At 50.4% G+C, this 124836-nt stretch overlaps 1 protein-coding gene across 1 annotated transcript; it reads left to right on the forward strand.

The window, feature by feature from the left end:
* Positions 1-17348: 17348 nt before the first annotated feature.
* On the forward strand, positions 17349-121475 carry LOC119958097 (bromodomain adjacent to zinc finger domain protein 2B-like). Its single transcript, XM_038786326.1, has 21 exons — positions 17349-17418; positions 22139-22276; positions 27386-27976; positions 40736-40942; positions 44822-45031; positions 51179-51433; positions 56211-56271; positions 67530-67638; positions 68555-68656; positions 69749-69959; positions 77616-77677; positions 79677-79850; positions 80790-81044; positions 83264-83478; positions 84040-84114; positions 85824-86016; positions 91414-91476; positions 93823-93967; positions 95668-95739; positions 98382-99010; positions 121065-121475. The coding sequence occupies exons 2-21, from the start codon at positions 22141-22143 to the stop codon at positions 121473-121475; spliced, it is 4176 nt and encodes a 1391-aa protein (XP_038642254.1). The 5' UTR covers positions 17349-17418; positions 22139-22140.
* Positions 121476-124836: the final 3361 nt, after the last annotated feature.

Consider the following 124836-nt stretch of genomic DNA (forward strand, 5'->3'; position numbering starts at 1 on the left):
ATCCCCCCCCAGGCTAGGACCCTCCTAGCCGCGACTCTCCCTCCACTGTACTCCCGTGAGCCAGCTGACTTCTGCTGACCCCGGCAGCTCCCGCTCTAACTCCGACCCCTCCCGATATGAGGTCCCCCCTCCTCCCCTGCATCAGCTCCTGGGCACCGCTTTGGCGCGGGAAACCCGGTCTAATAACCACGCCCCTCGTCACCAGCTCCACCCCCTCGTCCCGCAGCGCGGGAAACCAGAGAAAAGGCCGCGCTTTCACACTGCCCCACCCCACCAATGCAGCTCCCAAACCGCAGTCCCAACCCAGTACAAACAAAGACACAGATCAACCACAAACCCCAGTACCCCCCTTAGAACACAGAACCATAACCCACATCGTCTAAAAGCGAGAGAGAAAACAAAAACAAACAGAATAACCCGCTACAGCATAAACAATGATACATGAATAGAATAGAAAAACTCCCACAGCCCCCAATCTCTAGTTCGAGTCCAGCTTTTCAGCCTGCACAAAGGCCCACGCTTCCTCCGGGGACTCAAAATAGTGATGCCGGTCCTTGTAGGTGACCCACAGGCGCGCAGGCGGCAACATGTCGAACTTCACCTTTCCATAGAGCACCGCCTTCGTCCGGTTAAACCCGGCTCTCCGCTTGGCTACCTCCGCACTCCAGTCCTGGTAGATATGCACTACCGAATTCTCCCACTTACTACTCCTCACCTTCTTGGCCCATCGGAGAACACACTCCCGGTCACTGAACCGATGGAACCGCACCAGCACCGCCCGCGGGGCTTCATTCGCCTTAGGCCGCCTGGCCAGCACTCTATGGGCCCCCTCCAGCTCCAGGGGCAGATGGAAGGATCCTGCCCCCACCAGCGAGTTCAACATCACGGCCACATAGGGCGGCAGGTCCGACCCCTCCAGCCCCTCCTCGAGGCCCAGGATCCACAGGTTCTTCCTCCGTGACCGAAGCTCCATCTCCTCGAAGTGATCTTGCCACTTTTTATGAAGTGCCTCGTGTATCTCCACCTTCCCCACGAGGGCCGAAACCACCTCCTCGCGCTCAGAGGCCTGCTGCTGCAACTCAAGTATCGCTGCACCCTGGGTTGTCTGGGACTCCAGCAGCTTACTAGTCGTCACCTTCAGGGATTCCAATAACTCCCCTTTCAGCTCCGTGAAATAGCGCAGAAGGGCCGCCTGCTGCTCCTCAGCCCACTGCCTCCACTCCTCAGGGGCTCCACCGGCCGCCATTTTGTCCACCTTCCCCCGCTTTTCCAGGGGAGCTGCTGCCGTTTTTCTCCTCGCCCCACTTCGAGTCCGAACCATAAATCCCAGGGGGTTTTGCTCCAGACCCCTTTATCCACCGGGAATCGTCGAACCAGCGTCGTTTGGGGCCCTTAAAAGAGCCCACAAGTCCTTTTAAAGCGGGAGCTGCCGAACGTGCGGCTTAGCTCCGCATAGCCGCAACCGGAAGTCGAATCACTAGCTTTCTGAGCACAGCTCCTTCACTCACCTGAGGAAGGAGCAGTGCTCCAAAAGCTCGTGATTCCAAATAAAACTGTTGGACTTTAAACTGGTGTTGTAAGACTTCTTAATATACCTTCTGAACCACCTTATCTACCTGTCCTGCTGCCCTCAGGGAGCTATGGACATGCACCGCAAGGTTCCTCTGTACTTCCCAGAGTCCCTTTCCTTGTCAGTCCTCCCAAAATCCATCACCTCACAATCTTCAGGGTTACATTCCAATTGCCACCGTTCTGCCCATCTAGCCAGCCTGTATATTATCCTGTAATTTCCTCCTTGCTATTTACCACACCACCAATTTTTGTGTCATCTGTGTCAACTTACTGATCACACCTCCTACACACACACACATCACAACGCCATGTGACTTCTGCATGCAGACAAATTGCAATGACAGAGTTGTATCATCATCAAAAACTGAATGGACCTGTTCAGGGGGTATAAATTAAGCATCTCATTGACTCCAGTACTTAAATTCATTCTTTTTAAAGATAAACGTTTTTTCCAATTAAGGAGCAATTTAGCATGGCCAGTCCACCTAACCTGCTGAAACCCACGCAGACACGGGGGAGAATGTGCAAACTCCACACGGGCAGTGACCCAGAGCCGGTATCCAACCTGGGACCTCGGCGCCGTGAGGCAGCAGTGCTAACCACTAGGCCACCGTGCTGCCCTCGCTTAAATTAATGCTGAAGTGGGTGAAATAATGAAATTATGTTGATTTAACTGGAATGTCGGTTGGTCGTGCCTACCTGAATATGGAAAATGTGCCAAACAGGTGTCCAAGCCTACTCACGTACTGGTGAATGATGGGTATGGGGCTTCATCCATCTCTGAAAGAAAAGTGCGGCAGTTTAGTAACTACAAAACATTTTCACTGAGCCACGTGATGTGATGTCATTCAGAAAGGATCCTTTGCCACTGATTAGGTTTGTGGCGCTGTGTCTACGCCGTTACGCTGCTTCTTTCCCATGCCTGCTGGGTAGGATGATGTCCCGTGCTATGGCTTATCCTCTTGGTCAATACGTGCTGTCACCTTCCACAGACTGTTTACTGAATCATTTCCACCGATTTTGTCTTGTGGGTTACTACCCTACACGCTCTCACACACTGCGCTTCGTGGAGTATGAAATGCAGAAGGAGGCCATTCGGCCGATCGAGTCTGCACCGACCCTCCGAAAGTGCACCAAGGCTCGCTCCCCCGCCCTATCCCCCCCGTAACCCAACCTAACCTGCACATCTTTGTGTCACTAAGGGGCAATTTAGCATGGCCTATCCACCTAACCTGCACGTCTTTGGACTGTGGGAGGAAACGGGAGCACCCGGAGGAAACCCACGCACACACGGGGAGGATGTACAGACTCCGCACAGATAGTGACCCAAGCTGGAATCGAACCTGGGACCCTGGAGCTGTGAGGCAGCAGTGCTAACCACTGTGCCAACGTGCCGCCTCTCTTTGGGGAATGTTCTCTTTGGGGATGACCTTTGCTTTGCACCTCCCTTAGTCGGCGGGGGCAGGGGGGGGGGCTGGAATCCCAACCCAGACTCCAGTGCAGTATTGAGGAAGTGTTGCCCTGCTGGATCTTTTGGACAAGACTTAAACCAAGACTCCACCTGCTGACTTGGGGGATGTAAAAGATCCCATGGCACTGTTTGAAGAAGAGCAGGGGAGTTCTTCGCAGTGTCCTGGGCAAATGTTTACCCTTCAATTCGCGTAGTTAAAACAGATCATCTGGCCATTATCTCATTGTTGTTTGTGGGATCTTGCTGTGTGCACATTGGCTGCGGCATTTCCCACATTAATTGTCCATCAAGCACTTTGGGACATGCTGAGGTTGTGAACGCCTCATATAAATGCCCGAGTAAAACCATCACGGATACCTGGAATAAGAATAAGAAATACTCAGCAGGCCAGGCTGCATCTGTGGAGGGCAAAGCAGAGGTAACGGGGGGAACTCCCCCCCCCCCCCCCCCAAACCGATGCAGTGTGAAGTCGGCAGGAATCACAACTGGTTTCCACCACCAGGGACCAGATGTGATGACCATGCCGGGGGGGCTCTGAGGACATTAAAGCCACTGGGTGGTTGGGGATATAGCAGCCTGGCACCCAGCCGCCTTGGTACTGCCTAGAGGGGTGTAGCCTGGAGGTGGCAGGGCATGAAAGGGGTGGGGCATGAAGAGGGTGCCATTTGGTGACTTCATAATGGGATTTCGCTCACCTGAGGCGGCGGGGGGGGGGGGGGGGGGGCTGATGCCAGCGAGAACAGCAGTGGAGGTCTGAAGGGAGATCCATTGGGAGGGCCCTGATGCCAGCGGTCCTGGCCGGGGGGGTGGGGGGGGGGGAGAAGAAGAAGAGGGGGTCTCAACGCCAGTACAAGTCACTGCTCCCTCCACGATTCGCATCGGTTTTCTCGCTCTAAATTGCACTTTGCGGGTGATTCTCCGGGGCTGCTGACAGCAGCCGAGATCCTCACTACAGTAATAATCAGGGTGTCGAGGAAGGTCCTTCAGGGGAGGTATGGGTTGGGCGGGGGGGGGGGCGCAGGTTCAGGCTGGGCTAGAGTGGCTCAGGCCGGGTGTCTTTCCCAAGATTGGAGTTGTGTGGCACGTCTTCCTCCCTTGAAAATCATTAAACTCTCTTTCAGCATGTCAAGTTGCAGTTAAACGTTTCCCCTCTGATGTGTTATAAAGCTTTGATGTCTCTCTCAGCATGTCAATTTCAAAGATCTGTCAGATGAAGGTGAAAGTCTTCCCTCTGATGTGTTGCTTTTTTCACAGTCAATTTCATTCCCCTTTCACTTTTTCAAACCTCTGGGCAAGCTTTGAACTGCATCGTTTACATCCAATGTCATAACCCATTACCTTTGACAAGCATCTTGATTGACAGGTGCAGGCTGTTTCAAAGGAGGGTTAAACTTTGTTTTTATAGTTCCTCATGGTCCACTGACTCTGAAGTGCTTCCTCTTTTGAGCAGGTGCTGTTTCCAACTGCAGTTTTTTAATAGAGGCTTTTTCTTTGCTCTGTTTCTAGAAAGACCAGCTTCTGGGAAAGACCAGAGTTGCAGCGTGAAGCGGGGGGGGGGGGGGCATTGGAGAGCACATAGTTGGGTGTCGCTCACTTGGGGTCGATGGGGAGCGATTGTAGAGGGGAACGCCAGCGATTCAGAGTGGGGGGGGGGGGGGGGGGGCTTTCCAGAAATTGGGGGGAGCTGAAGTGTTATTGTGAGATTGGGGCGCCCTTTAAAAAAGTGAGCCTGGGGCGACACGGTGGCGCAGTGGTTAGCACTGCTGCCCACGGCGCTAAGGATCCGGGTTCGAATCCCGGCCCTGGGTCACTGTCCGTGTGGAGTTTGCACATTCTCCCCGTGTCTGTGTGGGTTTCACCCCCACAACCCAAAGATGTGCAGGGTAGGTGGATTGGCCACGATAAACTGCCCCTATTGGGGGAAAAAAGAATTGGGAACTCTAAATATAAAAAAAAGGGGCCTGGTCTCTGAGGAGCAGGACCTGTCAGCGAGTTTAGGCCCCACCCTCACAAGGCCAGTGCAAAACCTACCCTTCTCCAAACGAGTTTCCAAGTGCCGTTGAATAGCACCTGAGTAACGCTGCCAGCACCAGCAGGAAACACACCGGCCTTCCCAATGGTGGCAGCACCTCGTTTCTAATCGGTCGAATCGCAGCCGCCGCCATTTTGAGTGGAGAATTCTGCCCAATGTGTTTCAGATGGTGATCTTTTATCAGAAATGTAAGTCTCTCTTGATCTCGAAGAGCGTATGGAAGCTTATGCATCCATGTGCAACATCTGACACCACAAAATGAGAAGGTTGATCTAATTCACCTCAGAAAGTAATCCATGGCCAGCAACTATATAAAGCTGACAGCTGCACTCACTTTACCCGTGGCTAGAACATACAGTGCAGAAGGAGGCCATTCGGCCCATCGAGTCTGCACTGACCCACTTAAGCCCTCACTTCCACCCTATCCCCGTAACCCAATAACCCCTCCTAACCTTTTATTTGGTCACTAAGGGCAACGTAGCATGGCCAATCCACCTAACCTACACGTCTTTGGACTGTGGGAGGAAACCGGAGCACCCGGAGGAAACCCACGCAGACACGGGGAGAACGTGCAGACTCCGCACAGACAGTGACCCAAGCCGGGAATCGAACCTGGGACCCTGGCGCTGTGAAGCCACAGTTCTATCCACTTGTGCTACCGTGCTGACTGTTTCCTGTTCTTATACAGGCAATGTCATGTTTCTCCTGTGTTCTTTTATTTCTGTGAATCGTCTTTTTAATTATACATCTGATCAGCAGTTCAATCTGTACAAAGTGGTCTGTCATCATGTAATCACCCATCCCATTGACAAGTGCCATAATGGAGATCCGACACACTCTCCAGTGAGCAGTTTATTACGGTTGTGACGAGTCATTAGATACTGTGTGCCACGTTGATACTGGTTTCAGCTTGTAGAAGAGGACAGTTTGCAGAAACTCCATCAAAGTTTTCACCCAAGAAAGTGATGTTGGAAGAAGTCTGAACTGTAACTCTCACATTAAGATGCACTGACACCATTAGACCATAAGAAATAGGAACAGGAGGAGGCCATTCGGCCTTTCGAGCCTGCTCCGCCATTCAATTGGATCATGGCTGATCCGGCATTCCTCATGTCCACTTTCCCGCCCTTTCTCCATACCCTTGAACCCATTACTGATCTGGAATCTATGTATCTCAGCCTCAAATATACACACGGACTCTGCACCGACAGCTCTCTGTGGAACTCCAAAGACTTCGCAACCCTCTGAGAGACGAAATTCCTCCTCATCCCAGTGACAATGGTGACTTTTCCGATACAATATCAAGTGAACATAAGCCAGGCATGATCCTGTCCTCAGCTGATGCTCATGCATTTGCTTCTGGCGAAGATCAAGCATGAGATCTGGTGTAAAACCTGTCCATGTCAACTTGTATGTCCCTTTAGTGGGGACCATGAATTGGATTCACTTTGAATTTGAATTGGTTTTTGGCGCAAGGAAGAAGATAAAGGGTTTGCCTGGATCACTCTGCGGCTTTGTAACTCGGAAAAAGGAATAGCATTTAAAAAAAAAAAAATAGATGCTCGTGCACTAGCCTGGTACAAATACCCAGGAACCTGAGGCAATTGTAGCCCTTTTTCATGACCTAACTTACACTTATTGAGCCTAAAACACACAATGCTGGACAATCTGAGCAAGTCTGACAGCCTCTGGGAGAGAAGGGAGCGAACGTTTCCGATCTGGATGACTCTTATTGAGGATTGAACTAGAAATCTCAATGTGACAAGCAATGTGCACAATTATTCCGTTGGGAGGAACAAGTTTAATGTTTTAAGTGAATTTGTTTGTTATAAAAATGCTGCGTATCTATACTGTGCATCTGCGATCCGGTGAAACATGTAAGTTAGTGTATATTTTGTGGAGCATTGTACAGCTTTTACCTCCAGTAGAAGTGCCCTCAAAAGGTTTCTGAGCAGATGCCTGTTTTACCAGCTGAATGTTCAGTGGTCCTTGGAGCACAGAAATACAAAAAGCATCGATGTAATATTAACTTGTGTTTACCTCACGATTAATCTTCTGTACAATCTAGGACACTATAACCTGTCATTGATATTACCTTTCAGGCTATATAATATTAGACTAAAGTCCTGCTCTATTTGCTCAACTAAAAATCTAATGCTTCCTTTTCTTGACGCAGTTGCTTCCGGTCCTTTCTATCGCTAAAGTTTAATTTTAGGGAAGATCTGCTTCCAAATGGTCTGGGAATGGAGTAGGAGCATTTTCTTTTTTCGTTGTTGTTGCTGTGTCATAAAAGCATCTTCGAGGGCAGCACGGTGGCCTAGTGGTTAGCACAACCGCCTCACGGCGCTGAGGTCCCAGGTTCGATCCCGGCTCTGGGTCACTGTCCGTGTGGAGTTTGCACATTCTCCCCGTGTCTGCGTGGGTTTCGCCCCCACAGCCCAAAGATGTGCAGAGTAGGTGGATTGGCCACACTAAATTGCCCCTTAATTGGAAAAAATAATTGGGTAATCTAAATAAAAAAATAATAAATAAATAAATAAAAGCATCTTCGGAATTGAAAAGGGTATTGGGGGAATGGCATGGTGGCGCAGTGGTTAGCACTGCTGCCTCACGGCGTCAAGGACCTGGGTTCGAATCCCGGCCCTGGGTCACTGTCCGTGTGGAGTTTGCACATTCTCCCCCTGTGTCTGCGTGGGTTTCACCCCCACAACCCAAAAGATGTGCAGGTGGATTGGCCACGCTATGTTGTCCCTTAATTGGAAAAACTAAAAGAAAAGTGTATTAGGCTGGGCGTGTCCTTTTTACACAGCCACCTTCCATCCTTCTCACCATAACCCTCAACCCTACTTCTCCCTTTAGAAACCCATCCAGTCACCTCTTGAACCTATGCGTACTGTCCATTCCAATGGCCTTCCTTGGGAATGTATTCCACAACTCTTGCCCTTTGTCTGTTTAATGAGCAAGGAAGCCAGCGGAAGGAATGATAAAGATTTATTTTACTGTAACATAAGTCTGCCCACGGCAGTAACAATGTACATATCCTCGGTCCGCATTGGGACAACCAACATGCCAGTCACTGCTCGGTTTTGCGAGCCCCAGCTCACTGGGCCTTCGCCCATTACCAGGGAAGCTTGTACTCCCCCTGAGCCCCATGGGGAGATCGATAATGGTTTCTCCATAGGCCTCATGGGGCTTATGACCGGGTGGGAATAGTTCCCCTTGATTCCATTCTTACTCCAACTTCCTCATTTTAACCTCCGTTTCCTACTCCTTGAACTCTTCACTGTCGTGAAAGAAACATGACCAGAAATCAGTTTTAGCAATCTCGCTTGTAATTTTGGGAACTTCTGGGAGGTCACTGAGAATAGATTTCTTTGTTTCCAAGAAAGCAAACCCTAGGTTTCCTTAACCTGGCCCGTATATGTTCAGTTGCTAGAATCGTCTTTGTTGCCGCCTGTGTTCTCTCTGGAGGGTCCTGTAGGTAGTTGTATCAATGGCTACGGATTCAGATCATGGATGGAGTTCTCTGGCCGTTGGGATTCTTTTTTCCCGCTGGTTTCCCGGCGGTGTGGGGTGGCTTTAATGGGAATTCCCGTTGACAAGCGGTGGGAAGATAGAATCCCGTCGTCAGCGAACGGCACACCACTGGGGAACAGGCTGCTGGAGAACCGGAGAATCCCACCCAAAATTGTGACGTTTCTGAATGTCATCTGTACCCCAAGAATTGTCTCCACATGTTATTCTTCGAGTATTAGTCCCCTTATTTGAGGAGGGATGTAGTTGCATTTGAGGTAGTTCCGAGCAGTTTCATTACGTTGATTTCAGAGACAAGGGGTTTCTCTTATGAAGAGAGATTGAGCCATTTAGGCCGCTAATCTCTCAAGTTTAGAAGAATGAGAGTAGATCTAATTGAGGTATGTGAGATGATAAAAGCTATTGACAAACTAGATATAGAGCGATGCTTCCTCTTGTGGGTCAATCTGGATTGGGAGATCTAGAATAAGGGGGAGCAGATTTAAATCTGAGAGGAGGAGAAATTACTTCTCTCGAAGAGTCATGAATCTGTGGAATTCACTACCCCAGAGTGCAGTGGATGCTGGGACAGTGAGTAAATTTAAGGAGGAGATAGACAGATTTTTCATTAGTAATGGGTTGAAGGGTCATGGAGAATGGGCAGGCAATTGCATCGAAGCCAAGATGAGATCAGCCATGATTGTATTGAATGGCGGAGCGGGATCGAGGGGCTGAATTGCCCAATCCTGCTCCTAGTTCTTATTTACCATATATGCTAGAATTTAAAATTCCGATTGAGCGAGAGATGACAGAGTGCCACACTAGTTTTAGCATTGGGCAGAGGTGATTATACAGGCCTGAGGAAAGAGTGTGCCCAAGTAGACTGGCCACAAATAATTGAGGGGAGGACAGTTGAGGAACAATGGCGGATGTTCAGGGAGATATTAAACACCTCTCAATTAAAGTATATTCCTGAGAGGAAGTGGAATTGTAAAAGGGAGAAAAACGTTCCATGGCTAAACAAGGAAGGCATGAAGGCAAAAAGTAGGGACGACCATACTGCAAAAGCTAGTGGTGAGCTGGAGGATTGGGAGAACTTTAAGGTTCAGCAAAAAGCTACTAAATATAATCTCAAAAGAGCCAAGATGAACTACAAAAGGAAACTAGCAGAAAACATAAACACTGATACCAAAAGCTTCTATAAGTATATAAAGAGGAAGAGAACAGCTAAAGTAAATGTTGGCACTTGAGAGGACGATACTAGTGAGGTAACAATAAGGAACACCAAGATGGTGGAGGCACTGAACCAATATTCTGCCTCTGTCTTCCCGGTAGAGGATAATAAAAAAATTCCAAAAACTCCAGTTAATGCAGAGGGAAACGGTATTGAATAAACTAATGGGATTAAAGGTAGAAAAGTCTCTGGGACCTGATGTCCTGCACCCTGGGGTATTAAGGGAGGTGGCAGCGGAGATAGTGGGGAGGTGGATTTGAGACCAGGGAGAGATCAGCCATGATCTGATTGAATGGCGGAGCAGGCTCGAAGGGCTGAATTGGCGACGTCTGCTCCTAATTCCTATATTCCTATCCCAGGGCCTTCCACTGGATATCCCAGGTCTGCATGAAACAGGTGGAAACCTCATTGCTGGATGCTAATCAGGGTCTGCTGATGTATGTAGGATCCCAGTGCAGTTTGGGGGAGGGGGGGGTATGGGCAGGTGGGCACAGTAGAGCGTTGGTGGTTATGTGAGCTGTATATGCTTTGCCCGTTTGTACTGGGTAGCAAAGCTGAAAAGGACTGAAAGGTATTGAATTATGTTTGCGGAGCCAGGAGGGGCAGGGCTCCACAAGAATGTCATGAGCTGCTCACATGGATGTAGATGTTGGTGAAGATCAGAGGAAGACTGGCATTGTTGGAACAGAGTTAGAACTGGAACAACGGTTCGCATAGTTGCTTCACAGCTCCAGGGTCCCAGGTTCGATTCCCGGCTTGGGTCACTGTCTGTGTGGAGTCTGCACGTTCTCCCCGTGCCTGCGTGGGTTCCCTCCGGGTGCTCCGGTTTCCTCCCACAAATCCCGAAAGACGTGCTGTTAGGTGAATTGGACATTCTGAATTCTCCCTCTGTGTACCCGAACAGGCGCCGGAATGTGGCAACTAGGGGCTTTTCACAGTAACTTCATTGCCTACTTGTGACAATAATAAAGATTATTGTTATAATCTGAGGATTGTGTCAGCGTGATCATATCTCCTAGTTGCAGACAGGTTAAGGCATAAGTCTGGTAACCTAAAGGAAAAGAGGACTGGGTAGTTCAGCAGGTTTATCAGGTGAGTCGCTGAACCATGTGCGAGTAGCTGTCGACAGCTGGAGCGGTGATGGGCAGGTGCTACATGTGGCCTCATTTTCAAAAAAAATTATTTTTATTCAAATTTTCACATTTTCACAAAAAAGAAAACAGTAACAGAAAATTCTAAGAACAAAAAGGAGAAACAATAAATAAACGCCCGTCATGCGCGAAGATTCAACCCAAAACAAAAACAAAGAGACCCCCCCCCCCCCCCCCCCCCCAGGGGTTGCTGCTGACCTTTCGTTTTTACCATTCTTCCAGGAGATCTAGGAATGGTTGCCATCTCCTGAAAAACCCCTGTGCACTGACCCCCTTAGGGCAAATTTCACCCTCTCCAATTTAATGAACCCCGCCATATCATTGATCCAGGCCTCCACGCTTGGGGGCCTCGCATCCTTCCACTGAAGAAGAATCCTCCGCCGGGCTACTAGGGACGCAAAGGCCAGAACACCGGCTTCTTTCGCCTCCTGCACTGCCGGCTCCACTACAACCCCAAATATTGCGAGTCCCCAGCCTGGCTTGACCCTGGATCCTACCACCCTCGATACCGTCCTTGCTACCCCCGTCCAAAACTCCCCCAGCGTGGGCATGCCCAGAACATATGGACATGGTTTGCTAGGACCCAGAGCACCTAATACACCTGTCCTCGCTCCCAAAAAACCGGCTCATCCTTGTCCCGGTCATATGAGCCCTATGCAGTACCTTAAACTGTATGAGGCTAAGCTTCGCACACGAAGAGGAGGAATTCACCCTTTCTAGGGCATCCGCCCACGTCCCCTCCTCAATCTCCTCACCCAGCTCCTCCTCCCATTTCCCCTTCAGTTCCTCCACCGAGGCCTCGTCTACCTCCTGCATCACCTGGTATGCCTCCGAGATCCTCCCTCTCCAACCCACACCCCCGAGAGCACCCTGTCCTCAACCCCAGGCAGCGGCAGCAGAGGGAACCCCGCCACCTGCCGCCTGACAAACGCCCTTACTTGCATGTACCTAAAGGTGTACATGTAGCCTCATTGTAGCTGGACTTGGAGGGGAAGGTCTGATTTTACTGCCCCCACTCCAAGAGGTGCCGAGGGTAATGGTGCCACCCTGACTTGAGATCGGAACATTCAAGATTTCTGACATAAACTATCAAGTTGTTCGTGACGGCACGCCTTTAAAAGCATTGACGGACACTGACATGTTAAAGAAACATGTTTCCAACACCTACAATTTATAAGGCACATGTTTGATTTAAAGTGCTTCTCTCACTGTCTATGGCTTTTGGAAAAGCTCCAGTAGTAACAGCCATAATTAATCACTCTGTTATAGTTAGTGATGGTGCGAGCGTCTGCATGATTCTTTACTGAGTTCTATTCATTCACAAGTTCAGTTGAAGGTTAGCGTGATGGCATCACCCAGCCTGAGATCTGATTTTGCTTCTGATTAAAATCAGCTTGAATAAAAATGAAAAATCCCACATTAGCTTGGCCCACATGCTCAGTGAACAGGAAGGTTCCCGCTTCAGTCTGTACACAGTTAAGATGATCTCAGTCAGAGTAGAGGCGGATACTGAACCTGGCTTCACTTTCACACGGCTGGGGAGGGAAACAAATCAGCCAGGGTTCAGAGTTCTGATCCTGATCCCATTACCCCCCCCCACCCCCCGAGTCTGAGTGTTTGAGTTTTGACAGGTAATCTCTGGGGCATTTCTCAATGGAAATGCAAACAGGATTGCTGGATTTATATACAGTAGGTGTGATGCAGCTTGTCGTGCTGTAGCCCTCTTAATTATCGACTGTTTTGGGATGTGTCATATTCTGAGTCATCTCGGCGAGTGGGATGAAACTACCCACACTCAGACACATCACTGATCAAACAGCTACGTACTGGCTCCTCCACTTCCCTGCTTGTATGTCATTTAACGCTGTTGTGGAAATTCCAGGAGGGGAGTTTCTGGGAATACTCGGAAATAGGCCGCTGTGCGATCCTACAATCTTCCTGGTGGGTACAGTTCAATTGGTGACAGGCAGTACTTCTGACAATTGAACCATCTGAAAATGTTATTCTAATTTTTTGTTTTTTATTTCAAAATAAATAAATTTAGAGTACCCAATTCATTGTTTCCAATTAAGGGGCAATTTAGCCTGGCCAATCCACCTACCCTGCACATCTTTGGGTTGTGGGGGCGAAACCCACGCAAACACGGGGAGAATGTGCAAACTCCACACGGACTGTGACCCAGGGCCGGGATCGAACCTGGGACCCCGGTGCCGTGAGGCTGCAGTGCTAACCACTGTGCCACCGTGCTGCCCTAACTTTATTCTAAATTTAAGGTTTTTTTAAAAGTAAATTTAGAGTACCCAATTCTTTTTTTTCAATGAAGTGGCAGTTTAACGTGGCCAATCCACCCGCCCTGCGCCGACACGGGGAGAATGCGCAAACACCCACAGGGACTGCGACCCGGGCTGGGATCGAACCCGGGTCCTCGGCGCCGTGAGCCAGCAATGCTAACCACTGCGCCACCGTGCTGCCCTTAAATTTAAGGATTTTAAAAAGAAAAATTGCGCAGTCATTAACGAATTGATGGCTTTGGGGGGGGGGGGGGGGGGGGGGGGGGGAGGGCACATCATCACACCGGAAGATGATTCCCTGTTCTTTGTGAGTGGCTTCGCAAACAGCCATGTCCACTTGAATGCACTATTGAGATCTTTGCAGTCCAAGCTTTAGTTCTTGCTGACCTATTTGACTGCCAGTCCAGCAACGCCTTGACCTTAAAATTCCCATCCTGGTTTTCAAATTCCTCCGTGGACTCGCCACCGCTCCCCCACCCCCCCAACCCTTTGAGAGCTCCGAGCTCCTCCAATTCCAGCTTCTTGCATATCCCTCATTTTAATTACTCTGCCATTGGTAGCCGCGCCTTCAACTGCCTGGGGCCTTCAGCTCTGGAATTCCCTTCCTAAACCCCTCCGCCTCTCTCTCCTCTTTTAAGATCCTCCCTAAAACCTACCTCTTTGACAATAGAGGGCTGGAATCTCCAGTCCCCCAGCAGCTGCCGCCACGTGTTTATCGGCGACGGCGCTGTTCGCTGGCAGTGGGATTCTATACTCCCGCCGCTTGTCAGTGGGATTGCCCATTGATGCCGGGAAACCTACGGGTGGGGGCACGCTGCCGGCGGGGAAAGCGAATCCCAACAGCCGGAGAATTCCAGCCAAATTCTCATGTGGATTGGTGTGAAAAGCTGCCTGATTAGGGTTCTATCGAGGTCCTCGGGATGTTGTACTCTCTGAATAATGCTGGATGAATACAAAGTGTTGTTGCAGAAGAAGTGGATTAAGGGTCGGGACTCCAGGTTCTGACTCCGCAGTGGATTAGTGTCGCTCCCTCTGAGCCAGAAGTTCCGGGTTTGATTCATACCCCAGGACTCGGTGGCCAAGGAAGGTTAAAAAATGAAAATGAAAATCGCTTATTGTGACGAGTAGGCCTCAATGAAGTTACTGTGAAAAGCCCCTAGTCGCCACATTCCGGCGCCTGTTCGGGGAGGCTGGTACGGGAATCGAACCGTGCTGCTGGCCTGCTTGGTCTGCTTTAAAAGCCAGCGATTTAGCCCAGTGAGCTAAACCAGCCCCTAGGTGCATTCATGACGCGGCCAAACAGGTTGAGTATTAACCTGCAAATCCTTTCCAACACGCCAATGGCAGGCAGTAAGAGTGGGAGCGACTCCTGGTCAGCCATTATTGATGCAGAGTGGTGCAGCTCGCAACCTGTTCCAGGAAAAACCTCGCCATGGGAACAGGTGAAAGTTTGCCATAGTGCACCACTAGGTATAGGAAGAAAAACAACCGCTCCTAGCTCTGTGCTAAAACCAGATTCTCCTGTGAATCAAGCAAAGAAGACAGAATGTAAAAAGGCAGGCAATATTGCAACAGAACATCTATACAAAAATACATCCTAAATTAGCGAATACAGATTGTAATGGAGGGTAAATATGTCTGTTTTGGCTCCATCCTCTTGTGTTCGTAATACCTGGTATTTGGAGTTTTCGCTGAATCAAGATCAAACCTGTTTAAGAAATATGCAGCATGGAATGCTGTCAGGAGAGTAGGGTTAGTGTTGTCTGAGCAGTTAGTGTGTGTGGTGGCCCGCTTTGACAGGTTTTAGGACCCAGAGGACACCCCAGCTTGTTGCGATCCACTCATTTCCTCTCTTGCTGTTTTTATCCTTGAATGATCATGGCTGCAGTGAAACACGAACCATGATTCTCAGTCTCGGAGCAGAACGAGATGGATTATCTGTCATGCCGTTTGCTTCAAATGCATTTCAATAAATCCCTCTTGTGTTCTTTCCCCCACTCAACAGACACTGAGCTGAACAACCTTTCACCCGGAATTATTTTATTTATACCTATATATATTTTTTAAGTTCCTGGAATTGTTTCATTTGTCACAAGAGGAAAATTAATCTGTGGCGTATATAACAACACACTCCTGAAATACGGCTTTGTTTCAATTTCAGTTCTTTCTTCCAAGATCCCCCCCCCCACCCCCTCAACCCTGTCTCTCAACTGTTCCCTCCCACAACACTTCCCTCATTAGCGGTGTGAAGTGAATATTTGAATCAAACTTTATTGATGCAAATATGACAAATCAAGCACAGTTGTGACATGTTTCCTGGCCCAATACTGTTGTTCTCAATTGTGTGCAGACTGATGAGCCCATTGCTGCCACCTCCCATCCACCCTCACCCTACCGTATTTCTCTCAATTAGTTTGTCGTAAGAACCATTTAATATTATTCCTGTGGCCAGAGATTAGTTATATTGTTTGTTTCTTGTGCGCATTACAACGCCGTCCTTCTGACAATGCAGTTCCTCCCCGTCAGAGAGATTTATTTTCCAGATTCTGAAGCCTGCCTGGCATTCCCCACTGTCCTTGCATTGACTTTTCCTGACAGCCCTATTTGGGAAAGAAGAATGAATATTTAACACCGTTTTTCTTTTAATACAAGAAGCGCATAATTACGTGTACATCAACACGGCCTTTTCGAAGGAAAGACGGACTTCAGTTCTTACTGGAACGACAGTGGTTGAGAGGCGACCTGATAGAGGTCTACAAGATTGAGTGGCATGGACAGAGTGGATAGTCAGATGCTCTTTCCCAGGGTAGGAGAGTCAAGTACTAGGGTACATAGGTTTAAAGTGCGTGGGGTTTAGAACAGATGTGCGAGGCATGTTTTTTACACAGAGGGTGGCAAATATGTGGGCCAGGATTCTCCGATCCCGCTCCGGGTCGGAGAATCGGCGGGGGGCACGAGAATCGTGTCACGCCGCTCCGATTCCGGGCCACCGATTCTCCGGCTAGAGAATCGGCGGCAATCGCGCCCTCGGGGTCACCGCCGTGCCGGCCGGGGGCCATTGAAAACGAGCCCCGCGCCGATTCTCCGCGCTCGACGCCCCGAGTGCCCGCCGAGTCCTGTCGGCGTTGGTTACGTATGGTCCTACCCGGCGGGACCTCGGAGTTCTGGCTACGGGGGCTGTCCTGGTGGGGGGGCGTGGGGGGGGGGGGGGGATCCGACTCCGGGGGGGGGTGGGGCTTCCACGGTGGCCAGGCCCACGATCGGGCCCTACCGATCGGCTGGCGGGCTAATTCCGGTGGGGGTGGGGGGGCCTATGTTCCTCCGTGCCAGGCCCCTGCCGGGCTCCGCCATGTTGCCCGGGAGCCAACGTGGAGACGGCAACGCATGTGCGGACCCCCGTTGGCCATGGTGTGCCGGCTCTCGAGTGAACAGCACTCCGCCGCCGTACTAGCCGCTGAGGAAGGGGCGAATGCCTGGGCCTGGAGGCCCGTGGTCGCTCATGGCGGGTTTGATGCCGGCGTCAACACTTGGCCAGGATTTCGGAGAATCCCGACCATGGAATGCGCTGCCTGGGGAGGTGGTGGAAGCCGGTACGATAGCGGCATTTAAGGGGCATCTAGACAAATAGGGTGGGAATGGAAGGATACGGACTCTGTAAGTGTAGATGGTTTTAGTTTAGGCAGGTACCATGGTCGGCGCAGGTTTGGAGGGCCGAAGGGCCTGTTCCTGTGCTGGATTGTTCTTTCTTCTACGAATGCCTCCCAATGCCTCAGTGGGTAGATGCACTGCCAAGTGTGCATATAAGCTAGAAAGGTCACTGTCCTGGATTAGCTATACCCAGCGGGGCTGATGAAATTGTCCTCTGCGCCCCTGGGTTGCGGGCTGGTGGTAGCCAGTTAGGACAGCATTGGGTTTGTTGTGATGCAGTCTGCAGTTGAACAGCCTTCCAACATTTGGCTGTTCGCTGGTGGCAGGATTCTCTGGTCCCTGGCAGAGATTCCCATTGGCAGCGAACAGCCTGCCGCCAAGAAGCACACGGCTAGGAGGCTGGAGAATCCCACCCTTTCAGGAACTGTAAGCAAACTCGTCAGCTCTCGCTTCCCAATCTGAGGGGTCCCAGCTATGGGTCGTTCAGAAGCAAAATCACTCTGAAGGTGAAGTAACATGTTTGTCATGAGCATGCTTTAATGTCTCAGGGAAATGTCTTTAGGCGGCACGGTGGCACAGTGGTTAGCACTGCTGCCTCACCGCCCCAAGGACCCGGGTTCAATTCCAGCCTTGGGGGGACTGTGTTTGTCCGTTCTCCCCGTGTCTGCGTGGGTTTCCTCCGGGTGCTCCGGTTTCCTCTCACAGTCCAAGGATCTGCAGGTTAGGTGAATTGGCCATGCTAAATTGTCCCTTAGTGTCTAAATGTTAGTTGGGGTTACAGGGATGGGGAGGGTGCCTAGGTGGGGTACGCTTTCAGAGGGTCGGTGCAGGCTCGATAGGCTGAATGGCCTCCTTCTGCACTGTAGGGATGCTACGATTCTACGAAATCAGAATATTGGGCGAATGAAAGTCTGTTAAATCCTTGGATCAGTAAATGTGCCACATGACGTGGCACTGAGCTGTACAGACCATAAGGACTCCGGTCTTTGATCTTGGTTGGGTTGCCCCACCTCAGGTGGTACAGTGCTGGATCGCTACAACTGGCCTTTTGGAGCTCAGGATGAGGGAGGGGAGAACCAATGTTTGTGCTTGTCAAGTGGATGTGTGTGGAAGTCAGCTAAAGTCAGGCTCAGCTGTAATACCTTCCAAAGGCCCTGTCACTCTCTCCCTGTCATGCATGAAAAAGAGCCATTTGGGAGGTGATGGGATTGTCACTGGGCGAGCGATCCAGAGACCCAGGCTAACTCTCTCGGTTTGAATGCCAGATGTGGCAGGTGGTGAAATTTAAATTCAATTAAAATCCGGAATTAAACGTCTAACAATGACCATGAAGCCATTGTCGCTTGTCGGTTTCACTAACGTCCATTAGGGAAGGAAATCTACATCCTTACCTGGTCTGGCCTACACGTACAACCCAGAACAGTCCTGGGATATTAAACTGTGAAATATCACTGGGTAAAATCGCAAATGTTGGACTATCTTTTGAAAGGTACAAAACGAGTAAGGAAAATACCGATGGTTTTGTCTGTTTGCTAGTTGATGCTAATGGTGGCTCTGGGAGTTTTGATTCCCACGGACCATGTAGAGTAATTATCATTTATCGTAAAATATAGATTAGGAAATTACATACTGTATTTCCTGCTGTGTGAAATTGGCCCAGTGAACTGTAGTTATTCACAACTCGGAGTTGCATGATGATTGCATTAATACCCAAGGCTCTGTTGTGATCAGTGCCCCTATTAAGCTGCATGAAACTTGCCGGTAAAAGACAGCTCATTTGACGATTTTCTTGGCAATTACTTTGTTTCCCTCCTCTTGCTTCTTGTCCTGGAAGCTCTGAGTATCGCTGGGGGGGGGGGAATGGTTCCACACGTGCTAGTCACCCATCATTCTTTATCCACATTAAGCGCAGTTGATCCTATACAGGTATGAACGAAAGTCGCCATAATCCCCCGAGGACCATTGTAGGCAGCTCGCCCCTTTGGAGACAGAGCTGACCGGTGGCGATTTAACCTGGGGGTCACCACACCTCAGGCAGGGGGGGGTAAGGTTGAGAAGGCGGGGCCTTCATGAATAACCTCAGCCGGTACGGGGAATTGAACCCGTGCTTCTGAATTGGCGCTGGTGTGAGTCATCGCCTCTGGGTGGGTCTGGTTTGGAGGATTTGGAGGGGTGCCAAGGGTGCTTGGTAACTGTGACATTAGATCACTGGAGTCCTCCGTGAGAATCTCCAGCTCTCCAGTCTCAGGATATGGGACAGGACATTTCGGACCAAGATGAGAAAAAGGTTATTCGCTCTGAGGAAGGTGAACCTGAGGAATTCTCTAGCACAGAAGGTCGTGGAGGCCAAACCACTGAATATATTTAAGAAGGATATAGAGGGCAGCACGGTGGCGCAGTGGTTAGCCCTGCTGCCTCATGGCGCCGAGGTCCCAGGTTCGATCCCGGCCCTGGGTCACTGTCTATGTGGAGTTTGCACATTCTCCCCGTGTCTGCGTGGGTTTCGCCCCCACAACCCAATGATGTGCAGGATAGGTGGATTGGCCACGCTAAATTGCCCCTTAATTGGAAAAAATGAATTGGGTACTCTGAATTTATTAAGAAAAAGAAAAACAAAGAAAGAAGAATATAGATAGAGTTCTAGGCTCCAAAGGCATCAAGGAGTATTGTTGCTCTATAAATAATGATGGTGAACCACAAGCCTTCCCTTATATCGATCAAATGACCACACAACCAGTTAGTTAGCTCAAAAGATGGTTTATTTACATACACAAGAGTTATTCCGACAAGCAAACACAATATCTACTACGAGTTACACTACACCTATCAGCTACAATAACCTGTACTTAACTTCAGGGCGACCGGCACTGTGCAAATGGATAAGGCCTTTATCTGGATTTCACTTGGCTGAATCGAAGAAAGTGGCTCTGTCTCTGCTGGGCTCATCCGTCAGGTAGCGATCGTTGATCTTCAGCTTGGCTGGCTGATCCTGCTACAGTTGGGTTGGAACAGGCCGCATCCAAAACAGACAGAACACATGGCTGTGTCCTCTTTTATCCGTCTGGGAATTTGCGTTCTTTGGGGCGGTCCTTAACCTTGGACCCAATAGTTCGACAGGGCTCTGATCACTGTCTTCGATTTCGGCCAATAAAGGGGTGGGTGCCTTGGTAGCTGGGTGGGTCCTTAGCGGTCATTGACCTTGGCAGTTGTGCTTTCTGAGTAAAGGGAGTGGCGCTGATCAGTCTGTGGCTCTACCTGTTGCTTGATTGGAGTTCTATTGTCCGGAGAAAATGGGCCATTAAAATGCAAACGAGCGGGGGGTTTTGATCAGGTCTGGTTACCTGTGTTTCAGATACACATAGGCTGTGTATCTGTCTGAGTCCTGGGTTGGCCATAATTCCCATGGTCCTTTGCAGGTGGCCATCTTAGATGGCTACAATATGGAGAGAGGGCGAGAGTATGGGGTGGGTTTCTGTGATCCGGAGGCTAACTCTTGACGCCGTCGGAAACGTCGTCGTGTTTCTCGACGGCGTCAACACAGCCTCAGGATCAGCAATTCTGGCCCCTACAGGAGGCCAGCATGGCACTGGAGCGGACCACGCCGCTTCAGCTGCTGATTGTGGCGTGAACTGAGCGCCGCGGGGGTCCACGCATGCGCAGTGGCACCAAAGCGTGCATGTGCAGTGGCTCCCTTCTCCGCGCCGGCCCCGACGCAACATGGCGCAGGGCTACAGGGGCCGACGCGGAAGAAAAGAGACCCGCAGCCAGAGAGCCCGGCCCGCCGATCGGTGGGCCCCGATCACGGGCAAGGCCACATTGGAGGCCCCCGCCCATAGTGTTGAGATAGAGAATTGGTTTGATCATATTGAATGGCGGTGCAGGCTCGAGGGGCCTGCTGAATTCTGAATGCCTCAGACTAAACACTCTGAGAGAAGAAATTCCTCCTCATCTCACTCTTAAATAGAAGATACCTTAGAACATAGAACATAGAACAGTACAGCACAGAACAGGCCCTTCGGCCCTCGATGTTGTGCCGAGCAATGATCACCCTACTCAAACCCACGTATCCACCATATACCCGTAACCCAACAACCCCCCCCCTTAACCTTACTATTAGGACACTACGGGCAATTTAGCCTGGCCAATCCACCTAACCCGCACATCTTTGGACTGTGGGAGGAAACCGGAGCACCCGGAGGAAACCCACGCACACAGGGGGAGGACGTGCAGACTCCACACAGACAGTGGCCCAAGCCGGGAATCGAACCTGGGACCCTGGAGCTGTGAAGCATTTATGCTAACCATCATGCTACCGTGCTGCACTTTTAAAGTTCATTAGTAAACCACTTTTATGACAATCAACAAGGGTTTCATGGTTATCATTAGACTTTAATTCCAGATATTTTATTGAGTCCATCACCTGCCGTTGTGGGATTTGAACCCGGGTCCCCAGATCATTATTCTGGATTACTAGTCCAGCGACAATACCACTATGCCACCGCCTCCCCAAAATTTAGAGTACCCAATTAATGTTTTCCAATTAAGGGGCAATTTAGCCTGGCCAATCCACCTACTCTGCACATCTTTGGGTTGTGGGGGCGAAACCCACGCAGACACGGGGAGAATGTGCAAACTCCACACAGGCAGTGACCCAGAGCCGGGATCGAACCTGGGACCTCGGCGCCGTGAGGCAACAGGGCTAACCCACTGCGCCACCGTGCTACCTTCTTGTTGCCCCCTAGTTCTAGATTCCCCCACGAGAGGAAATTCTCTCAGCATCTACCCTGCCAAAGCCCCTCAGAATCTCGTCGTTTCAATGAAATCGCCTCTCATTCTTATAAATTCCCACCCTACTCAACCCGTAGTAAAACAACCCCTTAATCCCAGGAATCAACCTAGCCAACCTTCTCTGAACTGCACGCGGTTATTCTCATATTCAGAGGAAAGATGGTCATGGGGTTTTTTTGCGGTTACTGAGACTTTGTGACGTTTGCCAATGCTTCTGAAAATCATTGTAAAGCAACATAAGATCCATCAATGAATATGATGAATTCTCGCTGAGTTCAGACTGTCATTATTGCTGCCCTACTTAATGACAAGGTGGTATCATGTGACAGGAAGGGGCTGTGTGTCTGAAAGGCTTTGCACTTTGTTACTCTGAAATCAATGTTGTGGTACAGATACACCTGAAGTCTCCATTTTGTTTTCTCTATTTTTAATTTTCAGGTATGGAGGTCAATGATCAGATCCACTTTGCCTGCCGCATGTCGACACCTGCTGTCTCAGTCCTTAAGACTCCACCTTATCAGGAAGATAGCTTGCACACGAATGGGATCACCATGAGCTCAACACAATTAGGCAGAGGTAAGGGGAGAGTCTGGGCTGAAATTTGTCATTTGTGCTCCTATAGAGAGTGGGTTGGAGCAAACATTGGCTTCAACCACCCCACCGCTGTGTCAAATCATTGCTGCTTGCTCATTCGCTCCTGCCAATCCTGCCATCAGTTTGATGTGATTATAAAACCAGAAATTCTGAGTCAATACATTATTAGCTTTATTGCTAAAGGTTAATCTCAATCAAGTTTAATTTGTTGGTTTAATAAAGATTTTTTTTGTCCTTTCATCGCACACACACTCTCTCTTACACACTCGCACAAACACACAGGATGCGATTCAATTAAATGGGAACAAAGCCCCATAGCGAGGGTGTTGAGCTCCGTGTTTCCTGGTGCTCGCAGCGCCGAGATAACATGACTATTCAACGCGACTCGCGTTGGAGAAGGGGCCTCAGCGGGGAGCACGCAGTTGAGGCCGCATCTTGCCCTGTTTTGTACACTGGGGAGCTCTAAGGCCTCCAAAGCCATCCCTGACACCATTCCCCCCTCCCCTCCCCCCCCACAATGGGCGGGTCCTGAGGTCGTTTCCCCCCCCCCCTCCCCCCCCCCCCCCCCCCCCCCCCCCCCCCAACACCCATGCAGGGCAACCCCGGCCCAATCGCAAGCGTGCAAAAAATGCCAGCGTGGCACCTTAGCAGTGACACCCTGGTAGTGCCCATGCCAGTTGGCAGTACCATCAGGGCACTATGGCAGTGCCAGGTGGCATTGCCAGGGTGCCAGGTGGCATTGCCAGGGTGCCAGGTGGCATTGCCAGGGTGCCAGGTGGCATTGCCAGGGTGCCAGGTGGCACCAGCAGCACCAGGGCACCACCCTGCCAAAGGGCATGCAGCTGGGGGCCTCCATTCCCTGGAACTCCCTGTTGTAGTGAGAGATCGGGACGCCATTTAAAAATGAGGCCCACAAAAAATCCCCATCCTCCACCACAGCCCGAATGCAACATGGGAGGGTCCCTCCAGCCCCCCACGACGGGCAACACCGGCCCGATCTTGCACGTGCAAAAAATGCCAGCCTGCCAGTGCCACCTGGGCACCTTGTCAGTGCCATGCTGGCATCCAGGATGCCACTGCCAGGGTACCCAGGTACACACACACACACACACATACCTCACACACACATTCGCTCACTCTCTCACACACACACTAGCACTCTCTGTCACACGCTGACTCTCTCACATGCTCTGTCACTCACACACACTCACATATGCACACACACACACACAAACTCTCACACGCACACACTCGCACACACTCACTCACTCACTCTCACATGCGCACTCACACTGTCACTCACACACACTCACATACGTACACACACTCACACACACAAACTCTCACGCACACACTCGCACTCACTCACTCTCACACACTCATTCACCCTCACATGCTCTGTCACTCACACACACTCACACACACAAACTCTCACACGCACACACTCGCACTCACTCACTCACACACTCATTCACTCTCACATGCGCACTCTCTCACATTGTCACTCACACACACTTACATACGCACACACACACTCACACACACAAACTCTCACACGCACACACTCACTCTCACACACTCACTCACTCACTCTCACATGCGCACTCACACTGTCACTCACACACACTCACATACACACACACGCAAACTCTCTCACACTCACTCACTCTTGCACTCACCCACTCACACTCACTCACTCACTCTCACATGCGCACTCTCACACTGTCACTCACACACTGTATACGCACACACTCACACGCAAACTCTCACACACACTCATACTCACTCACTCTTGCACTCACCCACTCTCACACTCACTCACTCACTCACTCTCACACGCGCACACACAATCACACACTCTCCCTCTCACACACACTAACACACTCACACACACTCTGTCTTACATTCTCTCTCTCACACATACACCCACTCTCTCTCACATCCACTCACATACTCTCTTGTGCTCACTCGCTCATACTGACTCACTCTCTCTCTCTCTCTCTCACATACACACACACCTTTGATGAATTAATTTGATGGTGAGGGTAAATGTAGGAAGGGCAGGATTTTCCGACCCCTGTGGCGGCTACCATGACATTTTCAGCTTGTCTTTGCAAATCCAGACATTCCCTGGTTGCTGTTCGTGGGCAACACAGGGCAGGTGGGGGAGGTTCCACTGTTAAAAGCCCCTTTCACATGAGAAATTTGTTTGTAATTTTTTTGGGAAAACACGAGAGAAGGTTTTTAAAAATAAATTTAGAGTACCCAATTCATTTTTTTTCCCCAATTGACGGGCAATTTAGCGTGGCCAATCCACCTACCCTGCACATCTTTGGGTTGTGGGAGCGAAACCCACGCAAACACGGGGAGAATGTGCAAACTCCACACGGACAGTGACCCAGAGCCGGGATCGAACCTGGGACCTCGGCGCCGTGAGGCATCAGGGCTAACGCACTGCGTCACCGTGCTGCCCCAACACGAGAGAAGGTTAACTTTTATCCTGATTTGTGATGTAGAGATGCCGGCGTTGGACTGGGGTGAGCAGAGTAAGAAGTCTGACAACACCAGGTTAAAGTCCAACAGGTTTGTTTCAAACACTAGCTTTCGGAGCACAGCTCCTTCCTCAGGTGAATGAAGAGGTGGGTTCCAGAAACATATATATAGACAAAGTCAAAGATGCCAGACAATGCTTAGAATGCGAGCATTTACAGGTAATTAAATCTTTACAGATCCAGAGAGAGGGGTAACCCCAGGTTAAAGAGGTGTGAATTGTCTCTAGCCAGGACAGTTGGTAGGATTTTGCAAGCCGAGGCCAGATGGTGGGGGTGAATGTAATGCGACATGAATCCCAGGTCCCGGTAGAGGCCGGACTCATGTGTGCGGAACTTGGCTATAAGTTTCTGCTCAGCGATTCTGCGTTGTCGCACGTCCTGAAGGCCGTCTTGGAGAACGCTTACCCAGAGATCAGAGGCTGAATGCCCACACCTCTTTAACCTGGGTTACCCCTATCTCTGGATCTGTAAAGATTTAATTAACTGCAAATGCTTGCATTCTAAGCATTGTCTGGCATCTTTGAATTTGTCTATATATATGTTTCTGGAACATGCCTCTTCATTCACCTGAGGAAGGAGCAGTGCTCCGAAAGCTAGTGTTTGAAACAAACCTGTTGGACTTTAACCTGGTGTTGTAAGACTTCTTACTAACCTGATTTGTGCAATTGACACGATGGTGGTTCACATCACCATGCTGTGAATTTTCAAGATGAGGCTCGCTTGTCAGATGGTGCCCCTTTAAGAAGTCACCGAGAGCAGATGGTCTGAGAGCTGAATGGTTTAAGTTGGAAAAGTGATCACGATGTGAGAATAGCAGGTTTGTTAAAAACATGTCTGCGTTGGTCGTTGTAATGATACATCTCTCTGCGATTACAGCAATCGTATTTCTGCCCCTTGACCCCATGTTATAACCTGCCTGCTTACCATTGGCTGGGGACTAATGACAATCCCACAATCCTTTGGGAGTATGAGCTTCCCCAATGAGGGGAGAGGGCGGAGAAATCATTAGCAGACTCCCTGCATAAATAGAGCTGGCCAGTTTGGAACCAGCAGAGAGAGAGAGAGGAGTTAGCAGCAAGAGAAGATGTTGCTGCTGTTGTGTGTGTATATATTATATATATATATATATATATATATATATATATGTTAAATAAATGTTATTTCTTTGTATCCTGAAAACTCGTGCTGGATTCTTTGTGGCCCTCACAAAACCCCATTCCCACTAAACCGCCTCATCTGCAACCTCTCTTTCCTCTCCACGTTTCTTGAGCTCATCACCTCCCAAATCCATGCCCGCTTTCCTCACAATCTCTCCAGTCAGGTTTCCACTCCTGTCACATGTGTGTAAGACCTCAGACACTTTGACCAGTTTATAACTCAAATGTTTTACCCAGGTGCCCTTATTTGCCAGTTGAACAAAGGACAAGTACAAGTTCATGTTTCGACCAAATTTATTAATAAGCATAAGTAAAACAGTTCTCCCCTTAAATTATCCCACTAATAATAATCCCAAGATTCTTAATACTCCCCGTGCCGATGAACTCATTTGAGCTGCGAGTCCAGTTCTCTTGAGTCTCGATTGCCTCAGAGCTTTTGTCCGCGCAGGTGGGTCTCGCGCTGCTTCCTTCCGCCCTCTGGTCTGTCGTTGAATCTTCTCTGCTACCTCAGCGTTGAGTCTACGCTGAGGAGGATCCTGGGTGCTCTACCATCAGTGGCTATATTTTCAGGTACCTACACCCCATATTCTGAGATTGAGTCCTTAAATATCTCAGCCTCCCCTCCTCCCTCTCTGTCTCTCCTTAAAACAAATCTCTTTGACCAAAATTAATAGGCCGGAATTCTCCGGCCACTGTCTGCCGATGGGATTCTCTGGTCCCACCGGCAGTGCACCCTTCCTGCCCACGGGGTTCCCGGTAGGTGGGGTGGCTTAAGTGGGAAATCCAATTGACAGCGGCCGGGGGGGGGGGGGGGGGGGGGGGGGGGGAGAGGAGGAGAATCCACACCGTCAGCGTCTCCCGCCACCGAGAAACACGCGGCTGGGCGCATGGAGAATCCCGCCCATCTCCTCTGTGACTTGACATCCAATTTTCTCTGAATACATCTCTGTGAAGCACAGTGGCATGTTTTTTCTATGTTAAACCTGCTCTCCAATTGCAGATTGGTGTTGCTATCTGTGAATAATAACCTCCCAATGTTAGTCACTGCTGACTGAAACCAAATTGCTCACAATCAGAGAGAGATGAAGGGGAATTCTGATCAAGTGCTAACTCATTCCAGGGTCTGTCCCCTGATATTGCGAGCAGAAGTGACCAATTCTTTTCCGACCTCATTCAGCTCAGTATTTGAATAGGTCAGGAATTGAAAATTCTATTCAGATATTCAACAAGGAAAGAAATTCTGTTCATTGGGATTAAAATCAGGGCATATTGTCTTGTGTTTTACAGCATTGTCATGCATTGGTGATGTCCATTGACAGATTAGAAATGCCACACCTAATTTGGAGTTTGTACAAAACACTCTTTCTTTCTCTTTACCTCAGCTATGAACGGTGAACTGAACGTTAATGGTGTAACCCTTGACTCAGGAGCCAGTACGTCGGAGGTCTTTGCTCCAGCAGCACCAACCCTTGAAATGAGAGACTCCCACCCGAACTCAATGAGTGGATATGACTTTTTCTGGGACTGTGGACAGTACCAGTCAACAGGTATCGAGAAACTCAAAGAAAAAGTGATGCTGTCCCAGCTGCCTTCTCAAGGGCAACACCAGTCAAACGGTCCTTTCGAAACTACAGTCAAAGAAGTCCCAATCGAACATTCTACAATGCCCAAAAACCTGAAGCTATGTGATGACAGGACTCACAACTCTACTGGCTTGCATTTTGATCCTTACAGCCTGTGCTGTGCTCAGAAAATTCATTTTGATATGGTGCAAGAACCATCATCGTTCTCCACAAACCATGGGCTTACTAGGACCATGTCCGAGGAGGATCAGTCCTTCACGTATCCCTATGATCACCAGTATGAACACTGTAACTCCCAGCCGGACATTGTAGACCTAGAGGACGCCGACCTGGACCTCTTCTGCAGCAAAGATTACGAAGAAGTGGTGGAGTTAGAGGAGAAAGATTCAGGTAAAATTGATGTGGACTGAAGTCAAAATGTCTGTCCCTCACTTAAAAGAAAAGTATAAAGTAACTCGCACACTCAGAAGGCAGGGTACTGGGCCCAGAATATATGAAGCTTCTGAGTGAACCTCCGTGTGCCCCTCTTCCCTGTGTTTTAATGAACAGAAATGAGGCATTCTAGTTTTAAAGGCAATCTACCCTTTGGCAGAAGTATAATAGATTGTTACAAAAGCAAAATACTGCAGAGACTCAAATCATCAGCAGGTCAGGTGGCAGCTGGGGTGAGTTGATGTTCCAGATCAATGACACTTCATCAGAACTAACATACTGGGATAATCTTTTTGCCCTTGGAGGACAGAACATCCGTTAACTTCCCATGATTAATGCCATGCTGATTTCCCAGTGTGTGTCTGATTTCAGACCTGTCCGGAATAGTTGACAAGTCACACTGACATGGACGTTTCTGCGGCACCGTTTAAAACAAAAGTATAAAAGGAAAGCTGGATTTTACCTCGAATTGATCAGGGGCTGGGTTCTCCGGGTCCCCCAGCCGTGTGGTTCGTGACGGCACGCAATTCGCTGGCAGCGGGATTCTCTCTTCCCGCCGCTTGTCAATTGGACTTCCCGTTGAAACCCCCGCACGCTGCCGGGAAACCCACGGGCGAGGATGCGCTGTCGGCGCAAACAGAGAATCCCAACAGCCGGAGAATCTCGGCCCTGATTTCTAAAAGTAATCTGCCTTTAATTGACCTCAGGATCGGCCAGAAATCGCATTTTGTTTGTTGAATTTGTAGGGGTTTACTAAAATACACATCACTGCACTTCAGGAGCAGAATAATACATTTAATGTCCAGGTCCTTGTAGCATAACCTTTGCCCCACTGTAAATAGCACCGTGGAAATACTGCTGGCACAATTCAAAATAATCCAGAGTCTAGCATGCTCAAAAACGTCTGCCACACTTCAAAAGTGCTCACAGGTCAAAGCAAAATTCTGTTTAGTTTAACCACGCCGTTCGATTTGTATTTCAGCATTGGTATTTTTGAGCCAATCAAAACCTGCCTCTGTTTACAAAAGCTGCCAATCAACAACCACCACCCAACCAAACCAATCAGATTGCCCGAAAGATTTTCTCCCTTGCCTTTCAGCGGCCATATTTGTTTTTACCCAGACCCAAACACCTTAAGAAGAATTTGAATAGACCAAAACGTGTGCATGAAGGTATCCATTGTGACTGAGAAATAATCCCAATAAGAGTCAGAGGGCACGATCTAACGGCCTGTAAATCTCACGAGAGGCTTCTTGCGAGATGTACCCAGCATGTGGGCGGGGCCTAAATTTGCATATTTAAGTGTGCAGTAATGCCGAGGCCCGAAAAAATTGACAGTCTTGTTCGATAGCGGGGTCACTAAACCCGCCCAAATGAACAGTTCCTTTAGTGGCATTGTCCCCCCTTCTCTTGTTATTTCACACAGGCCTGTTGCCTCTCTGTGAGGCGTGGACGTGAATCAGTATTACTCGACCTTTTGTTGTCTCTAAGATTGAGGTGCTTACCAAGATAGTGGATTCCAATTCTCGAAATGCTTGACTGATTCTGCACATGCGCTATGCCTTAAAGAATGTACCTGCAGCGGCCTCGTAACCCCCAGTTAAAGTGGGTAGGGGGAGTGATTATGAGCTGGGCATTCCATGGTGGTCTGTGCGTGGCGAATTTATCTGTCAGGAGGAAATCCTGGTGCGAGCACGTTAAACATTATCTTGAGTGATAGAGCACTTATTGATCGGAGACTGAAACACCAGGATATGTCCTGAAGAGCAGAGGCAAATTACTTGCTGTAGATAAATCACAGCTGAGAGCTAAACATTAGTTGACCCCTTCATTGTTACATCTACCTGATCTGCTCCCACTGAGGAAGGAGCTGCGCTCCGAAAGCTAGTGTTTGAAACAAACCTGTTGGACTTTAACCTGGTGTTGTACGACTTCTTCCTGTGCTCATTTTGTTAGAATTCGAGAAGAATTATTCTTCACATAAAAATACTTGGAAACCAGAAACGGGAAACAAAGAGAGCAAATAGCATTGTGTTGTTCACCCAATAGTTTATTTTGCTCTGCCTTCCGTTAGTATGGATTCTTCTGAGCATTTTGCCCCAATCATAAAAAAAGTTGAAGTCTGAAAGCAGAAACGTTTCACCAGTGTTTCACTTTCCCAGTGAATCGGGACTTTAGGTTTCCTTTTCAATGTCTGTGTCACACTTCAAAGAAAAGTAGAAATGAATATTTTATTATTTTTTTAAAATTTAGAGTACTCAATTATTTTTTCCAATTAAGGGGCAATTTAACGTGGCCAATCCACCTACCCTGCACATCTTTGGGTTGTGGGGGTGAGACCCACGCAGACACGGGGAGAATGTGTAAACTCCACATGGACAGTGACCCAGGGCCGGGATCGAACCCGGGTCCTCAGCGCCGTGAGGCAGCAGTGCTAACCACTGCGCCACCGTGCCGCCCATTTTTATCCTTTTTAATGACTTATAAAGAAACATTTATCTAAGTGTGATCTTAATATGATTACCGTCATGTTGGGTTTGAAAAATAGAAGCATATCGCAGTTACTTAGTTGCTAGGTTTTGGTACGAATAACCTGAATGGGATTAGACACAATGGATGGCATCACCCTATTATTGGGTAAATCTGCAGATGATCAGCAGAAAGTATTCGGTAGAGAATTTAGCTCAACCCTACGAAGCAAGAGTTCTACTTACCAAGGAAAATAGCTCGGGTTGACAGAAGAGATGAAAGCGAACAGGAATCTAGACTTCCAGTGACACGGGTGTGCTGAATAGTTGCACATCACACAACAAAACAGGCATTTTGACCAAATTTAGCCCGCAAAATCGGACTAAAACATCCCCTCACCCTCAGTGATAATATAGACAGCGAAAATGCCAGGAAGCAGCAGCTCAAGAGGCCACAAGGACACCAGAAATTGTGGCAAGGACAGGAGTGGCGAGCAAGTGGGTCAGACGAGGGGGGGGGGGTCCCCGACCGCTCCCGAGAGGGTGAGGGAATCCGGTGACCCGGAAAGCAAGCCCCTCCCTCCCTGGCCAGGCAATGGATGGAAGACGTTCCTCACCAAGGAACTGAAGGCGATGAGGGACGACATCAAGGTGCAGTCAAGGTGGTGGTGGTGGAGGCGCTAGCCGGCGTGCAGATGGCCCTTGGTGACGTGGGAAGGATAATGGGAGCCAGGGGAGCACTACAAAGGAGCTGGAAAAGGCATCGACGGAACAGAGCGACCGAAATCAAGAGGTTGGCGGCAACCCAGGGGAGCCTGAAAGGGAAGGTTGAGGACAAAGAAGATGGGTCGAGGCGGCAGAACATCCGAATAGTAGGCCTGCCAGAGGGAATCGAGGGAAGGGATCCTACTGACTACGTGGCCCAAATGCTAGGCAACCTCCGGAGATCGACAGGGCTCACAGATCACGACGACCAAAGTCCAGGGCGGGGGAGCAGCCGAGAGCGATGATAGCCAAGCTGCACAACTATCAGGAACGGGAAAGGAGCCTTAGCTGGGCCAGACAGATGAAGGCTTGTAACTGGGAGAGACATAAAATCAGAGTCTACCAAGACATTGGGGTGGACCTGGCAAAGCGCAGGGCAGAATTTAATCATGCCAAGCCGGTCCTGTATAAAAACAAAGTCAAATTCAGGATGCTATTCCCAGCCAGGTTCTGGGTGACGTATTAGGGCAAGGAACATTATTTTACTGCCCCTGCAGAGGCGGAAAGGTTTGGCCGAAAGAACGGTTTGGACAGGCAGCAAGAGAGGCAGTACATTGTAGTCCTGTGGATTAACGAGCTGAGCTACAGGGCTCTGCATGGCACGTACATTGTAGTCTTGCTCCAAGGAGGGGCAAGGCCTGAATGCTCAATTGGAATAAGGCACAGCTTGATATGCAGGGCATGGTCACGGTCTTACAGACACTGGCTATGGCCTCGTCTGGTTTGGTACTGTGCTGTAGGTGGGATGCTCATGGTTAGGGGAGGAATCTGCAGCCTGGTAATGGGGAAAAGGTAATACAGAGGTGGAAATTCAAAGTTCTACTGAAGGAGGTTCTCCTCTGGATGTGACCATGCACACAGTTCGAGATGGGGAGGGGTGAGGTCCACATTGGGCGTGGGGACATCAGCAGTTAATAGGTTCAGGTGAGGCGGGGGGGGGGGGGTTTGCAGTAGCAAAAGGTTAGTCGTGCAGACACAGCTCTGTCTGAGGCATAATAATATTGTCACAAGTAGGCTTACATTAACACTGCAAAGCAGTTACTGTGAAAAGCCCCTAGTCGCCACACTCCGCCGCCTGTTTGGGTACACAGAGGGAGAATTCAGAATGTCTAAATTACCTAATAGTACTGTTTCTTCATTGAAGCCTACTTGCTGATTTCCCAGTATGCTTTCAGACCTGTCTTTAACACTTGATAAATGACGTAAATTGCTTCGGCACTTTCTTTTTGAGTATAAAAGATTCTTCGGTCCTGCTACAGCAAACGGAGTTTTGACTAAACTCCAAATTCTCCATTCTTGGTGATGGGGCGAACTCGGACTGGGGAATCTCGGCCCTGATTTCCAAAAGTAGTCTCCTTTTAATTGAGGATTCAGGATGGACCAGAAATCACATTTTTTTGCTGAATTTGTAGGGGTTTACTAAAATACACATCACTGCACTTCAGGAGCAGAATAATACATTTAATGTCCAGGTCCTTATAGCATAACCTTTGCCCCACTGTAAATAGCACCGTGGAAATACTGCTGGCACAATTCAAAATAATCCAGAGTCTAGCATGCTCAAAAACGTCAGTCACACTTCAAAAGTGCTCACAGGTCAAAGCAAAATTCTGTTTAGTTTAACCACGCCGTTCGATTTGTATTTCAGCATTGGTATTTTTGAGCCAATCAAAACCTGCCTCTGTTTACAGAAGCTGCCAATCAACAACCACCACCCAACCAAACCAATCAGATTGCGCAAAAGATTTTCTCCCTTGCCTTTCAGCGGCCATATTTGTTTTTACCCAGACCCAAACACCTTAAGAAGAATTTGAAAAGACCGAAACGTGTGCATGAAGGTATCCATTGTGACTGAGAAACATCAGGAATGTACTCGAGGTGGCCACATCGCTGTCAAAGTGGGAAGGAAACGGGATTACAAGCAAGGAGCTATGTGACTGGCCAGTTTATCTGTGAGCCATTAAATCCCGGGATTAGAACACAGTTTGGTAAGGGATTAAAATGCCCAGATTTTTACGGTTGTCACCAACAATGGCCATTTACCGGGCACTACAGAACTTGAATTGGAAAGTACAAGATAAGCACGGGCACAGCAGCAGGAAGACAATGAGCCAGTAAAAGAAAAGCTGAAAGCTGGTCATGTGATGACCATCACAGTCAATGAACCAGAATCTCTATTTATAATGGTTGGCACTCTGTGATTTTTTATCATTTTTTCCTATTTGTTCTGGGCATGTGGTTGACGCTGTCAAGGCCGCATTTATTTATTTTTAAAAATATTTTTATTCTTCATTTTCACATTTCCCCACCAACAAACAGTAAACGGTAACGAATACAATGTCAATCCCCTAATCAACAACAACGATCCCATCCTCCCACCAGGGGCTGGTTTAGCTCACTGGGCTAAATCGCTGGCTTTTAAAGCAGACCAAACAGGCCAGCAGCACGGTTCGATTCCCGTACCAGCCTCCCCGGACAGGCGCCGGAATGTGGCGACTAGGGGCTTTTCACAGTAACTTCACTTGAAGCCTACTCGTGACAATAAGCGATTTACATTTACATCCACCAACAACGACCCACCTGACAATATATAAGCTTCAAATAAAACAAACCCTCCCAAGGAGGAAAAAAAAGAAAAAGGAATCAGGAATCGCCCCTGGTCACCATTGACATATATACCCCCCCCCCCTTCCAATATTCAATGCCATCCAATCCCTGAAAGAGTACTGTGAATGACACCAATGAATTGTAGACACCCCGCCCTCCCAGAGTCCTCCCCTCCACTTCCTGTTGTAAACTCCTCCCCCCAACCTTGGTTCCTTCCCCCAACTTTTCACCCCGGCTAGACTCACTGAAACCTGTTCTACCAGGCTCCAATAGCCGCAGCCCCTCCCTCCACCTCACTCCCGTTCACTGGCCAGCTTAAACCGGCCAGCGTGGAGGCCCCCCCCGCCCGGGTCTCCTTCCCCCTTGCCCGGTCCCAGGAAAACCAAGAAATCCCCTTCAGCACACAACCCCCGCATACACACCCAAGCCCCAAAGAACCATCATCGCCAATGAAAGTCCCAACTCTTCCCTTGTCCAAATATATACAACGTCGACTCATTCAGTACATACACCAACATGCAGTGAAAAAATAAAGTTACATGAGGCTACATCGGTACACTCAGTCCCATTTCTCAATTCTGCCACAGTCCTTCTGCCTTTGCAAACTCCTCCGCCGCTTCCGCCGTCCAAAATAAAAGTCATTGGATTTGTAAGTCACCCTCAGCTTCGCTGGATGTACTATGCTACACTGCACCTTGCTGATGTATAGTGCCCTCCTCACCCGGCTGAAGGCAGCCCACCTCCTCATCAGCTCCACCGTAAAGTCCTGGTATGCACGTATACCAGATCCAGCCCACTGCACCATCCGCTTCTGCTTGGCCCAGCACAGGACCTTCTCCTTCACGCTGTACCTACAGAAACACACAGTTACTACTCTTGGTGGCTCACTCGCCTTTGGTATAGGCCTCCACGACCGATGAGTCCGATCCAGTTCATATCGAGGGGGATCGTCCCCCCTCCCCCAATCGCTCTGCCAACATCGTGGCGAAATACTCCGTCGGCCTCGGGCTTTCCACCCCTTTGGGCAGACCCAAAATTCCTCAGATTCTGCGGCCTGGATCTGTTTTCCAGGTCTTGTTGGTCTCTATCACCCTCCGCAACTCCTTCCCCATCGAGGTGAGTTGATCACTGTGCTGCGATAATGCCTCATCCACGTCCTTCAGTGTCTCCCCTTGCTCCCGCACCTCCGCCACTGCGCTTGATACCGCCGCCCTCACCGGGGCAATCACCGGCACTTTCAATACCACCCCCATCTCCTTCCTCATCGCCTCCATGTGCTTTGTGAACAGTTTGTCAAGTTCCACGGCCATTACCTTGGCCATTTCTTCTGCTGTGAGCGATGCAGCGTCCCCTGGTGCCCCAGCCTCTGCTTTCCTTACAGTTCCTGTGCTGATCTTTCCACTCCCCGGCGGACTTTCATTAATCCCCTTTTCCACAGCTGTTTTTTTCCCAAGCTTGGACATTTCTTCTCCCTGTGCCTTCTTACAGCTCTTTCAGCTTCCGTTGCTCCCGGGACCGGGCGTTAAAACCCCCAAATTTCAATTCCCGAGCGGGAGCCCTCCAGTGTGCGGCTGCCTCCCGCCCGCCGTCACCGGAAGTTCCCACAAGGCCGCATTTATCACCCACCTCTGGTTACCTTGAGACGGTGCTGGTGAAGCTGCTCCCACAAGCAGACCTTTTGGCGATGATATCCCATGGTGCATTAGCTCAGGAGTTCCAGGATGTTGATTCTGTAACAATGACAAAACCACACTAATGTCAAAATCGAGGTGAACTGTGACTTGAAGGCGATGAACTGTGACTTGAAGACGGCTCTTGTCCATTTTGGTGGTTGAGGTCAGGAGGCATTGCCAAAATCGCCTTGGCGAGTTGCTGCAGTGCAGTCTGTATGGAGTGTAGTCACAGGGAGAGAGTAGAGTCCAGTGGCACGGATGTCAACCAAGCAATCTGCTTTGTCCTGGGTAGTGTTGAGCTCCTTGAATGTTGGGCCTGCATCCATCCTTGTAAGTGGTGAATGTGGCATTGTACTCTTCTCTTGAGCCTTGTTGATGATGCAGAGGCTTTTAAGTGGGCCTCTTGTCACAGAGCCCCCATGCCCTTGTTGGATATGACTGGTCCAGCTTGGCTCCCAGTCAGCGGTGAACCCCAAGATGTTAATGGTGGGGGGGGGGGAACTCAATGACAATGTCATCATTGGAAATTAGGGAGATAGCTGGACTTTCCCTTGTTCAAAATGATTGGTGCCCACCACTTCAATGGTGTGGATGTCACCTGCTACATGGCAGCCCAGACACCAATAGGCTGACGTGAACCGCCTCATTACCGAAGGAGTTGTGCCTGGAGCTGAACACAGGAATTGTCAGCTCCATGCCTATGACGGTGGTGAAACGGCTGAAGCTGTTTTGATGACAGTGTTTTTTTTTTTGAAGAGCAAGCAACAGCAGCTACACACGAAATGATGATGAATAATCCAAATTGGAAACAAACTGCGGAGATTAGTGAGCAGCGTAAAATAACTGACCTATGGGTTTGCTGCAGCGGTGCATTATGGGTGTACAGTCCCCAGAGCACTGACTAGCTATGTGGTCTGGAATCATTCTTCATATCGTATTTGTTGGTCTTGCTGAAAGAAAGGTCAGCAAGCCAGGAGAGGGAACCATAAACGTTTGATGTACATGCACTTTCTTGCATGCACTGCATAAGTTGAACTGCAGCTGGGTGACTGGACCTGGCAGGAATCGATCAGGAGTGGATACACTCAAGGTGAGGGATAGGCCTGAGGCCCAGATAGAGAGTTTGTGTGATTGGAAGATGGGGCGGCAAAGTTTCTGTATAAATATCACATAATAAATCTGAGCATGTTATTTTTTTTTCATAAATTTAGAGTACCCAATTCTTTTTTTTCCAATTAAGGGGCAAATTAGTGAAAAGTTAGGGGTCCGATCGCCCCCCGCCCCCCCCCAGAACCCCGGGGGCCCGCTCGCGCCGCCGATCCCGCCGCCACAAGAGGTGGTTCAAACCTCGGCGGCAGGAGAGGCCTCCCAGCGGCGGGACTGCGGCCCATCGCGGGCCGGAGAATCGCCGCAGGGGGCTCGCCGCTCGACGTGGCGCGATTCCCGCCCCCGCCAATTCCCGGGTGGCGGAGAATCTCTGCCACGGCGGGGGCGGGATTTTCGGCGGCCCTGGGCGATTCTCCGACCCTGCGGGGGGGGGGTCTGCTAGATGCGGCAGTCTTAAAGGGAAGGGGCAGGTTTGCAACCAAGCGTCAAAATAGTGCTCCGGACCCGAGAGTACCTGTGAGCAATGTCACGTGAGATGCAGTAAATACAGCGGGCTGGACGCTCCATTTCCGCGGCTAAGTGCCGGCTCAAACGGAGAATTCGCGGGCGTTTTACGACACCAAAATCGGTGCCGAACCCTCATCGATTCTGGGACCGCTGGGGGGGCTAGCAGCCGGAGAATGGCCAGGTCCGTGTCCGCGCATGCGCAGTGGTGCCGTACAACATGGCGCCGGCCGTGCGCGGACCTGACCTGCCATCCACGCCCCCCCCCTCCCCCCACCACCAGTCCCCCCAGCCCTCGCGGAAGCCTCCTCCCCCCGGCGAGCGACACAGATCCCGGCCGAGTCTGGCAGCTCTGGACACAGTCCGCAGCCACCACGCCGGGTCCCGGCCACACGTCACCCGGGGGGCGGAGCATCATGGGAGGGCCTGCCGATGACACGCCAACACCGTTGCAACGGCTTGCGGCACGCAACGCGATGATGCCACTCTCCGAGGGGGACGGAGCATGGCTGACCGGCGTCGAACCACCGCCGGCCCAGATTTGGGCGTCGGAGTGGATTCTCCACCCAATCGCCGATTACGATATCAGCGTCGGGCAATGGAGAATCCCGCCACAGGGAGGTACATATTAACTAAGAGTGTTATACCCAGCAACACTCAGTGTTTTCTTATTACTATATGCAAAACTGATTTATGCCAAAAGGTGATAGATAGATAGATAAGGCAGCACGGTAGCATGGTGGTTAGCATAAATGCTTCACAGCTCCAGGGTCCCAGGTTCGATTCCTGGCTGGGTCACTGTCTGTGCGGAGTCTGCACGTCCTCCCCGTGTGTGCGTGGGTTTCCTCCGGGTGCTCCGGTTTCCTCCCACAGTCCAAAGATGTGCGGGTTAGGTGGATTGGCCATGATAAATTGCCCGTAGTGTCCTAAAAAGTAAGGTTAAGGGGGGGGTTGTTGGGTTACGGGTATAGGGTGGATACGTGGGTTTGAGTAGGTTGATCATTGCTCGGCACAACATCGAGGGCCGAAGGGCCTGTTCTGTGCTGTACTGTTCTATGTTCTATGTAGATAGTGTTTTTAAAAAAAGCCCCAGAAGGCAAACCAACCCTTTTGTGTCATCAAAACGGTTTTATTAGTTCAGGAGAAACTGGTAAGACCCGAATGCGGTGTACCACAGACAGGGAATGTGCATCCTTTGTAACCACTGGCACTGCTCCCCCAGAGACTTTCACTTTACATTTTGAGTTCTGTATAAGGTAGGGATGGGAGGGGGGGTGGTGGGTGTAGAGTAGTGAATGGTCTGTTTACTTAATGCTTGATGTACAGAGCTACTGCACGTGGGGCAGCACGGTAGCTCAGTGGTTAGCACTGCTGCCTCACAGCGCCAGCGACCCGGGTTTAATTCCTGCCTTGGGTGACCGTCTGTATAGAGTTTGCACATTCGGCCCGCGTCTGCGTGGGTTTCCTCCGGGTGCTCCGGTTTCCTCCCACAGTCCAAAGATGTGTAGGTTAGGTGGATTGGCCATGCTAAATTGTCCCTTAGTGTCCAAAGATGTGTAGGTTAGGTGGATTGGCCATGCTAAATTGCCCGTAGTGTCCAAAGATGTGTAGGTTATGTGAGGCTATGTGGTTACGGGGATAGGGCGGGGGGGGGAGTGGACCTAGGTGGGGTGCTGTTTCAGAGGGTCAGTGCAGACTCGATGGGCCGAATGGCCTCCTCCTGCACTGTAGGGATTCTCTGGTTCTGTGACACACTCATTCCTGATAAGCGCGCAGCTGTATTTCCCAAGAATTAAAACCGGAAAATGCTGGAGATACCGAGTTGATCTGTCAGGCCCCCGGAAAAGAGGAAGGCCAGGTTTTGGTCGCAGGGATTGACACTTTGTCGAAAAGCACACTATTCAAAATGGTGTTAATTGGATCCCAAGCCAGATGGTAAAGTATGGAACTAGATGCAAATCCTTTCCGTGACAGTAAGTCTATTTACAGAATGCAGCGTGACACATGCTCGCCGTCTACCTACTACCCAGTGGCGCAGCAGTCTCTCTTTATAAGTGCTCCAAGTACTTAATTAAACAATAATCTTCACCTGGGTATCTGAACAATACAATTAACAATATAATACAATTATATTCTTCCCATGTTTGCATGGGTTTCACCCCCACAACCCAAAGATGTGCAAAGTAGGTGGATTAAACATGCTAAATTGGCCCTTAATTGGAAAAACATAATGGGGTACTCTTTTTAAAAAACAAAAAATTTTTTTTAATTTAAAAAATAAAATGAAAAGAGGAATGGAATAACCCACAAGATGACAGGCCGATCAGTTTTAGTTCCATAGTGGGTAAACTAGGAAGAGCAGATCTTGTGAGGCTTATTTGTCACTTGTAAGGCATTCCAATGTTTTTTTAAAAATCTAGATTACTCGAGTCTTTTTCCCCCAGTTAAGTGGCAATTTAGCGTGGCCAAACCACCTACCCTGCACATCTTTGGGTTGTGGGGGTGAAACGGGGTGAATGTGCAAACTCCACACGGACAGTGACCCAGAGCCGGGATCGAACCTGGGACCTCGGCACCATGAGGGGCATTCCTGTGTTCTAGTAACCCTCTGTGTGAAGAAAATACTCTTAACTTTGTTCTTCTAGTAATAATCCTGAGGATTATAAAAGACTGATGGGATTATCAGCGACTGTAATATAATTTCCGAGGTAATTGGATCAGTATTTGAAAGGGGAGTAATGGGGAAAGGGCAGGGAAACCAGTTGAAGAGCCTTGATGGCCCAAATAGCCTCCTTTTGTGCTGTGATTTCTACCCGTGAAGCAATATCCCAGCAAGAGCCAGTGCCTCCAAGAGGGGAGTTGGAGGTGAGGTGAGGAACACATTGGGGAAGAAAGGAATAGTTCAAATCGAACATGTCAGCTTCTGTTAAACAGAAGGAGTAGGATGTGTACATCCCGCTTGGGGATATAAGCTTGTTACGCTAACAGTGACTTTTAATATGTTTATTTTGAAAAGGTTAACACATCCGTTAAAGTTGTGGCCGTGTTACGTGTTTGTAAGGTAACACTTTGTGTTCTCTGTTTTTAAGGGCTATAAATTACCTCCTATTTCATTGAATTTACAGTGCAGAAGGAGGCCACAAGGCCCATCGAGTCTGCACTGGCCCTTACAAAGAGCACCCTACTCAAGCGCACGTATCTACTCGATTTCTGTAACCCCTACTTAACCTTTATGGACACTAAGGGGCAATTTATCATGGCCAATCCACCTAACCTGCACATCTTTGGACTGTGGGAGGAAACCGGAGCACCCGGAGGAAACCCACGCAAACGCGGGGAGAACGTGCAGACTCCGCACAGACAGTGACCCAGCAGGGAATCGAACCTGGGACCCTGGCACTGTGAAGCCACAGTGCTAATCACTGTGCTACCGTGCTGCCCATTAAAGGAAATGGTTTGAAAAGTCCCGTTTTCCCCCCACCCCATGCCCTGCAATGAGGTGTAATCCAGGCCAGCTCCATGAGTTGTATCTTGTGCTGTGAGCTTTTAAAGAAATGGCATGCTGCAGAATCAGAGGTTTGTGTATTTTACAGAGTCCAGGCAGAGCTCCAGCTGCATCGAGTCAAAGATGGAGGAACCAAAAATGCCGTCAAACCAAGACATCTCTATCAATCCGTTCTTTGACTGCGCTGGTGACCACTCTCTAGAAAACTCCATAACCTTCAACATTCCACTCAAGGAATTTCCTCATGATCCAGCCTCAGTAGTAGTGATGCCATACACCTCATCCTATTTCATGGGTAATTAGATCTTGTACCACACATTACTTTGATCCAAGATAGCACTCTCTGCGGTATGGATGTGCATGAGCTTAATTCTAAATGGAAGGAAGCCTCACATTTTACAGAATACGTTCCCTCTGTGCTGTTTTCTTTTGAAGCCATGAATCCTCCCAATGGCAGACTTTCACTGCTGATCAACTTAACTAGGAAAGTGTTTCTCCCGACATATAAGAGCGCACGAACTAGAAGCTGGAGTAGGCTATTTGGCCCATCTGATTCAGCCTTAAAAATATTCATTGACTCAGCCTCCATCGCTCTCTGAGGAAGAGAGTTCCACGACCCTCAGAGAAAGTAATTCTCCTCATCTCGGTCTTAAATGGGAGACTTATCTTCATACTGTGCCCCGAGTTTTGGTCTCTCCCGCAAGGGGGAATCATCCTATCAGCATCTACCCTGTCAAGTCCCTTCAGGATTTTAGGTTTCAATAAGATCATCTCTCATTCTTCTGAACTCCAGTGGTTAGAGACCCAACCTTTTCAACCCTTCCTCATAAGCTAACGCCCCCCCCAATCCCAGGTATCAGTCGATAGGGGCTGGTTTAGCTCACTCGGCTAAATCGCTGGCTTTTAAAGCAGACCAAGCAGGCCAACAGCACGGTTCGATTCCCGTACCAGCCTCCCCGGACAGGCGCCGGAATGTGGCGACTAGGGGCTTTTCACAGTAACTTCATTGAAGCCTACTCGTGACAATAAGCGATTTTCATTTCATTTCATCTCCAGACTGTTTATTGTGCAATTACGTCCTTCCTCAAATAAGGAGATAAAAAACCGTACACACCGGGTGGCACGGTGGCCTAGTGGTTAGCACAACCGCTTCACGGCGCTGAGGTCCCAGGTTCGATCCCGGCTCTGGGTCACTGTCCGTGTGGAGTTTGCACATTCTCCCCGTGTTTGCGTGGGTTTCGCCCCCACAACCCAAAAATGTGCAGAGTAGGTGGATTGGCCACTCTAAATTGCCCCTTAATTGGAAAAAATTATTGGGTAATCTAAATTTATAAAAAAAAACGTACACACCCTGTGTCCAGAATCGTCCAGCCCCTCACATTGGCAGGTTCTTCTGCTCACGCCAATGTGAATAATAATAATAATCTTTATTGTCACAAATAGGCTGACATTAACACTGCAATGAAGTTACTGTGAAAAGCCCCTAGTCGCCACATTCCGGCGCCTGTTCAGGTCACAGAGGGAGAATTCAGAATGTCCAATTCGCCTAACAGCACGTCTTTCGGGACTTGTGGGAGGAAACCGGAGCACCCGGAGGAGACCCACGCAGGCACGGGGAGAACGTGCAGACTCTGCACAGTGGCCCAAGCCGGGAATCGAACCTGGGACCCTGGCGCTGTGAAGCAACAGTGCTAACCACTGTGCTACCGTGCCGCCAATGGAGATCTCAACGGCTTGTTGGCCTCGCCATTGGGGAACCCGCTGCGAGGCTGGGGGGGGGGGGGGGGGGGGGGGGGTGGAAGAATTCAGGCCTTTGATTCAATAATTACACCTGCATGTCCCAGCCCTAGATTCTCCTGGTCAAGTATCTCAACTTCACAACCTGACCTGGATTTCATCAGTCAGTGGGAGAAAGGTCAGAGGATCTCTTTTTGCCCATGTCCTGCATAAGGCGCTGTGGTAGAGATCCCTGGGGGCAGCAGCTTTTTGGTACCTCGAGCAATTGACTAATCTTCATGTATGACCGCTGGCGGGGTTTTGAAATGCAGAGCACAGCAGCCGAACCTGACCCTCCACTCATCCACCAGTCACATACATGCCGGTATCCCCCTGGGAAGGGTCACTGAATCATGCTCAGGAATGAGGCCTGATACCAGCTCCACCTCTTTCTGAATCTGAGGCACTGGGGCATTGCAGGAACCAGACCTCTGCTCTGGCTGAAATCAACCAACTCAACACAGACTGGACACTGAATTGCAGGGAGTTCCGATAACGTACACTGGAACTTTCCCGGTTTGAATGGCTCAGGAGTAAGCCAGGTGGTGCACTTATCCTCTGAGCCATTGTGCTGGCTCATTTTTAATTGAGCACTTTGAAAACATGCGCATAGAAACTAGTAGGAGTAGGCCATTCGACGATTCAAGCCTGCTCTGCTATTTGAAATGATTATGGCTGATCCTCTATCTCAACACCATACTCCCGTTCCCTCCCCATGCCCCTTGACGCCTCTAGTGTCGAGAAATCTATCTGTTTCCTTCTTGAATATATTCAGTGGCTTGGCCTCCACATCCTTCTGTGGTAGAGAATTCCACAGGTCCACCACCCTCTGAGTGAAGAGGTTTCTCCTCACCTCAGTCTGCCTCCGTGAACTCCTTTTCATAAAGCTGTCAAATCAAAAACGTTTCCCAAATCCTGCGGGCGGTATTCTCCCCCCCCCCCCCCCCCCCCCCCCCCCCCCCCCACACGCTGGGTGGGAGAATTGCTGGGGCGCCGCACGAATCGCGCCACGCTGCCCCGACCCCCACATGCGATTCTCCCACCGCCCCCCTCCCCCGAAACCAGCGCCGTGCGAATCGCGCCGGGCCGCTCAAACGGCGAGCGGTGATTCTCCGGCCCCAATGGGCCGAGCGGCCGCTCCGACAAGACAGGTTCTCGCCGGCGCCGGCCACCCCTGGTCGCTGCCGGCGGGAACTGTGCGGGAATGCTGGGGGGGGGGGCTCCGATGGGGTCTGGCCCGCGATCGGGGCCCACTGATCGGCGGGCCAGCCTCTTTCCCCCACCCCCCCGGGCCTACCTCCTTCCGCGGCCGGCCCCAGAACACCGGCGCCATGTTGGTGAGGGGCCCGCGCGCATAAGAAGTTTCCCGCGCATGCGCAGGATGGCGTGGCCCAACTGCGCATGCGCGGGTTGGCGCCGCGCCCATTTGGCACAGCGTAGGGGCGCTGGAGTGGCGTGAACCGCTCCAGTGCCGTGCTGGCCCCCTGTGGGGGCCGGAATAGGTTGTGCCCGGGACCTATTCGCGCCGTCGTGAATCACGCCGGCGTTCACGATGGCGCGGGCACTTAGTCCCGGGAGTGGAGAATATCACCCGGCAGATGCCTGAAAGGGATGGCTGGAGACTCCTGGAGATACACTGCCTCCTTTACACTCATTGACTGCTTTGCTAGTCATTCCTTCAAGATCGCTAATACCTGAGCTCATTGTGCATTTTTTGCATAGAATATTGCCACTCTTCATGGTTCAGCCATTACAGTTGGGTAAACATCCCATAATGTGTCATAAAATCAGAGCCTTTCCCTACCAGTAGTTAGGATTGTGAACTTACATGTGAACCTGCTCTGCTCCCTATCACACAATACAGTTACCATTCAGCGTGGAGTTCTGCTCCTTATCACCATCTCTTCCCCACCTCCCCAGTCCCTTCTGTAAACTTGTGTAAACATTAAGTACGAACGGGAAAGGCTTCCCTGTAATGGTTCCCACAGTAATGCCTCCTCAACATTCACAATCTAGACCCATTCATGAAGAATGGACTCTTGGACAGGGGACTGCATTGCTACTAGCACTCGTGGGTCAGAGCGAATCTCTTCAGGAAATGTTCGGTGGGGTTTCGGGGGGGAGCGTTCGGAGCCTTAGTCTTTGCCCTCTCTTCATCTCAATATCCCACATGCCTTCCCTGGATGAAAGATTAGTTCTTGGGCTTCAACCTCTGCTGCTTTAATTGGTGACTTGAAAGTAGAGAAAAGTGTCTGGGGTATGTGGGGATTGCAGGAACAAAATATTTGGCCCACAACTATTACCCCAGATGGAAGGTGCTACCCTGTGGTCTCAATGGCAAAAGTGCCAGTTTCCAAACTGGCTCACTATCTAATGCTTTTCTTCACTAACTCTACAGAACTCACTGGTGAGTCTGATAATGAATTGAACGATTGCCACGATGCAGAAGTGAAGATGTCTCTGAAGCAGGACGTCTCTGCCTTCTCCATCTCCGACTCCACACTTGCTCCTTCTCTAGAAAGCTTGAATCTTTTCAAATCGTCGCTCAGTGAAACGCAGACACCAGCCTCCCTTCTGATGTCTCCACGCACATCATCGCCAAGAAAAGGTAATCTGATTCTGTGGGGATTTGAGTGTAACTGGCTAGGCAGCATTTATTGCCCATCCCTAATGTGGTGGTGAACCACTGCAGCATATGTGGTGTAGGTACACCCACAGTGCTGTTGGGAAGAGAGTTCCAGGGTTTTGACCCAGTGACAGTGAAGGAACGGTGATATATTTCTGAGTCAAGATGGTGTGTGGCTTGGAGGGGAACTTGCAAGTGGTGGTGTTCCCATGTGTCTGCTGCTCTTGTTCTTCTCGATGGTAGGGGTCGCAAATTTAGAACATAGAACATGGAACAGTACAGCACAGAACAGGCCCTTCGGCCCTCGATGTTGTGCCGAGCAATGATCACCCTACTTAAACCCACGTAACCCGTATACCCGTAACCCAACAATCCCCCCATTAACCTTACACTACGGGCAATTTATCATGGCCAATCCACCTAACCCGCACATCTTTGGACTGTGGGAGGAAACCGGAGCACCCGGAGGAAACCCACGCACACAGGGGGAGGATGTGCAGACTCCGCACAGACAGTGACCCAGCCGGGAATCGAACCTGGGACCCTGGAGCTGTGAAGCATTGATGCTAACCACCATGCTACCGTGAGGCCCCTTGGTGAGGTGTTGTCGAGGGAGGCTTGGCGAGTTGCCTGTTTTTAAAAAATAAATTCATTTACAGGATGTGGGCATCGCTGGTTAGGGCATTTATTGCCCATTCCTAGTTGCCCTTCAGAAGGTGGTGGTGAGCTGCCTTCTTGAACCGCTGCAGTCTCTGAGATGTATCTTGTAGATGGCACACACTGTTGTCACTGTGCATCAGTGGTGGAGGGAGTGAATGTTTAAGGTGGTGGATGAGGTTTGATCCTGTTTAGTCCTGGATTTTGTCAAACTGTTTGAATGTTGTTGTAGCTGCATTCATCCCGGCAAGTAGAGAGTATACCATAACACTCCTGACTTAGCGTTGTAGATGGTGGACAGACTTTGGGGAGTCAGGAGGTTAGTTACCTGCCGCAGAATTCCTACATTCTGACCTGCTGTTATAGCCACAGTATATGGTGAGTCAGTTAGTTTCTGGCAATTGGTAACATCCAGTTAGGGCTCAAAGGAACCATTGGTGCAGTGGTTGGTTGCAATTTGGATCGTGCATGGTTTGCAGCTTACAGAGAAGGCCCTGGAGCTGGTAGCAGGCTCCAGGCAGTTAGAGCTCAGCGCGGTAACATAGTGGTTAGCACAGTTGCTTCACAGCGCCAGGGTCCCAGGTTCGATTCCCGGCTTGGGTCACTGTCTGTGCAGAGTCTGCACATCCTCCCCGTGTGTGCGTGGGTTTCCTCCGGGTGCTCTGGTTTCCTCCCACAGCCCAAAGATGTGCGGGTTAGGTGGATTGGCCATGATAAATTGCCCGTAGTGTCCAAAAAAACGGTTAGGTGGGGTTACTGAGTTACAGGGATATAAGTAGGGCGCTCTTTCCAAGGGCCGGTGCAGACTCGATGGGCTGAATGGCCTCCTTCTGCATTGTAAATTCTATTAAATCCTGGGGAGCTGAGAAGGTAGCTGTTGCCGGTTCTGTGCTGCCGAGGGTTAGGGCTCAGAAGAAACTCTGGTTGCCATTAAACCCTTGGTGCAGCCGTGAGACTGGAGCTCAGAGAAACCTACGGGCAGTGCCAGCTTAGTGAAGCTATTGATCTGTGAAAGAGTTGGAAGTGTCCTGCTAATTAGAGGTGGGAGTGCAGCTTTGTGAATCTTGTGTAATGCAGTCTCAGGAGGAGAGTTTGAACCATCAGCTGATGAGCAGTTTTGAGGCAGTCCGAACTGGAGCGGCTTTCAAGACAATTCAGAGGCCAGGTCTTCGAAAGTGAAGAATTGAAATCCATCGCGATGGAGTCAGAGTTTTAATCAGATTTTATGACTCGTGGTGGTCATTGATGTCTGGGTGGGCTGTTGAGAAATCCGTGGGCGCAGTCTTGGTGGCATCTGCAATTTAATATGATCATAGTTTGCCATTTGATTCATATTTACCTCATGCTCACCTGGTGTTGTAAGACTTCTTACTATGTTAATTCTGAATTCTATGTTAATTCTGAATGTTAGAGTATAAGATGGATATTGTAAATTGTTTTACTTTTGTATGGTGACGTTTACTTTGTTTGTTTAAAACTGAGATGTTAACATAGACATATATTTCAAATATAGAACATAGAACAGTACAGCACAGAACAGGCCCTTCGGCCCTCGATGTTGTGCCGAGCCATGATCACCCTACTCAAACCCACGTATCCACCCCATACCCGTAACCCAACAACCCCCCCCACCTTACTTTTTAGGACACTACGGGCAATTTAGCCTGGCCAATCCACCTAACCCGCACATCTTTGGACTGTGGGAGGAAACCGGAGCACCCGGAGGAAACCCACGCACACACGGGGAGGACGTGCAGACTCCGCACAGACAGTGACCCAGCCGGGAATCGAACCTGGGGGTCCCCAGGGTCCAGGGTCTGGAGCTGTGAAGCATTTATGCTAACCACCATGCTACCGTGCTGCCCCAGATTTTGTGGCTTTATTGTCCTAGTGGGTAATTGGGGTTTCAAACCTTGTCTACCGTAAATACAAAGTTACTGGTCCCTAACCAGCTCGTAACACAGATTTGTAACTGTACTGGTCAGCTTGGCTAAGGACGTGGCTAGTTCTGCAGCACAAGTCTTCAGTACTATTGCTGGGGTGTTGGGAGGACCCAAAACCTTTGGTGTATCCAGTCGCTTCAGCTGTTTGCTGATACCACATGGAGTGAACCCAATTGGCTGAAGACTGGGGACCTCTGGAGTAGGCCAAGATGGACTTTTGATTGCAGATGCTTCAGTCTTGTCTTTAGTACTGAGGTGCAGGGTTCACAAGTTGTTAATTGACCATTACCATTCGTGACTGGATGTGGCAGGCCTTAAATCTGATCTGCTGGTTGTGGACTTGCTTGGTTGTGTCTATTGCATGCTGCTCCTGCTGTTTGGCACGCACGTTTGTGGGCAGCGCGGCAGCATAGTGGTTAGCACAGTTGCTTCACAGCTCCAGGGTCCCAGGTTCGATTCCCCGCTGGGTCACTGTCTGTGTGGAGTCTGCACGTTCTCCCCAGTGTCTGCGTGGATTTCCTCCGGGTGCTCCGGTTTCCTCCCACAGTCCAAAGATGTGCGGGTTAGGTGGATTGGCCATGATAAATTGCCATGAGTGTCCAAAAAAAAAGGTTAAGTGGGGGTTACGGAGATAGGGTAGACACGTCGGCCTGAGTCGGGTGCTCTTTGTAAGGGCCGGTACAGACTCGATGGGCCGAATGGCCTCCTTCTGCACTGTAAATTCAATGTCTATGTAAAGTGTACCTAATGTTTAGGTATTCCTGGTGCTGTTCCAACATGCCCTCCTGTACTCCTCATTGAACCTGGCTTGATGACCATGGTATAGTGAAGGACATGCCAGGCTCTGGGGTTACAGGTTGTGGTTGAGCACAATTCTGCTGCTGTAACATAGAACATAGAACGATACAGCGCAGTACAGGCCCTTCGGCCCTCGATGTTGCACCAACATGGGAAGTTCAAAAACTAAAGGCCATCTAAACTACACTATCCCATTATCATCCATATGCTTATCCAATAAACTTTTAAATGTCCTCAATGTTGGCGTGTTCACTACTGTTGCAGGTAGGGCATTCCACGGCCTCACCACTCTTTGCGTAAAAAACCCACCTCTGACCTCTGTCCTATATCTATTACCCCTCAATTTAAGGCTATGTCCCCTCGTGCTAGCCACCTCCATCCGCGGGAGAAGGTTCTCACTGTCCACCCTATCTAACCCGCTGATCATTTTGTATGCCTCTATTAAGTCACCTCTTAACCTTCTTCTCTCTAACGAAAACAACCTCAAGTCCATCAGCCTTTCCTCATAAGATTTTCCCTCCATACCAGGCAACATCCTGGTAAATCTCCTCTGCACCCACTCCAAAGCTTCCACGTCCTTCCTATAGTGAGGCGACCAGAACTGTACGCAATACTCCAAATGCGGCCGTACCAGAGTTTTGTACAGCTGCAACATGACCTCATGGCTCCGGAACTCAATCCCTCTACCAATAAAGGCCAACACACCATAGGCCTTCTTCACAACCCTATCAACCTGGGTGGCAACTTTCAGGGATCTATGTACATGGACACCGAGATCCCTCTGCTCATCCACACTACCAAGAATTTTACCATTAGCCAAATATTCCACAATCCTGTTATTCTTTCCAAAGTGAATCACCTCACACTTCTCCACATTAAACTCCATTTGCCACCTCTCAGCCCAGCTCTGCAGCTTATCTATGTCCCTCTGTAACCTGCAACATCCTTCCGCACTGTCTACAACTCCACCGACTTTAGTGTCGTCTGCAAATTTACTCACCCATCCTTCTGCGCCCTCCTCTAGGTCATTTATAAAAATGACAAACAGCAACGGCCCCAGAACAGATCCTTGTGGTACGCCACTCGTAACTGAACTCCATTCTGAACATTTCCCATCAACCACCACTCTCTGTCTTCTTTCAACTAGCCAATTTCTGATCCACATCTCTAAATCACCCTCAATCCCCAGCCTCCGTATTTTCTGCAATAGCCGACCGTGGGGAACCTTATCAAACGCTTTACTGAAATAGTTGAACTGTTGATGGCCCACAGTGCCTCATTGGCCGATTTTGAGTTGCTGGATCTGCTCTGAATCCATTTAACACAGTGGTAGTGCCACATATTTTGAGGACGGGGCTTCATCTCCACAGAGACTGTGCAGTGGTCACTCCCACATGGATAGATGCATGAGTGACAGGTAGTTTGGTGAGAGCGAGGTCACCCAGGTGTAGTCTGGCAGATATGTCCTTCAGGACTCGGCCAGCTCGGTCAGCATTGTGCAAACAAGCTACACTTGGTGATGGACATTGAAGTCCCCAACTAGAGTACATTCTAGGTCAGGGGTGGGCAAACTTTTCCGTGCAAGGGCCACATTCAGAAATTCACAATTCACAAAGGGCCGCATAGTATATTAAGTAAAATAATTATTTCACCCGGTTATGATTCTGGGCGCCTCATATAGAACATAGAACAGCACAGAACAGGCCCTTCGGCCCTCGACGTTGTGCCGAGCAATGATCACCCTACTCAAGTCAACGTATCCACCCTATACCAGTAAGTAACCCAACAGCCCCCCCCCCATTAACCTTAAAAAAATTTAAAAAAAAAAAAAAAAAAATTTTTAAATTTTTTTTTAATGACTTGGTGGGCCGCAGAAATACCTTTGGCGGGCCGCATGCGGCCCGCGGGCCGTAGTTTGCCCACCCCTGTTCTAGGTACTTAGTGCTTCTTCCAAGTGGTGTTTAGTATGGAGGAATACTGATCAGTTGAGAGAGGGATGTTGGTCGGTGGTGATCAGTAGAATGTGGACTGCACCATTCATGAAGCCAGTTACCTCCACCTTCTTGAGGGCAATTAGGGATGGTCGACAAATGCTGGCCTTGCCAGTGATGCCCACATCCCATGAAAGTATAAAACAAAAGACAAGATAACCATGGATTGGGATTACACAATTTCCTGCCATTTGCTCCCATTGGGAGCACAGAAATGGAACGCCTCCCTCTTAAATTACATTCAGGCGCTGTATAGCTGCAGCCTCTTTACCGCATTGTCTCACCCAAGAGCCCAGATAAGATTGAGATGGTGTAAGCCAGAACAATGAAGGGAAAAATACGAGACATCAACAACAATTCCCAAATGGTGACCACAGCTGCTATAACAAGCACCCAGTATTAGTAATATTAGATATCAAATCTGATTAATCATTCGGCAACAAGAATGTACACCAATCCCTTTGAAGAAAGGAGTGCCCAGGTAGGCTATTTGGCCAGGGGAGGCCGACTCATTCCTTGGGCCACAGCATTAATTTGACCCAGAATCCATCCTTGTCTTTGTTGAGTTATGAGTCAGCACTTGTTTCACTGGGAGAGGGATGGATAATTTGAGCAAGTGTTACTCATTTTTCTGTTTTGGAGCAAAAATGTTATTGGTGTCCTTTGAGATTTACTGTTGTGCGTCTCTGAAAAGCTCCTTCTGCTGGATTTAACAACACTGCTTTTTAAATTTTGTCCAGATTTAACTGTCTCGGATAGTGAAACTGATGAGTGTGAGGATCCCGATGCTGCAGCCGTGAAAATCCTTTCGAAACTGGTCATGTCAACTCTCACGCTGTCCGACGCTGATGCCGATGGCACTGGGGCCCCCGATGGCGCCAGCACCTGCTCTCTAGAATCCTCAACGCTCTTCAAAACCCCTGTGAAGAAGGCAAAGAAGAAGGCCTCGGTACCGATGACGCCTCCTACACCATCATCCTCTGCTACGCGTAAGGGTGAGTCACGTCTCAGCAGACTCTGTCAAGATATAATTGCCTCTCTACTTTAACGAGGTCTATCCAAAACCACAACATTGCAGCACAATAGAGCAGAGGCTACAGAAATCAGCACTGATTGTGTCTGCATTCCTTCTTTCGAGATTTCTCCCTCTCGCTCAGGTTGCATGTCTCCCAGTGCCATGGACCATTTCACAGATGAGAGAGCAGGCAGGTGACTGACTCCTGAGCCTTGGCCATTGCTGCTCTGCAAGGTGCACAAGATTGTCTGGGGCTGACTCTGTCTAAATTGTCCCTCCGTTTCTGACGTGGCATAAAGACACAATTGTCGCACCCCCACCATCTGAGCTACAATCAGCGAGCTCCATGCACACCAGGGAGTCTTTCTGGTCTGTAGTAGCTCAGTTTCACACTAGCCAGGCTTCATAAGCTATTTCCTATTCCTCTTTTATTGATCTCCCTGGTAAAGCTTTCTCTCCAGGTCCTCAGAATTCTGCGGCAAATCTAACCAGATTTTGCGGCATTACATCGAAGCAAAAAGTCTGTCCACAGTTTGGGGGCACAGCAATATAAAATAGATGTATTATGTTAAAAGAATTAGAAAGACTCGGATTTTAAAACTGTCGAAAAGCAGTTTGCTGTGCTCAGCGTCTGGAAGCCCGTGTTTTGCTTAGCTGTTTTACAGTAATAGCTGCCACTTTACGCCCCAGCCAATCTCGCCTGACCTTTCACCTAGCTAAATTGGACAGCAAGATGCTCAGTGGCGGCTAGCTAAACTGGTGGCTTTTAGACTGAAATGTTAGCATTTATGACAATGTATCTTCCAACATGGTGTGCAGAGCCCAGGTATGTTCAAACCGCTGTTTCTCTTTCCAAGAGTTTAAAATGACAAGCTTGTATAATCCTCGTGTGTTTAAAGAGCTGGTGAGCCCAACGCCTGTTGATGCACAGCTGCAGTCACCGCCCGGTATTACATTCAACAACGTCCGCTCAACTCCCCGGCACATTAAGCAAGCAAGGAAATGTGTTGCGTCAATTTTAAACAGGGAAAATGTAATGTGTTAATTGCACCCGAAGGTACAATTTGTAAATGCTGCCACTTTAGACATTCCGAGCACAGAGGACAAGTGGCTGGACTCGAACCGGCTCCAAAAGCCAGCTGATTAGGAGCTGAAATTAGTGGGGGTTAGAAAATCCCCATGTGTTTCACACCTTGCACACTTCACCTGCCCAATACCTGGTGTAACAAATCCAAATGGTATCAACTGTGTGCCAGCATGGCCCATTTGATAACAGTTGATTGTACTCTTGCATAAGAGTCAGACGATTGTGCCTTCAGTCCCCATTCCAGCACCGTGAGTCCAAAATCTAGGCCGACACTCCCAATACAGCACTGAAGGAGTGCTGCGCAGTCAGAAGGGTAATAATACTTTCCGACGAGATGTAAAAAACGAGGCCCTGTTCTGGACGTTATTAAAGATTCCACGGCACTATTGGAAGAAGAGCCTCAGTATCCTGGCCAATGTTCTTCCCTGAACCAACAACGTTTAAACGAGAAAAAAAAAACATGAACTGCTGATTTGTTTCACTGCTGTCTGTGGGATCTTGCTGTGCGCAAAATGGCTGCCGCGTTTGCCGACAAGGCAACAATCACTGCACTTCAAAGTAATTTATTGTATGTGAAGCACCTGGAGGCGGTTCTGAGACATGATCAGGCGCAATATAAATGCAAATCATTTCTTTCTCTCTGTCTGTCTCTTGCTCTCTCCATCTCTTTGCCGTCCTCGTTGATTTGCATTTTGTTAATCCCCGTATATTTTCACACTTTGAAGACGTCACCTGCTCAACTGCAAAAGCAGCCGATTAATGAGCTGGGGTTACGTAACCATCCTGCATTTTATACCTTGCCCACTCCACAGTAAGTGAAGTGCAAGATGTGAAATGCTGAGGATTAGTGAGCTCCACATCAACAAAAGGCCGGAATATTCACGTTATTTTGATACCATTTTGACTCGGAACACCAGGTATTGGTACTGAGACACCAGACATTGGTTCCAATTAGTTGCAAGGAAGAGGGAATTATTTGGGAATGGGGTGAATTTCAGGAGAGACATTCCGGGACATGTTCTGCAGCTGTGAAATCACAGAGTTCTCAGGGCCCTGGTTATATCCAGGGGAACCCCGGGTCACAGTCCGTGAGGAGTTTGCATATTCTCCCCGTGTCTGCGTGGGTCTCACCCCTACAACCCAAAGATGTGCAGGGTGAGGTGGATTGGCCAGGCTAAATTGCCCCTTAATTAGAAAACAAATAATTGGGTACTCTACGTTTATTAAAAAAAAAGAGAAAAAAAGTTCTATCCAGGGGAAAGAGCATGCAGGCAAAGTACTGCAAGCCCTCTGCCCCTGTTACTCTTGAGCTAGTTGTGAACAAGTTGTTGGGGCAGGGGGGTGTGGAGGCAGAATTAGAAGCACTCTGAGTTTCCCTCGGGTTGCCAACATATTCCTGAAGGTTTCATCACTTGACAGCCTGCATGCCCTGTCCCTGCACTCCTGCCATTGGTCGGCCAACATGTCCATTCTTCAGGGTGCCCCACTTTCTTCCACCAATCGGAAAGGGAGGAGCCTCTTTGTGACCTGATTGCATAATTCTTCACCACCTGTAAAACGGCCGTTGTCCCATGTCGGATTTAAAAAAAAAATCAAATAAACACATGTATCTGAGGAGAACCTTATTTTAAAAAAAAATGTCAATGCCCCAATTACTGTTCTCATGGTTTGCTCACAGCAGTGTCCTGGAGACTAATCTTTAATTCCCGGAGACACCAGGACAATCCCGGAGGAGTTGGCAACCCTAATTATTGTTTTTGTTTGGGGGGGGGGGGGCACTCTTTTTTTATCTAGCTGAATTCCAGGTGGCAATCGTGCACTATGGAGCAGATGGGTGAGGCCGTTTCAAGCTAGTGTAGCTGCTGCGTTGAATTCCTTAGTCTCATCATGGTGCTGAGGGGAGTTTCCCCGCACGATACATGAAAACATTAGAGGGAGAGTCGTTCTGAGCAACTGCCAAGCATCCCTTAGTGACCATCTTGTCCCTCGTTGCCAGGGGTGATACATGGCACAACAACAGCCAAGAGGAAGGGGAGAAAACTCCTTCAAAGAAGTGGCTAACACGTCCCATAGATTCAGGCCAATCCTGAAATGCACCACCAGGCATTTACTAGAATCGTTAGACCCATTCACAAGATATTTATCTTTCTCACAACCAGGTTAACCCTTAAGACTCTGGTCACTGTATTTGATTGTGCTAATACTGTGTAGTTTACAGCTATTCAGCCAAGTGAAGTCTAGTGTTTGTAAGAAGTAACGGGGTGGGGGGGGGGGGATTTATGTAAAAGGTTATTCAGTCAGGAATAACATAAGAGGGGGAAAAGTGACTTGGCTGATTCAGATGGTTGATGCTACGTTTTCTCATGTAATTGAGGTAGTCAATTACACAGTGAGGGGGCTGGTTTAGCTCACTGAGCTAAATCGTTGGCTTTTAAAGCAAACCAAGGCAGGCCAGCAGCACGGTTCGATTCCCGTACCAGCCTCCCCGGACAGGCGCCGGAATGTGGCGACTAGGGGCTTTTCACAGTAACTTCATTGAAGCCTACTCGTGACAATAAGTGATTTTCATTTCATTTTTCATAGTCGCGAGGGTGAAGCTGAGAGGTTTTACCCAGCTGAGGGTAAAGTGCCGTGTGCAATATTGAATGCCGTGTGCAAGCTCCCTTTGAACAAAGACATTGACCAGTTTATTTGGTGTGAACATCTTTGCAGAAATAGCCAAAGGGATTTAATTTGCAAGTCTCAACAGATTTGTGGGCTAATACTGCAGTGCACTTTTACCCAAAAGGAAGTTGCAGGTTGGGTTTGCTTCCATTAGTTTCTACACACACATGACCAGATCTGAGGGAGCACATGGAGAATGCTAGAAGCAGGTAGCATACATAGTAACTTCCACCGCACCCAGATGCCATAAGCATGCTTAGATCTATGTTGGCGAAGATCCACATCAAGTGGCTATAAGCACATTTTTAATGTAATTGTTTTGACACAAAAACATTGATTCCTTCACTAGCTTGCCTCAAGACGCCCTTTGTGTCTTTGTTCTGCGTGCTGCACTAGAAATGGGCAACTGGGCGGCATATCATATAAAAATATTTTTCAATCTGCCACAGTGCCTCACTATTGCACCAGAGAGTAATCAGAGGCCGATTTGATCCTGGTATCAATTGTGTCACTGTGAGAGAGTCACACGGGGCTGTTCTTACACACCTCTGAGCAGTCAACCTCAGATTAACAGTGGGTGCACGGTGTATGCCTGATTGCCTGTGGTTGCTATTTAGTGTGAGGAGAGCCCAAAACAAAGGGAATGCGGATAAAATACCTTTCCAAAAAGAAGGGGAGGGAAAGTTTGAGCAGAATGGGGCCCTTTGACCATTTGGTGCTGCCTGAGGAAACACAGGTCATAGTTACTGAAGGCATATTGCTCAGAGAAAACAGACAGTGGAGTATAGATACTGACTGGGGTCCAGGGTGGGGGGCGGATTAACAAATAATTAATCTCCCAAAATGTTGATATCTTCTAGTAATGCAACATTAGTGAGTGTGGTGCATGTTGGAGCAATGCATAAAGGACTAGGACTCTGACAGGGTGGGTCATAAACGCCACGTGCTAGCAGTACGAAGGCTTGTATGTGGAAGTAAAATGTCCTCTTGCTTTTCTTCCCCACAGGCGAATGCATACGTAGAAGAGTAACTGATGAACGCGAATTGCGCATTCCACTGCAATACGGGTAATTCTCTCTGATGTTTATTAAAGGCTGTCAGATACAGGAGCCCAGTAACACATTTGCCAAAAGCTCAGGAAGCCCCAGGCAGTCCCAATTGAGAGAAACACACACAAGGCTGTGGTAAAAGCACTGTGTGGATCACTATCTCGACCTGTTGTTAGTTCCAGGACCAACTGAAATCCTCAACTGTAAATGTCACGGTCTCTTTCTCAGTTTAGTAACTCTTCCAACTCGGTGCAAACATGTCCGATATCTCTGATGACTCTATCTTTGTTTCCAGTCTGGCATCTGCCTTGTGTATTTCTTTTTTATGATGAGGAAGTCTTGACAGATATTGTAAGAGTGACTAAGCCATGGCAATTTCTTAGGCTCGATTATCTGGGACATTGATTGCAACTCTTTCCCTGACAACATAATTACTGGCTCGCTGTTGCTACTCAATCTCGAAGGCTCTTTGAGGCATCTCTGGTCATAAGTGACAAGTCTTTGTTCCTGTGCTGGAGCAATGCAGTGCACTGCATTGTAGGTCTGGAATTACATTGGTAATGGCCAGTTCTTGTTACCAGGCCTTCCTTAACACTCCAAATGCTTCATCTGCATAATGTGGTTTATATTCAGCTTCTCTCAGGAGCAACTAAATTAAGGTAACCGTGGCGCCCCTGATCTTCTGGGCTACCTTCCAGTTTTAGGTGAGTGTCACCTGAAACGGGTTTCCGATTTGTCTCATTGTGCTGTTTTCATCATTAATCATGATTTTGGTTGGCGTCGTTCAGAATGTGTCACCTGCCTGTGTTCTGCAGGCAAATTCTTACGCACTCCAAAATAATTTATTGTGTGAAACACTTTGCACCATTTCAATGTGAGAAGGCGCAATATACATTCATTATTATCATCGTATTTCCTCTCTGCGCTAATTCTAGACCATTGGTTAACACAATTGCATTGAATGATCTGTCTGTGCTGTTTTCATGGAATATATTTGCAAACAACGGATTAATTCTGTCAGATTAACAGGTCAATTTCCCTCCCATGATGTTGACTGCAAGTCCAAGGGATGTGGTCTCCAGTCAAGATGCCTGCTTCTTTACCAAAGTAAAACTATGGTGACCCTGTCGATGAGAGTTCCACGCAGCAGCGGTGAACTCATAGTCCTTTGTCTTCCTTCGTTCTCTGTGCAAAGCCCCGGAGGTCCTGGTCCCGCTCTGACACACCGCTGGGTCTCAGCGGCTTTGCTCCGGATCTTCATTTTTCTTTTGTTGCTCTCCTGTTTTTTTCCACGGACACGTGCTGAGATTCTGGTTCCACGGGCACCGGCAGTCCCCAGGTCTCTCGCGCAAATGACCATCTTTTAACATCTTGAGTATTAACGCTGCGCGTGAAGCAGGTGATTTTACCAAGTAGCCCACCCCAGCTGAGCCCAGTGCTGGTCTCGCTCAGTGTACAACCATGTACACGTCCCAGCAGTACTGACTGGACAGCGCTCAGGAGCAGGAGCTGATGTTCCTGTCTCCTCTAGTCCGTGGATGCTGAGCCTAGTCGTCGCTTCCTTCGCCAGTCCCCCAGTCGCACGTTTCTCGGGGGCGCGCCATTCGCTGGAGGCAGGATTCTCTCTTCCCGCCGCTTGTCAATGGGATTTCCCATTGAAGCAACCCCACGCTGATGGGAAACCCACCAGCGGGGGTGCACTGCCAGCAGGAACAGAGAATCCCAACAGCCAAAGAATTCTGACCCAAGTAATTCATCGCCAATCAGGGAATGGAGTTGGGACAACATTAGCGTGGATGATTTTGCAACACTAGCCGAGGGAGCCGACTTCATTCATGCTCTTTGGTGATAGCCCACGTGTCTTGATCCTTCATCAGAATCATGCTATCAGTTGCTGCCTTGAGCTTATATTATTGGTGATAGTAGACACTTCTCCTTTGACTCCCGAGCACCCATACATAACTTCCCTGATTCTCATCGGTTTGTATCTTTTATCCTGTTTGGCCCTGAATGCCTCAGAAGCTTTTGCTGGGTTAGAGGCCAGGATTGTGCCGTGTGGATCCTGTGGTTCCTTTGCTTTCCTGGATGGCAGGATAATGATCCCCCTTTTCAGTCCTTTGGCTAATTTTCTTGCTTTGTTGAGCAGTAGCTTCTCTATCTCCCGTTAACATTTCCGCTGATGTGACCCATTGCTCTGCAGTTCCATTTCTGATGAAAAAACGTGTATCATAGAATTTACAGTGCAGAAGGAGGCCATTCGGCCCATCGAGTCTGCACCGGCTCTTGGAAAGAGCACTACCCAAGGTCAACACCTCCATAACCCAGTAACCCCACCCAACACTAAGGGCAATTTTGGACACTAAGGGCAATTTAGCAGGGCCAATCCACCTAACCTGCACATCTTTGGGCTGTGGGAGGAAACCGGAGCACCCGGAGGAAACCCACGCACACACGGGGAGGATGTGCAGACTCCGCACAGACAGTGACCCAAGCCGGGAATCGAACCTGAGACCCTGGAGCTGTGAAGCGATTGTGCTATCCACAATGCTACCGTGCTGTAAGTTCATTCAAAATAAAACACCCCCTTTTACAAAGTCGTTTCTCTGCTTTAATGTTATTTTCCTACCTCATGCACACACTGTTTTGCTATTGGATAATCGGGGAGACGCACTCAGCTATTTGAGGTCTGCCAGGCCATTAAAGCTGCAAAACAAACAAGTGTTTGCTTGTTTTGGGGATTTTACTGCTCACCTGCTTACAAGGGAATTCATCACCAAAAGCGCTGGCTCAGAACTCCTGCGGCTGCCTCACTGATGTAATGGATAATTGCCCTGCGCAGGTTGGTACAGAGGCAAATTGTACTACTCCAGCCTACTTCCTGACTGAGAGCAGCTAACTCAGTACAGAGCAGGAATCACCGTGGAGACCTTCCTGGTCTATATGGCCCAGCAACACACAGTTGTGGTGGGGTGGGTTCAGCTGTTTTTTAATAGAATGTGGCTACCTCCAGACAGAGGGAGAAATAGGTTTTTGCTGAGGCATTTCTGATTAACATGCTCTGTATATATCTTCTGGAATGGATTTGCAAAATCCATTGCCATCTGGCTGTCAGCGACGGCATTCCTCCTGCTACTCCTGTGTTCCAAGCTCAGTAATCCTTCCTGGCAGCACTTTCAATAAAAGTGTTGTAACAGCTCCTTCAGGTTCCTGCTCGTCTTCCTCCAGCATCATTCAGTGGTGAGATGACGTGGCTCCAAAAGCAGTGAGCTACTGTATCGCCAAATGCCCCAAGGGGATCTGCTGTGACTCGACCCAGAAATAAAAACATGTTAAAGGAGAAAATCTTTCCCTTTCTACTTGCAAGTAGTCTGCACTGAATCATTGCTCCCAGGTTGTGTTGCAGCTGTTGGCCAGGGCTGCCTTCCTGCTGGTGCTGTTATTGGCCAGGGCTGCCTTCCTGCTGGTGCTGTTATTGGCCAGGGCTGCCTTCCTGCTGGTGCTGTTATTGGCCAGGGCTGCCCTCCTGCTGGTGCTGTTATTGGCCAGGGCTGCCCTTCCTGCTGGTGCTGTTATTGCCCAGGGCTGCCCTCCTGCTGGTGCTGTTATTGGCCAGGGCTGCCCTCCTGCTGGTGTTGCCCAGGGCTGCCCTCCTGCTGGTGCTGTTATTGGCCAGGGCTGCCCTCCTGCTGGTGCTGTTATTGGCCAGGGCTGCCCTCCTGCTGGTGCTGTTATTGGCCAGGGCTGCCCTCCTGCTGGTGCTGTTATTGCCCAGGGCTGCCCTCCTGCTGGTGCTGTTATTGGCCAGGGCTGCCCTCCTGCTGGTGCTGTTATTGGCCAGGGCTGCCCTCCTGCTGGTGCTGTTATTGCCCAGGGCTGCCCTCCTGCTGGTGCTGTTATTGGCCAGGGCTGCCCTCCTGCTGGTGCTGCTGTTGGCCAGGGCTGCCTTCCTGCTGGTGCTGCCCAGGGCTGCCCTCCTGCTGGTGCTGTTATTGGCCAGGGCTGCCCTCCTGCTGGTGCTGTTATTGCCCAGGGCTGCCCTCCTGCTGGTGCTGTTATTGGCCAGGGCTGCCCCTCCTGCTGGCGCTGTTATTGGCCAGAGCTGCCCTTCCTGCTGGTGCTGCTGTTGGCCAGGGCTGCCCTCCTGCTGGTGCTGTTATTGGCCAGGGCTGCCCTCCTGCTGGTGCTGTATTGGCCAGGGCTGCCTTCCTGCTGGTGCTGCTGTTGGCCAGAGCTGCCCTCCTGCTGGTGCTGTTATTGGCCAGGGCTGCCCTCCTGCTGGTGCTGTATTGGCCAGGGCTGCCCTCCTGCTGGTGCTGTTATTGGCCAGGGCTGCCCTCCTGCTGGTGCTGCCCAGGGCTGCCCTTCCTGCTGGTGCTGTTATTGGCCAGGGCTGCCCTTCCTGCTGGTGCTGTTATTGGCCAGAGCTGCCCTTCCTGCTGGTGCTGTTATTGGCCAGGGCTGCCTTCCTGCTGGTGCTGTTATTGGCCAGGGCTACCCCTCCTGCTGGTGCTGTTATTGGCCAGGGCTGCCTTCCTGCTGGTGCTGCCCAGGGCTGCCCTCCTGCTGGCGCTGTTATTGGCCAGAGCTGCCCTCCTGCTGGTGCTATTATTGGCCAGGGCTGCCCTCCTGCTGGTGCTATTATTGGCCAGGGCTGCCCTCCTGCTGGTGCTGTTATTGGCCAGAGCTGCCCTTCCTGCTGGTGCTGTTATTGGCCAGGGCTACCCTTCCTGCTGGTGCTGTTATTGGCCAGGGCTGCCCTCCTGCTGGTGCTGCCCAGGGCTGCCCTCCTGCTGGTGCTGTTATTGGCCAGGGCTGCCCTCCTGCTGGTGCTGCCCAGGGCTGCCCTCCTGCTGGTGCTGTTATTGGCCAGGGCTGCCCTTCCTGCTGGTGCTGTTATTGGCCAGGGCTGCCTTCCTGCTGGTGTTGCCCAGAGCTGCCCTCCTGCTGGTGCTGTTATTGGCCAGGGCTGCCCTCCTGCTGGTGCTGTTATTGGCCAGGGCTGCCCTTCTGCTGGTGCTGCTGCTGCCCTGGTTCATCTTGCTCACACAGACTACCTGACCTCTCTGCAAGTCCCCAGTGCTACACCAAGATCTTTGAATCCCAAACTGACACTAATCTTGCTCCAGCCATCTGCTCAATTCCACGCACTCCAACCTCTCGAGCTAGTTCTGGATTTCCCAACCTCTCAAGCCAATCCCCGGACTCCTGCAATGACATGCCTTCCCCCAAACTTGAACTGTCAGACTCTAGCTGTCTTTGGCTATTCTTATGGATTGTATAAACGCTTACGTTGAACTTTGCTGACCTTGGCATTTGCAGTTGTTCCCAATCAGTCCCTGGACTCGCCCCAGTGACCCACTCAGCCTTGAATTACCCAGCAGGCTTAACTTAGTTCCTGTTTGACCTAAAGCAGCACTCACAATGTCGGTCGCCATCCCCTGTCACTGAGCTCCCAATGGTTGTGAAGTCTGTAACCATGGTTGCTGCTGTTCCCTGGACCGCACATGCTACCCTTGAACAGAGCTTTTCTGCCTGTTCTACCGTACTTACCTCATTCTCCTCCCGCTTTCCAGCTCATTTTCTCTCCTCTTGTGTTCCCACTTCCTAAAATCAACTCTCTCTTTACTCCCCAGCTCAATCTATTGCCAATTCTTGCTACACTCCATGGCACAATACTTTCAAACAAGCTTAGAGCTTTCCTCTGCTTCAAAGTGACCAGCCTCCACCATACCTATCCTGACACATACCCTCATTGTCGCTCTGTTCCTGTCTCGTGGTGCCTTCACTGTGAACCGCTCGAGGATTAATGTCTCAAACATTTCCCCAACTTCCTCGATGGCACTTCTGAATCGTCCTCCACCAGCCCCTGACTGAATCTCCGGCCCTTCCTCTCTGCGTCGTCCTTTGAAAATGTCTGCTTCTTGCGAACAAAATCCTCCCTGTCTACAACCCCCTTCCTCTCGAATGCATCTCACTCCAATCTTTGTCGTCATCCTCCACAATGCACATTCAGTGTCCACCTCCCTATTACATCCCTCCAACCTCCCTCAACTGTCTGTAAATTCATCTTCTCCATGCAGTTCACCATCTCCCTTCATCCCCTCTTTGTCCTCTACCCTCTTGTCAACAGCGCCTGTGCCCCACCCCAGCCTCCCCCCAGCTCCCAGCTCGAATTCTCTAAGGTCAAGGTTGTTGCTGCACTTCCAGAGTGCCTGAGCCACATTAATAGCTTTGCTCCCAACATTCTTCTTTTCTGTCCCCACCTGTACCCTCCATGAACTGCAACTCCTCCAGAATTCCGTGGCCCCTCGGCACACAATCCTGGATCCTTTCATTCCTCCCCTCACTAAGCTGCACTGACTCTCTATGCCACAGTCTCTTGACTTTAAGGTGCCCATTCTTGCATTCAGATCCCCCCCCCCCCCCCTCCCACCCTACCTCAGCAATGTACCCCAACCTCACAAGTACACATTGTTCCTCCAGTTTGCTCCTTCCCACTTTGCTGGTTGTCCTTTGAAGCACCATCTCCTCATCCTTGATAACGACATGCCCTGCCACCTTCCTTTCTTATTTCCAACGGCTTCCTCAAAAAAACACTTCCCTTTACAGAAGCTTTCACTTCCTTTCTTTTGCCCGGGCCTGCTCAATGTGCAGCGTTGTCTCTGCGCTGCAAAGTGCTCAGACTGCTCGTTCTGCACATCTGGAGTTCTATAGCAATGTAAATGGCTGCTCGTGAGGAGGTGGCGAGCGGAGGCCAGACATTTCCCCACAGAAACAGAGGGAGAGTTCCCGCTGGCATAGGGCTGAGGGGGGACTGACCTGCCCCTGTGCTGGCTGACTGAATCAATGAGGTAGAGGCGACAGACTAACCCCTTCCACCTTGGAGGGACCCCTCCTCACGCAGTCTCCAGCAGTCAGTTGAAAGGTGATTTGGGCAGAGCTCATGTGACTGGCTGTCATCAGAACACAAGCAATAAGAGCAGGAACGGACCATTCAGCCCCTCGAGCCTGTTCCACTCAATACGATCATGGCTGATTTTTGTTTTTGAAATCTTTTTATTGGCGTTTCTCACATTTATGAACAGTTGTATGTATACATTACATTATTCTTGCCCGCGCTAACTTACTTTATTGTACAGAGAGACGATCATGGCTGATATTTGACCTCAAACTTTCACTTCCTCCACCCGCTCCGCCAAATCCCTGGATTCCTTGTAAGACCAAATATTTGTCCATCTCAACCTTAAATGTGCTCAACAATGGAGAACTCATGACCCCCTCTGAGGAAATTTCTCCTCATCGCAATCCCAGACAATTGGCCCCTTATACCGAGGCTGGGAACCTGCCGTGTTGTAGATTCCCCAGTCGGGGAAACAATCACTCAGTATCCACTCTGTCAAACCCCAGCCAGTGGGGGAAGCAATCTCTCAGTATCCACCCTGTCAAACCCCAGCCAGGGGGGGAAACAATCTCTCAGTATCCACCCTGTCAAACCCCAGCCAGGGGGAAACAATCTCTCAGTATCCACCCTGTCAAACCCCAGCCAGGGGGAAACAATCTCTCAGTATCCACCCTGTCAAACCCCAGCCGGGGGGGGGGAAACAATCTCTCAGTATCCACCCTGTCAAACCCCAGCCAGGGGGAAACAATCTCTCAGTATCCACCCTGTCAAACCCCAGCCAGGGGGAAACAATCTCTCAGTATCCACCCTGTCAAACCCCAGCCAGGGGGAAACAATCTCTCAGTATCCACCCTGTCAAACCCCAGCCAGGGGGAAACAATCTCTCAGTACCCACCCTGTCAAACCCCAGCCAGGGGGAAACAATCTCTCAGTACCCACCCTGTCAAACCCCAGCCAGGGGGAAACAATCTCTCAGTATCCACCCTGTCAAACCCCAGCCAGGGGGAAACAATCTCTCAGTATCCACCCTGTCAAACCCCAGCCAGGGGGAAACAATCTCTCAGTATCCACCCTGTCACACCCCAGCCAGGGGGAAACAATCTCTCAGTATCCACCCTGTCAAACCCCAGCCAGGGGGAAACAATCTCTCAGTACCCACCCTGTCAAACCCCAGCCAGGGGGAAACAATCTCTCAGTACCCACCCTGTCAAACCCCAGCCAGGGGGAAACAATCTCTCAGTATCCACCCTGTCAAACCCCAGCCAGGGGGAAACAATCTCTCAGTATCCACCCTGTCAAACCCCAGCCAGGGGGAAACAATCTCTCAGTATCCACCCTGTCAAACCCCAGCCAGGGGGAAACAATCTCTCAGTATCCACCCTGTCAAACCCCAGCCAGGGGGAAACAATCTCTCAGTATCCACCCTGTCAAACCCCAGCCAGGGGGAAACAATCTCTCAGTATCCACCCTGTCAAACCCCAGCCAGGGGGGAAACAATCTCTCAGTATCCACCCTGTCAAACCCCAGCCAGGGGGAAACAATCTCTCAGTATCCACCCTGTCAAACCCCAGCCAGGGGGGAAACAATCTCTCAGTATCCACCCTGTCAAACCCCAGCCAGGGGGAAACAATCTCTCAGTATCCACCCTGTCAAACCCCAGCCAGGGGGAATCAATCTCTCAGTATCCACCCTGTCAAACCCCAGCCAGGGGGAAACAATCTCTCAGTATCCACCCTGTCAAACCCCAGTCAGGGGGGGGAAACAATCTCTCAGTATCCACCCTGTCAAACCCCAGCCAGGGGGGGAAACAATCTCTCAGTATCCACCCTGTCAAACCCCAGCCAGGGGGAAACAATCTCTCAGTATCCACCCTGTCAAACCCCAGCCAGGGGGAAACAATCTCTCAGTATCCACCCTGTCAAACCCCAGCCAGGGGGAAACAATCTCTCAGTATCCACCCTGTCAAACCCCAGCCAGGGGGGAAACAATCTCTCAGTATCCACCCTGTCAAACCCCAGCCAGGGGGGAAACAATCTCTCAGTATCCACCCTGTCAAACCCCAGCCGGGGGGGGAAACAATCTCTCAGTATCCACCCTGTCAAACCCCAGCCAGGGGGGAAACAATCTCTCAGTATCCACCCTGTCAAACCCCAGCCAGGGGGAAACAATCTCTCAGTATCCACCCTGTCACACCCCAGCCAGGGGGGAAACAATCTCTCAGTATCCACCCTGTCAAACCTCAGCCAGGGGGAAACAATCTCTCAGTATCCACCCTGTCAAACCCCAGCCAGGGGGAAACAATCTCTCAGTATCCACCCTGTCACACCCCAGCCAGGGGGAAACAATCTCTCAGTATCCACCCTGTCAAACCCCAGCCAGGGGGAAACAATCTCTCAGTATCCACCCTGTCAAACCCCAGCCAGGGGGGGAAACAATCTCTCAGTATCCGCCCTGTCAGACCCCAGCCAGGGGGAAACAATCTCTCAGTATCCACCCTGTCAAACCCCAGCCAGGGGGGAAACAATCTCTCAGTATCCACCCTGTCAAACCCCAGCCAGGGGGAAACAATCTCTCAGTATCCACCCTGTCAAACCCCAGCCAGGGGGAAACAATCTCTCAGTACCCACCCTGTCAAACCCCAGCCAGGGGGAAACAATCTCTCAGTAACCACCCTGTCAAACCCCAGCCAGGGGGAAACAATCTCTCAGTATCCACCCTGTCAAACCCCAGCCAGGGGGAAACAATCTCTCAGTATCCACCCTGTCAAACCCCAGCCAGGGGGAAACAATCTCTCAGTATCCACCCTGTCAAACCCCAGCCAGGGGGAAACAATCTCTCAGTATCCACCCTGTCAAACCCCAGCCAGGGGGAAACAATCTCTCAGTATCCACCCTGTCAAACCCCAGCCAGGGGGAAACAATCTCTCAGTATCCACCCTGTCAAACCCCAGCCAGGGGGGGAAACAATCTCTCAGTATCCACCCTGTCAAACCCCAGCCAGGGGGAAACAATCTCTCAGTATCCACCCTGTCAAACCCCAGCCAGGGGGGAAACAATCTCTCAGTATCCACCCTGTCAAACCCCAGCCAGGGGGAAACAATCTCTCAGTATCCACCCTGTCAAACCCCAGCCAGGGGGAAACAATCTCTCAATATCCACCCTGTCAAACCCCAGCCAGGGGGAAACAATCTCTCAGTATCCACCCTGTCAAACCCCAGCCAGGGGGGAAACAATCTCTCAGTATCCACCCTGTCAAACCCCAGCCAGGGGGGAAACAATCTCTCAGTATCCACCCTGTCAAACCCCAGCCGGGGGGGGAAACAATCTCTCAGTATCCACCCTGTCAAACCCCAGCCAGGGGGGAAACAATCTCTCAGTATCCACCCTGTCAAACCCCAGCCAGGGGGAAACAATCTCTCAGTATCCACCCTGTCACACCCCAGCCAGGGGGAAACAATCTCTCAGTATCCACCCTGTCAAACCCCAGCCAGGGGGAAACAATCTCTCAGTATCCACCCTGTCACACCCCAGCCAGGGGGAAACAATCTCTCAGTATCCACCCTGTCAAACCCCAGCCAGGGGGGGGAAACAATCTCTCAGTATCCACCCTGTCAAACCCCAGCCAGGGGGAAACAATCTCTCAGTATCCACCCTGTCACACCCCAGCCAGGGGGGGAAACAATCTCTCACTATCCACCCTGTCAAACCCCAGTCACGGGAAACAATCTCTCAGTATCCACCCTGTCACACCCCAGCCAGGGGGAAACAATCTCTCAGTATCCACCCTGTCAAACCCCAGCCAGGGGGAAACAATCTCTCAGTAGCCACCCTGTCAAACCCCAGCCAGGGGGAAACAATCTCTCAGTATCCACCCTGTCAAACCCCAGCCAGGGGGAAACAATCTCTCAGTATCCACCCTGTCAAACCTCAGCCAGGGGGAAACAATCTCTCAGTATCCACCCTGTCAAACCCCAGCCAGGGGGAAACAATCTCTCAGTATCCACCCTGTCACACCCCAGCCAGGGGGAAACAATCTCTCAGTATCCACCCTGTCACACCCCAGCCAAGGGGAAACAATCTCTCAGTATCCACCCTGTCAAACCCCAGCCAGGGGGAAACAATCTCTCAGTATCCACCCTGTCAAACCCCTTCAGAACCTTTTCATTGAGTTCAGCTCCCGTCTTTCTAAACTCCAGAGAGAGTAAGCTCAATTTACTCTGCTGTCTGCGCAGCCCCTCCACCAGGGACGATCCAAGATTCAGAGGCACACCATTAGCTGAAAAGGGCGAAAAGAAAACTGAGAGATGCCTTTTTGAAAATAAATTACAATTTGATTTTTGCTTCCCAAATGATAAGAGATGAATTGTGTTTGTCAGATGGAGGCGTGAGATCAGAATAAAAACGGCCGAGTGCCGCCTGCAAGGGGAAACCACATATTTTGCCCCCTGTGGAAAGAGGCTACGTCAGTTCCCTGAAGTTATTAAGGTAATTACCACAAAAAAACGAACTGCACAATGTGAATGGCATTCTACTGTATGATAACTTGTCTCTGGGAGATACTACAATAAAGCTTTTTAATTCCTGTCTGGGTTGCTCCATTCCTCACCAGAGGGCATTGACTTATTGGGGGCACGTTAGCACATCGGTTAGCACTGCTGCCTCACAGCGCCAGGGATCCGGGTTCAATTCCAGCCTGGGGTGTCTGTGTGTGGAGTTTGCACTTTCTCCCCGTGTCTGCGTGGGTTTCCTCCTTAGTGCTGCTAAGTGCTGCTCCTTACCACCATGGGGGGGATCTCCAAATCATGGTGCTCCCGAGAATCAGCAAGACTTTGCCGAGAGGCTATCTCGTTCAGTGGCTAACGTTCGACCATGTCCTTTTAATGAGTCCAATGTTGTGTGCCTAGAATGCTTCCTTTACCCACCATGTGTGCTTCACTGTTAAGACCCTGTTAGTGATGGAACAGTGTTCCAATTTCTTCCCACAAATGATAGCTTCCCCAGACCGTCTTGCTTTAAATTGCAACGTGACAGCATCTTTTAAACTTCCAAGGGGTTTAGACGCTTTACAGATTGGAGGAACCTTGTCCTTATTCTAGTGAGAATTCCAACAGCACGGTAATCTCGCAGTGAACGACTAAAAATGTCAACCCTGCCAGATTCTGTCTACTTACCCGTGGTTGCACGACACAGTGACAGGAATCCTCCGGCCTGTGGGTTTCCTGCCGCTGTGGGGTGGCATCAATGGGAGATTGAAGGGAAGAGAGAATCCCGCCGCCAGCGAATGGCGCGCCGCCGGGAAACACGCGGCTGGGGGGGGGGGGGGGGGGGGGGGGGGCGGAGAATCCCACCCGGAGTTAGCCAATTAGAAGCGAGACAATTTTTGTTCTGTTCTTTTTTCCAGTACCTGGTTCGAAACGCAGTGACCGAAGTCAGTCGGGAACATTTCAGTTTCAGTCCCCGGATGAATGTGGGAGAGTTTTTTGAAGCACAAGACTGCTCTGAGGTCTGTACTGGGTTTTGTTCCCAAACAGAAATGTGTTCTTTTACTTACCCTTCAGTCTGGATTTAGCATCTTGCTTCCAATTTTAGCCCAAATCGGAGGAAAGTGGAGATTTGCATCTTACCTTGTGTTCCCCCAGTGTTACCGAGTGAAGATCCAGCCTCCACCCAAGGTTCAGTCCATGTGGCCGGGCGGCTTGACTTGGGAGAATTGGAGGTGGCAAACGTGCCTGCTGATCCTCCCTCTCTCCTCCTGTCGAACTATTTGCCTTTCACCTGTCATTTCTCCTTGACAACAGTCAAAGTTGGGAACCAGGACAAACGAGGAATGTTTGACAGAAGCCCATATCCAGTCACTTCCTGCCCAGCCCAATGGTATTGCAAGCCCATGGCATCTCCGGCTATCGAGCCTTAAAGAACAGCACACCGCCGTAGATTTATGTGAGCCTCATGTTATGGGCCAGGGTTTAGAGAACCCCAAAGTGTATCCTGAAGTTCACCTGACCCACAACTTTTACTAGATTGTGGTATGGGGAGCACACGGCCCACTCTACAGGTGTGGTACAGCAGAAATGGAAAAGTATTTTTTAAAAGCAAAACAATGTTTATTCTATGAACTCAGGTTAACCTTTTTAAAACATCCAGTGAACATCTCAGCAACCATTAATTGAAACACAACCCCTAAAGAATACAACCTTTTAAGTAATCCTTAAACTTTCCTTTTAACATCCATAAGACTGAAAAAAAAAACCTTTTAACAGAAGAACATGAGGTTTAAATTCACTACTGAGAACAGTTATCACACTGAATTCACCAAGTGATCAAGAGATAGTCTTTACATGGCAGAGAGAACAGCAGTACACATTCTGTGGCTGACTGCAGCTCCAACACTGAAATGAAACCAAAAAAAACCAGACACACCCAAGCTTTTCTCAAAGCAAAACTAAAAGCTGACAGACAGCCCAGCTCCACCCACACTCTGACATCACTGCAGTAATAAACACCCATTTCTTAAAGGTACTCTCACATGACACTCGCCATGACAAAGCTCTCCTGAAGCAGTGATTGCTCTTTTTGTCTGATTTTTTTTTCTCAGGGCGTGCAGTGGTGTAAGCTTAATGCAGAAGAAATCCCTTTACGGATTAAAGCCATGATGGGCAGACGAGGGCGACCGCCAAATCCTAACAAGCAGCGAGTCCCAAAACAGCCAAAGGTCAAGCGAGGCAAAGGAAGGCCACCAAAGGTCAAGGCAGTGATATTCCTTAATAACACCGAGTTAAAATTCATGAAAAGAATCGAATCACAAGGTACGATCTGATCTCATTCCTTTTCTTAAAACAGTATAACCTCTTTTCTAGGCCTTTCTTGAATGCATATATTTATCAAAGAACAAAGAACAAAGAAAAGTACAGCACAGGAACAGTACCATTCGGCCCTCCAAGCCTGTGCTGACCATGCTGCCCGTCTAAACTAAAATCTTCTGCACTTCCGGGGTCCGTATCCCTCTATTCCCATCCTATTCATGTATTTGTCAAGATGCCCTTTAAATGTCACTATCGTCCCTGCTTCCACCACCTCCTCCGGCAGCGAGTTCCAGGCACCCGCTACCCTCTGTGTAAAAAACTTGCCTCGTACATCTCCTCTACACCTTGCCCCTCGCACCTTAAACCTATGCCCCCTAGTAATTGACCCCTCTACCCTGGGGAAAATGCCTCTGACTATCCACTCTGTCTATGACCCTCATAATTTTGTAGACCTCCATCAGATCGCCCCTCAACCTCTGTCGTTCCAGTGAGAACAAACCGAGTTTATTGAACCACTCCTCATAGCTAATGCCCTCCATACTGCACCCTCTCTAAAGCCTCCACATCCTTCTGGTTGTGTGGCGACCAGAATTGAACACTATACTCCAAGTGTGGCCTAACTAAGGTTCTATACAGCTGCAATATGACTTGCCAATCCTTATACTCAATGCCCCGGCCGATGAAGGCAAGCATGCCGTATGCCTTCTTGACTACCTTCTCCACCTGTGTTGCCCTTTCAGTGACCTGTGGACCTGTACACCCAGATCTCTCTGACTTTCAATGCTCTTGAGGGTTCTACCATTTACTGTATATTCCCTACCTGCATTTGACCTTCCAAAATGCATTGGGTGGAATTCTCCGCTGGTGGCCAAAATCGTGGAGGCCGTCGTGATCTCGGCCGAGGTTCACGACGGCCTCGGGGGCCGCCCCCCACACCTAATTCACCCCCACCCAGGGGGCTAGGAGCGGGCCCCCGTCGTTCCCGGCCGCCGGAAATGACGCCCGAACGGCGCTTCGCGGATGACATCAGCACGCAGACGACGCGAACCCGCGGTGCCGTCTTTCTCCACCGCCGCCCGGCAAGACGTGGCGGCTTGATCTTGCCGGGCGGCGGAGGCGAAAGAGTGCGTCCGTTTTGAACGCAGGCCCGACGATCGGTGGGCACCGATCGCGGGCCTGTCCCCTCCCGAGCACAGTCGTGGTGCTCCCGTGCCAATCGCTCTGCCAATCGCTCTCCCAATTTTATCTTTCTGTTCCCCTCTCTTCTCTTGAAAGATTTTGACTTGTGCTGATATGAAGTTCCAAAGGTTCCAGTAACGCCCCCCACCCATCCCAACCGCTCCTCATTAATTAGCGTAGACAGTGAATCACTGTGTGATCCTATCATTCTCCGACTTCCACACGTGTACATCAGGATTGGGATGTTGGGAATGTGCACATCGTGATTGGCATCGTGGGCTTTGGATGTTAATGAGACATCAGAGCCGTGGCTAATTTATTCCCCCCCCCCCCCCCGAGATCAGTGCTGCACCAGGCTAACCAAGGAATTATTGGAGCCCCTTCTCCTTTTTTGTTCATGTCTCTCTTCCGCACACCCTTCCCCGTTGAAGAATGTCCTGCCCCCAGGCTTCTACCAGTTCTGTTCTTGAACTGTCCTGAGGGAGGTGCTTGTCAACAAAACAAACATAGCCTCGTAGTCTCCAAGCGGAGTTTGACATATTGACCACCCGGAAGGCGGAGGCGCAGTGGAGGAGGGCGCAGGGGGTGGTATATGAGTACGGGGAGAAGGCAAGTCGGAGGCTGGCCCACCAGCTCCGGAAGCGGGAGGCAGCGAGAGAGATAGGGGGAGTTAGAGATGTAGGAGGGAATCTGGTGCGGAGGGCAAGGGGCATCAATGGAGTGTTCAGGTCCTTTTATGAGGAGCTGTACTGGTCGGTGCCCCCTGGGGAGGAGGGTGGGATGGACTGCTTTCTCGATAAGCTGGAGTTCCCGAGAGTGGGAGAGGAGCGGGTGGAGGGTCTGGGGGCCCCAATTGAGTTGGAGGAGCTGATCGAGGCGTTGGGGAGTATGCAGTCAGGGAAGGCACCGGGACCTGACGGGTTCCCGGTGGAGTTTTACAAGACGTTCTCAGACCTGCTCGCCCCGCTGTTAGTGAGGACCCTGAATTAGGCAAGGGAGGGGGGGGCTTTGCCCCCGACGATGTCCAGAGCACTAATTTCTCTGATCTTGAAGCGGGATAAGGACCCCCTCCAGTGTGGGTCTTACAGGCCGATCTCGCTCCTCAACTTGGACGCGAAGCTGCTGGCCAAGATACTGGCCAGGAGGGTGGACGATGTGGTCCCGCAGGTCATTCACGAGGACCAAACGGGTTTTGTGAAGGGGAGGCAGCTGAATGTCAATGTGCGGCGGCTTCTTAACGTCATAATGATGTCGGAGACGGACGGGGAGGCGGAGATAGCAGCATCGATGGATGCGGAGAAAGCTTTTGATAGGGTGGAGTGCAGCTACCTGTGGGAGGTGTTGAGATTTGGGTTTGGTGAGGGATTCACTAGGTGGGTGAGGCTGTTGTATAATGCTCCGGTGGCGAGTGTGGTGACGAATGGGAGGAGGTCGGAGGACTTTCGGCTGTCCCGGGGGATGAGGCAGGGGTGCCCCTTGTCTCCCCTGCTCTTCGCGTTAGCGATTGAACCCCTGGCCATGGCACTGAGGGAATCGAGGAACTGGAGGGGGATTGTGAGGGGGGGTGGAGCACTGGCTGTCGCTGTACGCGGACGATTTACTGCTGTACATTGCGGATCCGGCGGGAGGGATGCCAGAGGTGATGAGGATCCTGGGGGAGTTCGGAGACTTCTCTGGCTATAAGCTCAACGTGGGGAAGAGTGAGCTGTTTGTGGTGCATATGGGGGACCATGAGAAAGAGATAGGGGAGCTCCCGCTGAAAAGGGCAGAGAGGAGCTTCAGATATCTGGGAGTCCAGATAGCCAGGAGCTGGGGGGCCCTGCATAAACTTTATGAGGCTGGTGGAGCAGATGGAGGAGGAGTTTAGGAGGTGGGATGTGCTGCCACTCTCCCTAGCGGGCAGGGTCCAGTTGGTTAAGATGACGCCGCTCCAGAGGTTTGTTTCTCTTCCAGTGTTTACCCATCATGATCCCGAAGGCTTTCTTTAAGAGGGTTAATAGGAGCATTTTGGGGTTTGTGTGGGCGCGGAAGACCCCGAGGGTGAGGAGGGTATTCTTGGAGCGAGGCAGGGAGGTGGGTGGACTGGCGTTGCCCAACCTGTGTGGGTATTACTGGGCTGCGAACGTGGCAATGATTCGTAGGTGGGTGATGGAGGGGGAGGGTGCCGCATGGAAGAGGACGGAGGTGGCGTCCTGTGTGGGCACGAGTTTGGGGGCGCTGGTGACGGCCCTGCTGCCACTCCCCCCGGCAAGGTACTCTACGAGTCCAGTAGTGGTAGCTACCCTCAAAATTTGGGGGCAGTGGAGGCGGCCTAGGGGGGAAGTGAAGGCCTCAGTTTGGTCCCCGATACGGGGGAACCACCGGTTTGTACCAGTGAGGATGGACGGAGGGTTTTTGAGTTGGCACAGGGCAGGTATCAGGCAGATGGGGGACCTCTTCCTCGACGGGAAGTTTGCGACCTTAGAGGAGTTGGAGGGGAAGTGGGGTCTCCCCCTGGGAATACCTTTAGGTACATGCAGATTAGGGCGTTTGTTAGGCGGCAGGTGGCGGAGTTTCCGCTGCTGCCGCCTAGGGGGGTGCAGGATAGGGTGCTCTCGGGGACGTGGGTCAGTGAGGGTAGGATATCGGCAATTTATCAGGTGGTGCAGGAGGGGGAGGAGACCTCGGTGGAAGAGCTGAAAGCGAAGTGGGAGGAGGAGCTGGGGGAGGCGATTGACGAGGGGAACGTGGACGGACGCCCTGGGGAGGGTGAATTCTTCCTCTTCTTGCGCACGGCTTAGTTTAATTCAGCTGAAGGTGCTGCACAGGGCGCATATGACTGGGATCAGGCTGAGCCGGTTCTTTGGGGGTGAGGACAGGTGTGGGAGGTGTTCGGGGAGCCCAGCGAATCACACCCACATGGGGGAGGGGGCTATGGGTTAGTTATGGGGGTTTGTTCTTTCGATTGTATGTTTATTAATTTTTGTTGTTGTTAATTTATTGCGTTGTATTGGGGGGGAGGAGTTTCTGTTTTTCTTTTTTCATTGTTGGGATAAAATTTGTTGTTGGAAAATCTGAATAAAAATTATTTAAAAAAAACCCAAAACAAACATAAAGGAAGACTTGCATTTTTACAGCGCTTTACACAACCATGGGTCACTTGCGTGCTTTCCAGCCAATTCAGTACTTTAGAAATGTAGTCACTATTGTAACGTAGGGAACACCACTGACATCATACCCGGGGCAGCAGGGTAGCATGGTGGTTAGCATAAATGCTTCACAGCTCCAGGGTCCCAGGTTCGATTCCCGGCTGGGTCACTGTCTGTGCGGAGTCTGCATGTCCTCCCCCTGTGTGCGTGGGTTTCCTCCGGGTGCTCCGGTTTCCTCCCACAGTCCAAAGATGTGCGGGTTAGGTGGATTGGCCATGCTAAATTGCCCGTAGTGTCCTAATGAAAGTAAGGTTAAGGGGGGGGGTTGTTGGGTTACGGGTATAGGGTGGATGCGTGGGTTTGAGTAGGGTGATCATGGCTCAGCACAACATTGAGGGCCGAAGGGCCTGTTCTGTGCTGTACTGTTCTATCTATACACACAACAAACTGCCACAAACAGCATTGTGTTATGGGCCAGGGTTTAGCGAACCCCAAAGTGTATCATGGAGTTCACCTGACCCACAACTTTTAATAGATTGTGGTATGGGGAGCACACGGCCCACTCTACAGGTGTGGTACAGCAGAAATGGAAAAGTAATTTTTAAAGAAAAACAATGTTTATTCTATGAAATCAAGTTAACCTTTTTAAAACATACAGTGAACATCTTAGCAACCATCACCTCAAATACAACCCCCAAAGAATACAACACCAAGTAATCCTTAATAACTTCCCAAACAACATCCAGAAGACAAAAGAAACAGTTTTAAACAGAAGCACATCAGGTTTACATTCACAACTGAAAACATTTATAATTCTGAATTCACCAAATGATCGAGAGATAGTCTTTTCATGGCAGAGAGATGAACAGTCCACCTGCTGTGTCTGGCTTCAGCTCCAACACTGGAAACAAAACTAAAACACACCCTGCAGCAAACAGCCTAAAACGAAAGTAAAAAGCTGACTGACGGCCCAGCTCCACCCACACTCTGACATCACTGCAGAAATATGAGCAGCCAAACATTTCTTAAAGCGACATTCCCATGATAATTGTGAAATCTGGGGTGCCACGTCGAGGCCCCGCCCCCCCTGTAAATCGGGCGACGCCCCCGCCAGCCCCACGGAGGCCCCAGAATGCGGTCTGGGAACGGGCGTCAACGCCAGAGTAAAACACTCCGGTTTTTACTCCGGCATCGCACTGAGACTTCCGTTGGGACAATCCTTTTTGTGATGTTGATGGAGGGATAAATATTGACCAGGAGACCACGGAGAAGCCCCCTGCCTTGGGATCTTTCACATCCACATGAACAGGCAGATGGGGCCTCAGTTAAACATCTCATCCAATAGCTCCCTCAGTATTACACTGGATTTTCAGCTTTGATTTCTGTGCACAGTCCCTGGAGTGGGACGTGCCCTGAGTCACCAGCTTCCGGGCTCAGGAGGGCTCCCAACCAAACCACGGCTGACACTCCCAATAGTTCTGGGTTGTTTGTTTGTCTCTGTTCAGCCTGAACAGAGTGGTTTGTGTCAGAAGGTTGTGGGTTCAAGTTCCACTCCAGGGATCAGGCTGAGGGAGCGTTGCACTGTGCAAGGCACCAACTATCATATCTGATGTTAAACCGAGTCTGTCCTCTAAGGTGGATGCGCAAAGATGCCGCGGAATTATTTGTAAACGAGCAGTGGGGAGTTCCCTCTGCTGCCCTGGCCAATATTTATCAACTAACACCACTGTGGATTCAAGAAGACCTTCTCAGGGGTAAATAGGGATGGGCAACAGAAAGCTGGCCAAGCCAGCGACGTCTACACCCCATGAGAGAATAAAAGAAAACAGATTCCAGGTCATTAACACATTGCTGTTTGTAGACGTTTGCTGCATGTGGATTGTCTGCAGCGTTTTCTACATTGACGACGCTTCAAAAACACATCATTAAGTGTAAAGTGCTTTGGGACAAGTCCTGAGCTTGTGAAAAGCTTGATAGAAACGGCGGTCTTTTTCTTTGACTGTTAAAACCCGAGTCCGACAGACCCTCTGGTTACTTCTTCTGAAAATAATATTCTTGCTGACCTCGTGATCAGAGCTGCCACTGTGACACTATTGCCAAACTGAAACAGTGCTTTGCTGCACACCATGAGTTCACATCAACCTTCAGTCTTCATTGATTCCAGCTAAGGGGAGGGGGAGAGGGTGAAGCTGTCCCTTCAGATATCACCGTCTGACTTGGCCAAACCGCATAACTGATGCAAAGAGGATGACCCAATCGGGAATCTAACTGGTGTATGTCACGATTTGTAGTTTTCCTTCTAATTCACAAATTATTTATTTATTTAACAATTAACCACGGGACAAGCGTATGCTTTTGTGCGACGAGAAGCATTTACTTGACCATATCTAGGAGAATTCCCTTCAATATTCAGTGGGATCCTGTCTGCCGTTTGCACGCGGGGTACAACCACCACGCCCCAAATCAAGACCGGCCAAGTGTCACCCACCACACTAGAGATGCACGGCTGACCATAGAAGGAAGCTGTTCGAGCAATATTCCCTTCAGTAATGCTGCTTGCGCTTCTCGCTCTGTCTGGTGTCTTGCTTGTAAGCCACTAAACACCAGCAAGGCAGGGGACTTTGAAATGCTCGTCACAGGATTGATTCTTCAGGATTTCTGCTCATTTGCCAGGGGTAAAGGTGAAACTGTATTGAGTGTTGAGAGGCTCCCTTGGGAATTCTCAGTAATGGATCCTTCCACAGTCTGCTGTGCCTTTCACGATAAAGCCCACGAAACAGATTATTTATAATTAAGGCTGATTTGAATTCTAGCTTGGCTTTCCTGAAATATAGCTCACGTTTTATTACATTAATATGCTTCCTGATTGATCATTATGCGAGCTGGGCGATTAGGATCCAGTGCTTGCCCAGAGGGAGGTGTCCGTGGCTGTGGCCCACTCCCTTCCACCGTTTAAAGGCTGGGCACAGGGTGGCATTGGTGGAGACGAAGGAGCAGGTTATGTGCCAGCACTCTCAGCTGGCGAGCCGGTAAAACTTTAACACGGGCCATCTCCCTTACCCTTCCTCCCTCACTCACACCCGGCAAAGAAAAGTTACAATCGCCACACAAAATAGATATTTTGCACAGTGGAGGCATAAAGCAGGTTGGCCACCTGTTATCAGATTTGGATGGATGTAAAAATGGGCTGCCGTTTGCACCCGTCTCCCTGCCCCCGCATTCCCCCCCCCCCCGCCCTGACCCCATCCCGAATCCTCCCTGTCCCCATCCCGAACCCTCCCTGTATTCCATTTACATTGGATGCAGTGCATTGAAAGCTGATGAATTAACCCTCTTTGTGATTTTTTTTTAGCTGTTCTGAATGAAAAAGAGAAGCAGAAGCTGAGAGCCTTGCTGAATAAATTGAAGCAAAAGGTTTGAAATATAAATATTATTAGAATTCAGCCACCAGGTATATTGGGCGAAGGGTTTCAGTGAGTTCTGGCCTGATCCCGGGGTAAAGCTCCTCCGGATTTATCCACATGAAATGCACTGAGGTGGGTTTTAAAACTCAGTTGCCTGGGGACCTGAATATGCTGGAAATTAAACAGAATTCCGTTCTAATTGACATTAATTGGCCAAGCTCGTCAGAGAAGCTGCAGGAATAGCTTGCCACACTGATGTTAGAATCACAGTGCCACAGTAGCTCCAGGGTCCCAGGTTCGATTCCCGGCTGGGTCACTGTCTGTGCGGAGTCTGCACGTCCTCCCCGTGCGTGCGTGGGTTTCCTCCGGGTGCTCCGGTTTCCTCCCCCAGTCCAAAGATGTACAGGTGGATTGGCCATGATAAATTGCCCTTTAGTGTCCAAGGGTTAGGTGGTGTTATGGGGTGGGAGAGTGGGCCGAGGTAGGGTGCTCTTTTTGAGGGTCGGTGCACACTCGATGGGCCGAATGGCTCCTGCACTGTGGGGAATCTCTGACTCAATATATGGGCTGGAATTCTCTGGCTGTTGCGATCCTCGGTTCCGTGCTTCCCGGCGACATGGGGTGGTTTGAACAATGGGAAATCCGATTGACAAGCAGCGGGAAGAGAGAATCCCACCGCCAGCGAATGGCGTGCGGCTGAGAAACACGAGGCTGGGTGGAGATTCCAGTGGTGTTTTCTGAGATTGGGGTTAAGGCAGATAGTTTGCACCAACCTATCCACGTTGTTAAGTGCCTGATTCTGACACCTTGAGCAAAGAAGAACAACGCTGATCAGGTTCTTCTCTACCCCACCCGAAAATATTGGCTACGTGTGTGAATGAAACAGCCAACACAAGATGAATGAACCTATCCACCTTAAATCTGGCTTTTATTTTCTCTCCTTCTCCATGGAAGTTCCTGGCCTACTGGGATACAGGTCCACAGGTGCCAGCAAGTTGTCTGGTAGCTCACTCCAATGGCCATGTACACTGGCCACTGCGCCAAGGGCGGCGGCTCTTGCTGTTTCTCTTCCCTTTTGGAGTGCAGAAAGTAAGGCCACTCAGGCAGAGATCTGCTAGCTTAGCATAGTCCAGGGATTGACCCAGGGACTTTCCTGCTCTGTATGACTGAGTACCCATAGAGTGCATCCAGCACAGTAGCAACCACACGCACCATCTCCCAGAGGCTTGCTGAGATCTACAGGGATTGTCTATAGATGAGGAGTTGGCTGAAGTTGGGCATAACCACCAGCACAGGGGGCTGGCAGAGCCAAGCGGCCTGTTTCTTTGCTGCGTATTTGCTCTGATTTCTAGAACATAGAACAGTACAGCACAGAACAGGCCCTTCGGCCCTCGATGTTGTGCCGAGCAATGATCACCCTACTCAAACCCACGTATCCACCCTATACCCGTAACCCAACAACCCCCCCCCTTAACCTTACTTTTTTTAGGACACTACGGGCAATTTAGCATGGCCAATCCACCTAACCCGCACATCTTTGGACTGTGGGAGGAAACCGGAGCACCCAGAGGAAACCCACGCACACACGGGGAGGACGTGCAGACTCCGCACAGACAGTGACCCAGCCGGGAACCGAACCTGGGACCCTGGAGCTGTGAAGCATTTATGCTAACCACCATGCTACCGTGCTGCCCCTTCTGTTGTGTTTTATCTCTGTTGTACAGGGGACTATACTATCTGTTGGTTTTATCTCTCAGATCCTGTTGCATTTGCTGGGACAATGCCATGATCACAGAAGCTGAAAGGCATAAAAACAGGAGGAAGCCATTCAGCCCCTCTGGCTTTTCTCCTATTTATTTAGATCATGGCTATGGGATACCCCATCCATCAGCACATGATGGACTGCCAGCTTGCATGGCCCAGTTGGTCAGCGCAGTTTGTAACATAAAGCTGTCACGGTAAAGATACAGTGAATCCCTGACATTTCTGTTTTCTCTGCTGCATAACAGGGACAGGCCAAACCCCGACCAGAGCGGAAGCTGAAGAAAGCACAAAGAGTAAAAATGGATCAGAAGGCGAAGCAGGTGAAGAAGCGACAGAAACTGAAACGGAGACAGCAGAAGCTGCAGCTCCGGCAGGAGATGAAGAAACCCACTGAAGACCTGTACTTAACCGATCACAAGGTCAGCCGTCACTATGGGCCGAAACGGGGATTGTGAAGTAACTGTCAAAGGAAAGGGCCGGGCTCACAATGGAGACAATTTAATACAGAGCATGTGCGGGGGTTCCCTTCTCCCGGCACTGGCCCCCGGGCAATATGGCGGAGCTCTACAGGTGCCCGGCGTGGAGTAAAATGGGCCCCCGCGGAACCGGCCCGCCCGCCGATCGGTAGGCCCGATCGCGGGCCAGGCCACCATGCCCCCCCCCCCCCCCCCCCCCCCCCCAGGGGTCGGATCCCCCCGCCCTCCCAACAGCACCCCCGCCCCACGCCGGCGGGAGCGTTGTAGTCCTCACACTGGCTCCTCAGCTGAGATCAGCAAGCTTGCTGCAAAACAGGGATCAAACCTGCCACCGTTTCTGGTTGATGCCTTTTGGTGCCAATCCGGGCGGTGTATTTAGTTGATCCGGGTGGTACAGGCAACCTCAGCATGCCTGAGGTCAGGAACGGAAAACTCAGACCCCCCCCCCCCCCCCCCCCCTGTTTGCTACCCACTGACCCAGTGCTAGAAACTACACATGTGGTTGGCATGGAGCTTTCCTGTGGCATTGCTCTTGTCGGTGATACGCTCAACATTGAGAATCTGATTCACTATTGAGGCCAAAATATGGAGAATGGCTTCTTGAGAGAGATATCAGCAGTAGTTACCAACTCTGATTGGATGCCAAAGGATAACAAAGCATCCGGGGGGATTCATCGTTAATTCCTGAAGATTCTAGGACAATCCTAGAGGATTGGCTTCCCTAATCAGAGTGTAATCCCAGCAAAAGTCAGCACCTTCTGGAAAGGTGTGCCCCAGGCCACTAACAAAGTAGTAATGCAGACGGCGTAATGACTTGGGTATGATGGGTGGCAGGAACTCTGCTATATTAATGGATATTCCTGCCTTATTGTTTTCTTCTAGCCTTTACCAGAGTTTGCCCCTATTCCTGGCCTGGTGCTTTCTGGCCGTGCCTTTTCAGACTGTCTCACAGTCATTGAGTTTTTGCACAACTATGGCAAGGTACTTGGTTTCGATACCAGCAAGGATGTGCCCAGTTTGAACACACTCCAAGAAGGCCTGCTGAACGTCGGGGACAATATGGGTAATATCCAGGATCTGCTGATTCGATTACTCCAGATTGCAGTGCTCAATCCAGGGATGCCTCATAAATACCAGGTACAGAGCCTGAACCAGTGATTGTGCTCCAAATTCTCCAGCCAAACCACATAAAAGCCAAATGTAGCAACACAGATTGGTTGATGGGAACAAAAACAACAGTTAAGGGCGGCATGGTGGTGCAGTGGGTTAGCACTGCTGCCTCACGACGCTGAGGTTTGATCCCCGCCCCGGGTCACAGTCCGTGTGGAGTTTGCACATTCTCTCCGTGTTTGCGTGGGTCTCACCCCCCCACAGCCCAAAGATGTGCAGGGTAGGTGGATTGACCACACTAAATTGCCCCTTAATTGGAAAAAAATAATTGGGTACTCGAAAATAGATGTTTCAATTGGAGATGGGTTGAATGTGTTGTTCCCCAAGAGCCAGAGTTAGTTGTATAATCATTGTGTTTAACTGTGGTGGACATCAACTCGGGATTCACTTGTGCCCCTTTAAATAGGCACAGACAAACTGTGGTTGTTGGGCTAGGAGGTGTATGCTAGTAATGTGCAACTCTGTAAATAAATGCTTAACAACCTCTATAAAGATCGGTGCCAGTTCTCTCCTTCACCAGGTGATTCTGGAGTATAACAGTCAGTGCCGGGTCCACTTTTTTTTTGCTCAATGCCTACAAACGATTTCAACTGGGCGTGAGGAGTATGATATTGAAATTTGCTGACAACACAGAGGTAGTGAGTTTGGAAGGACTGTAAAAGACTTTAAAGGATGTAGACAGGTTTAACAGAATGGATGAACGGGTAGCAAATGTGGTTTTATGTAGAGACGTGTGATGCAATACAGTTTGGATGGAGAATATACACAATGGGAAGGGATGGAGGGCAGGATTCTCTCAGCCCGGGGCCGGGCCGGAGAATCACCGCGACCGGTGCGAATCGCGCCGCACTGCCCCGATGCTGGCACGCGATTCTCCGCAGAGTTGAGAATTGGCACGGCGCCGGTCAGGGGCCGCTGTACGCGGCCGGCCAGCCGATTCTTGGCCCAGAATGGGCCGAGCGGGCCGTCGTAAAAACAGCTCGTCCTGCAGGCGCCGTCCACACCCGCTCTCAGCCGGCGTGGAAGGGTCGTGGGGCGGCCTGTGTAGGGGGAGGGGGTTCCGACCCCAGGGGGGGGCCTCCGATGTGGCCTGGCCCGCGATCGGGGCCCACCAATCGATGGGCTGGCCTCTCTGGCTGGGGGCCTCCTTTCCTCCGCGTCAGCCCCTGTAGCCCTGCGCCATGTTGCGTCGGGGCCGGCGCATTGAAGGAAGCCACTGGGCATGCGCGTGTTGGCGCCGGCGCCACTGCGCATGCGCGGATCCTGCGGCGCCCAGTTGACGCCCGGATCAGCAGCTGGAGCGGCGTGAACCGCTCTGAATTGCTGATCCTGAGGCCGTGTTGACGCCGTCGAGAAATGCGACGGCTTTTCCGACGGCGTCAAGACTTAGTCTCAGGATCACAGAATCCCGCCCGGAAGATCCAATTAAACAGAGGTATTCAGGTACATCATTCCCTGAAAGTGTATGTAAGCCTTAAACACAGGGCGGGCTCATCACTGGTGGCCATACTTTGAGCTGCCTCTTTATCCTCCTCTGACCCTCCTTAACACTCACTTATTTGGCCAAGTATTGGGCCACTGACTCTGTCAATTTTTGCGAAACTGCTTTCTTCACAAACTCCAATATTAGAAAGAAGGATGTGAAATGGAAAAGAAATTGTTTCAAGACAATAAACACATCACTGTGCGGCTGCCGACATAACAACAGCGACCATAGGTGATCAATCCATTGGGTGTGAGGTGCTTTGGGAGGTCTTGGGGATGTAAACATTGATGGCAAATAAATGGATATCTCTATGTCTCTAGAAGGTCTGTGTCTATCAAATGCTGCAGCCTGTGTGAAATGGACACAAGTCCGTGTAATGATCCAATATAACAGGGCTGTTAGGGATGGGAAATAAACGCAGGTCTTGCTGGCTATGCTCACATTGCACAAGTGAATAATGTCTTTTTAAAAATCAAGTATTTTATCTTGTGTCTAGCACTGTCCAAATAACGTTATTCTGCATTAACACCCTTCACCCGACATGTTACCCTCTGCAATCTATTTAGAGTAGAATCTTGCTGTACTGCTGTGCTGCATTTTGAACTGGAGAATACCTTGTATGTCATGTGTTATGTGGTTTTCACATGTTGTAGGTTACCTATGCACAGTGTAAAACTAATCAAACCCTTCACGTTTCTAGTCAGTAACGTTTCTCGGGGAGCAGATCTGTGACATTGGAATTAACCGGGATAACGTGTCTGAAGTTCTGCGGATTTTCCTGGAGGCGTACGGGGCTGAAGCAGAGCTCTGCGAAGGTTTGAAAAGCAAATCATTCCAGGCACATTGCTCGGAGAAAAAGGCAGCTGTGCTGGCCTTCCTCGCCAATGAGCTGCTGGGGAGCAGCGTGGTGATAAGGTAGGAGACAAAAGATGGAACTTACTTAACTTACAGGCGAGCTTACCATTGTGTGTGGTTAATACTGACTCTGGCCGAGACACTTATTTAAAAAAAAAGAAAGGTCAATCAACTCTGTGCTGAGTTAGTGGCTCTCTTGTCGTTTATTTTCTCGTTCTCTCTGTCTAATATGAAGGACCAGAACCGTGGGTGTGTCTCTTCTGGAGCTGCGTTTCACCTCTAGATAACTGAGTTGTTTTTGCACTTTGATTCAGAGTTAGTGCCAACACAGTTTAAATTGGGAACAAATTTGAGTGAAAGATTTGAGGGCGTGCCTGCGTCTCCTTCTCCACTGTCAGTTGGGATAGGTGCCTCATGGAGGAAGGGTCAGCCTGGGCCATGTGCCTCACAGCGCCCATAGGCAACCTTGACAGAGGCCTCGCGCGATGTCACCTGCCCTCTGGACCAACCCAAGGGAATGGAGAACCGAGTGGAAGGATTCAAAGACAACACATGAAGCATTCGTGTGAAGAAGGCTGTGATATTAAAGCAAGACTCTCCCTTTGTTTTAACACCGTGCAGGGAAATAGATAAAAACATAGACCACCGTGCCAACATTCGGAGGAACAAGTGGATTGTGGACGGAAAACTGAGGAGGTAAGGCTTTCTACTTCCTGTCTCTTTGAAGCACCAGAAAAAGTTTCATTTAAAGAGCAGATCTGGAGCTCAGGGACTCCTCGAAACTAAATGTGTTAATCTACAGCCTCTTTTCCTGTTCGCCCTCGGGCAACACCGAAACTGTGGCATTAGCAGCGAGTGAATGAGTGATACGCACCCTGGTGTCTGAGCTAGTCAGGAAGGCGTGTGACAAGGAGGAGATTAGAACTGAGTTTTTCATTTTCAATCTGCCCCCACAAGCCCCTGATATGGGAAACAGTCTGGCATTCAGGAGGTCTCCCAAAATGGCACAACATAGATTGGCAACAGAGTGCTGAATATGTGCATATGAACCTGGATTATATTGTAGTTGCTGGCATTGTTCATCCTGACTATTTTTGTTTAGTTTTCAAGCTGTGAATCATCATTAAGTGCTGTCTTCCAAGAATGATTACACTTCACTGTGTGACAGAGCTGCACTCACACCTCCTTCAGTTGTACATACTCATTAACAAAGTATTGCAGGGGCAGCACGGTGGCGCAGTGGGTAGCACTGTTGCCTCACGGCGCCGAGGACCCAGGTTTGATCCCGGCTCAGGGTCACTGTCCGTGTGGCGATTGCACATTCTCCCCGTGTTTGCATTGGCCTCACCCCCCACAACCCAAAGATGAGCAGGGTAGGTGGATTGGCCACGCTAAATTGCCCTTGAATTGGAAAAAAAAAGAATTGGATACTCTTTAAAAAAATTTTTTTTTTAAAAACAAAGCATTGCAGCAGAACTAACTGTGAATTCATCTCCTTCCAATCCAACATTCCTCACAATGTCACACATCAGTCACAGTTCTCCTGCTGGTCCAGGGGGTTATGCATTGCCTGGGGTATTACCGGCCCATATACACCTAAAGGCTCTTGGTTCAATCCCAGGTCTGAGTTGACTGATCTCAGCTGAGTCAGAATTTACAATTGGCCGCAGCAGCCTCTGGATTTGGGTGGAGAAATCAGCCAGGGCTTTTCATGATTTCAGATGAGGGCGAGGCCGTGGGCGACAAGGTGGCACCGTGGTTGGCATCGCAGCATCACCATGCCAGAGATGTGCAGGTCAGGTGCATTGGCCATGATCAATTGCCCTTAGTGTCCAAAGATGTACAGGTTAGGTGGATTGGCCATGTTAAATTGTCCCTTAGTGTCCAAAGATGTGCAGGTTAGGTGGATTGGCCATGCTAAATTGTCCCTTAGTGTCCAGGGATGTGCAGGTGGTGGGGATGGGGTGGGGGAGTGGGCCTAGGTAGGGTGCTCTTTCAGAACGGTGCAGACTTGTGGGCGGAATGGCCTCCTGAACGATAGGGATTCTGTGATTCAATGAAACATTGGGGTTGACTATCCTCAGTTCTAACAATCTGTGGACATCCAGCAGCTGTGGATTAATTGCCTCTAACCTGAGCCTCTATTAAAGTTTGTTCTGGGATCCCTTGTTCTCACCCAAGAATACAGATCACAACATGGAGAAACTAGCAAGTGGGTGTTATCTGAAGTTATTTGCATGTAGTGAGTCGCTTTGCTTATTCGGGTTGTTACAAGTGAAAGGCTTGCTCTTCTTTCTGCCAAACTGCATGAGGAAAATCCCCGAGCTCCCATTCCCCGCGTTTCATTAATGGGGCAATAACTTGGAGGTGAAAGGCTTTTCTGTATTGTTCCCCTCTCCTGGTAGGTTAAAGAGAGCCCTGGCAAAAAAGAAAGGAATTCGGGAGCCCAACGGCATTGTGGATGGCAGGAGAAGGAAAAAGGACCTTGGTTCTGACGAAGGGCACAGCGGCAATGCGGATGGCAAAGGGCAAGAGGAGAATGCAAAGGAGGAAACGAAAGAGAAACCATTGGAAAGAAGGACTGACGGAACGAATAAGGTCAAATGATGTTTCAGGCTACTTTCTTTCATCAACAATTATTCCTGTTCCGTTGCCTAATTTGCATGACCATCCATTCCCGAGCCAATACAGCAAAAACAGGGGCATTTCCTCCAGTGCCTCTCAGTGATTGGTGCTCGGAGATATGCGAAAGTGAATTGAAGCCACTTGTTTCCCTCTGACCCTGAAATTGTCCTTCTCAGACGAGCAGACCACCCTGGGGAGTATTTGATGCCTCCCACTGGGCGGACCCATTCGCTCTGGTTGATTTCAAGCCTGGAAACTGATTCAAAGCCTCCAGAGCCCTGAGTGAAATGCCGCCTTACTCACGTTTCAAATCCGATACCTGTCCCGATGGGAGGACTGACGCACCGTGGCTGCAGTGTGCTGTCGACAGGATGCACTGCAACAACTCCCAAAGGCGTCTTCAGCAGCACCCCTCAAGTGTGCAACTGGATGGGCTGAATGGCCTGTGGGGTATATTCCATGCAATTCCACATGTTTACAGGCATGACCTGTGACACTCCATGACACAGTCCACTGGTGCCCCAGCCTCTTGCAAATGTTGAATTTTGCACCAAATGCACTAAGCATTCACAACAGACCAGAGTTAGCAATGTGGGCTAGAAGCCTAGTAACCCTGGTAATATAATATCAGATAACAATCTTAACAGCCAGACACCAAATGTGGGCTGCATTTGACATTCTGATTTGATTAAGTAATTTTCTTTTAATTCAATTTTAATATCTAAAAGTTGGGGGTGGCATGGTAGCACAGTGGTTAGCACTGCTGCCTCACAACGCAAGGGACCCCGGTTCAATTCTGGCCTTGGGTGACTGTGTGGAGTTTGCACTTACTCCCCGTGCCTGCAGTTTCCTCCCACAGTCCAAGATATGCGGGTTAGGTGGATTGGCTATGATACATTGTCCCTTAGAGTCCAAAGATGGGAGGTTAGATGGGGTTACAGGAATAGGGCGGGGGGGAGTGGGCCTAGGTAGCATGCTCTTTCAGAGGGTTGGTGCAGACTTGATGGGCTGAATGGCCTCCTTCTGCACTGTAGGGATTCTGTGATTCTATTAAATATGCATTATGTGTCCAACACGGTAAGGGATGCAAGGCCTGGAATGGAATGTTCTCCATTGTAGACACTCAGTGTCTGCGTTAACAACACAATCGGCAACTTGTATTTTATAGTGCCTTTGACAGAGTAAACACATCCCAAAGAGCTTCACAGCAGCAGTTATCGAACAAAATGTAACACTGAATCATGTAGGGAGATATAACAGCAGATGTCCTAAAGCTCAGTGCAAGTGGTAGGTTTAAGTTGTGTCTTAAAGGCGGAAAGACGGGTAACGATGCAGAAAGGTGTTGGAAGTAAATTCCAGAGCTTAGGACCTCAGCAGCTGAACGTATGGCTGCCAATGGTCAGGCAATTAAGAGCAGAAATTCCCAGGAGAGTTACAGCATGGTCTACAGAGTAAAGCTCCCTCTGCACTGTCCCCATCAAACACTCCCAGGACAGGTACAGAACGGAGTTAGATACAGAGTAAAGCTCCCTCTACACTGTCCCCATCAAACACTCCCAGGACAGGTACAGCACGGGGTTAGATACAGAGTAAAGCTCCCTCTACACTGTCCCCATCAAACACTCCCAGGACAGGTACAGCACGGGGTTAGATACAGAGTAAAGCTCCCTCTACACTGTCCCCATCAAACACTCCCAGGACAGGTACAGCACGGGGTTACATACAGAGTAACTCTCCCTCTACACTGTCCCCATCAAACACTCCCAGGACAGGTACAGCACGGGGTTAGATACAGAGTAAATCTCCCTCTACACTGTCCCCATCAAACACTCCCAGGACAGGTACAGCACGGGGTTAGATACAGAGTAAAGCTCCCTCTACACTGTCCCCATCAAACACTCCCAGGACAGGTACAGCACTGGGTTAGATACAGAGTGAAGCTCCCTCGACACTGTCCCCATCAAACACTCCCAGGACAGGTACAGCACGGGGTTAGATACAGAGTAAAGCTCCCTCTACACTGTCCCCATCAAACCCTCCCAGGACAGGTACAGCACGGGGTTAGATACAGAGTAAAGCTCCCTCTACACTGTCGCCATCAAACACTCCTAGGACAGGTACAGCCCGGGGTTAGATACAGAGTAAAGCTCCCTCTACACTGTCCCCATGAAACACTCCCAGGATAGGTACAGCACAGGGTTAGATACAGAGTAAAGCTCCCTCTATACTGTTCCCATCAAACACTCCCAGGACAGGTACAGCACGGGGTTAGATACAGAGTAAAGCTCCCTCTACGCTGTCCCATGAAACACTCCCAGGACAGGTACAGCACGGGGTTAGATACAGAGTAAAGCTCCCTCTACACTGTCCCCATCAAACACTACCAGGATAGGTACAGCACGGGGTTAGATACAGAGTAAAGCTCCCTCTACACTGTCCCCATCAAACACTCCCAGGACAGGTACTGCACGGGGTTAGATACAGAATAAAGCTCCCTCTACACTGTTCCCATCAAACACTCCCAGGACAGGTACAGCACGGGGTTAGATACAGAGTAAAGCTCCCTCTACACTGTCCACATCAAACACTCCCAGGACAGGTACAGCACGGGGTGAGGTGAAGCTCCCTCTACACTGTCCCCATCAAACACTCCCAGGACAGGTACAGCACGGGGTTAGATACAGAGTAAAGCTCCCTCTACACTGTCCCCATCAAACACTCCCAGGACAGGTACAGCACGGGGTTACATACAGAGTAACTCTCCCTCTACACTGCCCCCATCAAACACTCCCAGGACAGGTACATCACGGGGTTAGATACAGCGTAAAGCTCCCTCTACACTGTCCCCATCAAACACTCCCAGGACAGGTACAGCACGGGGTTAGATACAGAGTAAAGCTCCCTCTACACTGTCCCCATCAAACACTCCCAGGACAGGTACAGCACGGGGTTAGATACAGAGTAAAGCTCCCTCTACACTGTCCCCATCAAACACTCCCAGGACAGGTACAGCACGGGGTTAGATACAGAGTAAAGCTCCCTCTACACTGTCCACATCAAACACTCCCAGGACAGGTACAGCACGGGGTTCGATACAGAGTAAAGCTCCCTCTACACTGACCCCATCAAACACTCCCAGGACAGGTACAGCACGGGGTGAGGTGAAGCTCCCTCTACAGTATCTGAAAATGTGCTTTGAACCGAGCCTGATAGGGAAAGCACCGATACAATAGTTTTCCATTACGCACACCAGCCATCCTTCAGGCCTGTGGGATGACATTGTAAATTGAATCCAGATTTATAAGCACTTTTTCATGGTCAGTTGACAAGCAGCTTTGATTGAGATTGGAGTGTAGGATGCCTGCTTGTTCTCTTTTTTTTTAATAAATATTTTATTGAGGTAGTTTTGGTATTGTAACAACAACAAAATAAACAATGTACATGAAACTATAAACAGTGCAAAAGCCGTCTCCCTTCCTTACAGGTCTCACCTTTATTAACCCCCTACTCTAAGCTAAACCGCCCCCCCCCCCCCCCTCCCCCTTCTGCTGACGATTACATTTCCGCGAAGAAGTTGACGAACGGTTGCCACCTCCGGGTGAACCCTAACATTGACCCTCTCAAGGCAAACTTGATTTTCTCCAAACAGAGAAAGCTAGCCATGAACGATAGCCAGGTCTCTGACTTCAGGGGGCTTTGAGTCCCTCAAAGCTAATAGTATCCGGGCTACCAGGGAAGCAAAGGCCAGAACGTCTGCCTCTTTCTCCTCCTGGATTCCCGGGTCTTCCAACACCCCGAAAATTGCCACCTCTGGACTTAGTGCCACCCTTGTTTTTAACACCGTGGACATGACGTCTGCAAACCCCTGCCAAAATTCCCTAAGCTTCGGACATGCCCAGAACATGTGGACATGGTTCGCTGGCCCTCCCACACACCTTGCGCACCTATCTTCAACCCCAAAGAACCTGCTCATCCAGGCCACTGTCATGTGAGCCCGGTGAATTACCTTGAACTGTATCAGGCTGAGCCTGGCACATGTTGTGGACACATTGACTCTACTCAACGCGTCCGCTCATAGACCATTCTCTATCTCTCCTCCCAGCTCCTCCTCCCACTTACGCTTCAGCTCCTTGGTCTGCGTCTCCTCTGATCCCATAAGTTCCTTGTAAATGTCAGAGACACTCCCTTCTCCTACCCACCCTCTGGAAACTACCCTGTCCTGAATCCCCCTTGGTGGTAGGAGCGGGAAGGTTGACACCTGTAGGAAGTCCCGCACCTGCAGATACCTGAATTTGTTTCCTCTCGACAACCCAAACTTCTCCTCCGGTGCCCTCATACTTGAAAAGCTCCCCTCTATAAACATATCCCCCATCCTCTCAATCCCTGCTCTCTGCCATCTCCGGAACCCTCCATCCAGCTTTCCCGGGGCAACCGGTGATTATTACAGATTGGAGACCAGACCGATGCTCCCTCAGCTCCCACATGTCTCCTCCATTGCCCCCAGACACTCAGGGCCGCCACCACCACGGGGCTGGTGGAGTGCCGTGCCAGCGGGAACGGCAGAGGCACAGTTACCAACGCCCCCAGACTGGTGCCCTTACACAAAGCCGCTTCCATCCGCTCCCATGCCTCTCCCCCCCCCCCCCCCCCCCCCCCCCCACCACCAAATTCCTGATCCTGGCTATATTCGCTGCCCAGTAATAGTTACTAATATTTGGCAGCGCCAGCCCGCTCTCTCCCTGACTCTGCTCAAGCAATACCGTCCTTACTCGTGGGGTCTTGCCCGCCCAAACAAAGCCAGTGATCACTTTGTTGACCCGTTTAAAAAAGCACCGTGGAATAAAGATGGGGAGACGCTGAAATACAAACAGGAATCTCGGGAGGACTTCTTCACCGTCTGCACCCTCCCAGCCAGTGACAACGGAAGCATGTCCCATCTCTGAAACTCGTCCTTCATTTGGTCGACTAGTCGGGCCAGATTTAATTTATACAGCCGGTCCCATTCCCACTCTACTTGAATGCCGAGGTACCTAAAGCTTCCCCCTACTAATCTAAACGGCAGCTCCCCCAATCGCCTCTCCTGTCCCCTCGCCTGGACCACAAACATCTCACTTTTCCCCATATTCAGCTTATACCCCGAAAACCGGCCAAATTCCCCTCGAACCCTCATGATTTCTTCCATCCCCTCTATTGGGTCCGATACATACAGAAGCCTGCTTGTTCTCTTGGTCAGAGCTGGTACCTGGTTCAGAGAAAAAAATGAAGAATAAAAACATTTAGCAAAAGAATCGATTCTAAAACAATGAATAAGATGGCGGGTCTGTTTCCGTGGGCTATTAATGTACATTTCTTTCCTGCCCTTCCTCTTAGATGGATGATCATCCTTGTACCAGTGCGGCTGAATTAAACCGTCAGATTGAGAAACTCAGTAAGGTGAGTGATATAGAATGTTGCAGAAATCCATCGATTCTGCTTTACTAATGGTTTGGGATTGAAAATTCCACAGTCTAATCCGCCGGCCAGCAGAACAAACTCTCAATGTTTATCCTATTCTAATCCTCCATAATCTTGAAGATCGTTATCACCTCCAGTGCCGCATGCAGTTCTGGTCTCCTTACGTAAGGATATTCTTGCATTGCAAACAGTTCAGAGAAGGTTCATTAGTTTGACGCCCTGGATTAAGGGGTTTGTTTTATGAGGAAATGTTGAGCAGGTTCTAAACTCATTGGAGTTTAGAAGAATGAGAGGTGATTTTATTGAAAGAGATCAGATTCTGGGGGGGGGGGGGGGGGGTTGGGATTCTCTGTTCCCGCCAGCAGTGCACCCCCACCTGCGGGTTTTCCAGCAGCATGGGGTGGCTTCAATGGGAAATCCCGTTGACAAACAGCAGGAGTAGAGGATCCCGCTACCAGTGACCAGCACGCCTCTGGGAAACACACGGCTGGGGGCCCAGAGAATCGCGCCCACTGAGTTAGACAGATTTTTGATTTACAAAGGAGTCAAGGGCTATGGGGTACAGACAGGAAAGTGGATCAGCCATGATCTTATTGAATGGCGGAACAGGTTCAAGGGTCAAATCAAATTTCTTATGTCCTTATTATCAGATTACCCCTCAATTCTCAATAATCTCGTTTTTAAAAAATCTCTTACCTTCTCAAAACTCTCCTCACGACGGTAACATCCTAGTGAATTTCACAGAATTGTTACAGCACAGAAAGAAGGCTGTTTGGCCCATCTTGTCTGTACCGGACCTCCAAACGAGCATCGCGACTTACTGCCATTCCCCTGCCTATCCCCTTCACCCCGGGCATTGTTTCTATTTAAATAATCATCTAATGCCCTCCCAAACGCCTCGATTTAACCTTCCTCCACCACACTTCCATTTCCAAACCCCCAGCCACTCTCTGTGTGAAGTTTTTTTCTCACATCACACTTACTTCTTTATGCAAACCACTTTAAATCTGTGCCCTCTCACTCTTGATCCTTTTACAAGCAGGGATTTATGTGCAATTTACACTGCACCTTTTCTGTTGTGCATATATCCTCTCTATAGCCGGGCTCTGAAAACTACAGGGCGGAATTCTCCGCAAGGCCCGACGGCGTAGTGAAACCTGGAGAGGTTCACGACGGCGTCGGAAGCCTCTCCCGGCCCCCTATTCTCCCCTACCCGGGGGGATAGGCAGGCCGTACCGGGAAACTCGGCGGCCAGGCCTTGTCCCTGGCTTCAAGGCCCGGCGCGCCAAGAATGACGCTGCGGCGGAGCCTAATGACGTCAGCCGCGCATGCGCGGGTTGGACAGCTCAAACCCGCGCATGCGTGGTTGCCGTCTTTCCCCTCAGCCGCCCCGCAAGACATGACGGCTTGATCTTGCGCCGCGGCGGAGGGGAAAGAGTGCGTCCCCTTGAGACGCCGGCCCGACGATCGGTGGACACCGATCGCGTGCCAGTCCCCTCCCGAGCACGGTCGTGGTGCTCGATCCCTGATCCGCCCCCCCCTAGGCCCCACACTTACCTGGCACGCCATGTTCATGACGGCAGCGATCAGGTGTGGTTGTCGCCGTCGGGAACAGGTCGGGAACGGCAGGCCACTCGGTCCATCTGGGTTTCTCCGAGTGGCGTGTTGGAAAACCGGACACGCCATTTTGGGGGGGGGGGGTGTGGGAGAATAACGGGAGGTGCGGGAGCGGACCTCCCGCTATTCTCTCACCCATCATGGTTGCGGAGAATCGCGGCCACAATCTTTAATAGTTGTCACTATTTGCTAAATCCCCCAATGTGGTATCATTAGCAAATTTTGACTTTGTGTTTTTGTAGTTATCAATCCAGATCAATTGTGTACACATTGAATGAAAGCAGGCCCAACATACAACCCACTTGTTATGTGTTTGCATTAATTCTTATTAGCTCTAATGAAGCTCTGTTGTATTAATGTATTCACAAGAAGGGACGTCATAAGTCCTCGCACGGGAAACAGAGAGGAATAGCCATATAAGAGATAACAGACTATAAATGAATCTCCATTGTTTTAAACCTCTGTGCGCCCAAGTATCACATCTCCAAAACAACATCCCTCATTCACTTTCTGCCCTCTGACCATTTCTCTATCCATGTGACTACGTTCCCCTTAATTCCATGTTGCTTTATCAAGGACCTCCAAAACGCCTCTCAGCACATGTACATGCACACACGTGATCCGAGATGTTTCCTTTACCCAGGAGCGCAAATGCAATGTAGGCCATTGTTGATTGGTAACCAGTGTCGCGATTGCTTGTTTCCACAGCGACAAACGTTTTTTGCACGGAAGCTGCTTCAAGTCTCCCAGACACTACGTGCCTTGTTATTGGGGCAGGATCGTTTTCGGCGTCGCTACTGGGTTTTCCCTCACCTCTGCGGGGTATTTGTGGAAGGCTCTGAAGCATCATTAGGTAAGACTGAGAAAGCCAACTGATCTGTGGTAAACAGTCAAGGAAATGCAATCCATAGTGCAATACTGTTTCTGTTTCCAGGAATGTGATGCTATAAATGTTCCCCCAAAATCCATGATGCAATCAGCCCTATTTTCCTCCCCTGTATTCTCGTGCCCCCCCCCCCCCCTCCCCCCAACCCTCTGACCAATTCCTTGTGAGGTGTAGTTCTCCATGTCCCAGCAGGCCTCCCGGTACCTTACCCCGCTGCCTGATTCCTCTATGTGGCAGAGTTATAGAGTCATTACGATACAGACGGAGGCCATTTGGCCCATCAAGCCCATGCCGGGTTTCGGCACAACGAGTGCTAGCAGAATATCAACTTTGGGGGCATCACAGTAAAGCCGACTCTGACCTAAACCAATCTCCGTGGAGAGGTGATGGCATAGTGGTATTGTCACTGGACTAGTAATCCAGAGACCCAGGGTAATTCTCTGGGGAGCTGGGTTCAAATCCCGCCAGGGCAGATGGTGAAATTTGAAATCAATAAAAATCTGGGATTAAAAGTCTAACGGTGACCATGAAACCATTGTCAATTGTTGTAAAAACCCATGTGATTCACTAATATCCTCCTCAGAAGGAAATCTGCCGTCCTTACCTGGTCTGGCCTACATGTGACTCCAGACCCGCAGCAATGACTCATGAAATGGCCGAGCGAGCCTACGCTGACCACTTCCCATTAATTAATCTTTTAAAAATACACCAGAGTGGATATGTAGACAAATCTCAGAGAAGCGTAAAAATAATAGGGTAAAAATAGAATGGGATTTCAACCTCATCTCAATATTAATTGGCGGAATTCTTAAAGTGCATCCAGGAGAGCTCTTTGAGCTGGCACGTAGAAAGTTCTACAAGAGAGATACTTGACCCAATTTAGGGAATGAAGCCAGGCAGGTGGTAGTGGGGGAGCATTTCGGTGATAGTGACCATAACTTGGTAAGATTTAAGGAAGTTATGGAAAAGGACAACGGTGGACTGGAAATAAGGTTTACGAATTGGGAGAAAACCGATTTTAATAAGAGAAGACAGGTTCTGGCCAAAGTGGACTAGGAGCAACTACTTGCAGGAAGGTCCACATCAGAGCAGTGGGAGTCATTCGTAAAGGAAATAGAGAGAGTACAGGGCGAACATGTTCCCGTAAAGGTCAAGGGTGGGACCAACAAGTCCAGAGAACCCTGGATGTCAAGGGATATACAGCATTGGATAAGGAGAAAAAGGGAGGCGTATGACCCAAAACAGTGCTCTAGCGGGGGAGAGAAAGTGCAGGGGTTACTTAAAAAATAAATTAGGGGAGCAAAGAGGGGCATGGAAAAACACTGGCGGGCAAAATTAAGGAAAATCCCAAGGTGTTTTATAAATATATTAAGAGAAAGAGGGACCAAAGTGGCAACCTATGTGTGGAGCCGAAAGACGTGGGTGAGGTATTAAATGAGTATTTTGTATCTGAGTTCACTATGGAGAAGGACAATGTAGGTATAGAAAGCAGGGATAGGGACTGTGATATAATTGAACAGATTAGCATTGAGAAGGCTGTGTTAATGGGCTTAAACTTGGATAAATCCCCAGGCCCAGATGGGATGTATCCTAGGGAAAGCTCTGTGAGGCAAGGGAGATGATTGGAGGGGCTCTGATGCTAATTTACAAATCTTCTCTGGTCACAGGAAAGGGGCCAGAGGACAGCAGGACAACTAATATGGTGCCGTTATTCAAGAAGGGAAGTAGGGCAAAACCAGGTAATTACAGGCCAGTGAGTCTAACATCAGTGATAGGGAAATTATTGGAATTAATGTCCACTCGGAGAGGCAAAGATTAATCAAGGATAGTCAGCATGGCCTTGACAGGGGGAGATCATGTCCAACAAATTTGGTTGAATGTTTTGAGGCGGTGACTTGGTGTGTAGATGAGGGCAGTGTGGTTGATGTAGACTACATGGACTTCAGTAAGGCTTTTGACAAAGTCCCGTATGGGAGACTGATCATTAAGTAAGAGCCCATGGGATCCAGGGCAATTTGGCAAATTGAATCCAAAATTGGCTTTGTGGCAGAAGGCAGAGGGTAAGGTAGTTCAGAAGGCATATGGGATAATGGCCTTTATTAGTTGTGGCATAGAATATAAGAGCAGTGAGGTTATGGTGGAGCTGTATAAAACGCTTGTTAGGCCACAGCTAGAGTCCTGTGTGTAGTTCTTGTCGCCACAATATAGGAAGGATATGATCGCACTGGAGAGGATGCAGAGGAGATTCACCGGGATGTTGCCTGGGCTGGAGCGTTTCAGCTATAAAGAGAGACTGGTTAGGCTGGGGCTGTTCTCCTTAGAGCAGAGAAGGCTGAGGGGGGACCTGATTAAGGTGGACAACATTATGAAGGATATTGATAAGGTGGATAGGAAGAAACTTTTTCCCCTTAGTAGAGGAGTCAATACCAGGGGCATAGATTTAAAGTCAGGGGCAGGATTTAGAGAATGTGAGGAAAAACCTTTTCATTCTGGAGGTGGTGGGAATCTGGAACTCGCTGCCTGGAATGGTGGTAGAGGTGGGAACCCTCACAACATTGAAAAAGTATTTAGACGAGCAATTGAAATACCAGAGCATACAGGGCTATGGACCAAGTGCTGGAGAATGGGAAAGAACAAAGAAAGGTACAGCACAGGAACAGGCCCTTCGGCCCTCCAAGCCTGCGCCAACCATGCTGCCCATCTAAACTAAAATCTTCTACACTCCCGGGGTCCGTATCCCTCTATTCCCATCCTATTCATGTATTTGTCAAGATGCCCCTTAAATGTCACTATCGTCCCGGCTTCCACCACCTCCTCCGGCAGCGAGTTCCAGGCACCCACTACCCTCTGTGTAACATCTCTAAACCTTGCCCCTCGCACCTTAAACCTATGCCCCCTAGTAATTGACCCCTCTACCCTGGGGAAAAGCCTCTGACTATCCACTCTGTCTGTGCTCCTCATAATTTTGTAGACCTCTATCAGGTCGCCCCTCAACCTCTATCGTTCCAGTGAGAACAAACCGAGTTTATTCAACCTCTCCTCATAGCTAATGCCCTCCATACCAGGCAACATCCTGGTAAATCTCTTCTGCACCCTCTCTAAAGCCTCCACATCCTTCTGGTAGTGTGGCGACCAGAATTGAACACTATACTCCAAGTGGGAGAACACTACTCCAAGTGTGATAGGGACTTGATGGCTGGCACAGACACGATGGGCTGAAGGGCCTCTTTCTGTGTTGTAAAAACGTTATGATTCTATGGGCGCGATTCTCCCGAGTCACGAAGACTCAGGAAGCTGGCGTCAAAAACGGGCGGGTTTGACGCCAGCCTCCGCCCCCCCCCGACCGGGAACCGATTCTGGTCCCCGGTCGGGGCTAGCATCGCGCGGCCGTGACCTCCGGCATCGCGGGCTTAACGAATTTCGTTAAGCCCGCTAGCCAGAGTTAGCGACGGCTGCGCGTCAAATGACGTCATCCGCGCATGCGCGGATTGGACGACTCCAACCCGCGTATGCGCGGATGACGTTATCACGCATATGCGTGAAACCCGCGCATGCGCGGGCCGGTATGCCCCTCAGCCGCCCCGCGAATGGATACTGCGGGGCGGCGGAAGGAGAAAGAGTGCGCCGGGTAAGTACCCGCTGCCCGCGATCGGTGCCCACCGATCGCGGGCCCATGGCACCCTTGGCATGGCCATGGTACTGCCGTGCCAATCGGTGCCATGGTTCCCCAGATTGGGACTTTACGGCCGTTTTTACGAACGGTCAGACCAGGTGTGATTTACGTTCATAAAAACAATCGTAAAGGCCTTGGAACTCGGCCCATCGGCCAGGGGTGAATCGCTGCTCGCCGTAAAAAACTGGCGGGCAGCGATTCGTGTCGGGTGGGGGGGGGGGGGGGGGGGGGGGGGGGGGGGGGGGGGGGGAATAGCGGGAGGGCATCGGACCAGCGTGGCCGTAAAAATTTACGCCGCCCGCTATTCTCCGCACCGTCGTGAGTGCGGAGAATTCCGCCCTATGACTCCATGCACGCACATTTTCCAAGATCTGTTCCCATCAAAATATGCGGCCGCATGAATCGCTGCTTTTAGGAGGGGAGGACAGGGAAGACGTGAGGAATAGAAAGAGACGGCAGCTTTGGGAGGGGGGAAAATTTGGGCTATTGAAACGTCAGCACTTTGTTCTTTGTGGGACACATTCAGTCGAGAATATTTACCTCTCAGCATTTTCACCTGTACAATATATTCTTGATGAGGAAATGTTGCACCATGTAGGGTGCTCTTTCAGAGGGCCGGTGCAGACTTGATGCGCTGAATAGCCTCCTTCTAGAAATTCTGTGGTTCTATAATTCTACAGTTCAATCTTTGACCTCCCTCTCCACCAGGTACTGAAGAGTTGGAAGCAGAAAGGAGCCAATGCAAGAGCATTGAGAGTGCCCTGGTTAAAGTGGAGTCGACCGATGTACCAGCCAGGAAACCAAGCACCCTGGGTCAGCCAGCAGATAAGCGGCAGGGGAAGTTTGACACTGAAGTGGTCAACCCAGAGAACGCGATGTGGCAACGAGTTGCTGCAAATGCCAAACTTTACGGTGACGCTGTCCAAAACTCGCATTCCACCAATCAGACTCATCATAACGTTGACCAGTCGGGTGTTTTTTTAGCCTGGCTGAGCGTCCTCCAGAACTCGGTGTCAAACCTCTCCCTTCCAACACCTCATTGCAGCGGCAGCAAAGATGGCCCTGGTGCTCTCTCCCCAGAGATGCTGCTGGCCAGCAATCGCAAGCTGTTTGATCTCAGCATACCAAACTCGGAGCAAAAGGTCAAAGAGTGCGCCGAGAAACACGGACAGTGGTTCAGCCTTCTACCCAGAAAACCCTGCGACCCCTCTTCTGTTACCCGCCTGCCGTTTTCTTCACATCACGCATTGCTGAATCAACCCCCGAGACTGGATTCAGATCCAAGTCAACTGAATCACAGTGCGTTAAAGTCCCCTACCGCTGTGGCAAGGGCACAGGTACGTGATTTGCCTTCTTTTTTGGGTGCAGGAGAAAAGAGGAGGTGCATGAATCGAAATACGGATTTTTAAACGTTGGCTAATTCAGGGGTGACCTTTGACCCGTGAGCCTTGGATTGACAATCCACTTTGAAAATCATAGTATGCTCAGACAAATTCAGCATGGTTTTACGAAAGGGAAATAGTGTTTGACAAATTTATCAAGAGTTTTTTTTGAGGGTAGGGCAGATAAAGGGGAACCAGTTATACTTGGATTTCCGAAAGGCATTTGATAAGGTGCCACCCACAAGCTCATGGAGCTGGAGGTAATATAGGGCGGAATTTACCGGCTGTTCCCGCTGGCGGGATATTCCGGCCCCACCGACAGCAAACCCCCTCCTCGGGTTTCCCGGCGATGAGGGGTGCATTCAATGGGAAATCCCAAAAAACACACGGGTGGGTTGCTTGGTAAATCCCACCCATAGTAGCGTAGATAGGGGATGGATCGACAAAAAAGGGAGCAAAAAGTAGGGATAAATGGGGCATTTTGAAGTTGGCAGGCTGGAACTAATGCAGTTTGGGAGGATGGGTGCTGGGGCCTCAGCTATTTCCAATCTACATTGACTTATACAAAGATACACCAGATACAACAATCAATTAGGAAGACAAGGCGTGTTGGCCTTTATTACAAGGAGATTGCAGTACAGGAATAAAGAATCACAGAAAAATTCAGTGCAGAAAAGGCCCTTCGGCCCATCAAGTCTGCACCGTGGCATGAAAGGCACCAGATCTGATCATACTAACCCCATTTGCCAGCACTCAACCCATAACCTTGAATGTTATGACGTGCCATGTGCTCATCCAGGTACTTTTCAAAGGACGTCGGGCAACCCGCCTCTACCACCCTCCCAGGCAGTGCGTTCCAGACTGTCACCACCTTCTGGGAAAAAAGGTTTTTCTTCAAATCCCCCCTGAACCTCCCGCCCCTCACTTTGAACTTGTGTCCCCCCCATAACCGACCCTTCAACTAAAGGGAACAGCTGCTCCCTACCCACCCTGTCTATGCCCCTCAGAATCTTGTCCACCTCGATCAGGTCACCCCTCACTCTTCTCTGCTCCAGCGAAAACAACCCAAGCCCATCCAACCTCTCTTCATAACTGAAAAGTTCTATCCCAGGCAACATCCTGGTGAATCACCTCTGCACCCCCTCCAGTACAATCACATCCTCCCTATAATGTGGCGACCAGAATTGCACCCAGTACTCCAGCTGCCTTTTTCCCCACCCTATTAACCTGCCCTTCTGCCTTCAGAGATCTTTGGACAAACACACCACGGTCTCTTTATTCCTCAGGACTTCCCAGTGTCAGGCCATTCATTGAATATTTCCTTGTCAAATTGCTCCTTCCAAAGTGTAACACTTCACACTTTTCAGGGTTAAATTCCATCAGCCACCTTTCTGCCCCTTTGACCATCCCGTCTGTACCTTCCTGTAACCCAAGCCTCTCAGCCTCACTGTTTACCACTCGGCCTATCTTTGTGTCATCCCTACTGATCCTACTACCTCGCAGTCATCTATGTCGTTAATATAAATGACGAATAATGGGGGACCAGCACAGATCTCTGTGGTACCCCACTGGACACTGGCTTCCAGTCACTAAAGCAGCCGTCTGTTATCACCCTCTGGTCTCCTACAGCTCAGCCAGCTTTGACTCCACCGTATCAAGTTCCTCTGTATCCCATGTCCATTTGCCTTCTTTATTAGTCTCCCATGTGGGACCTTGTCAAAGGCTTTGCTGAAATCCATGTAAACTACATCAACTGCACTACCCTCATCTACACACTTAGTCACGTGCTCAAAATTTGAAATCAAATTTGTTAGGCATGACCTCCCTCTGACAAAGCCAAAGCTGTCCATTCCTAGTCAAACCTTGCCTCTCCAAGTGGAAATAGATTCTCTCCTTAAGAATCTTCTCCAGTAGTTTTCCCACCACTGATGTGAGACTCACTGGCCTGTAGTTCCCTGGCTTATCCCTACAACCTTTCTTAAATAGTGGGATCACATTTGCAGTTCTCCAGTCCTCTGGCACCTCTCCCGTGGCCAGAGAAGAATTAAAAATTTGGATCAGGGCCCCTGTGATCTCCTTCCTCTCCTCCCTCAGCAGCCTGGGACACAATTCGTCCGGACCTGGAGATTTGTCCACTTTTAAACCCGCCAATACCTCCCATACCTTGTCCCTCCCTATGACAACTTGCTCAATAACCTCACAGGCTCTCTCCGAGTTCCATATCAGCCTCCTCATTCTCTGGGTGAAGACAGATGTGAAATATTAATTTAACACCCTATCAATGTCCTCTGGCTCCACCCACAGATCCCCCCCCTGGTCCCTAATGGGCCCTACTTTTCCCATAGATATCCTCTTCCCATTGAAATTCTGATGGAATATCTTGGGATTTTCCCTACTTTTACCAGCTAGAGATTTCTCATGTCCCCTCTTTACTCTCCTATGTGCTTTCTTAAGATCCATCCTGCACTTTCTGTCCTCCACTAATGCCTCTATTGATTTGCTCCCCATGTACTTATTCAAAGCCTCTTTCTCCCTTCTCATTGCATCCTGAATATCTCTGGTCATCATAATAATAATCTTTATTAGTGTCACAAGTAGGCTCACATTAACACTGCAATGAAGTTACTGTGAAAATCCCCTAGTCGCCACATTCCGGCCCCTGTTCGGGTCACAGAGGGAGAATTCAGAATGTACAATTCACCTAACAGCACGTCTTTGGACTGTGGGAGGAAACCGGAGCACCCGGACGAAACCCACGCAGACGCTGGGAGAACGTGCAGACTCCGCACAAACATTGATCTAAGCCGGGAATCGAACCTGGGACCCTGAAGCATCAGTGCTAAACACTGTGCTACCGTGCCACCCAGCTTATTAGTGGATAGCAGAGGATGGTTTTGATCCATCGACCTCTGGGTTATGGGCCCAGCACGCTTCCGCTGTGCCACTCTGCTCTGGGCATCCACGGTTCTCTGAGCTTGTTACTCCTTTCTATTACCCCAGAGGGAACATGTTGGGCCTGTAACCTCCCCATTTCCTCTTGGAACACCCCCTACTGCTCTTCCTGCAGATCTCCCCACCAGTAACTTGTTCCACTATACCTTGGCTAGATCCTGCCTTATTTTACTTAAGTCTGCTCTCCCCCAATCCAAGACCTTTTTCTATAATTTGTCTATTTCCTTGTCCATAACAAACTTAAATTGTACCATGTTGTGGTCGCTATCACTAAAATGCTCCCCCACCATAGAACATAGAACAGTACAGCACAGAACAGGCCCTTCGACCCTCGATGTTGTGCCAAGCAATGATCACCCTACTCAAGCCTAACGTACCCACCCTATACCAGTAACCCCCCAATTAACCTTATTTTGACACTAAGGGCAATTTAGCATGGCCAATCCACCTAACCCGCACATTTTTGGACTGTGGGAGGAAACCGGAGCACCCGGAGGAAACCCACGCACACACGGGGAGGACGTGCAGACTCCGCACAGACAGTGACCCAGCCGGGAATTGAACCCGGGACCCTGGAGCTGTGAAGCATTTATGCTAACCACCATGCTACCGTGCTGCCCTTACATCAACCACCTGTCAGGCTTCATTCCCCAGCACTGCACCGTTCATCCCTTGTTGGACCCTCCACATGTTGAGCTAAAAGTTTCTCTTGTATACAGTTTACAAACTGCTCCATCTAAGCCCTTAACACAATGACTTTGCCAGTCAACGTTGGAAAAGTTGAAATCACCCACTATAATTACCCTATTATTATTTTTACACACTTCTGCAAATTGCGCACATATTTGCTCCTCAATTTCCCGCTGACTATCCGGGGGTCTATAATAAACACCTGGCGATGTGGCTGTCCCTATTTTATTACCAAGTTCTACCCACAAAGCTTCATTTAACGCCACCCCAAGATATCATCTCTCCATACTGCTGTAATTGACACCTTAACTAATAGTGCAATGCCTCTCCATCTTTTGCCCCTCCCCTGTCCTTCCTGAAGATTCTGTATCCTGTTAAGCTGCCAATTCTGCCTCTCACTCAACCATGTCTCCATGACGGCTACTATATCATAATTCCACGTGTCAACACTCGCCCTTAACTCATCTGTTTTCCCTGTAATACACCAGGCATTAAAGTAGAGGCCATCCTGCCTTGTCTTAACCTCCTGAAACTTACTACCGCTGTATTCCCTCTGACTTGATTGCTTTTCTATGTTATACTGTGTCCTTATTCTGCTAACTGTTTGCGCCCTCTCCCCTGTTAAATTAGTTTAAACTCCTCCCAACAGCACTAGCAAACCCACTAGAAGTCTTGCCACATCTGTACAGGGTTTTGGTGAGACCACATCTGGAGTACTGGGTGCAGTTTTGGTCTCCACGTTCAAGAAAGGATATACTTGCATTGGAGGTGGTACAGCGAAGGGTCACAAAGTTGATCACTGGGATGAGGGGGTTATTCTAGGATGCGTGGTTGAGTAAATTGGGTCGATATTCTCTAGAGTTTAGAAGAATGAGAGGTGATCCTATTGAAACATAAAATTCTGAAGGGGTTTGACAGGGTGGATACTGAGAGATTGTTTCCCCCTGGCTGGGGTGTGACAGGGTGGATACTGAGAGATTGTTTCCCCCTGGCTTGGGTTTGACAGGGTGGATACTGAGAGATTGTTTCCCCCTGGCTGGGGTTTGACAGGGTGGATACTGAGAGATTGTTTCCCCCTGGCTGGGGTGTGACAGGGTGGATACTGAGAGATTGTTTCCCCCTGGCTGGGGTTTGACAGGGTGGATACTGAGAGATTGTTTCCCCCCCCTGGCTGGGGTTTGACAGGGTGGATACTGAGAGATTGTTTCCCCCTGGCTGGGGTTTGACAGGGTGGATACTGAGAGATTGTTTCCCCCTGGCTGGGGTGTGACAGGGTGGATACTGAGAGATTGTTTCCCCCCCTGGCTGGGGTTTGACAGGGTAGATACTGAGAGATTGTTTCCCCCTGGCTGGGGTTTGACAGGGTGGATACTGAGAGATTGTTTCCCCTGGCTGGGGTTTGACAGGGTGGATACTGAGAGATTGTTTCCCCTTGGCTGGGGTTTGACAGGGTGGATACTGAGAGATTGTTTCCCCCTGGCTGGGGTTTGACAGGGTGGGACTGAGAGATTGTTTCCCCCTGGCTGGGGTTTGACAGGGTGGATACTGAGAGATTGTTTCCCCCCCTGGCTGGGGTTTGACAGGGTGGATACTGAGAGATTGTTTCCCCCTGGCTGGGGTTTGACAGGGTGGATACTGAGAGATTGTTTCCCCCCCTGGCTGGGGTTTGACAGGGTGGATACTGAGAGATTGTTTCCCCCTGGCTGGGGTTTGACAGGGTATTTACTGAGAGATTGTTTCCCCCCCCCTGGCTGGGGTTTGACAGGGTGGATACTGAGAGATTGTTTCCACCTGGCTGGGGTTTGACAGGGTGGATACTGAGAGTGTTTCCCCCTGGCTGGGTTTGACAGGGTGGTTACTGAGAGATTGTTTCCCCCCCTGGCTGGGGTTTGACAGGGTGGATACTGAGAGATTGTTTTCCCCTGGCTGGGGTTTGACAGGGTGGATACTGAGAGATTGTTTCCCCATGGCTGGGGTTTGACAGGGTGGATACTGAGAGATTGTTTCCCCCTGGCTGGGGTTTGACAGGGTGGATAGTGAGAGATTGTTTCCCCCTGGCTGGGGTTTGACAGGGTGGATACTGAGAGATTGTTTCCCCCTGGCTGGGGTTTGACAGGGTGAATACTGAGAGATTGTTTCCCCCTGGCTGGGGTTTGACAGGGTGGATACTGAGAGATTGTTTCCCTCTGGCTGGGGTGTGACAGGGTGGATACTGAGAGATTGTTTCCCCCTGGCTGGGGTTTGACAGGGTGGATACTGAGTTATTGTTTCCCCCTGGCTGGGGTTTGACAGGGTGGATACTGAGAGATTGTTTCCCTCTGGCTGGGGTGTGACAGGGTGGATACTGAGAGATTGTTTCCCCCTGGCTGGGGTTTGACAGGGTGGATACTGAGTTATTGTTTCCCCCTGGCTGGGGTTTGACAGGGTGTATACTGAGAGATTGTTTCCCCCTGGCTGGGGTTTGACAGGGTGGATACTGAGAGATTGTTTCCCCCCCCTGGCTGGGGTGTGACAGGGTGGATACTGAGAGATTGTTTCCCCCTGGCTGGGGTTTGACAGGGTGGATACTGAGTTATTGTTTCCCCCTGGCTGGGGTTTGACAGGGTGTATACTGAGAGATTGTTTCCCCCCCCCTGGCTGGGGTTTGACAGGGTGGATACTGAGAGATTGTTTCCCCCCCACCTGGCTGGGGTTTGACAGGGTGGATACTGAGAGATTGTTTCCCCCCCCTGGCTGGGGTTTGACAGGGTGGATACTGAGAGATTGTTTCTCCCCCCCTGGCTGGGGTTTGACAGGGTGGATACTGAGAGATTGTTTCCCCCTGGCTGGGGTTTGACAGGGTGGATACTAAGAGATTGTTTCCCGTGACTGGGGTTTGACAGGGTGGATACTGAGAGATTGTTTCCCCCTGGCTGGGGTTTGACAGGGTGGATACTGAGAGATTGTTTCCCCCCCTGGCTGGGGTTTGACAGGGTGGATACTGAGAGATTGTTTCCCCCTGGCTGGGGTTTGACAGGGTGGATACTGAGAGATTGTTTCCCCCTGGCTGGGGTTTGACAGGGTGGATACTGAGAGATTGTTTCCCCCCCTGGCTGGGGTGTGACAGGGTGGATACTGAGAGATTGTTTCCCCCTGGCTGGGGTTTGACAGGGTGTATACTGAGAGATTGTTTCCCCCCCCTGGCTGGGGTTTGACAGGGTGGATACTGAGAGATTGTTTCCCCCCCCACCTGGCTGGGGTTTGACAGGGTGGATACTGAGAGATTGTTTCCCCCCCCTGGCTGGGGTTTGACAGGGTGGATACTGAGAGATTGTTTCTCCCCCCCTGGCTGGGGTTTGACAGGGTGGATACTGAGAGATTGTTTCCCCCTGGCTGGGGTTTGACAGGGTGGATACTGAGAGATTGTTTCCCGTGACTGGGGTTTGACAGGGTGGATAGTGAGAGATTGTTTCCCCCTGGCTGGGGTCTGACAGGGTGGATACTGAGAGATTGTTTCCCCCTGGCTGGGGTTTGTCAGGGTGGATACTGAGAGATTGTTTCCCCCCCCTTGCTGGGGTTTGACAGGGTGGATACTGAGAGATTGTTTCCCCTGGCCGGGGTTTGACAGGGTGGATACTGAGAGATTGTTTCCCCCTGGCTGGGGTTTGACAGGGTGGATACTGAGAGATTTTTTCCCCCCCCCCTTGGCTGGGGTTTGACAGGGTGGATACTGAGAGATTGTTTCCCCCCCTGGCTGGGGTGTGACAGGGTGGATACTGAGAGATTGTTTCCCCCTGGCTGGGGTTTGACAGGGTGGATACTGAGAGATTGTTTCCCCCTGGCTGGGGTTTGACAGGGTGGATACTGAGAGATTGTTTCCCCTGGCCGGGGTTTGACAGGGTGAATACTGAGAGATTGTTTCCCCCTGGCTGGGGTTTGACAGGATGGATACTGAGAGATTGTTTTCCCCCCCCTTGGCTGGGTTTTGACAGGGTGGATACTGAGAGATTGTTTCCCCCCCTGGCTGGGGTGTGACAGGGTGGATACTGAGAGATTGTTTCCCCCCGGCTGGGGTTTGACAGGGTGGATACTGAGAGATTGTTTCCCCCTGGCTGGGGTTTGACAGGGTGGATACTGAGAGATTGTTTCCCCCCCTGGCTGGGGTTTGACAGGGTGGATACTGTGAGATTGTTTCCCCCTGGCTGGGGTTTGACAGGGTGGATACTGAGTTATTGTTTCCCCCTGGCTGGGGTTTGACAGGGTGTATACTGAGAGATTGTTTCCCCCTGGCTGGGGTTTGACAGGGTGGATACTGAGAGATTGTTTCCCCCCCCTGGCTGGGGTGTGACAGGGTGGATACTGAGAGATTGTTTCCCCCTGGCTGGGGTTTGACAGGGTGGATACTGAGTTATTGTTTCCCCCTGGCTGGGGTTTGACAGGGTGTATACTGAGAGATTGTTTCCCCCCCCCTGGCTGGGGTTTGACAGGGTGGATACTGAGAGATTGTTTCCCCCCCACCTGGCTGGGGTTTGACAGGGTGGATACTGAGAGATTGTTTCCCCCCCCCTGGCTGGGGTTTGACAGGGTGGATACTGAGAGATTGTTTCTCCCCCCCTGGCTGGGGTTTGACAGGGTGGATACTGAGAGATTGTTTCCCCCTGGCAGGGTTTGACAGGGTGGATACTGAGAGATTGTTTCCCGTGACTGGGGTTTGACAGGGTGGATACTGAGAGATTGTTTCCCCCTGGCTGGGGTTTGACAGGGTGGATACTGAGAGATTGTTTCCCCCCCTGGCTGGGGTTTGACAGGGTGGATACTGAGAGATTGTTTCCCCCTGGCTGGGGTTTGACAGGGTGGATACTGAGAGATTGTTTCCCCCCCTGGCTGGGGTTTGACAGGGTGGATACTGAGAGATTGTTTCCCCCTGGCTGGGGTTTGACAGGGTGGATACTGAGAGATTGTTTCCCCCCCTGGCTGGGGTGTGACAGGGTGGATACTGAGAGATTGTTTCCCCCTGGCTGGGGTTTGACAGGGTGGATACTGAGTTATTGTTTCCCCCTGGCTGGGGTTTGACAGGGTGTATACTGAGAGATTGTTTCCCCCCCCTGGCTGGGGTTTGACAGGGTGGATACTGAGAGATTGTTTCCCCCCCCACCTGGCTGGGGTTTGACAGGGTGGATACTGAGAGATTGTTTCCCCCCCCTGGCTGGGGTTTGACAGGGTGGATACTGAGAGATTGTTTCCCCCCCCCCTGGCTGGGGTTTGACATGGTGGATACTGAGAGATTGTTTCCCCCCCACCTGGCTGGGGTTTGACAGGGTGGATACTGAGAGATTGTTTCCCCCCCCTGGCTGGGGTTTGACAGGGTGGATACTGAGAGATTGTTTCTCCCCCCCTGGCTGGGGTTTGACAGGGTGGATACTGAGAGATTGTTTCCCCCTGGCTGGGGTTTGACAGGGTGGATACTGAGAGATTGTTTCCCGTGACTGGGGTTTGACAGGGTGGATACTGAGAGATTGTTTCCCCCTGGCTGGGGTTTGACAGGGTGGATACTGAGAGATTGTTTCCCCCCCCTGGCTGGGGTTTGACAGGGTGGATACTGAGAGATTGTTTCCCCCCCTGGCTGGGGTTTGACAGGGTGGATACTGAGAGATTGTTTCCCCCTGGCTGGGGTTTGACAGGGTGGATACTGAGAGATTGTTTCCCCCTGGCTGGGGTTTGACAGGGTGGATACTGAGAGATTGTTTCCCCCCCCTGGCTGGGGTGTGACAGGGTGGATACTGAGAGATTGTTTCCCCCTGGCTGGGGTTTGACAGGGTGTATACTGAGAGATTGTTTCCCCCCCCTGGCTGGGGTTTGACAGGGTGGATACTGAGAGATTGTTTCCCCCCCCACCTGGCTGGGGTTTGACAGGGTGGATACTGAGAGATTGTTTCCCCCCCCTGGCTGGGGTTTGACAGGGTGGATACTGAGAGATTGTTTCTCCCCCCCTGGCTGGGGTTTGACAGGGTGGATACTGAGAGATTGTTTCCCCCTGGCTGGGGTTTGACAGGGTGGATACTGAGAGATTGTTTCCCGTGACTGGGGTTTGACAGGGTGGATAGTGAGAGATTGTTTCCCCCTGGCTGGGGTCTGACAGGGTGGATACTGAGAGATTGTTTCCCCCTGGCTGGGGTTTGTCAGGGTAGATACTGAGAGATTGTTCCCCCCCCTTGCTGGGGTTTGACAGGGTGGATACTGAGAGATTGTTTCCCCTGGCCGGGGTTTGACAGGGTGGATACTGAGAGATTGTTTCCCCCTGGCTGGGGTTTGACAGGGTGGATACTGAGAGATTTTTTCCCCCCCCCCTTGGCTGGGGTTTGACAGGGTGGATACTGAGAGATTGTTTCCCCCCCTGGCTGGGGTGTGACAGGGTGGATACTGAGAGATTGTTTCCCCCTGGCTGGGGTTTGACAGGGTGGATACTGAGAGATTGTTTCCCCCTGGCTGGGGTTTGACAGGGTGGATACTGAGAGATTGTTTCCCCTGGCCGGGGTTTGACAGGGTGAATACTGAGAGATTGTTTCCCCCTGGCTGGGGTTTGACAGGGTGGAGACTGAGAGATTGTTTTCCCCCCCTTGGCTGGGTTTTGACAGGGTGGATACTGAGAGATTGTTTCCCCCCCTGGCTGGGGTGTGACAGGGTGGATACTGAGAGATTGTTTCCCCCCGGCTGGGGTTTGACAGGGTGGATACTGAGAGATTGTTTCCCGTGACTGGGGTTTGACAGGGTGGATAGTGAGAGATTGTTTCCCCCTGGCTGGGGTCTGACAGGGTGGATACTGAGAGATTGTTTCCCCCTGGCTGGGGTTTGTCAGGGTGGATACTGAGAGATTGTTTCCCCCCCCTTGCTGGGGTTTGACAGGGTGGATACTGAGAGATTGTTTCCCCTGGCCGGGGTTTGACAGGGTGGATACTGAGAGATTGTTTCCCCCTGGCTGGGGTTTGACAGGGTGGATACTGAGAGATTTTTCCCCCCCCCCCTTGGCTGGGGTTTGACAGGGTGGATACTGAGAGATTGTTTCCCCCCCTGGCTGGGGTTTGACAGGGTGGATACTGAGAAATTGTTTCCCCCTGGCTGGGGTTTGACAGGGTGGATACTGAGAGATTGTTTCCCGTGACTGGGGTTTGACAGGGTGGATACTGAGAGATTGTTTCCCCCCCTGGCTGGGGTGTGACAGGGTGGATACTGAGAGATTGTTTCCCCCCCTGGCTGGGGTTTGACAGGGTGGATACTGAGAGATTGTTTCCCCCTGGCTGGGGTTTGACAGGGTGGATACTGAGAGATTGTTTCCCCCCCCTGGCTGGGGTGTGACAGGGTGGATACTGAGAGATTGTTTCCCCCTGGCTGGGGTTTGACAGGGTGGATACTGAGTTATTGTTTCCCCCTGGCTGGGGTTTGACAGGGTGTATACTGAGAGATTGTTTCCCCCCCCTGGCTGGGGTTTGACAGGGTGGATACTGAGAGATTGTTTCCCCCCCCACCTGGCTGGGGTTTGACAGGGTGGATACTGAGAGATTGTTTCCCCCCCCTGGCTGGGGTTTGACAGGGTGGATACTGAGAGATTGTTTCCCCCCCCCTGGCTGGGGTTTGACAGGGTGGATACTGAGAGATTGTTTCCCCCCACCTGGCTGGGGTTTGACAGGGTGGATACTGAGAGATTGTTTCCCCCCCCTGGCTGGGGTTTGACAGGGTGGATACTGAGAGATTGTTTCTCCCCCCCTGGCTGGGGTTTGACAGGGTGGATACTGAGAGATTGTTTCCCCCTGGCTGGGGTTTGACAGGGTGGATACTAAGAGATTGTTTCCCGTGACTGGGGTTTGACAGGGTGGATACTGAGAGATTGTTTCCCCCTGGCTGGGGTTTGACAGGGTGGATACTGAGAGATTGTTTCCCCCCCTGGCTGGGGTTTGACAGGGTGGATACTGAGAGATTGTTTCCCCCTGGCTGGGGTTTGACAGGGTGGATACTGAGAGATTGTTTCCCCCTGGCTGGGGTTTGACAGGGTGGATACTGAGAGATTGTTTCCCCCCCTGGCTGGGGTTTGACAGGGTGGATACTGAGAGATTGTTTCCCCCTGGCTGGGGTTTGACAGGGTGGATACTGAGAGATTGTTTCCCCCCTGGCTGGGGTTTGACAGGGTGGATACTGAGAGATTGTTTCCCCCCCTGGCTGGGATTTGACAGGGTGGATACTGAGAGATTGTTTCCCCCCCTGGCTGGGGTTTGACAGGGTGGATACTGAGAGATTGTTTCCCCCCTGGCTGGGGTTTGACAGGGTGGATACTGAGAGATTGTTTCCCCCTGGCTGGGGTTTGACAGGGTGGATACTGAGAGATTGTTTCCCCCTGGCTGGGGTTTGACAGGGTGGATACTGAGAGATTGTTTCCCCCTGGCTGGGGTTTGACAGGGTGGATACTGAGAGATTGTTTCCCCCTGGCTGGGGTTTGACAGGGTGGATACTGAGAGATTGTTTCCCCCCTGGCTGGGGTTTGACAGGGTGGATACTGAGAGATTGTTTCCCCCCCCTTGCTGGGGTTTGACAGGGTGGATACTGAGAGATTGTTTCCCCCTGGCCGGGGTTTGACAGGGTGGATACTGAGAGATTGTTTCCCCCTGGCTGGGGTTTGACAGGGTGGATACTGAGAGATTTTTTCCCCCCCCCTTGGCTGGGGTTTGACAGGGTGGATACTGAGAGATTGTTTCCCCCCTGGCTGGGGTGTGACAGGGTGGATACTGAGAGATTGTTTCCCCCTGGCTGGGGTTTGACATGGTGGATACTGAGAGATTGTTTCCCCCTGGCTGGGGTTTGACAGGGTGGATACTGAGAGATTGTTTCCCCTGGCCGGGGTTTGACAGGGTGAATACTGAGAGATTGTTTCCCCCTGGCTGGGGTTTGACAGGGTGGATACTGAGAGATTGTTTTCCCCCCCTTGGCTGGGTTTGACAGGGTGGATACTGAGAGATTGTTTCCCCCCTGGCTGGGGTGTGACAGGGTGGATACTGAGAGATTGTTTCCCCCCGGCTGGGGTTTGACAGGGTGGATACTGAGAGATTGTTTCCCCCTGGCTGGGGTTTGACAGGGTGGATACTGAGAGATTGTTTCCCCCCCTGGCTGGGGTTTGACAGGGTGGATACTGTGAGATTGTTTCCCCCTGGCTGGGGTTTGACAGGGTGGATACTGAGTTATTGTTTCCCCCTGGCTGGGGTTTGACAGGGTGTATACTGAGAGATTGTTTCCCCCTGGCTGGGGTTTGACAGGGTGGATACTGAGAGATTGTTTCCCCCCCCTGGCTGGGGTGTGACAGGGTGGATACTGAGAGATTGTTTCCCCCTGGCTGGGGTTTGACAGGGTGGATACTGAGTTATTGTTTCCCCCTGGCTGGGGTTTGACAGGGTGTATACTGAGAGATTGTTTCCCCCCCCCTGGCTGGGGTTTGACAGGGTGGATACTGAGAGATTGTTTCCCCCCACCTGGCTGGGGTTTGACAGGGTGGATACTGAGAGATTGTTTCCCCCCCCCTGGCTGGGGTTTGACAGGGTGGATACTGAGAGATTGTTTCTCCCCCCCTGGCTGGGGTTTGACAGGGTGGATACTGAGAGATTGTTTCCCCCCCTGGCTGGGGTTTGACAGGGTGGATACTGAGAGATTGTTTCCCCCCCCCCCTGGCTGGGGTTTGACAGGGTGGATACTGAGAGATTGTTTCCCGTGACTGGGGTTTGACAGGGTGGATACTGAGAGATTGTTTCCCCCTGGCTGGGGTTTGACAGGGTGGATACTGAGAGATTGTTTCCCCCCCTGGCTGGGGTTTGACAGGGTGGATACTGAGAGATTGTTTCCCCCTGGCTGGGGATTGACAGGGGGGATACTGAGAGATTGTTTCCCCCCCTGGCTGGGGTTTGACAGGGTGGATACTGAGAGATTGTTTCCCCCTGGCTGGGGTTTGACAGGGTGGATACTGAGAGATTGTTTCCCCCCCTGGCTGGGGTGTGACAGGGTGGATACTGAGAGATTGTTTCCCCCTGGCTGGGGTTTGACAGGGTGGATACTGAGTTATTGTTTCCCCCTGGCTGGGGTTTGACAGGGTGGATACTGAGAGATTGTTTCCCCCCCCTGGCTGGGGTTTGACAGGGTGGATACTGAGAGATTGTTTCCCCCCCCACCTGGCTGGGGTTTGACAGGGTGGATACTGAGAGATTGTTTCCCCCCCCTGGCTGGGGTTTGACAGGGTGGATACTGAGAGATTGTTTCCCCCCCCCCTGGCTGGGGTTTGACAGGGTGGATACTGAGAGATTGTTTCCCCCCCACCTGGCTGGGGTTTGACAGGGTGGATACTGAGAGATTGTTTCCCCCCCCTGGCTGGGGTTTGACAGGGTGGATACTGAGAGATTGTTTCTCCCCCCCTGGCTGGGGTTTGACAGGGTGGATACTGAGAGATTGTTTCCCCCTGGCTGGGGTTTGACAGGGTGGATACTGAGAGATTGTTTCCCGTGACTGGGGTTTGACAGGGTGGATACTGAGAGATTGTTTCCCCCTGGCTGGGGTTTGACAGGGTGGATACTGAGAGATTGTTTCCCCCCCTGGCTGGGGTTTGACAGGGTGGATACTGAGAGATTGTTTCCCCCTGGCTGGGGTTTGACAGGGTGGATACTGAGAGATTGTTTCCCCCTGGCTGGGGTTTGACAGGGTGGATACTGAGAGATTGTTTCCCCCCCCTGGCTGGGGTGTGACAGGGTGGATACTGAGAGATTGTTTCCCCCTGGCTGGGGTTTGACAGGGTGTATACTGAGAGATTGTTTCCCCCCCTGGCTGGGGTTTGACAGGGTGGATACTGAGAGATTGTTTCCCCCCCCACCTGGCTGGGGTTTGACAGGGTGGATACTGAGAGATTGTTTCCCCCCCCTGGCTGGGGTTTGACAGGGTGGATACTGAGAGATTGTTTCTCCCCCCCTGGCTGGGGTTTGACAGGGTGGATACTGAGAGATTGTTTCCCCCTGGCTGGGGTTTGACAGGGTGGATACTGAGAGATTGTTTCCCGTGACTGGGGTTTGACAGGGTGGATAGTGAGAGATTGTTTCCCCCTGGCTGGGGTCTGACAGGGTGGATACTGAGAGATTGTTTCCCCCTGGCTGGGGTTTGTCAGGGTGGATACTGAGAGATTGTTTCCCCCCCCTTGCTGGGGTTTGACAGGGTGGATACTGAGAGATTGTTTCCCCTGGCCGGGGTTTGACAGGGTGGATACTGAGAGATTGTTTCCCCCTGGCTGGGGTTTGACAGGGTGGATACTGAGAGATTGTTTTCCCCCCCCTTGGCTGGGTTTTGACAGGGTGGATACTGAGAGATTGTTTCCCCCCCTGGCTGGGGTGTGACAGGGTGGATACTGAGAGATTGTTTCCCCCCGGCTGGGGTTTGACAGGGTGGATACTGAGAGATTGTTTCCCCCTGGCTGGGGTTTGACAGGGTGGATACTGAGCGATTGTTTCCCCCTGGCTGGGGTTTGACAGGGTGGATAGTGAGAGATTGTTTCCCCCTGGCTGGGGTTTGACAGGGTGGATAGTGAGAGATTGTTTCCTCCTGGCTGGGGTTTGACAGGGTGGATACTGAGAGATTGTTTCCCCCTGGCTGGGGTTTGACAGGGTGGATACTGAGAGATTGTTTCCCCCTGGCTGGGGTTTGACAGGGTGGATACTGAGAGATTGTTTCCCCCCTGGCTGGGGTGTGACAGGGTGGATACTGAGAGATTGTTTCCCCCCCCTGGCTGGGGTTTGACAGGGTGGATACTGAGAGATTGTTTCCCCCCCCCTGGCTGGGGTTTGACAGGGTGGATACTGAGAGATTGTTTTCCCCCCCCTGGCTGGGGTTTGACAGGGTGGATACTGAGAGAATGTTTCCCCCTCGGTGGGGTTTGACAGGGTGGATACTGAGAGATTGTTTCCCCCTGGCTGGGGTTTGACAGGGTGGATACTGAGAGATTGTTTCCCCCTGGCTGGGGTTTGACAGGGTGGATACTGAGAGATTGTTTCCCCCTGGCTGGGGTTTGACAGGGTGGATACTGAGAGATTGTTTCCCCCCCCCTGGCTGGGGTTTGACAGGGTGGATACTGAGAGATTGTTTCCCCCTGGCTGGGGTTTGACAGGGTGGATACTGAGAGATTGTTTCCCCCTGGCTGGGGTTTGACAGGGTGGATACTGAGAGATTGTTTCCCCCTGGCTGGGGTTTGACAGGGTGGATACTGTGAGATTGTTTCCCCCTGGCTGGGGTTTGACAGGGTGGATACTGAGAGATTGTTTCCCCCCCTGGCTGGGGTTTGACAGGGTGGATACTGAGAGATTGTTTCCCCCTGGCTGGGGTTTGACAGCGTGGATACTGAGAGATTGTTTCCCCCCCTGGCTGGGGTTTGACAGGGTGGATACTGAGAGATTGTTTCCCCCTGGCTGGGGTTTGACAGGGTGGATACTGAGAGATTGTTTCCCCCTGGCTGGGGTTTGACAGGGTGGATACTGAGAGATTGTTTACCCCCTGGCTGGGGTTTGACAGGGTGGATACTGAGAGATTGTTTCCCCCTGGCTGGGGAATTTACACCACGGGCGTACAGACTGAGGATAAGGGGCTGATCGTTTAGGACTGAGATGAGGAGAAACATCTTCACTCAAAGGCTGGTGAATCTTTGGAATTTGGGTTCTGGAAACTTCATTGAATATATTTGTGGCTGAGATGGACAGATGTTTGGTATAGGGAATGATGGGATATGGGGAGTGGGCAGGAAACTGGAGTTGAGGCCCAGGGTCAGCCATTACAGAACAAGCTTGAGTGGCTTAGTGGTCATCTGCTGCTCCTGTTTCTTGCGTTCTTACATAACTAGTGTGTTCACCTGACCTGGGCACGTGACTGACAGCGGGATCAAAAAGTGAGAGGTGTTATTTAACTCAGTACTCGCACAGAGCAGCACGGTGGTGCAGTGGTTAGCCCTGCTGCCTCACGGCGCCGAGGTCCCAGGTTCGATCCCGGCTCTGGGTCACTGTCCGTGTGGTTTGCACATTCTCCCCGTGTTTGCGTGGGTCTCACCCCCACAACCCAAAGATGTACAGGCTAGGTGGATTGGCCAGGCTAAATTGGAAAATATGAATTGGGTACTCTAAATTTATTTTTTAAAAACTCAGCACCCTCTACCTGATTTTGAACAAAAGGAACTGAGTCGTTGATAAGATACTGAACACGGTACAGCTTGTCAAGGCTGTCGAGTCTGTTATTTTCTGTGGAAATAATAAGAGCAATGTTTGAATTTATACACGATTATCGAGCGGTTTCACATGCTCTGAGGAGTATGGGTGACAACTGCAGCCTCGTGGAAGTGTGCGACATAAGTGGGACTGGTTAGTGCCTATCCTTGTGATCCATCTGGTTAATGGAGTAAATGCCGAGCAAATACAGCCTAGAAAAGGCCAGAACCGAGTTAACTGATCTCAACCAGGGAGTGTAGGAAGGGAGGATGGAAAAGCAGCTCCTGACCACTATCTAGCAACCCCTGCTGGAAAGAGTGAGTGATGTCAGGCAATCATACCATCCGAGATTGATACCGGTCTTTGAGAATTGTGTCTGTGTTGTTTCTGAGGTGATGAATTAGGGGCTTGAATTACTCAGAGGCTGGCCATAAACGAACATAGATTTATTGACACTATTTATAAAGGTCTGCCTGATGCAGCATATCGCTCCCAGTACAATCCTGGCTGGGAGGGTTAATCACACCCTGCTTTTGGGACAGCTTTTGTGTGGCTTCTTCTTCTACCCAGGAAGCTCGTACTCCATGAGTCCCACGGGGAGATCAGTGATGGCTTCCCCGTGCCCTCCTGAGGGTTAGAACAGTAGCTAGGAGACAATTATCCCTGTTGACACCTCACTGGGCAAATTCACAAATGAGGCACTGCCACCTGAGCAGGAATGTAACAAAGAATGAATGCCTCCAGGAGAGAAGTGGGGAGAAACGTTAACAGGAAAAGGTGGTGGGAGAAGCGAAAGGCATAGTAAATGGTCAGTACTCTGCCTCGAAGCTCAGTACACCTGACCTGAGTGTGCTTCATGCTGACTCCAGGCAGAAAGATTCAGAACGTGTTCCATTCCCCAATTGCTGCTTTGATCTATTTTTCCTCTGACAGCATTTTCTCCTGAAAGCTGACTCCTGACTGGAAAGTGGCCCCAAAGGCTGTCTCAAATACTTCTTCAAAAATTTTTTTTTATAAATGTTTTTATTCAGTTTTCATATTTTATATTGAACAAATTACAAATTGTTAGGAGAAAGAAAAAAAAACCAAACACGCAAAAATTAACATACATATTTACAGGTAAGCATCTTCGTAGTAGTAACTGCACCCACCCCCCCCCCCTCAACATGTTTATTTAGTTTGGTTTTGGGCCTTAGCTAGCCATCGAACCCCCGTAACGAACCTGTAGCCCCCCCCCTCCCGCTACCTTCCCCCGACTATTCTTCCTCTTGTACATTGGCCACAAATAGGTCCCGGAACAGTTGCATGAATGGCTCCCACGTTCTGTGGAAGCCGTCGTCCGACCCTCGGATGGCAAATTTGATTTTCTCCATTTGGAGAGATTCCGAGAGGTCGGACAGCCAGTCCGCAGCTCTGGGCGGTGCTGCTGACCGCCAGCCAAACAGGATTCTACGGCGGGCGATCAGGGAGGCAAAGGCAAGGGCGTCTGCCCTCCTCCCCAGGAATAGATCTGGCTGTTCTGAAACCCCGAAGACCGCCACTATCGGGCATGGCTCCACCCTCACTCCCACCACTTTGGACATAGCCTCGAAGAAGGCTGTCCAGTACTCCACGAGTCTGGGGCAAGACCAGAACATGTGGGCGTGGTTGGCCGGGCCTCTTTGGCACCGTTCACATCTGTCTTCCACCTCCGGGAAGAACCTACTCATACGGGTTCTTGTTAAGTGGGCTCTATGTACCACTTTTAGTTGCGTCAGGCTGAGCCTTGCGCACGTGGAGGTGGAGTTGACCCTATGCAGTGCTTCGCTCCAGAGTCCCCACCCGATCTCCATCCCCAGGTCGTCCTCCCATTTCCTCCTTGTTGCGTCCAGTACGGTGTCGTCCCTATCTATCAGTCGGTCATACATGTCACTGCAGTTCCCTTTCTCTAGGATACTTGCGTCCAGTAGGTCTTCCAGTAGTGTCTGTCGTGGCGGTTGTGGGTACGTCCTTGTCTCCTTTCGTAGGAAGTTTTTGAGCTGCAGGTACCGTAGCTCGTTCCCCCCAGCTAGCTGAAACTTCTCTGTCAGTTCGTCCAGTGTTGCGATCCTGTCGTCCGTGTATAGGTCCCTGACTGTCAGTGTCCCCCCCGTCCTGCCTCCACCTTTTGAAGGTGGCGTCGGTCAGTGCTGGTTTGAACCTATGGTTGTTGCAGATGGGAGCCCTGTTCGACATTTTGTACAGGCCAAGTTGCTGCCGCAGTTGGTTCCAGGATTGGAGGGTGGCTGTCACCACTGGGCTGCTGGAGTGTTTTTTGGGTGGGGATGGGAGTGCTGCCGTGGCGAGGGCCCGGAGGGAGGTTCCCATGCAGGAGGCCTCCTCCGCACGCACCCACTCAGCTTCTGGCTCCTGGATCCATCCCCTTACTCGCTCGGCTGTTGCTGCCCAGTGGTAGAATTGTAGATTCGGGAGGGCTAACCCTCCCCTGGTTTTTGTTTTTTGTAAGACCTTCTTTGGGATCCTAGCATTTTTACCCCCCCATACGAATGCCATGATGAGTTTGTCCAGCGCTTTGAAAAAGGCCTTGGGGATGTAGATCGGAATGGATCTAAACAGGAAGAGGAACCTGGGCAGTACGTTCATTTTGATCGTCTGAACTCTCCCCGCGAGGGAGAGTGGGAGTGTGTTCCATCTTTGCAGGTCCTTTTTAACTTCCTCCGTCAGGCTGGTGAGGTTCCATTTGTGGATCCCTTTCCAGTCATGGGCTATTTGGATCCCCAGGTAGCGGAATTTATGTCGGGCTTGTTTGAACGGCAGCCCCTTTTGTGCCGCCCCCCCCCCCCCCCCTTGCGGGTGTACTGGGAAGATCTCACTTTTGCTCATGTTGAGTTTGTAGCCCGAGAAGGCTCCAAACTCTTTCAGGAGCGCGATGATTCCGTCCATGCTGCTTTGTGGGTCCGAGATATAGAGGAGCAGATCATCCGCATAGAGTGAGACTCTGTGCTCTCTACCTCCCCTTCGGATCCCCCTCCAATTTTTTGCTGCCCTGAGCGCGATTGCTAGCGGTTCAATTGCTAGTGCGAACAGCAGCGGGGACAGTGGGCATCCTTGTCTGGTGCCCCTGTGCAGCTGGAAGTATTGGGAGTTGGTATTGTTGGTCTGTACACTCGCCATGGGAGCGTTGTACAGGAGCTTTACCCAAGCGGTGAACCCTGTTCCAAGCCCGAACCGCTCCAGTACCTCTATGAGGTATTTCCACTCGACTCTGTCGAAGGCCTTTTCTGCGTCCAGGGAGACGATCACCTCTTGTGTTCTCTCCCCGGAGGGGGTCATTATCACGTTCAGCAGGCGCCTGATGTTCGCGGTCAGCTGTCTACCTTTGACAAAGCCCGTCTGGTCCTCTGTGACCACCTCAGGTACACAGTCTTCTAGCCTTTTGGCTAGGATTTTGGCCAGTATTTTGGCGTCTGCATTACTTCTTCAAAAATGTGTTCATTCACGGGACCATTGGCTGGGCCGGCATTTGTTGCCCGTCCCTAATTGCCCCTTGAGAAGGTGGTGGTGAGCTGCCTTCTAGATGGTACACACGGCTGCCACTGTGTGTCGGTGGTGGAGGGAGTGAATGTTTGTGGACGGGGGACCAATCAAGCGGGGCTGCTTTGTCCTGGATGGTGTTGAGCTTCTTGAGTGTTGTTGGAGCTGCACTCATCCAGGCAAGTGGGGAGTATTCCATCACACTCCTGACTTGTGCCTTGTAGATGGTGGACAGGCTTGGGGGGTCAGGAGGTGAGTTACTCTCCGCAGGATTCCCAGCCTCTGACCTGCTTTGGGAGCCACTGTATTAATGTGGCTGGGTCCAGTTCAGTTTCTGATTAATGGTGGGGGATTCAGCGATGGTAATGTCATTGAATGTCAAGGGGAGATGGTTAGATTCTCTGTTGTTGAAGATGGTCATTACCTGGCACTTGTGTGGTGCGAATGTAACTTGCCACTTGTCAGCCCCAAGCCTGGATATTGTCCAGGTCTTGCTGCATTTGGACATGGACTGCTTCATTATCTGAGGAGTCGTGAAAGGTGCTGAACATTGTGCAGTCATCAGCAAACATCCCCACTTCTGACCTTATGATGGAAGGGAGGTCATTGATGAAGCAGCTGAAGATGGTTGGGCCTCGGACACTACCCTGAGGAACTACTGCAGTGATGTCTGGAGGTGAGGTGATTGACCTCCAACCACCACAACCATCTTCCTTTGTGCCAGGTATGACTCCAACCAGCGGAGAGTTTTCCCCCTGACTCCAGTTTTGCTAGGGCTCCTTGATGCAGACTTCACCCAAGTGCCTATTTGTGAGATGTGTGTTCGGTCAGTGTCTGTCAGCAAACTGATACATCACAGCCAGAACCATAGTCACAGCTGATCCAGTCCTTCCCCACCTCCCTCACCCCACCCAAAGCCACTCACACCCACGTTCACTTTTTACAAAGGTTATAGACATAGAACATAGAACAGTACAGCACAGAACAGGCCCTTCGGCCCTCGATGTTGTGCCGAGCAATGATCACCCTACTCAAACCCACGTATCCACCCTATACCCGTAACCCAAACAACCCCCCCCTTAACCTTACTTTTTAGGACACTACGGGCAATTTATCATGGCCAATCCACCTAACCCGCACATCTTTGGACTGTGGGAAGAAACCGGAGCACCGGAGGAAACCCACGCACACACGGGGAGGACGTGCAGACTCCGCACAGACAGTGACCCAGCCGGGAATCGAACCTGGGACCCTGGAGCTGTGAAGCATTTATGCTAACCACTATGCTACCCTGCTGCCCCATGCTACCGTGCAGCATGGTGGGCATGCTGGCAGGATCCCATTTAGTAGCCACATCTTGTTGCCCAGCAAATGCCACCTTCTTGAACTGTGGCAGGCGCTTCCAACGGGGTTCACTGCATCTGACTGTGCTCTCTCCGTTCACCAGCCCAGAGGCCTCAGCTGATGGTTGGCTGAAATTCAATCAATGGAATGCAACGGTCCAGATGAGTCTTTCTGTTAAGTAAATGCAAACAGTACGTGTCTCTGCTCACCACTCTTTTCAATCTCCTTTGCTTCCTCTTACGTCATGTATGGGCATCGTGTTTGATGAGCAGTCCACAGACTCACTGGATCTGACTACCCCACACGGGACCCCAATCGCAGCATCTCTTCAGGCCAGCTCCAACGCAGCCAAAGCGAAGGTCAAGTCTCACCACTGTGATGGTGCTCTTCAGGTCGAATGCCCGTTGCCAAGGACACCCAGGCGCCGTGGGCGACCATCAAAATTGCAGAAAGAGATCAATCAGCGCCAACTGCAACCTATTCCACCAGGTGAGATGTTGAATGTGACTTTGTTTTGTTGGGCGCGGCTGGTTTGTGGGGGTGTCACACTGACACACAGGATGGATTATTCTGTCATAAATCTTTTACGGCCAGAGGGGGTAGCACACGTGTGGAGGCTCTCCATTAAAAATAGCGAAGTGCAACAGACAATCGAAACAACTTTAAAACTTAAGAACCTTTGATGGCCACTAAGTCACATTGCTATTAAGTAAACTCAGGGAGTAATTCCCAGGTTGAGTTTTCCCATTAAGGAATGGTGCTTGTGTAGAGCATTGTGATCATAGCCCTTGTCCTACCGCCCATCTTTAAAATCAGCTACCGAGAAAACCAAGATGAAAAAAACCATAAGCAGAGAAAATAAGAGCAGGAGGAGGCCATTCCGCCCTTCCAGCCTGCTCCACCATTCATTATGATCAGGGCTGATCCTCCAACTCAATAGCCAAATCTCACCCCCCCGCCCCCCTTTAATCCCCTTTGCCCTAAGTGCTAGATCTAACTGTTTCTTGAAAACACCCACGGCCCCGTCATTTCTCCAGCCGTATTTGCAGGTAAAGCCTGCTAGCCCCCCACCAGACGGAGGATCGGTGCAGCTTTTGCGCCGTTTCTTCGGGCGTAAAACACCGGCGTCAGCACTTAGTCTGCAAATCAGAGAATCCAGCTCCAATGTTTTGGCCTCAACTACTTCCTGTGATAACAAATTCCACAGGCTCACCACTCTCTGGGTGAAGAAATTTCTCCTCCTCTCTGTCCTAAATGGTCTATCCCATATCCTCAGACTGTGGCCCCTGGTTCTGGACACTCTCATCATCGGGGACATCCTTTCTGCATCTACCCTGCCTCCTCCTGTTCAAATTTTATAGGTTTCTATGAGATGCCACCTTGATTCGTCTGAACTCCAGCGAATACTGGCAGCACGGTAGCACAGTGGTTAGCACTGTGGCTTCACAGCTCCAGGGACCCAGGTTCGATTCCCAGCTTGGGTCATTATCTGTGCGGAGTCTGCACGTTCTCCCAGTGTCTGCGTGGGTTCCCTCCGGGTGCTCCGGTTTCCTCCCACAAATCCCGAAAGACATGCTGTTAGGTGAATTGGACATTCTGAATTCTCACTCTGTGACCCGAACAGGCGCCGGAATGTGGCGACTAGGGGATTTTCACAGTAACTTCATTGCAGTGTTAATGTAAACCTACTTGTGACAATAAACATTATTATATTTTTATTATTACAATCCTAATCGATTCAATCTCTCCTCATAGGTCAGTCCTAAGGAGGACTTCTGAAAAAGTTGCATGGCTATTTAATAAGAAAATGTGTTTCTTCCAGCTGATTGCCAGGGATTATATAAATTACATATTTTTACAATTTACAAGTGTCTCTATTAGACATAAAGTTCATCTTTGTTTAAATCCATTCACTTCTTGAAAACCTCAATATTCTCCACTTGCCCCGCATTCCATCAATACTCGACAGTGTCCTCACAGTTCACCTTAGCCCACTCTGCTGCTCCAGTTGTGTGAGTGAAGAGATGTTATGTTTTAAATTAACATCTAATCTAGAACTAGAGGTGTTTAAATGGTAACTGAAATAGTGAGAACAGTTGTCGACTGCTTTGTAGAAAACTTGTGACATTAAATTACAACTTTTACTCCCTTCCAATCAATCGTTATCTTTGATTAAAATATACTGTGGTTTCACAAGATCCTGGAATCCCTACAGTGCAGAAGGAGGCCATTTGGCCCATCGAGTCTGTACCGACCCTCTGAAAGAGCACCCTAGGTTTCCTCCCACAGTCCAAAGACGCACAGGCTAGGTGGATTGGCCATGCTAAATTGCCCATTGTGTCTAAAAAGATTAGGAGGGGCTAATGGGTTACGGGGCTAGGGTGGAAGAGTGGGCTTAACTGGGTCTGTGCAGACTCGATGGGCCAGATGGCCTCCTTCTGCACTGTATGTTCTATGATTCCATGAATGATACCCAGGCCCACTCCCCCACCCTATCCCCGTAACCCCATCTAACCTTTGGACACTACGGGACAATTTAGCATGGCCAATCCACCTAACCTGCACATCTTTGGACACTAAGGGACAATTTAGCATGGCCAATTCACCTAACCTGCACATCTTTGGACACTAAGGGACAATTTAGCATGGCCAATCCACCTAACCTGCACATCTTTGGACACTAAGGGACAATTTAACACGGCCAATCCACCTAACCTGCACATCTTGGGACACTAAGGGACAATTTAACACGGCCAATCCACCTAACCTGCACATCTTGGGACACTAAGGGGCAATTTATCACGGCCAATCCACCTAACCTGCACATCTTGGGACACTAAGGGACAATTTATCATGGCCAATCCACCGAACCTGTACATCTTTGGACACTAAGGGACAATTTATCATGGCCAATCCACCAAACCTGTACATCTTTGGACACTAAGGGACAATTTAACATGGCCAATCCACCTAACCTGCACATCTTTGGACACTAAGGGACAATTTAACATGGCCAATGCACCTAACCTGTACATCTTTGGACACTAAGGGACAATTTAACATGGCCAATGCACCCAACCTGTACATCTTTGGACACTAAGGGACAATTTAACATGGCCAATCCACCTAACCTGCACATCTTTGGACACTAAGGGACAATTTAACATGGCCAATCCACCTAACCTGTACATCTTTGGACACTAAGGGACAATTTAACATGGCCAATCCACCTAACCTGCACATCTTGGGACACTAAGGGACAATTTAACATGGCCAATCCACCTAACCTACACATCTTGGGACACTAAGGGACAATTTAACATGGTCAATCCACCTAACCTGTACATCTTTGGACACTAAGGGACAATTTAACATGGCCAATCCACCTAACCTGTACATCTTTGGACACTAAGGGACATTTAAACATGGCCAATCCACCTAACCTGCACATCTTGGGACACTAAGGGACAATTTAACATGGCCAATCCACCTAACCTGTACATCTTTGGACACTAAGGGACAATTTAACATGGCCAATCCACCTAACCTGCACATCTTGGGACACTAAGGGACAATTTAACATGGCCAATCCACCTAACCTACACATCTTGGGACATTAAGGGACAATTTAACATGGTCAATCCACCTAACCTGTACATCTTTGGACACTAAGGGACAATTTAACATGGCCAATCCACCTAACCTGTACATCTTTGGACACTAAGGGACAATTTAACATGGCCAATCCACCTAACCTGCACATCTTGGGACACTAAGGGACAATTTAACATGGCCAATCCACCTAACCTACACATCTTGGGACACTAAGGGACAATTTAACATGGCCAATCCACCTAACCTACACATCTTGGGACACTAAGGGACAATTTAACATGGTCAATCCACCTAACCTGTACATCTTTGGACACTAAGGGACAATTTAACATGACCAATCCACCTAACCTGCACATCTTCCGACTGTGGGAGGAAACCGGAGCACCCGGAAGAAACCCACGCAGACACGGGGAGAACGTGCAGACTCTG

This window comes from Scyliorhinus canicula, chromosome 28, assembly GCF_902713615.1.
Source record: "Scyliorhinus canicula chromosome 28, sScyCan1.1, whole genome shotgun sequence".
Lineage (NCBI taxonomy): Eukaryota > Metazoa > Chordata > Chondrichthyes > Carcharhiniformes > Scyliorhinidae > Scyliorhinus > Scyliorhinus canicula.

Coding starts and splice junctions, on each gene's coding strand:
- LOC119958097 (XM_038786326.1), top strand. CDS start 22,141: ATGGAGGTCAATGATCAGATCCACTTTGCCTGCCGCATGTCGACACCT. Junction 68,657..69,748: donor AAGCACAAGACTGCTCTGAG/GTCTGTACTGGG, acceptor TTTTTTTCTCAG/GGCGTGCAGTGGTGTAAGCT. Junction 84,115..85,823: donor GTGGACGGAAAACTGAGGAG/GTAAGGCTTTCT, acceptor CTCTCCTGGTAG/GTTAAAGAGAGCCCTGGCAA.